The 144,179-nt window shown below is 40.4% G+C and overlaps 2 protein-coding genes across 2 annotated transcripts; both read left to right on the top strand.

Moving 5' to 3' along the window:
- The first annotated feature begins 4,977 nt into the window (after positions 1 to 4,977).
- Positions 4,978 to 84,762, top strand: med13a (mediator complex subunit 13a). The gene is made up of 30 exons (XM_044041480.1): positions 4,978 to 5,608; positions 15,521 to 15,755; positions 27,078 to 27,246; positions 43,044 to 43,189; positions 47,517 to 47,717; positions 47,848 to 48,042; positions 48,151 to 48,313; positions 50,052 to 50,162; positions 53,371 to 54,117; positions 55,757 to 55,973; positions 59,837 to 59,867; positions 60,325 to 60,446; positions 60,758 to 60,848; positions 62,001 to 62,212; positions 62,431 to 62,606; positions 64,623 to 65,548; positions 65,693 to 65,860; positions 66,383 to 66,606; positions 67,432 to 67,621; positions 67,944 to 68,376; positions 69,055 to 69,286; positions 69,486 to 69,677; positions 70,432 to 70,655; positions 79,512 to 79,654; positions 79,782 to 79,940; positions 80,852 to 81,040; positions 81,572 to 81,705; positions 81,809 to 81,973; positions 83,222 to 83,322; positions 83,594 to 84,762. Exons 1-30 carry the CDS (start codon positions 5,543 to 5,545, stop codon positions 83,724 to 83,726), a joined length of 6,495 nt encoding a protein of 2,164 aa, XP_043897415.1. The 5' UTR covers positions 4,978 to 5,542; the 3' UTR covers positions 83,727 to 84,762.
- Positions 84,763 to 86,665: 1,903 nt separating this feature from the next.
- ints2 (integrator complex subunit 2) lies at positions 86,666 to 105,870 on the top strand. The gene is made up of 25 exons (XM_044042832.1): positions 86,666 to 87,004; positions 88,878 to 89,189; positions 89,288 to 89,426; positions 90,008 to 90,110; positions 90,629 to 90,742; positions 92,238 to 92,368; positions 92,501 to 92,671; positions 93,255 to 93,475; positions 93,564 to 93,689; positions 94,144 to 94,215; positions 95,206 to 95,320; positions 95,782 to 95,850; positions 96,292 to 96,426; positions 96,582 to 96,758; positions 97,653 to 97,767; positions 98,543 to 98,647; positions 99,110 to 99,274; positions 100,789 to 100,990; positions 102,284 to 102,409; positions 102,600 to 102,801; positions 103,079 to 103,360; positions 103,884 to 103,991; positions 104,286 to 104,391; positions 104,900 to 105,076; positions 105,291 to 105,870. Exons 2-25 carry the CDS (start codon positions 88,897 to 88,899, stop codon positions 105,470 to 105,472), a joined length of 3,636 nt encoding a protein of 1,211 aa, XP_043898767.1. The 5' UTR covers positions 86,666 to 87,004; positions 88,878 to 88,896; the 3' UTR covers positions 105,473 to 105,870.
- Positions 105,871 to 144,179: the final 38,309 nt, after the last annotated feature.

Below are 144,179 nucleotides of genomic sequence, written 5' to 3' on the forward strand. Positions count from 1 at the left end.
TCACCCCAGATGGAGAAGCAAAGCACTGTTGCAACAACGGGGCTGACAAGCACTTCACACTATTTAACAACAGGAGTGATTCAACAAAGAGCAGCTCTCTGCCTAACTGCTTCTGAATAACACTGTTTGACGTCGCTCTGAAGAGACTCGTGTTGTAACACACTGGCCCTGCACAAAACAGGTTGTAGAGTTCGATTTCAGCAGGTGTCAGGTGAAAAAAAGAAAAACTGAAGCTTTATTCATTCCCCATGAAGATGTGGTGACAGCAGACAGCTGTATTTTTTTATTTACTCCATTTTTTATGACATGATACTTTGTTGACTTGCAGGACAAAATATGTTTTTTTGGTTGTAGCTCAGTATGTGGAAGATTCCCAATTCAAGTTAAGGTCATGTCAGCTGTTTCTGCCAGGAGAATTGCGTTTGATTTTAATGATGAGTAAACATTTTCTGCATGGAAACGCTAAACTGACCATAGATGTGAATGTGAGAGTGAATAGTTGTTTATCTCTATGTGGCCCAGTGATGGATTGGCGGTCTGTCCAGGGTGTACCCCAGTTGTTGCCCTAAGTCAGCTGAGATTGGCACAGCAAACCCTCATGTGGAGGATAAAGCGGTAGAAAATGGAAGGGTGGATGGATGGATCTTCCTTTTTTCACCCCATATAAATTTTAAAAGACTATAAGTTTTCTCTGAGCACCTGACAATCAACAGACAGAAATCAGACAATCACAGCAAAACACTCCCAACTAACCCTCCAGTCATTCACCTATGATGGGATCCCCTGTTAAATGACTATTCAAGCAAACCAACGCCTACTCTGCATTGATCATTACAAAGATATGACTGCAGTGTGTGAAATGTCTTAGTGAAGTCAAATACAAAGGTTTCCTGTTGTGATCCTGTTATGACTACAGTATATGTTTCTAATTTAAAATGCTAAATTGAGTCATTGCGAACACAGCACAATTCCAAAATGCAATGATGACTTAGTTATACAGTGATCATTTCACTTTTTCATTGGTCTCCTCGAAAACTGATGTAATAAAAGTTTGAAAATGCCTGAACCCAAGCCAAGCGAGACATTTTCATGCTGTGCATCCCGTTTTATGTCCAGCTTTCTGGCAAACTGCATCAACATGTTTTATGTTGCAACACAAGTTTGAGTCATTCTTGCCCTTTCCCAGATGCAGCTTCTTCAGCAGACTTTAGTGCTGATAAGCTTTTATTTTTATGTGTTCTTAGGTTCCTTCTTTTAGAGGGCCTTACACTTTGAACTAATGTGGTTATGCCACAGGACAAAAAGCACTGAGCAGGATATTTACTGTCAGCTTTCACTCATTGTTTACAACATGGGTAATTACCAACCAGAGAATATCAAACAAATACTGTAATTGTCTTTTTTACATTTCAGATTGGCCATGGTAATTAACATAATACTGTGATTCATGCATAAACTAATTTACAGTCTGTGCCAAGTGCTGCCATGTGAATGAATTAAAACTAAAGTATCCAGTAGAATTAAAAATCTCTGCTCTGTCTTTGCAGATGCGTTTGTGGGTCCTCGATAAGCATTTGTTTATTTATGTGTACATAAGGGTAAGAGGAAAAGCATATACAATAGACAATAAAGCAAATGTCTGTGTGCTTTAACACGGGCGCTGGGAGGATGGCTACTTTCTTTGAACATGGCACGCTCGTTGACCTCTCCATAGCTATTCCTACTCTGCAGAGGCCAAGAGGGGGATATTACCACTTAGCCTCTGTAAACACAAGTTACACTGTTGAACTGTGGACCTCGGCGTTGCTCTCTTAACTGCTGAATGCCGCAGATCTGTCTACCTGTGAAGGCAAAACCTTTTCTGCATGTGTGGTCAATTTTATTGATCCACAGAAAGCTTTTCAAATATGTCACGTGATTCCTGTGCTCTCTCAGTAGCAGGAGCCGTTCCTCCCGCTTCATGTCTTATGTCTAAGGCTACTGTATATGCCCACACACTTTCATGTCCCCTAATATTTCAGAGTGCTGCTGTGATAGAATATATATGACAGGGTGTCTCTGTGGGATTAGATAAGAAGGAGCATGAGATAAGTGAGAGAAAGCCATCAGCAGAAATGATAACAATCCGGTTACGCTGCTTTGACAACTCTGCTCATTGGCTGAACTATTAAATGTTTTTTTGTGTGTGTGAAACATTCCTATATAGATGGTATCATGACACCGTTGTTTTTTTGTATCAAGAAGAGTGATGATAAAGCGTGGGAAGCACTGAATGTGAGATTATCATTCATTCATATGGTGAGATTTAAGGTTGAGGAAGGTGCTCGTCGTTTGAGATAAGAGAGACACACAGGTAAATGATTAGGCCCCTGAAGAATCAACACAACAAGCACAAAATATTGTTATACACTGATTCTGCATCTATAATAGTGTACGTGGCTCGTGTTGTTCCATGTGAGGGCCAGGTGCTTCTTTGGTTTGGGAGCCGTTTAAACTATAATCACCACTTCTTGTTCAAATCCAGCACAAATGGGTGCAATAATGAGACATTTGAGAGGGCAAGTGGTGTTTTTTGATGCCTGATGTAAGTGTTCTTATCCCTGGAACAATCACATTTTCTCACGTGTTGCTGTTCGGTACTGTGTTGTTACTCTTCAGGCTACCACACCTTTATGAATCCATCAGTGTTGCAGGAACGGCAAGCTGTTTTTTGGCCTCAGGCCCAGCTGTCATCACCGACTTTATGACCTGGTTTTCCTAAGCTCTTTAAACATTACAATTGGGAAGCGTTACCTCTGCTCATCCTGTGCAAGAGAGAAAAAAAAAAGAACTGTCCGACTGTTGCGTAATTCTGATTTATGTACACACAACTAGATAGTTGCACTGTATTTAAAAGGAAACGTCACGGCAGCAGTGACTTCATATATGTAGCAGGGACATACAGTCTGCAGGATTACATGGCAAAAATATTCAGAGTCACTTATGACGGCTGAATATAATACATACATTAAAAATAGATCAATAGTTTCACTTTTAGGAATGTAATACTCATTAATGAATTTTCTAAAAAGAAACTGCCACATATACAGATTATATTACTTATACAATTACTAGGTGTTGCACAATAATGGTGAAAGGACTAAAATCTCTGAGGTACCTGAAGGGATGATGTACAAACCAGAATATTACATTTACAGGGTAATGCAGATGGAGAAAGTTTTTTATTTGTTTGTTTGCCACATTTCTCTTACATGTTAACATGTCAAAATTAAGCCTTTTGGTTTGGCCCATCCTCAGCTTGGATGCCAGCTGCGTAAGTTCAGAGGTGCAGCGCTCAGTTGTGCAGGATTTTACAATATTCCAGATGATTCTATACAATATAGGACTCTTTATAGGGGCAAAAAGCATACAGTCAAGGATTACTTAGAGGGAAATGCAAGCTGCTGCCAAAACCTGGAATAAAATCTAAAACAGGCAGTAATGTTGAAGACTTCCACAGAACAGAACTTGTATCCTCCAAAGTGATGACACAGGAGGTCATGCTCTGCTCTGGTGCTGCTTCCCTTAAATCATGAGCCAACCTTTACAACATGCTTCAATATTTATGCACTGCTTCATTTTTATGTTACCTCTGTTTTCACCACCCTGAACTCCCTCAGAGCAACAAGTTCATGTCCATTATAAGATTCACATATGGATTGAGCCCTTTGTAAATGCAGCTCATAAATGTTGGAGAATCATTTGGTGAAGATTAAACTCGGCGTGGCCTTACTGATGTTAAACTGCTGCTCGGTGCCTGTTTTGCAATACATTTGCTTTGGTCCTATTTAGCCTCAGCTCCAAAAACATGATTTGTACTTATTGTCAGGCTTTGCTGCACACTGGTCCCTCCTCTGTTATCCCAGCATTGACAGCAGATAGACATGCTCTTGATATAACATGCTCTGTATATCCCCCCTCAATGCTATGCATGCTTTATTCTTGCAGCCTTGCACCTTATAAATGTTTGATTTTTGCTGCTTTCCTTGTCTCACTTAGCACACTGCACACTCAGGTGAAGTGAGGCGAAGTGAATGTATTGGGTTTGAAAGAACACAAAAGAAAGGGCGAATCAGTGCATCATGGCTGTACATTTCAATTGCAAGTGCAACATCACATGCGCTAGGTGGTGCACTGTGTAAGTGAGCAAGTTTATAGGGGGTTGATCATTAGTAACAAAATCTGTTGCTCAGTAGCGCCACTTGCGCTTGGCCTAGCGGCAATACCTATCAGTCTTGTGTTATTACAGCCCTCATGACCACGACAGTGTCAAGTTGGCTGCAGTACAAGCCGGAAGTTTAAAGCCATCACTCTCAAAATAAAACATACAAATGTTGCAGTACCTATCAGTAAAGCGTGATTCCATAATAAAAGTAATGAATGTGTGACATTTGTTTTTAAAAGTAATAGTAAAATATAAATTAATACACAATACAAATAATACAGTAAATATAATAACCATTTAAAGTTATTCAGTGTAATTGACAGTTTAATAATAAATAACATAAATATTAAAATGATAAATCTCTTTCTGGCTCATTCTTTCATAATAATAAAAAAGGATCTGCTTAATTTAATTTACCCTAATGTTTACTGATGGTACCGATTAAAGCTTATCAACATTGTTATGCTGCACATTACTTGTATTTAAAAACTTCATGACAATAAAACTGATTCTGATCCTGATAATACTTGTATAAAACTATATATTATTATAAAATTATAGATTAAAAAAACAGTAATCAAACCGTTCAGTTATTACATGTAAAATATAAAGTATTTTATTTGTATTATTTTATTTTATTTGCAAAGTATATGTGTAGAAAGTCTTCATATTTAGAAACAAGTGTTGTATTTTAACTTTTCCGGAAACGCTGTCTGCTGTTTGATGTGTGTGTGTGTCTCTCATTGTAACTTGACAAAGCTTTGACCACGAATGAGCCAATAGGCTGTGGAAGGCAGAGTTGTCCCTGTGGCCGCCATTAAAGAAAGGAATCCATGAATTCAAATGGAAACCAACAGGAACCGAGGCTGAAAAAAAATGATCGTAATAATCGTTGAAATATAGGCCGATGTCGGATTTCGATGGGTTTTTACAGGATGTATTTGGTTTTTAGACCGGATTGTGCGATGGAGGAGTGAGACAGGACGTTTTTATTTTTTTAAGCAGAGACCGTTTTAGGGCTAAGGGGGAGGGGGAGAGTTGCTTCTTTGCTCTCCTTTTCTTTTTGTTTTATGAACATTTGTCGCTTCCCACTATTTGTTTCCACTGTGTGTTTTTGACATGTGGACTTAAAGACCTCACAGTTTCTTTTATCCGCTTTCGGCGGGGGAACTGCATTAGGAAGGTTGTTGAATTAACTATCCTCCAGCCAAATGTTACAAAAAATATTTCTCGTTTGATTTAAGCCTGCACATCCCAAGAAAACACAAAAATCCGCGAATTGTTCTTTATTTCCCGGGACGTGAAATGATGGAGAGTTGGATCTCGCAGTGAAGAAGGATGAGTTCTTGTTTTGTACCAAACGGGGCCAGCTTGGAGGATTGCCATTCCAATCTATTCTGTCTGGTAAGAGATTTAAAACTAAAGGAAAGCAGCCATTTTTAACTAGCTGAACAGGGGCTAAGCTAACGTTAGCCACTGAGGCATCAGTTGATAGTAGCTTAGCTATAGGCTTACGGCCCTGTCGAGCTGACATCTTCTCAGGACAAGCTATCCCAGCTCGTCAGTGTTACAACACTTTGTCACAGAGTTGTTACAACATGTTTACAAACGTTATTTCCGTGACCGCATTTACTTTTCCTTTCTACTCCACTCGCTCGTTGTAAGATGCCACTCATTTGACATGACCACGGAAAGAAATATTCATTGAATGCTTGACTGCATTGGTGTTTCCCACTGAGTTTGTAGTTGTAGTTCCCCTCTTCGCTTGTTTATAAACTTACTATCTGCTTCTCGTGACGTTTCCTCTTACGTTTTTATCAAACGTGAGTGAGTGTCCCGAACAAAACCCCACTTCACTTTTCAGCCCTAAGTTTTAGGGAGTCTGAGTGCGTGGTGCGTTTACTGCCCACTATTCTTTTGTATATATGTATAAGTGACAAGTGATTCTAGGATGGACGGATGTCAGTGTCTAACTTGCATACAGTCTTTCGCCTCCTCGTGTGTTTTGCCCAGACAGCTCTTTTCACTAACAAGCATGTAACGAGACTGTTTGTAACCGTATTTGTTTGCAGACGCTAATGTGTCATCATCTTGTTTGTCAGTGATTGACTCTGATCTCCAAGGACTTCATTTTATCATCTTCACACACCAACAAGGACACAGGCCCTAGACTGAATTATATAATCTGTGGCATGCATGCATTCCTGGACATTACAAATATAAGAGGTGGCTGCAAATCTCAGCTGCATGTGTCTGCTTCTGTAGGCTACAGTGTAGATTGAAAGGAAGCGTGTAATGTGTTTCCTTGTTTGTCTGCGTGTGAGAATCTTTTTCATTATCACGCTGTCAGTTGTGGGCAGTTCAGATTATCCAGACTCCACTAGTCTGCTTGCGGTTGTGCATCAAACCACTTGAAGTTCACAAGTATTGTTTTGATTTAAGTACAGCACAGTGAGCCCCCACTGTGTTGTCCACACCAGTCTTTGACACTAGAGTGAATGTCCAGGTGGAGCTCAGGTGAACAGTCCCTCCTCTGGCCAGATAATCAACAACATGGTCTGAATGTGTTTGTTGTTGCAGTTAATTGGCTTGTCAGCAGGCTTAACTACAGTTTCACTTGAAAGCGCAGCCGCCAAGTATTACACTTGCCGCTGTAATGTGCTCATTTTAACGTCTTGCCTCCACAGTTGGGAAGTTGTTAATATGATTTGTCAAGTGCTGAAAGGTAACACTTCAGAAAAAGTGGATTATTTTATAGATTAAATGACACAGAATCAGTTGGTGTTGCAGTGGAAGCAAAACATCAGAGTGTATAGCGTGTGGATTGATTTCTTAATACGTCTTTGTGAATTTTAGTAGCAATTGACATAAAATCCAGTATAATAATAATAATACAGTAAAATACTACTTTGCTTTCATCACAAACTGATGCAGCGTCATAGCTGTCCGCCCCCTAAAGGCAACATCTCATTGCAGAAAATCCCCACTCTCAGTACCATGCTTTTGGATCAATTGTATGTGCTGAACTCATAATTACAATGTTTATGACAGCATTTGGAGGCAGCTCTGGCTACAGTGGACAGGCGAGGGTTAGGCTGGTAGTTGTGGTGCTGTGCCTGTCTGGCTGACATTTTCCTGCACAGTGAGACTAAGCATAACACCACTGCTGTTATGACTCACTCACTGAACAGACTCCACTTTGTGGTTTTATGGTGAAAGAATGTGAACACATTGTGGCAGTTCCCCCCCTCACCGTTTTCCAGCCAATAGTCCTATCTGGAGTATGATACTACTTGTTGCATACTTTTTTTAGTATGTTAAGGCAGGGGTTTGTTGGAATCAACTTTGAGTGAAAGTTTACTTTATGTGCTCCTGTGTTATTATGCACATATGCAGCTGGGTTTAAATTTGTAGTTTTTGGCTGCCGTTCATGTCGATGTCAGAGTGGGTTCCAACCTTTATAAATGCACTTCTGTTTGGTGTTAGCATTGTACAATAAATCACTGAGAAGAATGTTTAAATTACCTCAAATTAATCATTGAATTTACATTACTTTTCAACCAAAAAATGGAAACAGGCACTTGTTACTTTCATGTTTGCTCCATGACAGGGAGTGGTGTCAGACAGGAAAGTGACAGAGACTTGGTAGCGACTCATCTGCGACATGATTTGAGCAGCTTCACCTGTTACTGGTCTCATATTTTAAAAAGGCAGGAAGGCAGCTGCTTGAAAACAGTGTTCCCTATTGAGACCCAGAACCAGAAGTGGCCGGAGGGAAGGTGAGCAGCTGGCATAATCGGGGGTCATAACCACGCCCAAGTACGCATCATTGCATCAAGAGTTCTTGCCCATATCTAGATTCCCTCCCACAGCAGCAGTGTGAGTTTTGGCTTCAGCATATGAAAGATAAAACTTCCCGTGGCCCACATTGCTGGTCCTGCATTTACTAAGTCACAGAAAGAGAGAACTCTTAGCAGATTAACAGTAGTGCACACAGTGTTTACGGCACTTTTGTGTGCACAGCCTGCATGTGCAACACAAGTTAGAGGGAAATACACAGATATCCTGGGCTCCCTCTTACTTGTGTTACACATGCAGACTGTGTAACACAAGTTGGAGGGAAATACAGCTATCATTGGCCCTGTCTGTTTTTGCACATTGACTGCTTGTAATTTATTTTGAAAAGACATACAGAACAGCAGCAGGGGGCACATTTATCCTTGATGAGGAGTGGAATGCTGATGTCTCTAATCTTTGACATAGGGACTATTCATTTATGCCTTGTCAAGCTCAGTATGTAGAGATATAAGTAAATATTCATATGAATAGCTATGACAAGAATCAGTGCACAGTTTGCTTTAATTTGCTCACATTCATTTTGTGTAATAAGTGATTGAAGACAATCATGAAAACAGAAACAGACTGTTTTCTACAGTGTAACTTTGTAATGCCATTGCAAATTGAATTCAAGACACATGTTAATTCCTTAATAATATAGGCTGCTGCTCATCTATGCAGAAGTAGACATTACCTGTTTCAGAAGTAGACACTTAAAAAGCCTTTAACATTATGTTTAAAGGCTATGCAGTGTTTGTGCTGTCTGTTTCAACTGTAGTGCTGTTTCAAGTTCTCAGTTAAAACCTGGTAGTGGTCTGTGTTGGGTAAGAACAATTCCCCGACTAAAAGTCAAGTCTTGATTCTTTTAAATGTAGAAAGTTGCAATGTGACACATAGTCACAACATCTTCACTGTACTGAGCTCAGCATCACAACAGCAGTGTTTTTGTTTAAGTGCTCTCTGACAGCTAAGCTATGCAGAAGACAAAAAATTAACATAAATGTTAGTAGACACTTGTTAACGACACACCGCAGGTGGTCAGTATTATAAAATTGTCATTACATTCATTATGTCATTATGTCCATTACTGCCTTTCGCCTGGCATTGTGTCCATTACTCTTTATACAGTATACAAATAATACTTGATTTTATTGGAAGGCATGCACCTCTAATTCTGTTGTTAATAGTACCTGTGTCAGTTATCCATACAACAACAGTCCTTTTTAAGTGTAATCTGTGTTCAATACACTATAATGCTTATTATCTCATTAACAGACCAATGTTTTATTCAATAATCTAATCATATAATTTTCATGTCACTGCTGTTATTTTATTGCAATAATAGCAACGCACAACAATATTTAGTTTAGTAAGAGTGTACAATAACAATATCAACAATATTTTTTTTATTGAATCTGTTTGAAAGAATGAATGGTAAATGTCTGTATTAATGTAGTGCCTTTCTTCACTCAAAGCTGCTCTACACAACAGTTTTCTACACAACCATTCACCTATTCACTCACACATTGATACAACACATCTATTTACTACTTTTTCTATCACACGTCTTTCATACCCATTCACTACCCACAGCCGTCAGGAGCAACTTGAGGTTAAGTGTCTTAAGTGTCCAGGGACACATAGGCATGTAGTCTAGTGGAGTCTGGAGTCAAACCTTCGACCTTCATGTTTAAAGACGAATCCCTCTACCACTCAGCCACTGTCGCTGGAAAGATGTTGTTTTACTGCAGTGATAACTGTCTTGACTGTATTTAGTGGTACTGGGATTTATATTTTTAAGTGTTCCTAATATTCAAGCCATCTTATTTATATAAATTGAGTTAGGAAAACATTGCAGGTCTCAATACCATCCAGTGTAGTTCAACAGTCCTAAATATTTATCCTCCAAAAATGACCATTTTAATAAATCACCATATTCTTAAACAGATTCAATAAAAATTTACTTTTCTATAATTCCGTATTGTAGGTGTACCGACTAAACTGTCAACTGAGTGTAGACGCTTTTAATCACCATGTGTCATACAACCCCTTCTGTGAAGTAGAGAATGTGTAGTTTAATTGTAGTACTACTTAAGACTTAAAACTGTAATGACATGGATTTATTTAATCACTAGAGTAATATGCAATTAAGAAAATCACTAGCCAAAGTTTTTTTTGTAAGAGCGAGGAAAATGTTTGAAATGGTGAAAGAAATGGAGCCGTTTTTAATTTTCTCATAGATGTTGAAGGAAACAGAAAATATGCCATAGCTGACTACCATTCCATTGTTGTGTGATTCATTTTTTAAATTGAATGCACTTACTGTTAGGAATCCTAATATATATTGTCTCAGTGGCAGGCAAGATGTAAACAGACCTATACTGTTTGCTTGCCACTACATCTTAAATGAAGTGCTCCGGGATGCTTTCACTCCAAGTGACCGTGCATAGTTGTTGTACTGCTGTGATAAGACTCATACTCTTGCTTTTTATGCTGTGTTAAGTTTTGGAACTGCTTTCCTGCATAATCAATGACGTTTGTTTTGTTAATGCCTTGTACCAAGCCCTAACACAGCCATCATTTGCTCAAGAACTGCTTATCCTAAACCTGATTATCAACACTGCTCTTCCTTGAGTCCCCACCAATACAAAGTTTAGGTTTAAAGTTAAACAGATGAGCAGTTGTCAAAGTAACAAAAGGAAGGACAAACAAACAGACAGAGATTAGTTAGATTATCTGTTTCACTGCCAAAAATGTAGATGAAATGAGGCAACATGTGACCAGACAATAATACCCAAGCAATGCTTTATCACATCATTACAAAGTCATAACGTACACAAGAATGTGTCTGCCTCTACCACTGATGCACCTGTCTGATATATTTATAGAATTCCTTGGTTACAGTCTCTGTTAAATAATCTTGGTGATAAATGTGGGTTTTCATACCTCACACAGTTTGACGTATGTGTTGTAAATAATCTTAATATATCTTCCCACTGAGCTGCTGTTTGGTGTTTGTGTGTCACGTAACATTCCTCAACTTTTTAAATGAGTCAGTGCAGTCAGTGTTAGTGGGAGTTTATGGTCAATATTTGGCCACATGTGATTTTAGAAGAGCTGCAGACAGTTTAGTGATTTTTTTTATTATTGAGAATTCTGTTATTTATTTTTTTCAATAATAGTTTAGTTCTTTGGTTCATAAAATGTTTAATGGTACCTCCCAAATGTCAAAATGGCAACACCCTTAAATGTCTCGCTTTGTTGAAACAGGAATAATTCAGCTCACTGTCATAGAGCATTGATTAAACAAACAAATTCACAGTTAAAAAGCAGATACATTACAATTAATTAGAGTTGCTGTCAGTTTGTATAATAGTTAATATGTGATTGATTGTTGATAAATTGTTGCAGCCTTAGATTTAAGAATATTTTTCAATATTGTGAGACTGTGCATTCAACTAACCTTTCCCGTTTTTGAACAGGTTTGATGTTGAGATTGAAGTAGAATCAAGTATAAAATACAATGTATCATTTATTATTGTCGGTAATTGCTTTTTCAGCATTTAGTAATTCTTTCCCCGTACACGCTAGTTGCTGTTGAGAATTTGTTTGCTCACGTCTTGATAGTAACAGAAACAGTTGGTGAGAATGTGATGGATAGAACTGTGATGTAAGATGAAGACTTCAGCCTTCTGCTCTTGTACATCTTGCAGACTGCTCTATTTCATTCATGCGGCACCATTCATCACATTTTTAGCTGTTTAGTGACACTGCAGTCGCTAAACTGGAGATGCAAACCAGGTCAAAGTTTCAGTGGTCACAGGATGTAGTCAGTTATTTCACTTTCCCTCTTGTGAACAGTTGCACTGCTGCTGGTATAGATAATAACAAGAAGCATGTCAGTGTTTTCTCTGCGTGCCATTTTAGAAGTCAGCTGATTCCAGGCACACTATTAATTAAACTGGTAAACCATGTCAAGACAACACATGACTCTGCGTTGTTGTTTTTTCATGATCTGGGTGATAAATACATCATTTTGAACTCACACAAAGCAGGTGAGAAAGTTTTTCACCATCAAATGCGAATGAAAAAAAAACAAAAAACAGTTACCATAAGCAACAGGTAGTGAAACACTAATTTGAATAAGAGTTACTTCAAACCAAAGTGTTAGTCCCCTGTGAACAGCTTGATGCCTGGATAACTCTGAGCAGCACATAATCATGTCTGAAAGTCTATAACCAATATCTATGTAGAGGAGTAGGGGACTTAAATGAAATCTGTCAGGCACTTATGAGCAGAACCTTTCATACAGTGAAACACACAATACCTCTGGGAACTCACCATGGTCAGTAAGAAGATGGGGGTGTTCCTTTGCTAATTGCCTCTCTGCACTGCTTATGATCTGGTTTCACAGTTAACCGTTGTCCTAACCTTTCCCTTTGCATTGTGTGCACAGATGTTTCCGAGCAAGATGCAGGTGTGATGTATGTGTTTCTCACACTGACTCCAGCAGGAAGGAGAAGCCTCACTGCTGCTATTGCTGCAGCTCTGTTGTTACAAACAGGCATAGCTACTAACTATAGTTCTGCTAGTTGCACCTTGGAATTTGTTCTCAGCATGTGGAACAGCTTTTGTGTTCCTTACAAGCCACACTGTTCATTAGTTGTCATGATGTTTTGATCATACATCCTGATGTGCTGACACTATCTTGCAATATTGGGCTTTTATAAGCTTGCCAGGCATGGCTTTCCTTGAGTTAGTGGTGGAGAACAAATTAAATGCATGCTTTATGTTTACTAATGAAGCACACGGTGTATACTAATTTGCAAAATAACACCCTCTTGCATACTGCTGATGTATTACTTGGATTTATACAAGAGCCATACATGTACTGTAAACTCTTTTTAACCTCAGATTTTTACTGATTTGTCAACCTGTGTGAGGCCAATATGTCTAACTTGTTGTTGTGATCCAGTTCTGCTCCTGCTGACACCACACAATGCTCTGTTTTGACAAACCCCAGCCTACTCCCTACCCTCAACACCATCACAAATAACTCCACAAATCTCTCAGCTTATCCCTAGTGAGGCGAAAGACCACCGCTTTGCTACCACCATGCGTAATCACTTGTTCAGGCCCAGTGCATCTGAACTCGGGTTAAGATATCTCCTGAACCGTAATGGATTAGTTGATTGAATATACAGAGGTACAGCTTGCCACCTCAGCCTGACTAAATGAATAGATGACATAAAAATGATTAGATTACACAGATTACTGATCTGTTACATATATTACTTACATTTCTACCAGTTATTTTATTTTACTCTAATCTGTTATTTTTTGTTATAAATAATAATTTGGTTTAATTATTGAAGTCCCTTTTGAATTTCTTGGGGGCATTCACCTGAGCTGGCATGAGTTCCACAAGTTTGGACAACATCCAACATCCCATAGTACATCAGCATGATTTGATATCCTACACAGAATTTACCACAGCTGCAGGTTTAGATACCTTTAATAGCTCGGGGTATTTGAGATTTTTGCATCATGTCAGTTGACCTCTGCTGCCTCCCACTGGCTTTATTCCACACCACACCACACCACATAGGTGATGTTTACATCCCAAGACTACCGTCACAGCATTTGCTGCTGAATCAATTCAGTAAAATATAATTGATCGTTACATGCATCGGCATGGAGTACCTCACAATATACTGTTGAATTGATTTTTTAGCACAGGACTAGATGGCCTAGATTTTTAGGTGTGCCAGTTTCCCTTTAAATTATAATCAATAAAGTTAGGTGACTTGAGTGACATCCGATTCAAGACTAATTTGATGTTCTTTGGTCTTGGTTTAGTTCTTGTGAAGCTTTGTGTTTTCCTTTAGCAAAATCTGTATCTGAGATAAGATAAGCGTTTATTAATCCCCCTATGGGGAACTGTACAACCTTTTCATATAGATATATGAATTTATAGCCCTCTGTTATGAAGGTGGTTTTCTGTCTCTTTGTGGACTAACCTATGCATATTAATCTCCTGATAGATTTGATCTGTTTCTGTTTAGTGTTCTTTAGAAACCTAAATTGTATCTGTCATTTCAGCTGTCTGACACTTTTCACATTTCTCCCAGTCATTATGCCACTCAGTGACTAATGATGTGCTAAAAGAGGCACAGGCAGGCAGCCTCAGGTATAACAGGTGAACACCAGCGTCAGGTTGATTTACTTAATGCGGTCTCTTTTGAGAAAATCAAATCCTCCTGACTTTTGTCTTGTTATTGCCCTTTTTGTACATAAGAGTTAAATTGTCACAAATGTTATTGTCGACCTAGAAATAGTGTAGAAATCTTTTTTCTCCAAGTGTTTCTGCTGCTTTTTAAAATGTTTGTAAGACCTTGAAGTTTCATTTTTCATTCATTTCATTTTTAGTGTGGACTTGTTCTTTTGGATAACAAAGTAGACAGACTACTAGACGTTGTGACATTTTTTCCATTCCATCTTTACTTCCTGATACTGATACCTGAGCTTTGTATTAGCTGATAGTGTGTACCATTCCAATATAACAATGCAAAAAAATTCATGGTCATTGTTGTATAGAGTTTAAAGTTTAAGCAGTACAGTTTAAAACAATTGCAAATGAAAAAAGACATAAAATAGGAATACATTCCAATGCATTTAAAAAAACATTTTAGAAAAATAAAATACTTAAGTCACAGAACATCTTGCATACAATTCTGATTGCCAGTGATACAACTGCTGTTTTGGAGCTGTTAAGAAGGATTGATTGGGAAGAGGAGATTGGGGGGAATCCTGTTTTATTTCAGTTTTTATATAAGATGTAAGACATGATATTGGATTATTTCATAGATTTCTGTCCTTGCTGGAGCCTGATTTGGCATCTTCGGCTGGATCCAGAGGCATTTCCGACAGTTGTATCAGAACACGAACATCACTGCAGCATCCGTTTGCGTCTGTGTGTCACTGAGTGTTCTGGGTTGAAGTTGTAGGTTGCTATGTAGTCTGTTAGTGTTCAGCTGATAGGCACCAGTGCTAGCTACTAACCGTGAAGTGTAATGCTTTAACACTTAACAGCCCTATTAGTGATTTACTGCCTACAAGGCTTTTTCCTATGTGTTTTGCTCTCTCTATAAAAGGCACATAGTGTTTATTGAAAGGCGAAGTACTCACATCCCCAGTGTACTCTCCAATAATGAGGATTAAGGTGGCGAGACCTCATTTACTGTTACTACTTTTCATATTATGTATTGAACATGTTGTTCATGTTGATATTGGAAGTACCTGAAGCATAAGCGTACAGTTATTGGCAGAAAGAGTTTCAGGGGCAGAGTGTAAAGGGAGGTTTAGTATAAACTCTTGACACGCTGCTCAACATTTTTATGCTGAGATGCTGCCGAGTGGATCCTGAAGCAGCAACTGCGCACACGTAACGCTCTCTTTCTCTCCTCCTTTGTGTTGCAGGCTGACTTGACAGGGATCAAATGGAAGAGGTTTGTGTGGCAGGGGCCCACCTCTGCACCCATCCTTTTCCCTGTGACAGAGGAGGATCCCATCCTATGCAGCTTCAGCCGCTGCCTGAAAGCCGACGTTCTAAGTGTATGGCGGCGGAGTCAACGGCCGGGCCGAAGGGAGCTTTGGCTTTTCTGGTGGGGGGACGACCCTAACTTCGCAGATCTCATCCACCATGAACTTGCAGGTAGGGCACCTATGACATACGCATATATCCCATGTAAGGTTCAAGAGTATGATTTATTAATCTGTGCCAGTATACCATTGTTATGATACTTCAATACCGTCAGATGTGAGAGTTAGTTTAAAAAAACAGGGCAAATTGTTGGATCTAAAGTAGATCTGGAAGTGTTTGAGCAGATGTTTTTTCTAATTGTTGGAATTCAAATAATCACAGGAAGACAAATAGAAAGTTAAATTCTCTACTTCATTGCCATTAATCAGAAAGTATCACTTCCCCTACAAATGCACATTTTGTTGATTCACTCAAGGTTTGATACTGTAGCTTAAAGGAGTACTGTAAAGGATAATGGGAAGTGTAGAGGACCCGAAGATCACAATACAACATCACAAAAGATGTTTGTCAGGCAAATGATCACCAAGTGACAAAATCAGTGTAATCTGATACAGGCTGATTAGTGAGCCAGGAAGGCTGGTAGTGCCAACACCTGTAAGGAAACTCCCTCTCCCTGAAGGCAGTGGGAATTGTCTTATTATTGTGTGTGAGTCTGAGTGTTATCATATTGTAATAATTGCAGCAGACCTTGCATTTTATTTTTGGTGAGGAAAAACTAAACCCACATGGTGATCATTTGAAGTGGATGAACTACAGAGCGATTAAGGTGAAAGAAACTGAGTTCAGTCTTAAAATAACTTGAGCAAGAAGCACAGTGTGCAGGGACAACCAAGCAGAAATTAGGCAAATTCATCCACCCCCCCATTTTCTCCTTTTCCCTCTTCAGTCATAGTGATATTTGTGGTGGAAGATGAAAAAAAGACCATCCTTTTTAATGCTCTTTGCCATGTAGATTGAACTTTGGTGTCTGAGCCAAGCAGTCTTTTTGTGACCCTCCTTCATTATGGGACATTGTGGTTGAAGTGGGCTCAAAAAGCAAGCTGAAGGCTATGATGGACAGCTCACTCAGGCCTAACGGGTCTTGATAATAACCTGAAGCATCTGGCACAGGCCCTCTAATGGAGTGTGCCACATTTCAAGTAGAAGTATGGATGGTATGGAGAATCTATGTTTGGAATTTTTTATAGCCACTGCTGTGTTCCTACGCAGGGCTTGTGTTGGTAGCTGAGGGTGGGAAGGCCTTGTGAAATAAATTATAAAAAAAACAAAAACTTTGTAGCTGTAGGCTTTTCACAGATAAATAACTGGATACAGCTCTCTCTGTTTCCGGTCAGTCTTGCCTCTGTATTTTCCTGCTCTCGTTTTCTATATCTCCTTCTGCAGTAGCTAAATATATCACTGCTTCTGATGCCATGGCAGCATAGGCCTGGACATATTAGATGCAAATATAGCTTATCGTCTGGTCAGCCTGTTCAGGTTTCCCACATTAGTTTCTAGATATTTCGCTTCTCTTCGTTTCTAGACTTTCTGAGCTTTTCTTGGTTATTACAATTGCTATTGTTGTTGTTTTGTAGGTGGTGGTATTACAAATGGTCCCACATTTTCTAATCAGCTACACAATTAAAACTGATAACTGGCTTTCCTCATGTGGCAGATCAGTTTACTTTTACTTAATCGAGTCATAAAGATATGGAGAATAACTGAACCTACAAAATACAATTGTATAAAAACAAAATACAATTTAAAAAACAAGCCATGGTTATTCAAAGATAAGCCACAACTTTAAAGCCCCATACTTGTCATAATATACAGAGTTATCAGTAAAAACATTTTATTTGATTTAAATGTATGGTGACAATTGTGGCCCTGCGATGGACTGGCGAACTGTCCAGGGTGTACCCCGCCTATCGCCCGATGTAGCTGAGATTGGCACAGCACCCCCCGCGACCCTCTGGTGGAGGATAAAGCGGTTAGATGATGAGATGATGTATGGTGACAATAGACAGGTTTTCATAGAGGACACATGTTGATGCTGAGGTCTCCCTGCTTGGTGAGAACTGTATGCCTGTTACGGGCATGCACAGATTGATGGATGTTTTGATGGTCCATGTCGTACTGTTTTGGCAGACTGGACTGGATGTCTGTAGTGTGGAACAAGATGTTTTGCTCGTCAGCGATCAAACCTAATGACCAATCAGAAGTCATGTTCAGTAAATCAAAAGAGAAGGGATGGCAGTTACTGTCTCATCCTTCAGATGTCAACACACCGAGCAAGTGAATTTTGAGCAGCTCCAAGCTTGTGCTCAACCCCATTTGTATGGAACATAACTGCTCTCTACTGAGGTGTTTCCCGCTTGTGGATTCTTTGTGCTTGTGTCATGTGCACACAAACAAACAGTGTGTATGTTTTATACTGGAAATACTGGATGAATCACATTGACACTTGTCAGGTATTATTTTAGGTTGTGTTCCCCTAATTTGTTCTGATGCATGATGCAGGTTATCTCTATTCCCTGTCTCTGTCGGTGGCAGGTGGACAGTGCCATAAACTGTATTTCCTATTTTGGAGGGTGCGGTTCCCTTCTTTTAACTATAAGACATATTTCCCCCTACTGTAGCTGCTACGATGCTCTGCTGGTGAGATGAGGCTGAGCAACCTCACTAGATGGATCTGAAATCAGCTGGAGGGCTCCTTCCACCAACCTCTGATCTACAGCTGCTCATCAGTCTCAATTTGGATGGCCTGTCCTGACATCTAAGACCTGAAACAGGGATAGAACAATGTCAGGATACCTACCTACCTCTTGTTATGGCTGTCACTTTAGATGACTGTGATTTTAAAAAAATAGCCAGGGTTATCTTATGCTGTGTCTCCACTACATGGTCCAGCTCACCTCACCTCAGCACGGCTCGATCCTACATGGTTTTGGTTGTGTTTCCATTACAATAGCGGTCAGGCACCAGGATTGGAGATCACTGTTCTGGCAGGCTTTGTGTAGCCACTGAAGTAGAATGATCGACAGACTGCTGTGTTTTTGGACTCTTGGAGGGGCTCTCCATGTGGAGAAAGGTGAATCAACAGATACCATGTAGCAGTGGCAGGGAAGACCATGACAGGACCAGCCTCACTCAGCTAGAATGTCAGAACTGCTGTTGCCTTTTAACCTCTACTCTTTTTGCCACTAGATTGATTTATTAGTTTGCCTTTTGGTCCCAGTCTGTCTTGGGAATTGTGAAAAGCTTGCTTTACTTTTATTTTTTCAGCTTCTTTGTAGTCTTTAGTTCAGTGTTGGTGGTAAACATGAAAATCTACTCTTTTCCTTTAATTTTGTCAACTGAAATGGTGCTTGCTCATTTACCCCCACGCCCTCTTCCATCCTCATTAGATTAGCAGCCTGTGAAAGTCTTTTAATTTTGAGCAAGTGCCATTTCTGTATACCAGCGTTCCAGTAATCCCTTCACTCTAAGGAGATGAGGGGAAAAGGAGTGAGCTCGAGAGATGAGAGTTGTGAAGGGCAGAAAACTTGAGGGTCTGGCACTTAATCACCATTGAAGAGATGTAAGGGTAACTAACCACCAAGTCCCTTTTCTACACTCTTGGAAACCGCCCTTGCTCATAACACAATGAGAAAACCAATTCTAAACTTCTCCTGGACATGTACAGATATTCTTCTCAACAAAAGAATGTATTTACTAAATGAACTGCTTGCTTTCCTCTTCGATTGGTTGACTATAGGCATATATTTTAATGCAAATGCCCCACTCGCCTCATTGCCCTTTCCCTTCATAAGTGGGAGTGGGGTCTCCTAACAAGTTGCATCCTAAACGAAATATACTGTATGGTGTCATTAATAAGGGTAACTGCTCTATGGTACATTTCTCCATAAGCCCAAAGCTACAGCCACACTCATGTGTTTTAGTTTTACACTTCACTTATGCCAGGGGTACTTTAAACTTTTTGGTACTTTCAGGGACCTCTCACAAGGCAGTAAATTGTCCAATGCTGATTAAGCATATGCTGCCATTTGTGCTAATATTGTAGTAGTCCCACAACATCACAAAATGAACTTCAGTCTCAGTCATGTGACGATCAGAGAGAAGCTCTTGTTCTAGGCCTTTTGATGTGAGCGCCTGCCATTGCAGCATGTACTGTGCATCACTCGTCTGTGATGAAAACATCTAAACATATCAATATTTCCGCACCTGTCATAGTACCCTATACCTATGGATTATCAAAAGATGTTTGGAATTTTTTAAGCCCACAAGACTTGAAATGATGTTTGGCTCTAAGTTGTGCTCTTTTCTATCACATTGGCACAGTGGATTTCTGCACTTCATAAGGCTCAGAAGGGGGCTATTACTTAAACTTGTAAGAGTTCCTGTGGGCATGTGCCTGCCACTGTATGTCAATGGTCACGTGTTGTGCATTCTAGAATGGATTAAGAATAGTTCTGATATAGCTGTAACACAAGGCCCCCCATCCCCTCTAAGAAGTGGTGGAGAAAGAGGTAATTGAAAAATTTCCATCACCACTTGATGATGACAAGAATAGCTCAGTTTAGTAGCTTTCTTGTGTTGACAGTGATCTTCTGACAGTCCTCTTTGTTTCTGCTGGAATGCAGTAATTCTTGGAATTTTTCTAGCTTTGCCAACTTCAGAGGATTTTTGTTTTTGTCTGACCCCTGTCCTTCATGCCTACTTGAATTAAAGGTGAAATAAAAACAACCATTCTTTGCACCTCAGGGCAGATTATTCAGCAAGAGCATATTTTAGTAGGATGTCAACGTTGTATTGACTGAAACTTAAATGTTCTTCTCTGTCAGTGTCTTTTTTCCTGTCCTTTGAGAAAAACATCCCAACCTCAAAATTGTTGAAGTGCCCTCACATCAATGAAAGACGCTGTTTGTAGCAGTACCTGCAGTTCAAAAAAAGTCCGGTGACAACAAATATCCACAAAAGGGGAAGGATGTTGTTAAAAAAATACCATCAAAGGATGGCTGGCTTATGGGCATTTTGGGATGCTTAGACATTTTGTGGTACAAGCTTGCATTGATCATGAGTGAGCCTGTGGTGAGAATGGACATATCCGTTTCCTGCTTTCCAAATACTCATTAGACTCTTCCTGTCCCTTTATATCAATACAGAAAACTGCTGCAGATTAATTTAATCATACTCTTTTAGAAATGCAAAAGGATCTTTTCCATGTGACTAGTTTAAAGCATGGCGCAGTCGGTGAAAAGTGGCCTTTTAAAGGGACTCGGTTGATGTATTGGTTGTGTGACATCTTTAGTAATCTCAGTTAGATGACTGTGATTTTAAAACTTCAATAATTCATCTTTTTTTAATTGGTGTCTACTGACATCTACATTTTACTGGTTTCCTGGTACTTGTTTAAGCCTGAAGACCCTTAAGAACAGACATATTCCTAAAGTAAAATATCTAAACGTATGCCCTGATTATTTGATTTAGCACTTGCAATCATATTCAAAAGATAGTAATGGAATATTTATATTGTGACACGGGTGATATCACAACAAAATGACTGTGATACATGTTTAGTCTCACAATGATGTAAGGCCCATTGCAAGCACTGTAGCCCAGTAAAATGCCCCAGGCAAGGATTCAGAAAGGAGAAATGCCACTCACTCTTTAGAATTTTCTAAATGTTACTGACTTGGACAGGCTCCGAAAGTCAAAGAGAATCTTTGACTGAGAAAAACTGAAAACTCCACACTGATGCGATACACATGGACAAAGTGAGTCCAAGGTTTGAAACTGTGACCAAAAAGTTCAATTCATTAAGTGTTTGCGGTGGAGAAAATTGCATTCAATACATAATTGGGGCAGGAAACTATATTTCATCTGCTTGGATCCCAGCCAATGGCTTATTCTCATCTTAATATATTAGATAACCTTTGAATTTACCACTTAAGGTATAGGTTTTTTGGTAATCAGCAGTGTGTTCACATGATTGTGGGTTTGCATCAAAGATAATTATTTAGTGATAGACTTGGTTAAGCTTTTTTTCTTTGAAAAATAGTTCTTCACTCCAGTGTGTGATACAGAGGATGATGGAGAGATAAATCCAGACAAGCTCTGAGGAGGAAACGAGGAGAGGAGGCCAATGGCTTTGTACTTTGGGATCAATTTTCGAGGGCTTATCTCCTGCCTGTGAACCACCCTCTGCTTTCCCCTTTTCCCCCTGCTCCATCTCTCTCCAGCACTCTCTATGATGGATCTCCACTGGCTGGCACAGTGCAGGAACTCAGCCATGCATGCAGCTCTGGCCCACGTGTAACGTCTCCCTCTCTTCTCTATCTGTCTCTTTTCCCTCTCTGCTCAAGAAATAGTCATTAATTAGTAATGGAGACTTTACAGAGTACTGCTGGTTCTCACTCTCCGCCCTTGCAGATAAGGAGGGAAGAGCAAGAGAGGAGAGAACCCTCTGGCCAGGCTTGGTAGAATCCCCTTGAGCACAGTTGATCACAAAGCATTAATCCTGCTGTTCAATGACTGACTGCTGCTCTAATTGCTTACACACAGAAGGGTGGGGTTGGGTAGGTGGGGCTTTTTCCACATTTTTCATGGACCTCGGAAACACCCACATGCAATTTTGCGCATTCTTGTGTGGGCTTTTTGTTTGTTTGTTTTTTTTAGATTGGTGACTCTATAGCTGAGCTGTACATTTATGTTCAAGGAAAAATGTTTGTGCGCTTTTGTGTGCATTCACGTCAGAATTGTCTACTTATGCGTGTTGGTGACAGAACTGCTGTGCTTCCATGAAAGATCTCTTACAAATGTCAGCTCATCTGGGCCTGCTGCACATGAGGCAGGGACATGAAGGTGTCTTAACCAAGAGCTCAGCCCATAAATCTTTGTCTAAATGAGGCCACTCATTTTTTGCCCCATGTACCGACTGCCACACACCATGACCCACCCTCCTAAACATACTCTATTATGCACTTGCACACATTTTTGGTTGACATCTTTTATTAGACAATACCTCTTTTAAGCATCCTGTGGTACATGCATTCTATGTTAATATTTACCACACTTAAAAACTGCATGTGTGCACAAAAAAGACACACTAGGTCAAGACGCACTGAAACAGGAGATAAATGCAATATGCACACATGCAGCTGAATCAACACAGTTGAATGACATAAAATTAATCAGCAACTGTTTTTGGTAGTTCATCTGTTTTTCAGGTTTTCTGCTCTGGTACAAATTTACACTCTTAGAGAGTTTTTAGCTTGTTAAGTTCAACACAGGAAAATTCAAGCTTGTCCCACTTGTTCAGATGTCTCTGAAACGGAAACAAGAAAGTAAATACAGGAAGGAGTTCCAGTGTTCTGTTGCATGTTCTTTTAAGAAACATTGCCGTGTAATAATTTTATGTGGAGCTGCTCCCACTACCAGGAAATGGCTGCCTGGAGTTTGCATGCCCTGCTACATCCCAGAATACAAAGCACACCTAGCTACAGGAACCAGTCTAGAGTTTGTGTGGAGAAGTGAAATCACATTCTCTGAAGGGTCTTGATTGTTCATTTCTGTGCCAGTTTGTTAACCATGTCGACACTTGCCAGTGTCTGATTTAACTGCACTTGTGAGAGTTAGTGTTGGGAGAATTTTATGCTTTATGCTTTTGTCAACAACAGAGTAAACTGTCTATCTTTGACCAGTTGTGCAATCCTACAAACAGATTTAAAATGCCTCTTGGGGCTCTGAGAAATGACGACTAAATTATGTTCCCATTATTTACATATTAAACAATCAGTCATTTAATCAAGGAAATTACTGGCAGTTAAATGACTCATGAAAATAACAAGACTGTACAAAGATCAAGTGTCACGCTTTTTTTAGTTTACCACCCACTGGATATGCAAAATATCTTTGAGATGTCTGTTTAGAGCAACCTTCTGAGATGCTTCTCTTTTAGATTCTCTTGAAGATATTTCACTCATTCAAGTCATGCTTTTTTATTTTGCACATGATGAAAATTGACTGCAGTCTGATGGTCCAGCTGCTTTTGTTGTGAAAACTGGTTTTAAAATGTTGCATTGCCATTTTTGCACGCAGCATCGCATAGCTTACATTGTATGGAACGCTAAATTATGACTAAACATTATGTCTGTGTAAAATGGGGAGTGTTGTGGCACGTATTACACGATGAAGATGGAGTCTTCAGGAACACTTGATGGAAAACAGATGCCTGTTATCGAGTTGCTTGGGGCTAGAGGGAGAGAGAGGATGAATGAGCGACAGTGATGAGGAGGTATGGGGCAGATGTGCTTTTGGCAGTGGGGAGTAGATGAGATTGCCATAATGGTTGATATAAAATAAGGTGGAGAGAAGTTTTCTGCCCGTCTTAGCATCGCATTCAACAGGGCTGAATCAGAGCTCCAGGTTTCATTTTCAAAATGTGTTGTTTTTTTCTTTTTTCCTGTCTTTCATATGTTGTTTGGCGTTGGGAGTTTGGCCTAAATCCCATTTAGTTTTTTCCCAGTGCAAAGTCTTTTTCTTTTTTTAAAAAAAACATACATGAAACCATGCATACTCTCTCTCACTCAACACCTTTTCTTGAATGTTGATTTGTTTTTTTATTCTGTGCTTGCACTTAATTTTTAATAGGAAATTGCTGTTATTCCTCCTCTTTCCTGCCATTGCCCTGTTTTCTGTGCTCCTGATCTTATCTCTCAAGATGTATGTGCACCTGATGAATTAGTGTGTTGCTCTCAAAATCACCAAGCATGTAACCCCCTTTACTTGGCGGCTAGCCTGAAGCTGTTTTTCTTTGGTTGATGTAATGTTTTAAAGGCCAGCTGAACAGGGAGTGTCTTAGAGCTGTGGCATTTAAAATTGGATTTGATGTGGCTGGGATACCTTTTTTCCTTTTTGGAATTAAAGTTGACACTCACTTTTTATTTTCCAGCAGATGTTCATAATTGCACCCTTGCAACATGGCTGATTGCTTAAATTTGGGAAAAGTATTAAAGCGCTCAGCACCACCTTAAACAACCTTCTAAAACCCAGCAGGCTGGCACACGGCCATGGGTGGCTCTATTGTTGAAGGAAGGAAATCAATGTAATTTCCTATTTTGATAGCCTTAGGATCATCTATATATAAAATATCTTTATCCTTCCTCACATTCCAAGGGTTCACTTAATAATTCAATAAAATTTGATTAACTTGCCTCTGGGCTTGATTGTGCTTAGCTGGCACATGCCAAGTTGACACAAAGAGTGGGTCACAGACGGCTTTATTTTGTCTGTTCTCAGGCAGAGGCTGTACACTTCGAAAGATGTTTGCTGTACACTTGACAGAAAGGAGCTTAAGTCCTGTAAGATGTGCAGTGGCCGTTAATGAGATTAAACCAGCATCCAGGCCAGCGCAGAATGTGATTCAGAAAGCAACTCTGATATGGGTTTAACAATAGCTTCATCCTGAACAGCTTGATACCATTTTCAGTATGTCAGTTGTTTTTGTTTGGTACATCACTTGAACTCCGTAATTATAGAGCTGTTAGACTACAGGTGTACTGCTTACATGTGTTGAATGAAAACACAGAAAAAACACTTTGTAAGTAAGTGTAAGTGTTTGTCACTGTTATCTCAACAATGCAATCTCAACAAACCTCTTCAGACTATAACAAGGCAAAAGCATCACCTTAACAATTATTGATTGCTGTGTCTCAAGTTTGGGAAATGGACAGAAACTGCGCATCTCCTTTGATCAGCCAAGTTAGGAAGCATAGTGTTTGATTTTGGAAGTTGTTTTATCTTTATATATCATTTGCCCACGTATATCTGTGACTGAAGGAGATTTACAAGTACTTTACTCCACAGAGTTGAAGCAACTGCTCACACAAACAAAACTGAGATTGCAGTAGTGATGTCATGTCACACAGAAGATTACTGCAGTAGATGTGCTGTGTTACCAGATAAGAATAAGTCAAATACATAGATGACATGATATTTATACAGGGCTAAAAATGTGGTAAAAAATGTTATCACAATAAATAAGAAATTCAGTAGCTATCAGGCAATTTGTGTCACGATACAAAAGTTTGAAATTGTATAATTGTAATTTATAATTAATTCTCAAGATTGTTGGACAATAAAATATGGATTTTTGTTCCAGAGCTAAATTTGAAGTAATCAGTTAATTGTGGTTTTAAATGCCACTATGTGCAGAACAAACTGTCAGGTCAAACTGTTAAAATTATTAAATATGTCCTATCTCTATAATCATTTGTTCACTTCATATCATTGGAAAAGAACGTGATTTAACAATACATAATGTGTTCTAATTGAACTATTGCCCAGCCCTAATTATGTGTTGTATGTTCGAAGTGTGTGAGCTATGATACCACATTTCTACTTGTGCATAGTCTTGTTTTTGCAATGCCAAATAGTGACAGATGGCAAATGTTTGCGTGCATTACCTTTTACAACACAACAACAAGAAATTAAATCCTGGTTTTCCCCACTGTGCCGAAAATAATGCAAAACCGAAAATAAAACCGGGGCTGGGAATTTGTGTACCATCACACTCCTAAACACTGGCATTAAAACTCAATATGTGCACCAGGCACATGAAACTTGTACAGCCTTAGAGCAGGCAGCAGCAGGTTTCTGTTTAACCTCTCTCTGTCACAGTGAGCACAGCCCTGTTTGCATTTACATGTCCTGTTTGTCATATTTATGTGATGTGATTTTCAGATGTCACTTCAGTTATGACTGTCTGTTTTGCATTCCAGGAAACGTGAAATTCTCTGTTTCAGGGTGTTGTGTGTTACCATTCTTGAAAATGGCTCCTTATGCTCACAGAGTAGCCTTATCACAGTGTTAGGATTGTAGGGGATCATGTGCACTGTGAATGCACCGGATTCCTCTCCTGAGTTACCTTCATGTTTGATAAGTTGATATAGTTGGTGACAGCTATATACACATTTCTTGGAAGTTTTCATATATTGTTATTGCAAAGTGATTCATTTTCATCCACCAAAGTAGGAGTGTGTGTAGTCAGGAAATGTTTACGTGTAGTATGTTGGAATGTGGCTATTTTCTCAAATGAAATTTCCTTCCTTTGACCTTTTATCAGTCCCATTCTCACCTCAAATAGGATAAAGCATGGTGACAAAAACTTTTCCAATTCAAAGGTTGACATTGCTGATAAAATATAATGTGACATTATATTGGGTTTGACATCTTGTGCTCCTGCACTTAATCTTGCAAACACTGATGAATATCCCTATTAGTGACTGTGCCATCTGATCAAGTTCAAGGCTGCTTTGCCTCTGCCAGCCACAGCTGTGATACACTCTGTTTTCACTGTATCTTCAAATTTATTTGTTTGTAAAGTCACAAAGGGTGCTTACTGGTTTTTCAGAAATCACACCACTCACATTTTTCTCTCTGTCTTTTTTTCAGCCGAGGATGATGGTCTGTGGGAGAACGGCCTTTCCTACGAGTGTCGTACATTGCTGTTCAAAGCCATCCACAACTTGCTGGAGCGCTGCCTCATGAATCGCAGCTTTGTTCGCATCGGGAAGTGGTTTGTCAAACCGTACGAGAAGGATGAGAAGCCCATCAATAAAAGGTATGCTGGTCCCACCTGTTAAGTCCAATTCGTGTCCAGAGGTGTTCACTCCTCTATGGCAGATCCCTGCACATGTACCTGCACTGTGCAAAGGCTATTTTTCCTCTGTTGTCTTGTTTTTTTGTTGTTGCTGGCTGAGCTATGGTCTGGCGCAGCTCAGCGGTTGAGGACTGCTCCCACTGATACACGGTTACAGTTTTCATGTGTTATTCAGTGTGTACTCTATTGAACCAACACAGTTAGGGCTTCTAATTCCCACTGGCCACATGCTTGACACAAGTACACACTCATTTGGTTGTTTGACAGGGGAAGATATTGCATAGCATTTATTGTACCAGCGATCTCCTCTTTTTTTGCCACGCATCCCAGTTGAATTGATTTATAATGTGTCCAATACACATCTAGCTTGTTCTTTCCTAAAGTTAAGCTGCACAGTGTGGGCTTATTTGAAAGCATTAATGGATGAGTACTGGCTCTTGGGCCAAATCAGGTGCTCCATGTAAAAAAGCAAAAGCCTTAAGCCGATGTTATGAATGTCATTGGTTAATGTCATGTGTTGACAACATATGTCACCTTTCAAACACGTGTGGATTGAAGCCATACATAGTGCACTGATGGGAAAAACTTTTACATTTGTATTAATGTTTATAACTGGACACAAAGAACACATTTGTTTAGTTGTTTTTTTTTTTTTTACATTTATTTAATTTTCTCAAGGGACAAAATGACTCGCGGATTGAAAGGTAGTTAAACATTCAAAAAGTTTACATCCCTATCAAACTTATCAAGTGAATTTCAAAACAAAAATCAAGTAAAAAAGGCATTGAACTCTTGTGGGATTCTTTATCACTTGCTTCAACACAATGCTGATGTTCAAATGCAGTTCTCAGCCAACAGTAGCAGTCAGTGTAGGTGTTTACCTGTAACCGATAGATAAACTGCTGCTGCTGTTGTTTATTTATTTGGAATGCCCCGCAGTTATTTCGCAGGTCACTGCTTGCAGTTTGTTTTTAAACAGAGAACCACACTTTTGACACCTGCTGAACTGTGACAAGGAAACCAAACAAAGGCTTGTAAAAGGATCCAGCTTTATATATCACAGCTGATGTATCAGATGTCTGTAAGTGGCCCCTATCCTGATCCTGCGGATCAACTTGAGACATCCCAATATAATACACTACATAACTGCTGTGATATAAGAGTTTTAAAGAGGACTGGAAGGGGTGCCATTGCCAAGTGCCAGCACTGTTTGTCTCTTACCCCTCTCTCCCTCTCTCCCTCTCTCTCCCTCCAAGTGTATTTATGTGTGAGTGAAACATCCACCACCTCCTCTTCGCTATCTGCTGAGCTGGATTTCTTACCGTCTGTGTCTGGGTTTATTGATAAGAGATGGAGACGTGGTGAAAGTGAGACAGGCTGCTGGTGTTTGACAGCACACATAGAGGCCTCTCTAAATTTTGGTTCTCTTGAATTGAACTTGTAGTGTGTGGTGCGACAGATTTAATGCTGGTTTATGTGCAACAACTGCGGAGCATTTACCAAAACGATAGCGGCCTCTAAATTGTGAAGAAGCTTTATTAGTCAGTTAACAGCTATGGAACCTTCTACTCTACGACATGTGTATGTGTATGTGTATGTGTTGTATTGTTTTTGTAGTTGAGTTGTTTTCGTGTTGCCACCAGCTTTTCCAGTCAGGTGACCACGGGAAAATGCAGTGACATAATCTTGTGTGCACACAGACACGTGAAAGTCAGTGTTTGTTTGTTTGATGGCCAGATGTGTTAGAAATGGTCAGAACTCTGTCTGCTTTTCAGCTTGACCATATTCATTTCAGCGGTGTCAGATCACAATTGCCAGCTTTAATACAGACTCTTTGTATTTGTTGATAGTATCTCACATCTGATGGAATAATGTGGGAGAACCTAAGCTATAGGGATGCCTTCTTTTTAACTCAATTGCGTCCTTACCTAGTATGCTAAACACAGAGAGCCTCAGTGTAGAGGAAATAACAATGGTCCTTTCCTCTTGTCTGAAATCCACATGCCCCCCTCTGTCTGTGTCTGCCTCGTTCTCCTCTCTCTCATTTTTGCTCTCTCTTCCTCCCCTCCCCTCCGTCCCCCTCTGCTGTCACAGAGCAGACTGGGCAGGTTATAAATAGTGGTGCAACCACCCTGAATCTTAGTTGTCGTCAAGGATGTTTTTCTTCTCCCTTTTGGTGTGTTTGCTGTGCCCCGGCTATGCTGGGATTTTGACAAAGAAAGCACTTCAAACTGTTTACTGGAACAGTTTTGTGTGTTTGTGTTATGTTGCTACTGCTTCAGGACCAGCTGATCTGACAGTGAAGCTTTTTTGTTCATTGTCACTGTCTCAGATGAAACACTCTTGTGACGCTTTCATTCCTCTGCATGATAAAAACATTCTGTGTACAGAGTAATTGGTCCTTATGCTTGCATGTGATCCAGCACTCCTAGCATCTTTATATCCTTTAATTGAGAGACGCTCAGCTCTGTCCTGTCAGTACTTTGACAGCAAACTGAATGTTCACCCCCACAGGGACACTGAATTCTCATGGGCGGTGTAGTGATTTTTATATCCACACTGACAACTTACCTTCTTTTTAGAGATAAGCTGATTCCACAAGGATGAAAAAGTTCCAGGGAATTCCCACTCGTATTGTCCTGAGAATACTGTAGCTAACTGTACATTGTTTCATTGTTGCCATTGTTAGATATGTTTCCTTCCTTTCCCGAATACAGAAACACAACACTAAACTTATTAGTTAACAAGGTTTGCTAACACATCTTCTCATCTGCCTCTGCTAAGCACCTTATTCACTTTTCATCAGGTTTAGTAGGTCAGGCACTATTTAGGATTGTTTACCCTTCTCAATCACAAGTGGATTAAGAAAAAGCATAACTGTGTGCAAAGCCATATCATCTCTCTAGCATGACCATTCAATTCTCATGAAGTATATTTGTAATATAAAATACTGTAGTTCTCTTAAGAAAATGTAAAAAAAAAAAGGTGTTGTCGTACAAACATCATCTACGGGAAATACCACACCGTTCACTGAGAGTTTATTTATTCTATCATCAAGATAATAAAAGAGTTAAAGAACTAGGATTTGGATTGAACTAGGATTTATCACATCAAACAAAAATAGTTTTCATAGATGCTGCCAGAAAACAAAAAATATTGATCAGTCTGCGTTCTTGTCTGTTTTCTTTCCTGTACAAATCAAATCATAATTCAGTTTGTAGGTCAACCAGAAAATGACTCAATTTAGTGAAAATTGCTCTGTAAGCCTTTCCAAATTGAACTTTGAAATGAATAAAGTAGTCTGGGTTGAACATATTAAATCTTGCAAAAAATACAAATATGTTACTTTGACCCAGTAGATAAAGTTTAAATATGCTACAAATCACTACCAAGAGTTGAACTGTTATTAGCATTTTTATGAATTTGTCATGGTATTTGATCATTTAGGTTTTATAGATCCACTTTTTCTTAGAGGACTTTGTGGGATCCTGCCATTGACTATCACCTCCTGGTTTTACTCACAGATCTGTTCAGCTTCAGTTTTTAACATTTGTTTTTTATGGCAATCAGTCTATTATGTGATTTGGCAACTCTGCAAAAGATTCTACTATTTTGCCAGTTAAGATTTTTTGGGGTTCAACTGAACAATTTACTAGAAACATGACTTCATATTACCTGAACATGCAAATAATTATTGCAGCTTTAAATTAATTATTGTTGATGAAAAATTATATATTCTATAGTTTGATTAGTCAATTAGGTAATTGTTGTAGCTGTACATGATTGCATACCACACTAACAAATACACTTTTTGAATAATGAATAATAAATAAATAAAAATAGTAATGATAAATTCTGCAAGATCTTTTTTTTGGTTTCTCTGCACAAATCGGCACAGAAGGGGAAACACTGAATTCTCCCTCTGATCATTGGATCAATCCTGTGCAGCATCTACAGTCTCCAGTTGGTGGAGGCTGTTGCTAGCTCACAGTGTTCATAACCCCAGACCTCAGCCTGTGTTGAAATGCTTACATCATCTCTCTCCCCCTCCCTCCTGTCTCATTTTAGCCTGATGTGTGTGGTAAGCAGCAGGCTGCAAACAGAATTTTCAGAATCTTTAATAATGATTACCTGTCTCGTGTGTCCAGTTGCTAGTATCACCTTCTTTCCACAACACTATACACTCTGAATGATGAACTGTCTATGAACTCTTTTCATCTCAGGGGATGTAATTTTTTGTGTGAATCTACAAGTAAAATAAATACTCTTATTTAAATAAAACTGTGAAAACAAAATGAGCACACATTGATTGTGTAGTCTCTCTTATTTTTAACACGCCATGCAAATGCAGCAGTAAGTGCTGATACAGCCGACAGGAGTTCTCTTTGTCTGGAGGACAGACGGCTGCATGTTTTGCAGCCTGGGTGTTTCTGAGAACCTTTTGCTGCGAGGTAGACTGGCTGCTTCAGGAAACAGAGAGAGAGGGAGAGAGAGCAAAAAAACACAAGGGAGGGTAGGAGGATGGAAGGGAGCGAGGGGTCGAGCAAGGGAGAGCTCCTTTTGGTTGTCATGGCAGCAGGGAAATGCACCCTGGGATTGAGTGTTTCCAAGGTGAAGTGGGATGCTTGTGCTCGATTGGTCAGCTAACTGGTTGACTTGCTTCTAATTGGCTGCGTCACCGAAATTCAGTGCAACATTAAATCTTTGATGTTTCAGTGTGATCAGGACAAAGGGGATATCGTTTTTTTTTATCTGCTTGGTGTGCACTCTGTATTTGAAGCAGCATGTGCAGGGTGTACAGTATAAACCAGCTGTGCTATAAAAGAATATTAGATCACTACTCGACTGTGAATATATTGTCTGTTGTGTGTTGAGACTGAAAGCATTGTTAACAAATCAGGCTGTTATGAAATTAAGCCAGTGTGCAGCAAGTCGTAATCGAAGAATGACTGAATGCAAATTTGTACAATGACTTAAATGCCTGCATAATCTAATGCGAGTGCACTTTTCTGCATGACTGTGTGATATGTGGCTGAGCACATTCTTTGTCCATTGTTTTGGCCTGACAGTAGGAGGTGAACGTGTGAGCTGTGGTGCGCTGTAGCAGGCGGAAGCAGAGAGCAGCTCTCTGTTAAGTAGGACAGTGCAGGATAAAGGGCCACTGCCTCCAGTCTGGGGCTAAAGCGCTAAATTTATCCCCTCGCTGCTCCCAGCACAACTCAAACACACAGGGACATGGGTGTACAAACACACTTGTCAACAGTCGGCATGTGAGCTAGTCCACACTGGGGGCAGTCAGCAAGTGAGCACACTGTTTTTTTATTAATGGAGTTAAACAAAAGGAACGCAGCCAGAGAGAGCTGCTGTAAATGTAACGTAGAGCACCGATTTAGATACAAATCTACCGCACATTGCATAACCTTAAAACTTGACCCTTTACTGTTCCCTGTACTTCATCAGTCTCTCTAGCAACAAGAAGTCTAGGGAGACTGGGCTATGGGACCATGTGACCCAGAGCTCTGGATGTATCATGTTACTAGAGAGTACTGCCCAGAAGACAAATATGGATCTTAAAGAAAAATGCCAGGGTTTTTCATTTGTATGGATCACCTCCTTAATTGCTGCACATTCACACATTATTAATAGTCCATTTGCCATTACATTATTTTGTGGTACCATTTAAAGCAAAGTCCTTTGTTCCATTGACCTTTCAGAGACCCTACAATTTGTAGCTGTCCACACATACACAGTTTTAATTACCAGCTATATTTGATCTGACATGCTCTAGGCAAGTCATTTATGTTGATAGAACTGGTTAAGCGGTATTTAGATATGAATTTATTGCCTGAAGGAAATACAGTAAAGCAATTCAGCAAACAAATTTGCACCACTCATTTTACAAGAATTTATTATGATCTTCTATCTTTGTCGTGAACAAAATACAGCATGAGCAAGGGAATGAGGTAATAGAAGCAAATATGAATATGATTTAGCTTTCATGACACTGTGAGTTAAACAAGCTAAGCGCCTAGAGTGTTTCAACGAGTGTGAAGAAACGAGACACCATCAGAAACTTGTCGCACCTCGCTGCAAGTTTATTCCGCCAAATTTCCACTCCCTGAATGCGTCCCTCATTTCCCCCAGTGCCAGCTAGAGGCCCCTTAAGAACAAAGAACTCTGTCATTACCAAAGTAAGAGACATCTTTGTCTTTTCATTTACTGTAGCAGTGAAAGGCCATACTTGTATCAACAGTGGCATTCAAGGGTAGCATCACAAACAATTTTTATGGAGGGAATCCCCTGTCGGCACCGTCTCATTTCCCCTGTTCTCTGTGAACTACCACCTCGTCTGCCAGTGCAGTCTGCATTCCTCCCATTCCTCCCATTTTCCCATGAGTCCAGAGGCTATGGAAGAGTATGGGGCCAAGTGTATGTAGTAGTCCTCCTATAGTTAATCTGTTATCTGTCACTTCTACCCTGCCCCCACCTCCACTTTCTGTCTTTTTCCAACTGACTGCTGGCCTGTCTATAATCCAGAGATTTAGACAGATGGCCATAATTTAAAGATAATCCCTAATATGGTATTAGACATTTCCCCTCATCACTGTTTGAGTAGAAGCGGGTTATATTGTTAACTGACCCAGTCTAAAAAGATTTCCAAGAAAATAATCATGCACTGAAACATAGTTATTAGTATTAGTAATTCATTCTAAATTCACTGTTTAGGCTAATGATGCAGTTTAAGAATTATTTAGTTGCATTTGGGGGTTACAGCACATCCAATTCACACAAAGAGCCCAGGATTAAGGAGTTGTAACTGATCCTGCCCTTTCCTTTTCTTTTATAGATGTCACTCTGAGGCATTAGATAAAACATTTCAATTCATCCTTGATTTTCAAAGCTGGCTTAGTTTCAAATTTAGTTTAGTTTTTGAACATACATTAAAAGTTAATGTGTGTGTGCGTGTTTGTGTTTTGCAGGAAATTGCTGCTGGGGCATATGAGAAATGTCCAAATCCCTCTAGGAACTTCCTTTCCCCAGTACATAGACTAGGATCAATAACATCAGATCTTATCAGTGCATCATTTTACCAATTTAGTTCTGGCACCTGTTTGTTATCAGTTGTCAGCACATCCCTACTCCTGATTAGTCATTCTGGCTGTGTTACACTAGGTCAAATACTCATAGTTGAGGTGGCAACCTGATAATGAAGTCAAATTCCTCTGCAGTTATTCACCATTCATCTGATATTTATTCACACATCACATCATGCGAGTTAATACACTTGTTCAGTCAAACAAAGAGCCCATGTCCTTCTGTTAACCTGTCCTCATTCATCTGGATTACATTCAATAAAGCCCACAAATGTGGCCACAGAGCGTATTAATAATTCTGTACAGAATATGTTGCAGCTAGCAGCCGGCAGACTTTCAAACCACAGTAACTAAAACATGATTTTGAACAAGCATTCCAGCTAATTTGAAAGAAAAAAGGGCTTTTGTGGTGTAACTGGAGACACACAGCTTTAATACAGGATGAGGCTGACTAATTGGCCATGGCTCTGGGTAATTAAGCTTTATTATAACAACTGCACAACTTATATTACTAATGGCATGGCCTACTGTCTTCAAACAGGCTTAAAATACAGTCCTCATTACATACTAGCATAACATATTGAGTTTTCAACCCACAGGTGTGTAGATGTGTTAAAAAGTAAGTGGTTTTTGTGAAAACGTTGAATACAAAACTTTAACAATTAAATGTATATTACTCTGCAGGGATACACAAGTGCCTTTTTCTGAGGAAGAAACAGATGTCACATTACAATTAGGATGCAGCTGCGGAGTGATTATGTGAACATGGTAATGAGTATAATTAATAAAAATATTTTTCCTGAAGAGTAAAGGGATCTGGTGCAGATTTAGAATGATGGTTTTTTTTTCGCTGACAGGAGGTATATTAGAGGAACCCTGGTGTGCACATGTGAGTGTACATGTCTGCTTTTGTGTGTAATCTGTAGACTAAATGTGGAGGGAGCTGGAACCCAATTTGATGTCAGGGTTATGTCAGCATTATCTTTAGTTGGCTCTGGCTGTATGTCTGTGACACACTTGGAGAGAATCAGATTTCTCCTTTTTTTATGGACACGTCGTTCCACCTCTTTCCATTTCTCTCTCTCCCTTCCAAGTTTGATCTGTCAAGTACAAAGAGTCTCAACTTCTTCTCCATTTGCGGCAGAAGAAATCAATTTGAAGTAATAGAGCTTTTTGTGCGTGTTTGTGTGCACTGGCCTTAAGTTTTAGTTCCTACTTCTCCAGTGTGAAATGTGTGCTAAAGCCAAAGCTGGTGCTTCTTTCAAAGCCTTGTGTGTTTGTGTTCCATTTGCAGTAGTCAGTCCTGTTGTTTCCCAGTGGTCAGGTGGCCAGACAATAGTGGAGATCATATGTGCTCTCTAACTTGTTTATTTTTTATTTAATGTCCTTTTGTTGATAATTATTTACATCTTGCCATGGTCCTGTGTCTGATCCTAACATGGCTAATACAAATTTAGCATTGTCCTTTTATGTACCAGTCATTGTGTAAACAATACTACCACACACTGCTCCTCCAAACAAAGAAATTAATGACTAACCAAGTTTTGATGGAAAGTGTGAGTTGGTAAATCTCTTGCATCAACTGTAGTCAAAACAGTTAATTCTAATCTTTTTTCTCATGGTGTTTGATTGTTATTGTGAGCCCATATTCCTGAAACATTATTTATTAATGCTGCGTCAGAAACTGTCAATGCCAGTATGTCCTGTCACACGACTAGTCAAAACATGTTTACATGTTACAAATTATTATAACAAGCTGCTAAAAATGGCAGACATCCATGATACACCAGAGGTGACAGCTGCATGCCCAGAGATGGAAGAGAGTATCCCATTGGAAAGCACACTTGCTGCTGCTGCTGCTGCTGTTGTTGTTGTTGTTCTGGGGAACTGTACATCAGCCAAACGGAAGCTCACTTTAGAGTGCACAACCGTTTAAGCCCAACAAACATCTATGGAATGTCACAGCCCTGCATCCTTCCCTTTTGTCCCCTCTTGATCCTCTGAACTGTTCTCACCACCTCAGACTCCATGGCCGCCGATGATGATTCACCTCCAACCAGGTTTCATATTATCTGTGCAACCTTATGTGAGTGAGTATGTGAGCCTGCACATGTCGGACCATTGTTGTTAGAACAGCTTCTGGTTCGACTCACGTATTGTGAGGACATTCTGAGTGGTCCTATCAACTTTTTGAGTGTGGCATTTTGTGAGAGAGAGAGAGAGAGACTCAGCTAATGGTCAGTGACAGATTCCTCTCCTCTTTTATGGTTTTCTAACCATTTGTTTTATATTGTCTGCAAAAACAGTGAATAAATGACAATAATCCAATAACAATAAAACAATGGTGTAATAAATATTATGCTTTTTCTTTTCATACGTTCACAATGGGTCTGACCTGTTTAATTACTTATAAAGCAAACAAAAGGTTACCATCCCGGGAAAAAAAAAATTCTGATAATAATCATGTCACTCTGGGGGTACGGCTTTGTTGGTTAACAATTACTTAACAACAAAACCACATAGTGTCACAAAAATTGATGGGCCTTGGAAAATGAAATGCAATGACAGAGTCACTAATGCATGACAATTTGGCAGGAACACCATAATCCCATGGTAGATACAAAAATTTCAAAGCACATTAATTCACAAAGCTCGAACTGTCAGGGAATGAATTTGGATGCTCGCTCCCCTTTTAGGACTACATTGGTGAACATTTGCTGTAACAACAAGCCACCCATTTATCTGCTGGCAAGCCTTAATGCAGACAACATATAAGATAATGAGATGTTTTACTCTGAAAAACAGTAAGGTTTTTTGTTGTTGTTGTTTTAGTGCAGTTTAGTGCAAACAGATTAAACATGATGCCTTCAAAAATGTAAGCTGTCACACTGTTTTTTGAGTAATTATTTAATCAAGACATTAATCTACTGTTTTTTTCCAAATTGAGTTGGGGTGGACTGCCCGTTTTATGTAAAAATAATAGCTTCTCAGTTTACTTAAACACATAGAGGTCATATAGAAGTTAAATGGTGGTGATCAGCTGTTTGTGTGCCTCACAGCAGACCACCCCTGTGGCTGTGAGCAAGACGGTCAGTCGTGTGTGGCTCATTCCTTCCCACTGGTCTCCCCTTGCTGTCGCCGCTGGCCTTTGGCACCTTATTTTCCATGGCATGCTAGCTGAAGGCAAATGTGCCCACCTGCCCTCCTTTGTATGTGGCCCTGCTCCAAATCCATGTCTTATTGTCCTCGTACCAAGGCAAAGGCCACCGGCCATTTGCATGTGAGAGGTGGAGCAGGGAGTGCCTTTGTGGATATTTAGAGGGGCAATGTGAGCAAGCGCACGGCAAGAAGAGGGAAAGGAGAGAGCATATCAGTGAGAAGCACTATCTATTTGCCAGTCAGTAAATTAACAGCAGAGCAGAAGAGAGTGGGTGAAAACATGGCGGCAGAGAGAGAGGTAGAACAGATGATTAGAAGATTGTGTGGCTTTTTGTCAGGCTACAACAGCAGCCCTCCCTCCTTCATGCGCTCTCAACATGACTGAGAGATCGAGCGAGCCCACAAATCTAGTTAATGAATTAATATCTGGCAAGTATCTGCTCTTTCTGGAGGATGGTGGACTAAGTCTTTGGATACAGCCTGCTGGATACAATAATGATAGAGCAAACAAAAACGGGATGAGAAACATTAAGTTGTTTAAAAGGCATTTCTGTCTGTGTTGGTTCATGTACATTTGCTGCTGACAGGTGGAGTTCAAATCATACAGGTGCCCAATTTTCTCTGGTTCTCAACACTGGCCTCAGGTTTTGGTTCCCCTTTTTTTCAATTGCTCACAGTATCTCGCTGCAGGGGAGATGACATTCTGAAATCCCTGACAACTGAGTCTTGAGACAAGATCGACAGACTTTATCAACTCAATGTGTCATAGCATAAAGCCCCTGAGGGCTCCTTCAGGGGGTTCCTGAGGCAAAGTAAGAAATAGTTTTCAAATGAAATCATAATTTCATTAGGATTTAATTTAGAGGTCAAGCACACAAGGGACTGTTTCAGGGATTTTTCTCTTCAGTTAAAGAAAGTCTTCAGGAAGTCACTGCACCTGGTTAAGAAATGGTGTTAGACTTGCTGCCACCTAAAATCGAAACTTACATTTTTCTAACAGGAAAAAATATATTAAACATGCTGTGAAAGGTCAAAGGAGGTGCTGACAGGCATATTCTGTTAATCTACGATGGGGCCAGGCTAGCCTTTCTCCAGCCCACCCGTCTGTAGATTTACTTCACTTTCCTCCATGTACCACCAGAGGAAGCTTGCATACCACTGAGAACCATGGTGTAAGAGGATACAGGAAATGGCATATTTTAAAAGATGGATTTAAAAATGTTATCAATCAATATAGCATCTTCAAAATAAATATCGTTATGCATCATAAAATCTATTTTTTAAACAAAGCCCTAGCATGCATGCATGGAACATTGTACTGACATAGACCCACAGTCCTTTATGTGCATTTCTATTTTGTGTAATCATGTAAAGGAAAAAAAATACATTGATGTGGCTTGTCTGTGCCTACATTTGACCTGCTGTCCTCTTTTTAGCTGCCACATTCACTCACCCTGCCATGGTTAACGGCTGATGTTTGCAGGTGTGTGTCAAGCCCACACACTGAAGTTGTTGTGTTTGTTGCACTAACAGGCTGTGGATGTTTGCAGAAGAATTGAACTTGGATTGATGCCACACACAAAGGTTCCCCGTTTTGTGCTGCATTTTGTCATAGCCTAAGCCTCACTAAATCCCATTGCATTTGTGTGTCAGGGAGAGACTTGGTGATGAGGGAATGTGTCATGTGGCCATGTTTGTGTTGAAGTTTCAGTTCTTGCTCAGCCAAGTGCTAAAAAAGCACCTGTTGAGTTCAGAGTAAAGCCCGGGATTACCTGTCGTCCTTGAAAAGTTATGTATGTGGAAAGTAGAAACAGATTTTACTTTTCACTGGACTAGATGTATAAAATCTTGTTTCATTATTATGTTCATATGTTCATACAGAATGACCTAAAACAACTAATTGGGATTCAATGTAATCAGCTCAAATGAGACAGCTGACATGTCAGATAATAAAAGTAATGGATGGGTTGACACTGGTGTAGCAATCTGTGACGTCACATACGTACATGAAGAATGAAGTTGAATCTGGTGCGATACCAAGAGAATGAAAGAAAGTAAGCAAGTTTTGTTGTACTTCTGCCTCTTGAGCCACAGGTGGCAGCCCTCTACCTCAAGCTTACACCCTAGAAGCACAGATGTGTGGAAATGTGTAGTGTAAGGTTTTCTTTGCACGTGTGAGGTGAATGATACACTGCAGTTCTGTGGATGTCTGGAGAACACAGCAACACATGTAGTTCCTCTCCACTGCTGTTTATCTCATGGTTGCTTTCTCTTTCCTCCCCTTTGTTGCTTTTTGGCCAGTTCCCCTCTTTTCCTGTTGGCACAGAAAGAAAAAAAACAGATCCTCAAATGACCCCACCACCACTTCCTATTATCTTCCATTATTTTGCTACATACTTTGATGATAAGAAGGACCCCTGTCTGCCTTACATTCAACTACAACCTTATTTATTTGCTGTTCTTTCCCCACTCACTGTCCAGAAGGTTTGGTGTAGTGCTGAACTGTCTTGAAGACCTCTCATTATGCTGCCTTTACGGTAGCATGCCAACATTCTGGAATTACTCCCACCATATTGACCCTCCTCTTTACTCAGAAGTCAATCTATCTCTGTGACTAACTCTGTGACTATTTCTGCATTTGGAACAAGTTGGAACAATGATGTCTCCACTTTCCCTGTTCTTTTTATTAACATGATACATGCACTGAAGAGGCTGTGTAAATTGAACTTTTCTTACAACAGTGTCTTTGCTCTCTGTTCCAGCATGTGGCCAAATTCCCTCGTCCTCCATTCACAACCTCACCTGGCTGCTCACCAGTGTTTTTTTTTCCTTCTGTTTGCATTTATCCACTGCTTCTCCTGCAGGTGACTGCTGCAAGCATCTGTTCTCAGTCAGGCTTTTGTGATTAATCACGCGGATACAAACTCTGTAGTGAAAGGACTCCAACCACAGTTTTCTCATCTTCCCATGTCTATCTGACAATTTAATAGCATTTGGCTGGGTCAGTAGTTTTCGTTCAGTAGAGTGTTCTTACTGGGCTTGTCTCCGCATCAGCCCTCTCTGTGTACCTGTCATTCGGGGTATGTAAGAGTGTGTTGTGTCATTTCACCTGTCAGTTTTTCTTTTATTAAACGGTTGAAGGAAGCTGACTAGCTGTACTTGTTAGTATGTAAAAAAAAACAAAAAAAAAACAACAACCATACAATAATGTTACTACATACTTGAATGTACTGACAGTTATGTCAGTACAGCAGTTATACCATCTTATAATGTGCTCCATGAAGTAAAATGCACTGTTGCACCACTGCAAAAAACATATCTTTTAATATCTTTTAGTGATTATAGATAATAATCCTTTTTTCCACAGAGATTGTTTGCTGGTGGCACTATAAATACATACTGCAGTCAGCTTTCTTCTGTGTATTTTCTCTAAGTGGACATAGGTCTTAAGGAACATGATAGTTCTGTGAGTTTGTCTTCCCTCGTGCCACAGCTACGTATGCAGCCAGAACAACTGATCATGGACAGACACAAAGACAAATGTATTGTCTTGTCTGACTAATAGATTGTATTGTCATCTGTCAGCATGTCAGGGAAACTCAGTGCTTCTTATTTTAACAGCATGGCCATTATCACAGCTGTGTCAATGGCTTTGCAAATTTGTAATGTGGGAAAAAAATCAATACAGTGAGAGCCCTATTCTGCTATTCTGGCAAAATCCTGAGTTTTTCAGGGCCCTTCCGTCTAAGTTCCCACGAAGTATCAGTGTGGTGGCATTATTGGAATTGATAAGGAAAATGCATTTAATCCCAACAGTGCTGATGTCTTCTGAGTGCAGCCTCAGACAAATCAAGAAGTCAGTCAAAGTTGGTCTTTATTGTACAAAATCCTTTCTGTTTCCCCTTTTGCTGAGCAAAAATGAACTGTGTAAACAGATGGAATTTGATTCTAAAAAGATTTGGAAGATGGCTAACTTGATTTGTGTGGCTCCAGCTCCTGAAGTCTTTATTGTAGCTTCAGTCAAACTGGGGTCTTTGCTGTCTCAGTGGCGAGTGAGTCAGGCTGCTAAAGCTTTACATCAGCTTGGCTGAATTTTTCAAAGGAGGAGGATGGCCGGCTTTGGCCCACCACTGACATTGTAGTGAAGTTATGAAATGATGCCTCCTCCTAATACCAATGATCACTGCTACTTGGACTTGAAAGATTTTATGTCTGTATGTCTGTGTCCCCTCTTTACAATTGCACACAGCTGCCTCAGCTTGAATCTAGCCTGCAAAGCTTTAATATCATAACATTGACCAATAATTAACTTGTTGTATTGGAGCATGAGCAGCATGGCAGCTGCAGTCCAACCACCAGTTCTCCCAATTGGCATTTGGTAGAACTGCTGAACTCTAAATCTCTGTTGCTTTGACTTAGTTATACACTAACAAGCACCACATTATCTAATCCAAAATTAAGTTTAAAATACATGTCAACCACAGATTGGCGTACTGATTGGTGGTAATATTGAAGTGTGCATTCTGTCTCTTGCCATCTTTGCTCCTTTTCTTTAATCCTCTGTAGACTAGGTGTGCCAGACAAAGATGGGACAAGAAAGCTGATATTTGCTGAAGCAGACCCTCTGAGAATGTAGCTGTCTTTGATCCGCTTCCAAAGTCACCCCTTTGCTGGGTCAATGGTCATTTGTGCTTTCTCTTGCTCTCTCTGTATTTGTGTGTCACGTTTTTGCGGGCATATTGGATGCAGACTCCAGACTCAAAGTGAGAGGAGACTCGACAGACAAGGGTCTGCATTTTGCTCTGCCTTGTCGTCTTCCATCTGCCTTGTCCTTGTTTTTCGTTTCTTGTACAACTTTTGTTGTGTACTGCTGAGGTCAGACTGGCACAGACAGGAATCATTATAAGCTACGTGGCTGAGCGGTGAAGTTACAGTTGTAGCCGAGGGTGTTTGTCCTTGTGTTTTATTTACAGCACTATCCACACTAGACAGACAGATGCACAAAAACAATCACATACACAAAGCACCTGTGATCTCTGCGTTGCTGACTTTCTTCCTGAAGGTCAATCCTGGAGTGCTGTTTATGGCTATTAATGGTTGTAGTTTAGGGATGCATGAGATCCTCAATTATCAGTAAAGAATTTATTTAGTAAATAACTGGCCAGCTGACAGATAAATTTGATGCAAGCACATAAGGGATTTTATATGACCAGGGGGTGCAAGGATTAGTTCTGCCTTTTAACCATCTCTAGCTTCCTTCTTCTATTAAGTCATGTCACGTTGAAGCAGAAGAGTTCAGTTTGCATTGCAGCCTTTTACAAAAAGGGAGTGTCTTTAATCATCATACTTTCTGTCTGTATCTTCCCTATTTCTACGTGAACCAGTACATCTGATTTGCTCCATTTTTCTACAGCAGTCACTCTCACTCTATTGGACCTTTCAAAGGTGCATGTTCAAGCAGTGCAATTCCACACGACTCATCTCCTTCTCTCTTCTTCCACACAGTGAGCACCTGTCCTGCGCCTTTACCTTCTTCTTGCATGGTGAGAGCAATGTGTGCACCAGTGTGGAGATCAACCAGCACCAGCCCGTCTACCACCTGACGGAGGAGCACCTCACTCTGGCTCAGCAAGCATCCAGTCCCTTCCAAGGTGGGTCAAAAACACCTTTTAGCTTATAGCAATGAATCCTGTGCTGCCCACAAAGGTACTGTTCTCGCTAACACAGCTAAAACCTGTGTGTCACATGACAACACCGAAACATCAGTGCACGTTTCATCACTGCATCCGTTGTGTATCTTGATGTGGGCCAGTTGCAAACACATAGCATATGTGCCTCATCCTGTTCAGTTCAGTGTGAGTCAATATTATCATGTTTCCTGAAAATGTGATCAATAGCTGTAAGTCACATTCATGTTACATTCTTTTATTTATTTTCTTGTTTTACGTGTCTTTCTTTATCCGTAGCCTACTGTAAGATATGTAACCCCCCCCAGAGATTTAAAGTTGCCAGGTAGAAAAAGGTTCAAGCCTACATGAACTGAAAGACCTGTGAGGAGCTACACCTATGCCCATTTTGACAAATTAAAATTTAAACTGAATATAGTCTAGCTGTGCCATTGTTACCAGCAAAGATGGCTTAATCGGATCAATAACAAAATTACCAAATATTTCTAAGTAACAGTGTCTGTATTAGGATTTAAAGGATGTATATTGGTTGCATCCTTACTGAACATAATTAGAGTCACTGAAGGCCTCGTCCATACATGTACATCATTTAAGCATTTAAAGGTGTCATTAAGCTCAGTGTTGGATAAATCACACAATCCATTGGGCCAAGGAGACAAGGTATATACAAGAGTATATAATGGAAATATGCTTTCATAAGTGTGCTTCATATTCTTCCCCTAATATGAAATGTTAAAAATCAGTGTAGTGTAATTTTTTATGAATGAAATGTATTAATAAGCTTGGTGTATGTTGTGTTGGGTGCTGTTGCCAAGATAATGCATTTACAACCCTTCTGTCAGGCTGTCTTTCATTACACTGGCTTCCCGCCAGTTATGAAGAAAAGCTTCTGTAGTCACTTTAAATTACAGTGTAGCGCCGATATAAAAGTCTGTGGCTCTAATGATATTCCATCATTGGCTCTAAATTTATTGTTCCGACCCAAACCAAGCCAAACACTGTGTAAAACCCAAAACATCCCCCCTCACGCAATGACTGGAATAGACATTTATCATCTTATCTTAATTTTCTCCTGGAAAACACAACTACATCAAAGTGATATCACACACATATCCAGTTGGTATTAAGCCATGTATAATTGCACCAAGCATTACCCTGTGGTACACTGTACTGTTTTTTTAATGTCCCATGAGCATTCCTGCCTGTAGTTAGATAAATAAACCTATTCTGTAACTAAATGAAAAAATACCACCTGAGCCCAATTAAAGATGTTTTGCTTGCTAAATAAAAAAAGTGCTGCTATGAAATTTGGCAAAGCAGGACTTTTGAATAGAGACTGAAAAATTAATCTTTGCCTGAAAAAAATGCTTTGAGTGTCACAGGAGGAAAAGTTCTACTCCTTTAACCTTCTCATGTACAGGTAGTTTGATGTGATACACTCCTCTCTCCACATCTCCTCCTGGCGATACAGCTCTCCTCAGCAGTGTTCATAATGTCCTGTCTATTGCTTTTGATAGAAATAAAACAATTATTGGATCCTATAAATTCCTTTTGGGATGATGATGATGGCTATTGCTTGTTGTTCAAGGTGATGAAACTGCTCCGTAGTCACCAACCACCAACCCCCTCCTTGCATGTTATGAGATTGCATTTTATTTTCAGTTAAATTGCTTGTGTGCTAAATTCCAGTGAGTTGTATTGTCACTGAATTATTAAAATTAAATGTATTCCTATTTTGATGTGGGGATCTTGGAGGCACCTGCAACCCATGATGAGAACATTGATCACTTGTGAAGAAATGTGAATATGTTTGGTGAAATTCACATCAGTATGTTGTGTGTTTGTCAGCTGGTGTGTGTTTTCACCATGACAGCACATCTCTAGCTTCCTAACAACCTTCCTCCTCTCTGCGCCTCCCCTTACCTCTGCCAAGCTTGGTTTACTGTGCGGCAGAGCGCTCCGGCAGGCAGACCTCTCTAGGATGTGACCTCATAAAAGGGCGCAGAGTGAATGTAATGAACTCTCAGCCCATTACACTGATCTGAACACATTTGACATGTCTTCAGGGAGCCTGAGATAGACTCACAGGCAGAGAGAGGCTGAGGGGAGGGAGTGGTGACAGGAGAAAAATGGTAAACCATTTTCATAATTGTGCTGAATTTGATCTCCTCTGTAACTGACCTCAGGTTTAAGAAATGCAAAAATGAAAGGAAAAAGGATTGGGGTTAAATTTAATTAAGGTTAATATGATTGGCCATTGCTGGATGTTGCGGTGAACTGCAGAGAGAACCCTTTGTTCTCTCTCTGATGAGATGTTTTGCTGAGATAGTGGTGTAAAGTGCACGTAGGACCTGTTTTTTGTTTTAGATTTAAAAATGCCTCATTAGTTAAAATATTATCTCTAACGCTGCCTGCTAATGCTCAGTTGTGCTGATATTGTGTTACTTAGCCTTAACTGCTACCTGTCAACCACAACCTTAACACAACCACAAGTCACATTTTTCCTTCAGAGGAGTAGTCTCCAAACTTGATGGTTCGAAGGCTTGACACTCTTGGTTACCATGGTAACGGCAAGCACAGAAAAACACTCCTTGAGGAGCTATTTTGGCAGAAGTACAATAGCAGTGCACAGTGAAGTTGGTTACCTTGCAGAAAAGGTGGAGGTATGGAGCCTGTCACCTTCACTGTGTCTACTCCTGTCTTTTCTCCTTACTATGATGCATTTGCGAGCGTGCACGGAGGGTTGAGCTTGTGTTCGTCACAGCCCCACTCTATCGGGGCAGCATTTTTGCATGTGTAGCAGTCATGTGAGGACAGATTTCCTCTTGCGTATAATGTTCTCTGCGATCAGATCACGCACATGTTCTTGACTTTGAAGAATTCTGCGGAAAAAGCTGCTTGTTTACCAAACAAATAGATTGTGTGCCCGCCTCACAGTCAAAGCCCTCTGACAGTCAAAGAAGTAAAATATGAAACAGTAGCAGTGAAATGTTTGGTTTATATTAACAGTGACTTAATACTGTGTATTACACAGTGTAAATAGGGTAAACAGTGAGGCTGGTAGTGAGGTGAAATTGAACTGGATTGTTTTTCCTTGTGAATCAGTAGGCACTCTTAATACGGTGTATGGATTCCAATAAACTTATTTTATTAAAATCTTATCTGATGAATCTGTTAGAAGATTTAGGTGGTGAAGCTCTCCATTTGCTGGATCTTTGGTCAGAAAGTTCCCGAGTTCTCAACCCCTCTTTAGTGAAACACTGCTAATGCATCTTGTCTTCCCTTTCCTACCATTTTCTTCTCATTGTCTTCCTCCATTTTACCATCCTGGAATCCGTTCTGTGGTCCAGCCCTAGGATCAATACCTGGAGACAGAGGCCATCCAGTCTAGTAATGACATACTAGAAAAGCAGAGCAGAGGAGGACATTAACAAATGCTTCCTCACACACCCAACCAACCACCCAGCCAGCATGTTCACTGAACCATTTATTGCCTGTCCGCACATTCAAATGGAAGACAGACGGGGAGGAAGAAAATGGAAGCATTACGAGCTGACAGGCTCTATGCTCATATATACATGTCAGCTTGATATGCATATGGTTTCTGTGCTCATATGCTCATATATATGAATTATGCATGTACTTTTATGCTACAATTTCCATTCTCTGATGGATGTACTGTTGCTCTGTTCTGTAAGCAGACTGATGGGCTCACTTTGTGACTCCTACATGTCTGTGCAGGCAAATGTGTTTGCCGAGGAGTGGCCCTTTTTTTTTTTTTTATAAGCCTCTGTTTATGGGTTCTGTGAGGCCACCGCTTGCCAATAATTGGCGTCTGGATTGCTCTGTAAGTATTTGGTGAGTCAGCCGGGACCAGCTGAGTCCAGCAGTGCTCTGGAAAGGTCACTGCTGAATCCGTCGGAGATGACAGAATCGCAGGGTAAGGAAAGCATAAGGGAGAAGTAAAAAAGGAAGGATGATCATGATAAGAAGAATTAGATTTTGAGAGGGGTGGGAATAGAAAGACATCACATAGAACAGAGTGAAGAAATAGAGGAAACTGGAAAAAAAGTAGATGGTGTGGTGTTGAAATGATGGAGGCTTAATGCGGGGACATGTGCTTGGTTTTGGTTCACTGATTTTATTTTTATTATTAAAGAATAATTGAAGTCAGTGCCATACAAATACATTCTGTAGCAGTAAGTGTGTTTACATTAAATGACATACCCTTGCCAACTAACACTGTTTTGGTTCTTCCTCTCCTCTCCTGTCCACCCTTTCCCTCCTTTAGTGATCCTGAGTCCTTTCGGCCTGAATGGGACTCTGACCGGGCAGTCATTCAAGATGTCAGACCCACCCACTAAGAAGCTGATAGAGGAGTGGAAGCAGTTCTATCCCATTGGTCCCAGTGCTAAGGAGGGTGTGTCGGAGGACAAGACAGAGGACATGGATTGGGAAGATGAATCTCTGGCCTCTGTGGAGGTCCTCGTTGGTCAGTCTTTGTTTGAAATATACAGTATATCATATATCAAGTTATTGTTGATGAGTTTACCTCATTAGTATGTAGATTTATATGTTTGGTTTAACAGTTAAGTTCGGTACCTACCTGTGTGGGTGTATAGGTGGTGTGCGGATGGTGTACCCGGCCTGCCTGGTACTGGTGCCCCAATCAGACATCCCCGTTGTGGCCCCTGTGGGGTCCTCCCACTGCACTGCCGTCTACTCGGGTGGCCACCAAGTGCCTGCTTCCCAGCGTGAACCCGCCATTTCTCTGGTGACACTCACCCCTCCTACATCGCCCGAGGAAGCACAAACAGGTAGTGACACATGCACCACATTTATATTACAAGAAAATAACAACAAAATAAAGTCTTAAGGTCATTTTTGGTGAAATGGTTTGTTAACCATGTCCTTTCCCTCTCCAGTGGACTCTCACTCAGTCAAGAAGTGGGTAAATGTGCCCTCATCATCTGATGTGTTCAGCGTAGACAGAACGAGTCACCATGGAGGCAAGATTCCACGCCGGTTAGCTTCTCAGGTGGTGGAACGCGTATGGCAAGAGTGCAATATCAACCGAGCCCGGAACAAGTAAGTCTGTTGCTGTTGTCTGGAAAGTAGCACAAATTAATGTGGAGTTATAGCTTTCAAAGTCAACTGCACTGTAGAGAGGTCATACTTGAGAGATAATAATAATAATGATACTGGTAAATAATAATGGTAAAATTATAACTGTCTCTTCTGATGGTTGTAATTTGGAGATTTAACATTTGAGGGTTATTTTTCTCCCCCAAAGTCTTTTTTTTCCCTTGAAGATGTCTATGATTATTGCTCTTTAAAATATGTTCCAGTATTATTCAAATTTTATGCCAATTTAATGTTTATGTCAAGAATAAAATCTAATGCAAACAAGCAAATACATTATCTAACCACACGAAGGTTCTTTTATCATAATCTGGAGAGTTTAAGTTTCTAAATCTCCCAGACTAACGTTTTTGTCTTTTATTTTATGGGCACATGACATCTAGGCTTAATAAATAGCATTAAGAGGTTGTGTGGCAGTGCTGAAGTACTTGATACTTTATTGAGAGTATCACTTTGATTTATACTGTATAAGCCAAGTACTTCAGTTAGTCCAAGGCTGTGCACTGGTTCTGTATTTTATCTTTTTTTTTTTTTTTTTTTTTATAATGTGTGACAAGGGGTGTCTGTGTGATGCATTTAAAGTGAAGCTGTTTAAAACTGAAAGTTCCCTCTCCTCTTACTGGTGTACTCATCAACACTTTTGCCTTTTTTCTAACACCATCCAACTGCAAATCTGCATGGTGTGCACTATATTCATGTACAAGGCATCGTTTACAACACATGATTTTCAGTCTAATGAGTTTTTCTAATCAGCCCTTGATCCAGAACTTGAGAAATATTCAAAGATCAAGCACAAAGATACCTGCCGATGCCCTTCCGATGGTCACTGACCCCAGTCTTACTTCCAACATGCTGGTAATTTGACAGTTCCTGCCACCACAGTCAATCAGAGACAGGGTGACGGCAGTTGAACCTGACCAGGAATACAACTGAAAGACAAAGGAGAAGGGAAGACAAATACAACATCACAACATGGCAGAGGACACAGCCATCACTGCTTCAGGACAAGTTCACTGATAGATCTGTTACATATAACCAAATTAAATTAAGCCTGGTTTCTTCCATCGTTCCCTGTGTCACTTTTTCTGTTTAGCCAGAGAAGCCGGCCACTCATGTCGCGTGAACTCACAATGACTGCAAAGACTCCTTATCACAAGACAGTATATTGTGTAGTGTAAGATGTTCAGCGATCCTCCAACCCTGAAAGTGTGAACTTGGCTTAGGAGTCAAAAACCATCCTCTATTATTTATTTATAAACCAGAAAAAGAACTGTATGCAATGACAATCTGGAGTAATTAAAGTAAGAGGAAGCTTGCAGTATTGTCCCTTGGTCTTTTGTTTTATTCAACATCAGTGAATCTGACACATTGGGAGCAGCCTGGGATCTCTTGCCCCTTGACCAAGCACAGAATGTCGGCTGTAGTTAGCTGTGGGCTTGTCAGCCTAAACATTATTGCCTCGAGCAAGGCAAGGCAAATAAAGCCACAGCATTAAGCTCATACCAATCGCCACCATGTACAGAAGAAACACGAGCCAGGAGGGCACATTTTTGAGCGTTTGCGTTAAAAGAAAATATATGCAAAAAGAGTATTTTTGCTTTTAACATGAGTAACATGTCATGAAAAATAGCTGAGGAAATGGCGAGACTTGTGTTTTAAAGTCGTGTGTTGTTTTCTTCTCTAGGCGAAAGTTCTCAGCTGCAACCAACGGTACCTGTGAGGAGGAGCTGATGGAGAAAGTAGGATCCTGGGATTTTGTAGAGTCTTCACAGAGGCCATACTGCAGCTGTTCCAGGTCAGTCCCAGTCCATGGAGATGTGTAGTATCTGCAGGTATTGCTTATAACATATGGGACATTTTAAAGAGGTTAGACAGAGTCTATGGAGCTTGGAATATAGGCACTTGGGGGCCATAGTCAGCAAAATGCCTGTAAGTTATACCCAAGTTTAGACTTTGACAAGCATATTAGTGACAGCTGTGTGCTCTGTGCATTTCTGTTAGTCAGACTTTTTTATTCCTGCGCTGTTTGAAATATTTTGGGGGAAATAAATAGATTAGCCTCAAATAGACTGCTTGAGGGATCCTGCAGTGGTAAAAAGTATGTGTTGCTTGGTACTGCTGTGAAAGCAATGAACTCAGAACAAACTGAATGAGTTAATTTACTGTAAGTGTGCTTAAATGTTTTTTTAAATAAACTAGTCCTGCAAGGGAAATTCCTTCTCTGCATTTAACTCATCCTCTACTAGAAACCGTCCTAGAATTAGGAGCAGCGGACAGCCACTTAGCAGCACCAGGGGGAGGTATGGGGGTTGGGTATGCCAACATTCAGGGGTACCCCAGCCCTTTATTGGCATGGTTGGGACTCACCAAGTACCCTATCCACTTGGCCATGGGCTGCCCCAAGAACACAAAAACAATAAATATAGTAGAAACCTAAGGTTCTACTGAGTAATTGGGTTCTTTTGTACCTCTACCTTTCTACCTCTATTGAGTGTGCTGCCTTAGTAACCTCTTGAATGACAGACACAGCTATGCCCAACTTGCCATAGCTACGTTGTTTGTGTGCACGTATGCTACAGGTAATAAAATCAATTTTAACTTATAGTCAATTAGATACGTTCCTTTCTCTCTCTCCCTTCTTTCTCTCCTCACCTTGGCTAGGTGTCACCATCAGTCTTCATTTCCCATATATCGTATTTGAATTAAAAGCTCAGCAGAAGTCTTCATTATATTGAATTATGGGTGTAACGTAAAGTCACCAATATGCAATGAAAATTGACAGAAGACTTCAGACTACATGACACTATAGACCCTTAGATCTATCTGAACGATTGTGAGTATGTCTATGGCCCATGAATCAGTTGGCTGCTAAAGGTGTTCTTCTTCTGTGTCTGCACACAATGTTGTAAAAGATCAGTTGTCAGCATTAGACGTGTCACCGTAACATTAAATTTGTATGCCATTACTATTCCATTCAAAACATTGTCAAATGAGTTCACACAGTTTGCTGATTAAGTCTATCAGCTCCAAGTGACTCTCTCTTTTTTCTCTGCATAGCAGCGTTTAGCTCTTGTGTTGCCCTGCATCAGTCCCACACTGCACACAGGAAGTGATTTGTTGCAGTTCCAGTTGAGCTCTAGTAAAGTGACACTCATGCAAACAAGTTACATTATGACACAAAGAACCACCCACCAAAAGTTCCAGAAGTGAATTCTGCTGCTAAAACAAACAAACAACAAAACTATAAACTTTGTAAAAACTATAAACAATAAACTCTTCTTACCCTAGCTCTCCCATGCACTGCCATTATGTACAAAAACACCCCCTCAGCCAGGTCTGATTGTATTGCTTGACAGGGCCTGTTTTCAGTTGAAGGATATGGCATACAAATTTATGTTCCATCATTTATGTTCACAACTACCGAGCAGATGCAGGACAAGGACATCACCAGCAACAAAAAAATATCACCTTAAGTTACGCTCTGCAGCTTTTATGTAGAGTTACTGAGTTAAAAAAACAACAGCAACAAATCAAGTTAAAAAAGATATTTAGATTTTATAAGAAGGACATAGACAGTAGCACAACAAATCGCAACCACCACCTGGTGAGATGGCATGGTTGTAATTGTGAAAACCAAGTTCTAAGCAAATGGGCTTCTGTGTTTCCCCCCTGTATTTCTACTGCAGTTAACTGCCAAAATAAGTTACCTTTTATGGGTTAGGATAGGTTATTCTAATTTACAATGTCAACATTAAGCAAAGAACTGTATCAAGTTGTTTATTAATGTTTAAAAATATTTTCCCTGAATTATATCATCGCCCCTGCACAGCATTACATACTATACAGTATAATATACTGTGCATGGGCCTTGGTTCAGCCCATGCATATGTTCTGGATAGTTTTATAAAGGGAAAAGTGCACCTACCTACATTGCAGATGTGCACATGTGCACATTTTGCAGTAGTGGGCCAGTGCTGTAAAACGGATAACTGGCCAAGGGAAAGGAGAGCCAACTTGGACCACATGCAAGAGCAAAGTGGATTGGGCCAGTCAGCTGGAGCATGTTAATTTGTTGGAAGCCACCCAGTACTTTGGCGACACAGAGATGGAACCTCTGTTCGTTGCCAGTTTTAATGGCCATTAGCTTTCTTCAGTAGATGGAAGTGTTCCATGTGTCTCCTTATCTTGACATCTAATTGTCAGAACATGTGCGTAACCCAGCCATTATAAAGGCACAGACTCGTCAACAGCACCCTAATTTGCAAGTACAACAGTAGGCTGAGTGGTGTCCCATCATTGAAGGCTCAAGAAAAGGTTGATTTTTTTTTGTGATTGTTATGTCTGTAGGGGAAAAGGGAAAGATAGTTTCCACTTTAGCGATAAAAAAGTGTGAATACATATAGTACCCTAAGTTGTTTTTTGAAGTATGTGTTTTGTGCTTATTGATTTGAGGGGAATCAGTTGTGCTGCCGTTTTGTAGATAAGAGTAATTGAGGTAAGTGATGTTTTTAAGAAGCAGAGTCTAGAGGGAGATAATACATAAGCTGCACAAGATCATTGCACATCATGAACATGAAAAAGAAAAGCCTCAGTGTTCTTTAATGGGCTAAATTAAAGAACATAGGCTAAATGTAATGAAAACCTAAAAACACGTAATTATCTCGGTGTTATGATGTGACTGTGGTATGAGTAATGATGTTACTATTGATTTTTATTACAAGAAACAAGGAATAATATTTATCATGATATGATTTTTATATTCTTAGGTCTAACTTGTTCGCTTATGTTTGATGAATATTTGTGTACTTTGGCAAATTAAAGTTGCACCTTCTTCAAATTTGGATATTGCATTCGGCTTTGTTGTAACTTCAGATTATTACCATTAATTTTTCAGCCTGAGTGTGCAGCTCATGAGTTGACAGATTAAAACAGTCTCTGCTACCATTTTCTTTATTGTCAACAAAAACATAATGTTCCCTGTTTGTGTCTTGTCTCACTTGCAGACACAAATCAGTAAAGCAGCGAACAGGCAGCACCCCAGGCCAACCTCAGTCAGCAGGCCAGCCCTCTCAGCCTCCTACCAAGCACAAAGCTGGAGGAGAGAAGCCAGAGAAAGGTGACAAGCAGCAGAAAAGACCTCAAACACCCTTCCATCATCGCAGCCTGACCAGCGAAGAGGCCTCAATAGAGACAGAGACATCTGCAGGACAAAGGTTGGCCATGAGGAGCCAGGACGGAGGAAGATTCCCCAGTATTCGGTCTGCAGATGTGTCTGCCATCCAAAAAGCCCCCCAGCTCCACAGTGGGGCTGTCAGTGCTGGGCCATCAGACCAGGCCAACTCCCCACAACCCCCACCACTTAGCCCCCACCCTTGTGAGCGTGGCGAGGAGTCGGGTGAGGGCATGAAGAACCCGTCAACCCCCAACAGTCAACACTTTTACCAGCCACCACCAGAGCCCTGTTTGGTTGGGGTGAAGGGTGGCGGTGAGGAGCACGGAGGACCAGAGGGCCTAAATCAGCACTTCCACTCCCATCACCCCCATCCTGTCTCTGTCTACTCCGAGCCGCCTGAGCCCACTGTATACGTGGGATCAGCGGTCAACCTGGAGGAGGACATCTCCCATGCTCCATGGCGGTTATTCAACCTACCCCGCAGGAAAGAAGCAGAGCTGTCCACGCCACTGCTGCCAGGGGACAAGCTGAGAGAGGAGGCCTCGGCGTCACTGGACAATGTGGCGTCTGTCACAGAGTGAGTTACACCTGCCGACTCGTATCACATTTTGATGTTGATCTCTCTCTCTCTCACACACAGACACACACATACTCTCTCACTCTCTCTTTCTCTTACAAATCCCCCACCTTATCCCTCAGCTTCAGAATGTTCAGTATTGTGCTTAATTGCACACAGTATGTTAATCTCTTGCTATGTGCCCTTTTGGCATCGTACATATCCACTCTGCAGAACCAGTACAACTCATTGAATCCTAGCGCGAAACCACACATATGCACATTTTTGTACAGGTATCTTAGTGATGGCACTTCTGGACATAAAGCATTCTGTATCCGCTTACTCGAAACTGAACAATCACAACTTAGCGCCGAACCGTGACAAGAACTTAAATCTCCCCCTAATCTCAGAACCAGGTGTTATCCCATAAAATTGTATTTCTTAATCCACTGCCCTGCATGTTCTAGACGTATCAGGTGTGTTAGGACAGGGAAATATCTAAAACATGTAGGGCAAATGGTCCCCAGGACCAGAATTAAGATACCCCGCCATAAACAGTCCGTTTAAGGTGTGATAGGAAGTAAGGAGCAGCCTTAATGTCCTCACTTTCACAAAATATTCTTGCTTCTTATGGTTTAGAAATAAAAATTGTCCTCACAATGATATACAACAAGCACACACACACACACACACAGTGGAGGTAAGAGGTAGAAAGAGTAATGGCAGAAGATAAACCTTTGCTATTGTAGTAAAGTTGAAACTAATAGAAATGCCAGCGACAGGAGAGAGACTTGCACCAAAAGGAAGCTGGAAGTAGGGAAGAAGATCACAAGTGGACAGAATAAAGGAGAGTTACATGTGGACAGGCAGCTGACTGTCGGGTGGCCATAGTGGGAATTATCATAAAGGTTGTGCAATCCCAAGAGTCTAACTGCTTGTATGGGGTATGAACTATTCTAGTGAGTTGTAATCCTTCCAGCCACAGCTCTGAATGGCCACTAATCTCAGGCCCAGGCCACTGCACACCATCACCTCACATCAGAGCTGGACAGGCATGACGAGAGGACACAAGCACAGAAATTGTAGGAAGCAGTGAAGGGTGGAGATAACACGTGCGCAGGGTCATTCAGTCCCCTCCTTTCTTGCTGTGCAGCCAGTGTTTTTTTTCTCCATTAATTCCCCTCTCTCCCTTCCCCTGTTCCTTTACATATGAGGAACAAGGGGGATACCGTTGTAGCAACATGAGTGATTCTGATGAGCCATGTCACAGCAACAGGTGGTAAATGTGCCTGTGTGAGTTTGAGCAGTCAGTGCAGCAGTCACTGTGATTCCGTCAGGCTGCTACAGATGTGATTATTTGACAACAAACATGATGCATCAGTTGTGTTGCATGAAAGCTGTCAGACTTGTTTGCAATGGCTGCCATTTCTGTTACTGCAGATAACAATGCTATGCTGACAGATGATATCAGGCAGCATCAGGTCAAAACAGCGCAGCTGAGGAAATGTTCCAGCTCCCAGAATTTAACATGGACATCTTTTTAAAATGTCATATGCCAACTTATTGTGCTCATACTGTGCGATGTCAGTGGCGGTGGGCAATAGATTTTGATGGTCATCTACTCCAGTGTCCTCACATCTCGGCATTGTTCTCTTCCTAGGGTCATGTCCTCATCTAAATGGCCACTAAAAGTGTCTGAAGAGCGTGTTCAGATGTATCGAGCCAGGAGAAACCAGTACTTATCTGCTGCCATAACCGACGGAGATCACGAGCCAGAGGTGGACCCCTACGCCTTTGAGGATGGTGATGTCAAGTTCATATTCTCCAACAAGAAGGATAAAGCGAGCGGGGAGCGTGAGCCAGGCAAAAAACATAAGGTAAGAGAGCCCAAATCGAGGAGTGAAGAATGATTCTTAGTTAGAATATCACTTGTCCAGTTTTGTCTTGCAGTTTTAAATATATGTGCCGTTTTTAACGTGGTCTAAATTTCCTGAATCTGAGCTCATTTTTGTCTGGGGGCATCAGATAAAATGGCCATGGTCCAATTATTTTGACACAGAGTTTTACAAAGACTAACTTCACCACCGCGAACACTGATACTGTCAGCTTTCTCAGTTGGGGACATCAACACGTGATTTGGTCACACCCTCCTCTGTTAAGTGATTACTCCCAACTAAGTAGGGAGTAGGGGTCAGTGCATGGGTCACTGAAGGTTTTGTGTTTCTTACTTTTGTTGTGCAGCTTCAAAGTTGCAAGCTCAAACGGTGTTGACCTGGTAACAAGTGTAGTGTTGTTTGCAATGTTGGGGCCACGTTTCCTTCATTTCATGCATGCAGTATAGAATTTCCCTCATGCTAAAAACACATGTACTACATTTGCTCTTGTGGTTTAAAATAGTACTTTTTCCTCTTCACTGGCTCAGTAAGGTTTCTCCCTGCCTGCACTTGTAGTCTTGTTGCAGCATGCTTGCTCATCATCACTCATGTCTGAGTCAAGGTTGTTAATAGTAATAGAGCTGGTGTGTGTGAGAAGCAAAGGAAGTATTTTTAACTACAAACCCACTGAAGCAGCCTGATGATCATCATGTGACCGTGTGAAATTTTTACACATGCAAATTAAAGAAAAACATTTCTGTCCCTCTCTTTGTTGGTATATATTTATTTATCTTAACTTGCTTCTTTAAGATTCAACTACATCTCCACATTGCCCAGCCAGTGTTTCATACCAACTCTTCAGCTCACATAATTAACTTCTACTAAACACTTCTAATGTGTGACATTTACTCAAAATTTAAAATGTGAGATCAATGAAATCTTGATCTTTACGACTGCAACTCATGAATTGCCTTAAATTCACATAATTTGCATTATTAAAGATAATAGGATAATATAATATGTTGTTTCACTAAATTTATGTAAGCCACATGTTGCATCTTAGATTAATAAATCATATGCATAGTTCAGATTATGTTGCAATATCTAAACAGCTCTGTTTGCACTAAAGGTTCTGTGGCTCTGTGGGGCCGGGAAAGATCTATTAAGCAATTGTGTCCAGATTTATCCTGGAAAAAATTTGAATCCAGTAGATATTAATTATAAATATAAATGCTGGGATATTTCAGCCTGTCCTGCTTTAATCTTGACCATTGTTTTGTCAAAATGTCTTGCTCTAACCCTCCCACCGCCACCTGTACTGAAGCACAATATTTGCACAGTGGAGTTTATTGTGAATAGTTGATCTGAAAAACTGTTCACAGTGAACTTATAACATCTTTGAAGTACTCTGCTCTTCCTAAAGATCAGCCTCGCCCGGTACCTTTTCCAAGTTGGCTGCTTTCAATCTATCAAAAAATGCTTAGTGATGGTTAAAGCTTTCTAAAAAAGCAGCAAAGAAGGAAAGGAATTCATAATTTAAATTTTGTCAGGTTTAAATCAGGATAAGATTTAGGGGGATTTTTAAGATCAGGGAACAGGGAAGGTTGAAAATAGGACATCAACATCCTCAGCAATACTACACTAAAAATAACGGTGTGACCGCTCTCCGCGTACATCCGCTTTCACTGCCCAAGTCTACATGAACAGGAAGGCATCCCTGAATCTCCATTGTTACGTGAGCCCAGTGGAACACCAAATACTCAGCCTGTTCAATTTCCCTTAGTTGTTTTGGTTTTCCTATTTGATCTGCCTCCTTCCTCTTCTCACTGTACTTCTGCTCTGCCTCTGCAAGGTGTTGGCTCTGGTTCCAGACAGGAGCCACCTGTTAGCTGTGAGTTGCCCCCTGTTAGCTGTGAGTCGCCCCCTGTTAGCTGTGAGTCGCCCCGAGCTTGAAAAGGGAGAGTTGTGATGTGTGGATGGGTGGGTGTATGTGTTCTGGTCTGCATGTTTGCAGAGGGCTTCACGGATCCTGGAGTCGAACCACAGCAACAAACCTGGCTCACTGAAGCATTAAGCTGAAAAGGCACACTCAAATATTTTTCTTCTCTGTCTGGTGAAGGCTCAGCTGCACGCCTCTGGTCTGTTTAGCAATATAAGGATGAAAGCAACTCTCAGTGGAGGGGAGAGTCCCTAAAGAGTCAATGGAGCCATGCCACTGTCTGTCTGCTTTCAGTGCTCTACGTGAACTGACCACTTGTTTGTGTGCCAATGTGCAGACTTGTGGATTCCCTCTGCTCCCTGACTTAGATTTTACACTAATGATTTCATAGTTTTGAAGCACTACTCAAAAATCCTTGTCATTGTTTATATCTTAAGATAAAAGACCTCTTACCTGAATGATGTGCTGTGTGCTTAATAGATTATAGATTTACTCTATTGAGATAGAAGGTTGATATTATAGTTTTGTGAGTGTGGGTTTGGGGGCTTGATAAACTGTTAAAACGCACTTGCTATTTTTTGCTCATCAGACGACTGTGACTTTTATTGGTAGCGATTATGATTATAGACTGAATATGAACTTGAGCACCTTCCAGCATCAGAATTTGACATTATTGAGTCTGCTGCTAAAATTGTGAAAAATTTGCTGTACAAAACTATAAGTAAGATACACTAAATGCACGAAAAATGCCTCAGACACACGAGTCAAGTAAATGAGATGGGAATATATATATGTATATTTCATGCAGGCAGCCTTGGAGTGGAAGTAACTTTTTGCAGGATGTTCAGACTCCACATACACAGTTTCCCACCTAAGGCCAGGTTATTGATAAGGGGTTAAGGCATCATTACCACCTATAGATTGTAGCCTTGGAGTGGATGTTGTGCTCTGCTGTAAGATTGGTCCTTCAGAGAGACAGATTAAATCCTGTGTTACTCAGAGAAAAGCCCCGGAGCATTCTGAAATCAATGGCTGAAACATAACATTCCTGTTCCCCAGAACTGTTCTGCACATAGTGTACACACACAACTTGTCATAAGAGCATTCACACACACACACACACACACACACACACACACACACACACACACACACACAGGAGGTCAGTCCTGATATTGATATTGATGTGTTGGTATAAGCCTTAGAGGCCTTTCCTAGGATCCTGATTTCACTGTGATCCAAACTGGAAATCTCATTTGCCATAGCATAGGCAGTTTATTTTCTAGGTTCATCCTTTTCTGCCCACTTTTTTTTCTTTTATTTTACTTGTTTATTGTGTTACTGTAATTTCTTGAATTATTTTTTGCATTGTTTGGAGAAAGCAACTTCTATTGTTAGTCGATTTTGATTGCAGATTTTATTTAGTGTATATTTTCATTTTTGTTGAGTGATATCTCAACTCACGCCCACTCTAATATATATCTATATCTATATATATATATATATATATATATATATGTATGTATATATCTATATCTATATCTATATGTATATAGATATATATATATGTATGTATATATATATATGTATGTATATATATATATATATATATATATATATATATATATATATATATATATATATATATATATATGTATATATGTATATAGTTCATAAACATAGTTAAAAGTTGAGAAACTTTTCAACTACCTACAATTTAACAAAACAATCAATCAGATTATCCAGACATGGATAGTATATTACCAAGTGGACCTTCTTCATGGTCATGGGATTCTAGTTTTTTTAAACAGTTTATCTGTCTGGACTCAAACATCTGTGCAATGATAAATGAAATATCCACTGTGTTATTGATTGTGTGTCCATTTCTTCCTTCATCTGACCTTCTTATCTATCTCTTTTCCCACAGGGTGAAGATGGGGGAACAGGTCCATCAGATGGTAAGAAGTCTCTTAATTCTTTTTCTGTGGCTTGCTTGCTGTTACACAAACACATAAAATGTAGACTGTGAAGCCAGAGGCTAAACATTGTAACTTGCTGCTGAAAAAAAGAAACATTTAACACTTGATTCAATCTTTCCAATATGTCTCAAGAAACTACAATCATTACTTTTTTAATTCACAATTAATTTTCAGTTATTTCTAATTGTATATTTCATTAAACACATTTGTCATACCACATGCATTTTGATTACTGAATTTAGAGGAAAATCTGTTTCCGTTGCTTGCTGGACTGGAGAGTAAATTGAAGCCAGTCTGGATAATGTGTTAGCTCAAAGCAAGACTTTTCCCTTCATTAATTTCTCAAGCAACCAGAATGTTCTTGTGGAGAAAACAGTTGGAAACCTGATATTCTTGCATTAACATGAGGTATATTTATATCTGTGTGTTTGTCCAGATGCCCAGCGGGCTGCTGCTCACAACCGCATGGCTTCTACCAGTCTAATTCATGAGACGGACCTGGTGGTGTCCATCAATGACCTGGACAACCTCTTTAACTCGGACGAAGATGATTTGGCGGTTAGTAGAGACCTTTGCTCACACCACAGTCCATATTTCATCACATAAAGCGTGGGCTGCTATTGTGAGTGTGTGTGTTAGTGTTTGTTTCCACTGGCACTCGTGCCAGAGCTGTGTTTCCACTCTGCCCGTCATTCATTCATAGACAGCTCTCAATAACCACTGCAGTTACTCTAAGATGTGCATTATCTTGACTTGCAGGCCCCATGGGTGTAAGGGATATAACAGGAATGAATGTGGAGCTGTGTTGTTAATTGACATGTTGAGTTACCAAAACGGCCAGGTGCTAAATTACCTTTCTTTGTCCACAGCCTGGTTCTCGGCGACCGGTGAATGGAACTGACGAAAAATTTGGCAACAAGGAACCAAAGCAATCCACATTGGACCCTGTATCCTGCATCAGTATGTATCTCTACACTCGTGTCCACTAATTTCTCTCCTTTCTCTCTCTCTGATGTCACTGATGTCCAGTGTAGATTTGACTCAAGTGTTAATCCAGACTCTTCCTAAAATAAAACCCTCCCCTCCACACGTGTTAGCTAAGGAAAAAGGGCATTTTCTCTTTGAGTCCATTAAATAAAATGAAGGATTTTACCTCCGCAAGCGTCGTTAATGCTCACACTTGGCTTTGCCACCTAGTGGTGAAGAATATGGCAGTAATAAACTTGACACAGCTTCGAGTCATTCTGTAGCTGCTGTCCTGAGTTCTTGTAACTACACAGCACACCCAGGGTGTTATAGGGTGTTATTTTGAACACAACTGAACCACCCATTTCTGTGAAGTGTATTTTTTAATGAGCTCAGGGACACTAATATAGAAGTAAAGATAATTGAATGACACTACACCATATTTTACTGGGAAGCAAATTGGTCTCCAATCAATCGTTTTTGCCCTCAGTTCTATGAATAGATCACTTTCAGTCACAGAGTCTGCTCTTTTACTATAAAGTATATTTCCTAATAAAATTATAAGACTGGGAGGCTGGATATTCATCTTATTTTCACTGCACATGTTTGCACTGAACCTGTTCATTCTAGTGCCGACTTTTGTCAGTGGTTTACACACTGATGCTTACTTCACACTATTATATATGTATGTGTTTGTAACATACACTAGAGCCTAAAACATTGGTATGGAGCCACTTCAATAGGGCCATGGATAATTAGAGACAGTGTATTGTCTGCTGTTCTTTATTTTATTCACATTCACCTTGGATCATGCCAATCCCCTTACTGTTAATAGTTCATAAAAAATGTGTGAGGGGTGAATTTGTTTCAAAAGTTGGAAATATTTTTAGGAAAACCCCTGACAATTCTGCATTTACTTACTAGTCAACTTTGGGGTAAAGAGCTGCACTTCACCAGACCTCATCTTACATTACATTACTCATCAATATGATTTATTTAAACGTTTATTGTTGGATCATTTTTATTTTGGAATTATAACAGTTGCCCAATAGTTCAAATAGACCTTTCCATTTCTTTTACACTCCTATCTCCATAAACGTACAGTATCTTCCACATGTTCTAATTGCCCCACGTTGCTCCCTCCAGGCTCAGCAGACCTGCACCAGATGTTTCCCACACCTCCCTCGCTGGAGCAGCACATCATGGGCTACTCACCCATGAACATGTGCAGCAAGGACTATGGCAGCATGGACCCCAACCCGGGCATGACCTCGCTAGATGGCACCTCATCTCTGGGAGGCCATTTTAAGATCGAAGTGGAGGAAAGCTTCTGCAGCCCAAAGCCATCTGAGATCAAGGTGGGTCCAGACTTAATCTGTCAGGTGTTATTGCAGTGTCTGTTTTCAAACTGACCAAACCAGGAGGCGAAATGTATTGCCAGTACATGTAGATAATGTAAATCAAGCATTTCCAGACACAGACTGTCCTTCACGACTAGTGAAGTCAAACCCTAAATATTTACCTAGAGATCTTGCATCAGTTAAAGTCAGTTTTATTTTTCCTGTCTGTCATGTAGGACTATTCATTTGTGTATAAGCCAGAGCTGTGCCAGGCGTTTGTCGGCTGCTCCATGTTTGCTCCTTTGAAGATGTTGCCCAGTCAGTGTCTCCCGCCTATCAAAATACCAGAGGATTGTATCTACCGGCCGAGCTGGACCATGGGCAGGGAGATGACCTTCCTCAACAAAGACAGGTATGGCTGAGTTTTTGTTTTTGTGAATTTTAAAAACTTCCAAGCATTAATCATTCATTCACAGGTGATCTGGGAAGAGGGTCACTGAGGCATTGTAATTAAGATGTGCAGAAGACATATCAAGGCTTTGCTGGCTGGTTTGCATTTTGTGTGCAAGGAAACACATACACATCCTCCCTCTGGTTTTTGTTTTTATGACACTCTCACGCTCTCAGCAGGCTGTCAGCCTTACCTGTGCATGACTGCTGCAGGCAGTGCAGGGAAATGAAATATGATTCTTTCTTGGTTAAATATGAGGACTGACGATCCCTTGAGTGTTGACACGGGCCCAAACAGTGACTCCATGCCACCTTGCCTGCTCTTTGCAGCTTGGAGTCGATCTCTAATCTATTGTTCACCGTTTTTCTTAAGTGTGCTCATGAGAATTTCAGTTTTTCAGGTTTCTTCTATTAATTTTGTGGTTTTCTATGATCTGAGCAGTAGACACTTATTACATTTGTATGGAATTTTAATTTTTTATGTGTCATTTAGCAATGAATTTGAAATCTGGCTCTTTTACTAATCAGATCATGTGATTTTGAACAGAAACTTTTAGCATAATTCACTTAGTTTTAAGGTTCTAAGATAATCCATGTCTGGTCAACCTCATTTTATGTCTTTGTTGAATTTTATTATACATTTAAAAATAATAATAACATAAAACAGCTGAACTTCAACTGGCCTGGATTAAATACGAGAACATTTACTTTTCATTGGTCTGTAATAGAAAAGCCCTGGAACATGACTGGGATGTAGAGCAGAACACTGGTCCAATTGTAAATACACAAAATAACTTGCAATAATATTAATAATGGGACTCATTATTTCCTCATTATTTATAAGTGTGTAATTGAAGAGCCAAAGCTAGCTACGGTAGAGTGTAGGGAAGGAGACGTGTCTGGATTCAGCTAATGTTGGCCAGTGTCCAAAGAGTCATTGGTAAAGGTTTTATAATATGCTGCTGGTGCTGCTTGGAATGTGCTTTGGCTGCAGGAGAGAGAGAGTGAGAGAGAACTGTGCTGGGACTTCCTCCCTCCTCTTAATGGGTCTGTGCCAGGAGTCGTTCCCCACGTACAGCTAGGGACATGATGTGCTCACCCTCCCTCTCTACTGCTCTCTCATACACTCTCCGTGCTTCCTCACAGTTGCTTGCCTGCCCCAAAATAAACCATACCTCAGAGGGACGCTTGTTGAAATGTTTATTGAATGTCTTTCTCTCTCTCTCTCTCTCTCTCTCTCTCTCTGCTTCTTTACACTTTATTCATTCGGTCTCTCTTTTGCTCCACCTCATTCTTGTTGTGTGCGATCCTCTTTGAATTCCTTTTGCAATTGAAAAGTCTTGTTACATGCTCTGTCTTTACAAATGCAGTAAGAACTTTGGATATAGATGTGTTGTGATTGGAAGAAATGAACAACACATTGTTGTGATTTAAGGGAAATAAAATGATGTTCTCGTACCGAACATGTGACGCTTTTCTGTCGGCCAATCAGCTGACTGTCGTGGGTCTAGCTCCACCCATTTATAAAATTATTCGTTTTATAATGTAATAATTCTATTATTTTATATTATATATATTATTTATATTATAGTATATTTGTTTTTGTTAATATATCTCAAATTATTATTGCTCTCACTCTCATGTGCTGCGTTGTCTTCCTGCAACAACTGTCAAGTTTTAGAGCGAGAGTTTCATGACACTAGTGCTTTAGTTATGTTGTCAGACACTTGCAATAACAATTTCAGCTAATTATTATCGGCAAAAACAAGTACTGTTCAGTTATCACCACAACTTTGGAATATGTGATTTGTAGTAGGATCACTTGTAATCATCCACATTTTGCCTTGTTTGTTATCCCAACTGGCCCCATTTCAGACGTCTTAAAAGTGACTGTGTTTCCACTGGTAATGATGCTGTAATCACTTCATTATTTGTGATGCCTATTCTCATTCATGTCTTTGGATCTCTTCATCTACAGTAACATCCCCAGTGTGGGCAGCACCATGGACCAGGACTACAACCAGACATACACTCCTCAGACTCACACACCCTTCATGTCAAACAGTGCCCCACCAAGTAACAGTGGCGCTGGCATCCTGCCTTCACCTGCCACCCCACGATTCTCTGCACCTACTCCACGTACACCACGCACTCCGCGCACTCCTCGGGGCCCTGCCAGTGTCCAAGGCTCAGTCAAATACGAAAACTCTGATCTGTACTCGCCAGCGTCCACCCCTTCCACCTGCCGACCACTCAACTCAGTGGAGCCGCCCACAGTCCCTTCCATCCCTGAGGCACACAGTCTTTACGTCACTCTCATCCTGTCTGAGTCAGTCATGAACCTCTTCAAGGACTGCAACTTCGACAGCTGCTGCATCTGTGTGTGTAACATGAACATCAAAGGAGCCGACGTGGGCGTGTACCTGAGCGATCCCATTGGTGAGGCCCAGGAACCCTGCAGCTGTGGTTTCAGTGCCGTGGTCAACCGGCGTTATGGAAATGGTTCAGGCCTCTTCCTTGAGGATGAGCTGGATATAATCGGCCGGGGTTCGGACGTCAGTCGAGAGGCAGAAAAGCGCTTTGAGGAGCTGCGACTCTCCTCGTTAGAGAGAAGTGGAGTCGGGAGGGGCGACGGTGTCCCAGATGAGCTGATTCTTCTTCTGCAAGACCAGTGCACCAACCCTTTTTCACCCATATCGGTTCTGGAGCAGGACATCGTGTCACGAGGGACAGCAAGTGGAGCTGCTGTACCGCCATGTGTGAGGGTGGAGGAGAAGGACTACCACAGTGACTGCTACATGGCCCTGGAACATGGCAGGCAGTTCATGGATAACATGTCAGGCGGCAAGGTGGATGAGGCACTGGTCAAAAGCACATGCCTACACCACTGGGGCAAACAAAATGGTGAGAACAAGAAAATATTCACGATTTTGACATATTCATATCTTTTTTTTGTAGAGATAAAACAAGGCTTAAGTTTTAAAAGAGTTGTTGATTTCTCACATTGTAATTAATCTGTAGTTTCCCCTTCTCCTATCTGTTCTGCAGCTGTGGATGTGAGTACGTTATGCTCTCAGGACGTGCTGCGGGCACTGATGTCCCTCCAGCCTGTGCTCCAGGATGCAATCCAGAAGAAGAGGACGGTGCGGTCGTGGGGGGTTCAGGGTCCTCTTACCTGGCAGCAGTTTCACAAGATGGCTGGACGTGGCTCCTATGGTAAATCTGGGAACAAACTGGGGAAGATATCCCATTTATTACATGGTTCTGACTAATTCTTCACCACTGTTAAGTGTAGCTGTATTAATACCCAGTGAGTGTTTCCCACTGTCCATGAAAAGGAAAGCTTGGAAATACTTAACTATTTTCATCTTCACCACAAAAATATTTGTTTGCTGTAAGGTTTCCTAGTAAAATCCATAGTTGGTCTTGGTCTGTGCATGATATCTTGGTCTGTGTGTGTCTTGAGTTAGAAAAACCCTCGATGTTGTCTGATCAATGAGCAGTGTGGTCCCTCAGCTGTGGTCTAGATGTCACCTCTGTTGGGAGGAGCTGTCACATTATTTGGTGACCTCACATTTTGATGCACAGTGGAGACAGAGAGGGGAAGAAAGCAGGTCTGACACCCTACCTGTTAACACCATTCACTCACTGTTCTTTCTTTCTGTTTTTGTTTTTTCTACTTCCATCCATACTCTGTCCTCCCCTCTCCTTCCTCTTCCTTTCGTTTCTCTACAACAGGCACAGATGAGTCCCCTGAGCCCCTTCCCATCCCCACCTTTCTGGTGGGTTATGAGTATGACTTTGTGGTACTATCCCCTTTTGGTCTACCCTACTGGGAGAAACTGTTGCTGGATCCTTTTGGTTCCCAGCGGGACATTGGGTACCTGGTGGTTTGTCCCGACAACGAGGCACTGTTGAGCGGCGCCAAGAGCTTCTTCCGAGACCTCACAGCTGTCTACGAGGTAGGGGCTCTGAGGAATGGTGCAAAGTGTTTGTGCCGTACAGATGTAATATTGCTTTCGGATTGGAAGATACATATTATAATATTTGCATTACATTTACATTTAAGCATTTAGCAGATGCTTTTATCCAAAGCGACTTACAAGAGAGGAATCAATATTTAACATTTAAAGCACAGAGGCAGATGGGGGCAATACGTGTTTATCCTGTCTAACTCGAAGTGACAGATTTGTACAATGCAAAAAAACGCAAGACATTGAGGTTGAGAAATAAAATCACCTCATTGGAAGAAACGTGGAGTCTAGAAGTGTTGCTTGTTTTCAGCAATTGTATTTGTAAAAAGAAAGAGAAAATAAGGTTAAAGCCTAAGGTGCTTACTCTGTTCCACTGACCTGCTTTTTGGTATTTGAAATTGGTCAATCAGTTTGAAGATTTTAGAATGCTCCCATATAGTCCCAGCTGTGCACATCTGCTCATAATATTAATATAATATAAAAATATTGAAGGTCAATATCAACAATATTAATACGCAAATTAATCACATTAAAAGGCAAGAAATAATGGATCACATCATAAGTTCAATATGTAAATTCAATGAGTTTGGACTTCTGGGCCTTTATTACCTAACTAGATTATGTCTCCGGATGGAAAAATGTTTATTGAAAACATATTAAAATATGTCTTTTTGTTCTTGTAAAAAAAATGAAGGTGAAAAAGTGTAGCTACACTCAGGCCTCCAGACTTGAACTAATTTCCATATTGATTTCCACTGATCTACCTTCCTATAAAATGTTTGTCCTCACCACTTTCTCACTGTTCTTCCACAGTCGTGTCGACTTGGCCAGCACCGGCCCATTTCCAAAGGCTACCCTGATGGCATTGTCCTCGTCGGCGGCAATGGATCCAAGAGCCTTGTGGATCAGCCAGTTAGTGACTGGTTCCTTAAGGCTGCCAGCGGCAACAGCGACGCTTTCACAAAGCTCAAACTCTATGCACAAGTGTGCCGCCACAACCTCGGTACGTGTCATTTACAGCCTGCAAGTTAACTGTCAAACATTTTTAATCCTACATGGCCCCAGGTTTTTCAGTTTCTCAGTGCGGTGTCAACATTTGTTGCTGAAGTTCCACCTCTGACACCTCTTGGCTTTGTTGTTATGAAAAGGCCTGCTAGAGAGACTTGACTGCTTAAAAGAGAGCACACTTTTGAAATGCTAAAAGCTGAATGATCAATGTCAAGTTAAAGTGGAATAAGCTTTCTTTATTTATTTTTAATCTCTTTTTTTTTCTCGCAGAATGCTTTGTGGTATTAATGTAGATGTGCTTCTATTTCTGCCTTTAGCTCCATACCTTGCATCACAGCCACTGGACAGTTCCCTCCTCACACAGCCCAGTCCTGCGCCCTCGTCCAGCCAGTCTTCTTCCACACAACTGTCTAGCTCCGCCTCCGGTTCAGTGGGCCAGCAGGCCTCAGTGAATGCTGCAGGTTCCTCAGTTCCCAACAACAACAACAACAACAGCAGCAGCAGCAACACTGGATCTGGAAATGGCTCTACATCATCCAACAGCTTAGTGACGACCTCAAGCCAGTCTGCCAGCGGATTGTTGTCTGCCAAGCCCAGCTCTTTTCCCCCGTTTGGGAATATGGGCAGTCAGGGCCAGGGAGGTGGCCCCCAGAGTGGACACCTGGGACAGCAGGCTGGTTCCCAGAATACTGGCACCTCAGGGGACAACTCCAGCAGCCAGACCCAGGCACCTACAGAGCCTCCAGAAAGGTACACAAACTCATTCACTACATCAGCTCAGCAACTGAATACTTTGTTTAGTGTTCAGTGACACAATTTTATGACCTGCTGTATTTGAAACTTTATAAATATAAAACTACAAAGTATGCATTTAAATGAAAAAGTTTTTTTTTTTTTTTTTATTAAAGGGTGGTAGGTGTAACAATTATTAACAGTCAACAAAATAAAGAAAATGAAGTGACACAGAACTGAAAAGGAGATTTAGGAAAACAGCTCCAAGAATCATAAAACACATTAGATAATCTCCACCGTGAATGCAACACCCCAGTTTGAGGACAGTTTGAAGATCATTTAATTTAAATGGTGCAATGTACCTGAAATGAGTCCTGCCAACATTAGCACACATGAGGGATATCCAGTGTTGAGGAGTCATTGGATTATGCTCTGTAGACACTAGAAGATGTGAGGTAGTTTGGAAGCTCCCAGTGTGAGATGTTATGATGATGTTCCTTCTTGTGTGTAAGTAAGTCCACCCTTCCTTGTGATAGAGAGAACAAGGATGAGACTGAAGTATGGTTTACTATACTATAATGTAACATGTACTCTAGCCCTATGAAAATAATAACTGAGGAACATCCCACAAAAAGAGCTTGTTGTCATTTAAATAAAAAGTTTGCGTTTTTAAAAAAGATTTTGTTCTATCCCCAGCACTTTGGAACGGGAGAAGGTGGGGTTGCCCACGGACGGGGAGTCCCACGCCATCACGTATCCACCTGCCATCGTTGTTTACATTGTGGACCCCTTCAGCTACGAGGAAGCTGACGGGGGCTCGGGCCCCATTCCAGCCCAGTCCAGTGTGTGGACGCTGGGTTTGCTACGGTGCTACCTTGAAATGCTTCAGTTTCTTCCCGCCCATGTTCGCAATTCTATTTCTGTACAGGCAAGTAAAGTTCTTGAGCCTTATGTTTTACTGCTGACTGTGATATATTTTACCATCACAACATTAATTCTGAGCGAAAATTAATCAGTTACATGTCCAGATTCATTGTGTCAATTACTTCTCAATGATGTAAGGTTTAGACTGAATGGTATTACTTATGTTGGCCACATCTAATCACCTCCTTTTGTTTTCCCTCCAGATTGTCCCCTGCCAGTATCTGCTGCAGCCAGTACGGAGAGAAGACCGCCATATCTACGCACAGCATCTAAAATCCCTAGCCTTCTCTGTTTTCACTCAGTGTAGACGGCCACTGCCCACCTCCACCAATGTCAAGTCGCTGACTGGCTTCGGCCCCGGTTTGGCCATTGACACCGCGCTTAAGAGCCCAGAGGTAAATGCATCACAAAGCAAAGCTGTAGAAGCTCCACTTACATTTGTTTTGGCATATTTTATATGTAAAAGCACAGTTGTTCTATCGGCTGTTCCGCTCTGTAGTTCATCAGCACGCTCTTGCGTTGTCCTGTGATCAATATACAAACAGAGGCTGGCACTATGGCCCTCGCAACAGCATTTTAGTTGCTTTCAGCTCTTCAGCCAGACATGAACCTGACCTGAAATGACCCACCCTTTTGCCCTGGCCATGTTCACTCTGCCAGTAAAAAGAAAGAAGGCAATGAGATATAGAGTTTAGTACCAAACATCCATGTTTTCTTTCCCTCTGGAACAGGACCAAGGGAAGTCATAACCCTCTTCTTGAGAGTTTTCTTTCTATTATCTGCTTGGCTAGCTCCTTGAGACCTCTATAATGGGATCCTGACTGCAGGTTTAGACAAAAGGGCGCTTGAGATCAGGGTCCTAATTCAGTTGACTTCTTTCCTTGCAGCGCTACCTTTTTTCCCCTTGTAAGACACTGGCGAACCTTGTGGCGCCTTGCGTCTGGAACTGGGACATGAATGGGACAGTAGGAATGACACAGGATGCTTTGACTTGAGCAGATTCTTAGAATATGAACTCCGCAGGAATTAGGATTAAAAGAGAATTTCCTGTGATAGCACACGTGGAGTCTGGACATTGTTTTAGCTGTTTGTTTATAAAGGCTGAGTCTGTATCATTGAATCCTGACATCTTCACCTCCCTCTCTGCAGAGGCCGGAATGTCCACGTCTGTACACACCTCCATTCATTTTGGCACCAGTGAAGGACAAGCAGACAGAGCTTGGGGAGACATTTGGGGAGGCATCGCAGAAGTACAACGTGCTGTTCGTAGGATACTGTCTGTCCCATGACCAACGCTGGCTTCTGGCCACATGCACTGACCTGTATGGGGAACTGTTAGAGACCTGCATCATCAACATTGATGTTCCCAACAGGTAGGACAACCATTAACCTACTTCCTTGTTTCTTAATAATGCTTTTTTTTTTTTAGCTAAGTTGAGGTTTGCAATGACGTTACTGAAGCCACTGTGGTTGTTTTGCAAAGGGTTTTGCAAATAAAGTTAGACTGGATTGGATTGGATTGGGAGCCGTCAAACTAAAAGTGTTAAAATGAAGCCATGCAAAGTTATCATCAAGTGTTAGTGACATGTTCTGTCATCCAGTAGTTAAATGCAGTTTCATTACATATAGCTTCATCATTTATATCAGATATGTTTTGCTTGGCTGTTCCTGTAGATGTCTGAGAGTGACTTGGCAACAGTCTTTACACACTCATGACTGGTTAATATTTTTCTGTGAATATCACACATTCAGTCACAGCTGCACAACAAATGTATGGGACCTCAGAGAAGGTCTTTGGCAGCTTTTGCAAATATTCAAAATGTGTCTGCTTGATGTCAAAACTGTGAAATGTAAATAGCACTTGAGAGGGAAGTCACATAAATGTCAATCATACGTAATCTGCACAGGCCCACACGTTTCTGAGAGAAGGTTTGCCTTCAATTCAAACAGCTTGGACTCATGATATATTAATATGAAGATGCTATATTGTATTTTGAACCAGTGTTTCCCCAACTTTTGATAAGGTGACCCAATTATAAAGACTTGCAAGCTATTTTTTGCATAATATAACATTCCTGACAATTTTTTACTCATACAACATTAAACAGTAGTACATGACTTATGAAATATAAACAGATGTTTTTTTAAACCATCGTCAAATGAGTCCAAACAATGCTGATTAAGCCTATCAGCTCCACACAGCTCTCATGTGCTTCACCATACAGCAGTGTTTAGATCTTGTGTCGCCTGGCAACATTCCCGTGCTGCAGGCAGGAAGTGATTCATTTTCTGTCAAGACAGACTGTAGAACTTTCTAGCAGGCAAAGCTATTTGTCTTTCATTCTATTTATTTGTTCATTGTTGTAATTGGTATCAAAGCACCGTTGCCTTTAAAGAGCCTTTAAGGTGCATTGTCAAAGCCATGTTTTGTTATATATTGCCTTCGTATACAGCTTCGTAAATCTATCTATCATCAGAACCTGTACGACTTGTCGGTTTTATAACCTGACTAACTTTCTAACTGTCTAACTAACTTCTACCTAACAAGATGTTGTCTAACTGCAAACTGACGTCTGCTTAACTGTGTATGTGGAATAAACCTTCAGAAAGACAGTCGAGTTGTGCCCGCCGTACTTGTTCTGGTCACCCTTTCCAGAAGGGAGCATTGAGCTGGGAAGACCAGCCAGCAGAAATCTGGACAGTTATAAAACCGTTGTCGGCGCCGTATCTGTGGAGTACGGACTGCCGAGCGGAGGACGGCAATCGCGAAGTACCAGGACCGGAGTGCTGGTGAAGCAGCCATGAATCACTAAACGGAGGAGCCGGAGCAAAGAGCTAACGGAGCCGTTGAAGGATTAAAGGAAGTGCCGCAGCCGTAAAGAAGGCTGTGAAGATTGCACAAAGAATACAAAGCTCTTCTGGGCGAATAGCTGGAACAGAAGAGCCAACGCAGCCGTGAATAAGGTTCTTCTGGGCGAAGAGCTGGAACAGAAGAACCAACGCAGCCGTGAATAAGGTTCTTCTGGGCGAAGAGCCTCACAGAGGAGAAGCTGGAACGGAGGAGCCAACACAGCCGTGTAAAATGGCAGACAAAAAGCCAGATCTGGAAAGCCTACAGCGGAGGCTATTAAATGCGCAGCGGAACTTGACAACACGTTTTAATCGTCTCAAAGTTAACGCTGGCCACCTCGATGAACTGTCGAAAGAGGCGACAGGATTGAAGAGTGATTATGGTGTTTTCGTCGATGCCAGCAATGAATATATTGAAGAATTGGAACAAATAGATCGGACGGACGATAACTGTGAACTGAGCAATGCCCTAGCAACGAGGGACGGTATTGTGCAAAGGTACCGTGAGACTATGGAAATGCTGTGGTTCAAGGATGCCGAGCCGGATATAAGCACCCTCGTGGCACGGTTCAATTCAGCTTTCGACCAGGCCGAGGTACTCGGAAGAAAAAGTGCACTGCAGTGGTGTCAACAAGAGGCCAGAAGGAAGGGACTGGATCAAGAACTCCACGAACTCAGAGACGCTGTGCATGTCTGGAAAGACTATCGGCCATACGGGAAAGAACAGTGGAGACTCCTTTTAACACTGGAAATTAAAAAGGAGGAACTGATGGATAAGTGGGCATGTCGCGGTGAGATAAAAACAATGACCCCGCTAGCATACGGACGCAATGAAGAAGACAGCAGTGGGAGAAGTGAAGAGGAAGACAGAGGAAGTGAGTACACTTACACCACACCACTGGTTCCTATCCATTCCCACTCGGCAATCAGAGAAGGTGCCATGGAAACTGAATGTGGCACCAACCCCCCTCATCAGTCCCCTCAATGGCCACAACAACCTACTGTCAGTTTCGCTCAGCCTCCAACCTTCACTAGTACACCACGACCACTAAAGCTGCGTACTGCTCCCGCTAACACCAGCATGGCAGGAGGGAGCACAGTAAATGTTAGCACTGGTATGAACAGTTCCCTTCCCCAAATAAAATTCACACCCATAACCTTACCCAGATTCTCCGGAGAGAGTAGAGATTATTGGCGCTGGAAGGCTGAATGGGCGAAGCTCCAGGCTCATGCGGACCCCTCAGGATCACAAGAGATTAGGAGGCTTCACCTGCTAGAAAGCATAAGTGAGCTCGTAAAGAAGGACCTCCGATTGTATCGTTGCAAAGATGTAAGCGACGTCTTCAAAGAACTGGAGAGCTGCTACGGTGATATAAGTGCCACAGTAGAAGACATTTTATTGGAATTACATTCCAAACCACTCGTGAAAGATCCTCACCCTAGGGAGACACTAGAGATGGTCTCAGATTTGGAGAATGCAGTATCAGATCTAACAGACCTAGGGTGGGAAGAAGCTATGAACAATCCCTTAGTGATGGGGCAATTGGAGGGTAGACTCCCTAAAAGTATGCAAACTCAGTGGCTCAAAGAAGAGTGCATCGCCCAGCGAAATGCTCTCCCTCGTGTCAAGAGGCTTCTACTGTTCTTGCAGAACGAAAAGACGATACTTAGAAGACTGGCACGCTTGTCCAGTGAACCCGGCAAGCCACGCCCCACTCGTGCTTCTGAAAGACCTAATTACCGTGAGAAGTCAGCTGATTGCAAGAGAGAGAGGACGGCGTTCACTAGAGCAACTGCAGCTAAAGTCATAACCTGTACCGGAGAGGACAAGCAGAAACTTTGCGCCTTATGCAGTGAGGGAGAGCATGAACCCTTCCGCTGTGCAACGTTTAGGAAAGCTTCCCTGTCAGAAAGAAAGGTCCTCGTAGAAAAAGCAAAATCATGCAAAAAATGCCTAGATAACCACAAAGCAGACGATCTCTGCACTGCAAGGTTCCTCTGTAAAAATGTGAGGTGTAAGGACGGCCCGGCGTACCACCACTACCTTCTCTGCCCAAAGGCCACTGCAAAGTCGGAGAGACCTCGCAGTTCTACAGCGGAACGAGAGGCGGAGCTCGCCCAAATAGGATTATCACCTGACCAGTTAGAAAGGGTGCGCAAAGCCTACACAAATAAGGTGACAATGACAGTGTGTTCCGACAGAACCCTACTGGAGAAGCATAAAGTCAAGCCAAAACGCCCTGTCCTCATGATGCTTATGTTCGTCACGACCAAAAGGGGAGACAGTATTGGAGCTATGCTCGACCTCGCCTCAGACACGAATTACATAACACACCAAACTGCTGTGAAACTCGGACTAACTGGCGAACCTGTCCTAATTGCCTTGCATGGAGTAAAGACATTCAAAGAAATAATACAAACAAAAAGGTATCTAGTAACAATAAAGGTCTGGACCCCGCAAAAGACTTTGAGGCTTCGCCAACTGACCTGCTATGGGCTAGACACCATTGCAAGAGTGGGTCACGTAGTAACTTCAAAGCACTTAGAGAAGTTCTTCTCGGGTATTAAACCAGGGGAGCTGACTCGCCCAGAAAGCATCGATCTACTAATCGGCGCTGGAGAATGCTCCCTAGCCCCGAATAAATTGCAAGAGATCGGTAATTTGGTGTTGTGGGACGGTCCTCTGGGCAAAACTGTGTGCGGTAGGCATCCTCGCCTTTTTGAAAAAGTAAAGGCGACCGAACAGTACTTAAGGACGGCTATGTGCAACAAAGAGATCCTCGAATGGCTAAGATGGGATAGCATTGGCGCTGCCTGCAACCCTGCCTGTGGAGGGTGCCGTTGTGGAAAGTGCCCACCAGGAGGGAAGGAGATGACTCTTGCTGACGAAAGGGAACTTGAAGTGATAAAGGCAGGCTTAACCTTTAAAGAGAGTGACACCCACAGTGACCAGCCGCACTGGGACGCAAAGTATCCCTGGAAGGAAAACCCAGCATCCCTCCCAAACAACAGGAAGGCCGTAGAAGCAACGTTCCTGAGGACTGAGAAGCAATTAACAAGAGATCCTCTTTGGAAAGAAGCCTACACAAAGCAGATTCACGAGATGGTGAAAAGAGGAGCCGCGGTCAAGCTTACCAAAGCTGTGATGGACAGCTGGAAAGGCGCTGTGTGGTGGGTGAGTCACCTAATCGCACCAAACCCTCACTCTGTAACTACACCAGTGCGCCTCGTTTGGAATGGTAGCCAAGAGTTCCGAGGAGTGAGCTTAAATAGTATTTTGCTCAAAGGTCCAGACGTACTCAATCCCATCAGAGCAGTCCTCCTCCGGTTTAGGGAAGGTAGACACGCCGCCATTGGCGACATCACCAAGATGTACAATTCGGTGTGGCTGGAGGAACAAGAAGTCCATGTACACCGATTCCTGTGGAGAGACTCTCCTTCTGATGAAATCGAAGATTACGCCGTTGTAAGAGTGAACATGGGAGACAAACCTGCTGGGTGCATCGCACAAGTGGCCATGCGGGAGACTGCGAAGTTACCCCAATTCACCGACATGGTGGAGGAGAGGCGAGTCATCGAAGAGGACGCTTATGTTGATGATCTTCTCGCGTCCCACAATGACTCACAGCACTTAAGTAAAATCCTAGATGGAGTAGAGAAGATCCTGAGAGCAGGAGGCTTTTACCTCAAGCCTTGGGTCCGGTCTGGTCAAAGTGGGAGGAAGGACCAGGCGAAACCTGACCAAATGACACTGGTGCTGCCCAACCAGTTAAAGGAGGAAGACAACAAAGCGCTGGGGGTGGGTTACCTTGTGAAAGAGGACAAACTCTTTGTGATGGCCTCCATTAATTTCTCTAAAAGAAAGAAGAAAATGAGAACTGGGATTGACCTTACCGAAGGAGAAGTAGAGGAAAAAACACCAAATCCATTAACTCGTCGCGTCCTACTGAGTCAAATTGCTGGATTGTATGACCCCATCGGTCTGATGACACCTGTGAAACAGAAAGGTGTCATTCTTGTAAGAAAGGCTTTCCAGGAAGCTGGAAAGCTCTCCAAAGACACTTGGGATGAGTCCCTCTCTGACGAACTCCGAGGGAAAGCGATCGAGCTGTTCAAAGAGTACACCCGCTTGGGGAGTATCAAGTTCCACAGGAGCCTCACACCCTCTAGCTGGAAGGGTAAGCCCTGGGGAATCACATTCTCCGATGGAAGCTGTGACTCTTACGGGGCTGTACTGTATCTGCGATGGGAAACGCCTGATGGTGTAATTACCCGGTTGGTGGACTCAAAAGCCAAGTTAACCCCCTTAAACCAGAAAGGAGACGCAGTCAAAGCCGAAATCTGTGGGGCTGTCTTTGCTGCACGCCTAAAGGAATACATGCTGAAGCATGGGAGACTGGCTGTGGAAAAGTGGTACCACTTCATAGACAGCCAGACTGTGCTGGGAGCCATCCAGCGAGACAGTTACGGATTCCAAACATTCTTTGCAAATAGAGTCGGGGAGATCCAGAAGGCTGGGCCCGTAACTGATTGGTGGTGGATCCCAGGTGACGTCAACGTCGCCGATCTCGTCACGAGAGGGTGTTCGCCCGAGCGCCTAGACGAGAACTCTGTGTGGCAGAAGGGACCCGAGTTCCTGTCTAGTCCAGTTAAAGATTGGCCTATGAAATCTGCAGCAAAGGTGGCGACTGAAGCTAGGGAAACAGTGAACGAACTCCAAAGAAAAGCCTTTACAGCAGTTCTCACCAGGACTCAAGCTAAGGGGTCATTGAAACTCGCTAACGAAGACCCACTACCCATGGACATTCTGGAGCCCGCAGAACATAAGGCCAAATCTGTTGACACGAAGGCGAAAGAGACGCTGTGGGGAGCCGCACTCACAGATCAAGTGGGTCCGGAAAAGTACAGCTCTCTAGCCAAGCTCTGTAGGGTAGTCGGCTATACCAGAAGGGCGGTGAAGATGTGGTTAGCTTGTATAGGGAAAGCCCCTATCCCAGCAAAGTGGGGGGTGGTACTGTCAGTGAAGGAACTCGAGGCTGCGTTCCACGACCTGTGCCTGGCCACCCAAACGGAGGTCGCATTCCCCACAACGACACTAGACAGACTCGTTGTCAGCAAGGACGAAGCTTCGAGGCTCCTGCGGTGCTACGGCAGAGTCCAAGCCATCACCTGGGGAGACCCCGGAGTACCCCTGATCCCGTATAAGGCCTGGATCAGCACCCTCCTCACACGGGAAGCCCATGAAGCCAACCACGAAGGCGTCGCTGGCACACTCCTCCGGGTGAGGTCCAAAGCGTGGGTGGTACAGGGGCCAAGAATTGCAAGAAACATCATCGACTCCTGCGTGCACTGTCGAAAGACAAAGGCAAGGTTGTGCAAGCAACAGATGAGTGAGCTCCCTCGTGAACGATCTGAACCAGCTGCACCGTTTGAGCTAACAGCACTGGATCTTTTTGGCCCCTACGTTGTTAGAGACACTGTAAAGCGAAGAACAAAGATGAAAGTCTGGGGAGTAGTATTCAGTTGTATGGCTTCCAGGGCGCTGCATGCTGACATCGTGGAAGACCTGTCAACGGATGGCTTCCTAAAGGCGTACCAGCGCTTCACAGCTCTCAGGGGCCACCCGAGAAAACTTTGGTCGGATCAAGGGACCAACTTTGTGGGCGCCAAGCCAGCTTTAAAGGAGCTCTACAAATTCCTGAATAACATCGACAAGGATCAAGTCCAAAAGAAAGCAACCGCCGCTGGAACCGATTGGTCGTGGGTGTTTCACCCAGCAGACTCTCCCCATCGAAACGGAGCAGCTGAAGCAGCAGTTCGTACACTCAAGAGAGCGTTGAGCAACATCGGGGTGGAAAGTCACCTGACAGCACTGGAGTTCCAGACTCTCCTCTACCTGGCAGCTAATCTGTCAAACGAAAGACCAATCGGCGCAAGAGTCCAGGTACAAGACGAGACTGTAGGAGTCATCACTCCCAACTCACTTCTGCTTGGCCGTGCTGGGCCTAGTGGGGACTCTCGAGGGTTTGAATACCTGACTTACCCCGTTGCACGCCTAAGAGCGGTCCAGATCGAGGTCGACAAGTTCTGGAAGCGGTGGTGCCAGCTGGCGGGCCCGGGCCTCTTCGTTCGACAGAAATGGCACGCACCCGCGAGGAATGTCACAGTGGGAGACTTAGTGTGGTTGGCTGACCAGAATGCACTGAGAGGCCAGTTTAGGCTCGGTCGAGTTGTGGAGGCCCATCCTGATGTGAAAGGCGTAGTTCGAGATGTTAAAGTGAGAACGTGCCAAAGTTGTCCGGTTTCCAGTGGACAAAGAGGGAAAGGCAAAGAGAAAGAGAACTGTCCCTCCACCACCATCCTTCACAGAGATGTCAGGAGGCTGGTGGTTCTGTTACCAGTGGAGGAACAGAAATAGATTCCCCACCACATGATGGTGTGTTTCGGAACAAGGATCAAGACCCCCCCTCCACCACCCTCTACGAGAGGCTGGTGGTGTGTTTCGGTAAAGGGCGCCACTGTGTCATCAAGGACAACATGTTCATGGACAGTGAAACCTTTATTTGTCATTTGTATCTGTCATTCATTTGTATTGTGCGTTCGTACTCAGCAATGTAGCTTTATGTACCCACTTTGAAAGGCAAAATTTGTAGTTGTTGTGGTCTACTTGGATTTAGGAATCAGTAGGCCAAGTGGGAGGTGTAGAACTTTCTAGCAGGCAAAGCTATTTGTCTTTCATTCTATTTATTTGTTCATTGTTGTAATTGGTATCAAAGCACCGTTGCCTTTAAAGAGCCTTTAAGGTGCATTGTCAAAGCCATGTTTTGTTATATATTGCCTTCGTATACAGCTTCGTAAATCTATCTATCATCAGAACCTGTACGACTTGTCGGTTTTATAACCTGACTAACTTTCTAACTGTCTAACTAACTTCTACCTAACAAGATGTTGTCTAACTGCAAACTGACGTCTGCTTAACTGTGTATGTGGAATAAACCTTCAGAAAGACAGTCGAGTTGTGCCCGCCGTACTTGTTCTGGTCACCCTTTCCAGAAGGGAGCATTGAGCTGGGAAGACCAGCCAGCAGAAATCTGGACACAGACAGAGGCAACTGCAACATTTTGCTTGTAAAGCGAGACGACTGCAAGCAGGTCAGAGTACGGCTGAAGATACAAAGAAGCTCCCATGAAACCTCACATTTAGAAGTTAATTCTGCTGCTCAAAATGTCCCCACCCGCCCTGTTGGTAAATACAGACAAATGCTCCCTCAGTCATGTCTGATAGTATTGCTTGACAGAGGCAGTTTGCAGTTGAAGAATGCAGCATACAAATGATTTTTGTCAAAGTCAAGTAAAGGTTGGTTTGTCTATGTTCCACAGGGCACGGAGGAAAAAGGGCTCAGTGCGGCGTCTTGGTCTACAGAAGCTGTGGGATTGGTGCTTAGGATTGGTGCAGATGACTTCAGTCCCCTGGAGGGTGGTGATTGGCCGACTGGGCAGGATAGGGCATGGAGAATTGAAAGGTAAGGAGCACTGTCATCCCCAAAAAAGCCTTTTCATGAGAAAAATTAGAGCAAAATTAAGTGTTTTCTACAGCTGTGTATCACTTGTTGGTTCACCCCGGTAACGCTCCCCCTTGTCATGTTCCAGACTGGAGTATTCTGTTGAGCAGGAGAAACCTCCAGTCACTGAGTCGTCGTCTGAAGGAAATGTGTCGAATGTGTGGTATCTCTGCCTCAGATACTCCCAGCATCCTCAGTGTGTGCTTGGTCGCCATGGAACCCCAGGGATCCTTTATTATCATGCCAGGTACAGTGTGTGCACATGAATAAAACTTCAAATAGTCTTATTTTTTATGTACACATTTCTCATTATAGTTCCCATTACTCTAGTAAGGCAGCAGTGTGTGTGTGTGTGTGTGTGTGTGTGTGTGTGTGTGTGTGTGTGTGTGTGTGTGTGTGTGTGTGTGTGTGTGTGTGTGTGTGTGTGTGTGTGTGTGTGTGTGTGTAGTGATGGATAGCAGCAGCATATCTCAAAGCATGTCCCTTCCTTGTCCAGCGCAGATTGATGGCAGCCAAGATCATGTACCTTTCGCTCATAAAGCACAATCTCTCATATGCCCATTGATCTCAATGCAGTGTGATGGAGAGCCAGATCAATGGGTTTATTTTGGGAAACGAGTGGGGGGATCGTCAGTGCATCATACCAGGATTGTGTTGAGTGATGGCTGGCTGAGGACCTCTCCTTCCTCAAAAGCTTTTCAAGCTGAAATGGATTAGAAAGGCAGCGTTAACCACAGATGTACAAACATGCCAAACCACGGCTTGGGATGTTATTCGACACAGAGCACAGAGTCTTAAAGTCAGGGATATGTTGGAAGAATATATAACAGCTTTCTGTTTGTTGTGTCCATGGTTGCTGGAAATGTTTTTGACAGATCTCATTATTTCAGTCAGGGTTTCGGGGTTGCTGTTTTGATCACACTTCTCCATGTAGTGTGCATGTAGTCTTACTGGTGGTCATCACAACTGATTGATGCAATGTTACTTAGCACTGATTTCTGAAGAATTCAATTTCATTCATGACAGAAGTCGGATTCTTAGATGACTTATCTCAAACCTGAGTTTAATGATGTGAATTAAATGCCTGTATTGGTTCATTCTGCTCAGTGTCCGTGTTATTGACCCGTCGCTCTCTCCTTCCTCTGTGTGTCCCATCAGACTCGGTGTCAACGGGCTCAGTGTTTGGCCGCAGCACCACTCTGAACATGCAGACGTCCCAGCTGAGCACCCCACAGGACACCTCCTGCACCCACATCCTGGTTTTCCCCACCTCAGCCTTCGTCCAAGTGGCCAGCTCCAATTACACCAACATCGACACCAACATCGACATCCTCAACGCCACCACGGGTCAGCAGCCCTCCTTCATCAATCTCTCAGTCATTCCCTGGAATCCGACTTCTGTTTATAATTCCACGTGTGACTCGTACTATTTGCTAGCTCTAATGCAAACCTACTTATGTCAAAGCAAACAGCAGCAACTAATGTTTTTCCTTTTGACGTACCTCTTGACTTTTCTAGTCTATTAAGAGTCTGCTGTGGCACAACTGTTTATATACTTAGTGCACCTACAGCACCCTCAAGTGTCTTCAGCTTATTTCCCTGGTGCAAATGTATTTGGTGCCAGTGGAGTATGAATCATGCTCACTCACATTTCATACACACTAAATAGCTAAATAAATTATGGCCATAATTGCAACGAAGGTTAAAGCCACTGCCCATGCTACAGTCTCTGAACTGTATGTGCAATTTATCACCACAAAAAGATACGGTATATATACTAACTATACTAAGAGCTTTTTACATGTTTTCAGAGACACAGTGAGTTAAAAAATTTAAAATAAAATCCATGCCACTGAATTATGTTCCTCTTCTCCACAGATGGGGCTGATATCTTTGACCTGCTGGACCAGGAGAATGAGTTGGTGGACCCAGACATCATTAACATCTCACCCAACACCTCACCAGTTCACTCCCCCGGCTCTCATTACCATCACGGGGGTGATGGCAGTAAGGTGAGACGTGTGCATGTGCACATACAGTAAATGTCTTTAAAAGTGCAGTGTGTTACATGACATGATTAACTGAGCTAACCTTGAGTTTCCTGTCCTGTGACAGGGCCAGAGTACGGACCGCATGGAGTCTCATGAAGAGGTCCCTAATCTCCTGCAACAGCCTTTGGCTCTTGGCTACTTTGTCTCCACGGCTAAAGCCGGTCCACTACCTGACTGGTTCTGGTCAGCCTGTCCTCAGGCCCAGAATCAGTGTCCACTCTTTCTCAAGGTACTAGGCTCGGCCCACCTTCATCATAATGTGATTTTGTTTTTAGACAAAGCCATACTGAAATAATTGTTGTGTTTTATGTGGTTGGAGAGCGAGACCAATTAGTGAAACAATTAAGTGCTTAATGAGGAGAATTTCATACAAAATTAACTATAAAAAGGCAACCACAGTATACAAATTGTCCTGATTCTGAAACAGTATAGTGCATTTCCTCAAAAATACATTCACGGCCACATGCATGACACACACTTTAAATAGGCTTTAATTCTGCTCCGTATACGTACTGATGTGTTTTCAAGCTCCTATAAAAAGGAGACATTTAAAAACGCTGCCTCCTCGGTTTTAGTTTGAAAACTCAGCAACTGTATTTTAGTGTTGACAGGCAGAGACCTTTGCAAACAATGACACAGTTGCCCATATTAACTTCCTGATTGGTTCTTATCAGCCACGGTTTGACTCTCAGTTGTGAATAAAAGCTACAGTGTCACCTTATTGTCAGTTAAATTCCCTTCTTGTACTTTTACACCAGTGTTGTTTATACTACTATGAATTGAACAAACATGGTAAATCAAAGTGAAATTCCCTCTACCCCCAAATGTATTCCAGTTCTTTATTGGGGATCTGGTTTGTGAGTTATACTCTATTTAAGTTAATTTTATTAATAAGAAAAAAAAGGAAAAAGGAAATAAAATCTACATAAATATACATCTCTGTTGTGTTAGTCATACTCCTTACACGTCTCCTGGCACTTCCATCACATGCATCACACGAAGTTATACGAAGTTTCAACTGAAAAAAAGACGTGTGTTTCTCTAATTTATACTTAATTATATTAATTTTTAATCATATTAAAATGGACCACAGATTCCAGTTTTTTTTTTAATCTGAAAATGGTTTTAAATTAAAACATTAGTATAGATGTAGCCTAAGATATAAACCATGAGCTTGTCCCCACTGGACGTTGTAAATATTGTTAGACATCACCATTAATCAACGGCAAATCTGTTCTGTAGCATTTATATTGCTTATGTGACCCAACATCAGCAGGTGCAGAGGCGTAATTGAACCCTTGGGTGTAAACAATATCCACACGCAAGAAAACTGCTACACTCAGTGTGAATCGCAGGGCTATCCATCGCTTCAGGAATTCAGCTATAGACTCTGGTGTCACACTGCTGTGGACAGAGCAATAATAACTTCATCATAATACCACTGACACCGATTGTCTCCCTGTGCTCCCCCTCTCAGGCCTCTTTGCACCTCCATGTGTCTTCAGTGCAATCAGATGAACTGCTGCACAGCAAACACTCCCACCCCCTCGACTCCAATCAGACCTCAGATGTACTCAGGTAAACAGCACAAGAACACACTTCACCACTGATCAAATGTTCCAGGGCGAATTTTGCATTTGTAGTTTTTATTCATATGTAAATATTATACAAATGATGACGAAACATTAGCCTGAAGTTCTCTGTGGACACTCAGTTTCTTTAGTGTATTGGTAAAAACTGCCATGACAAGTCAAAGATGAGTGAAATACGTACTTATACCCCAGTGAGTCAACTGCTAAATATGTCAAAATAATAATAAACAAGCTTCTTGTTTCGTATGCCTGGACAGATTTGTGCTGGAGCAGTACAACGCCCTCTCCTGGCTGACGTGTGACCCGGCCACACAGGACCGACGATCATGCCTGCCTATTCATTTTGTGGTGCTCAACCAGATGTACAACTTCATCATGAACATGTTGTGACCAACTGCCTGTTACAGGAGGGATGTAGGCTAAACATTTCAGAGAAGAGGAAAGCAACAACTCCCAAAGGGAGTTTCTATCAAGACTGAAGAATACTGCAAGAAGAAGCAGAAGCCGAGCAAGGAGCTGGATCCTGCACCGAGATGGGATTAGACGTTCCTGTCCCCCGCGGCTGTTCACACAGTCCTGCCTCTGTGATTTAAAGACATGCACATAAAGACAAGGGAAAATAGAGGAGGCGGGGGAAACCAGAAGTTGCAATTAATGAACGTGAGAGAATGACAGATTGGTTATTATGGTATGTAGCATGGCAGCACAGTCACTGGCCAGTCTGTATTGGAGAGACGAGTCTGTCTGTAAAGTTATTGGAAGAAAAGGGACATAGTTGATCAAGAAAAAAAACTCAAGAATGGATCTTTGGTTTTAAGACCTGAAATTTGTTTTTATTGCTTTGGATGAAATAGTATCCAAATGAAATGCCTGCATCTATCTTATTTATTGTAAGTTTTTAAATGTATAATTTGTCTTATTTCTTAACCTCTTTTATATATAAAATGGAGAAGGTTCATATCACCTTCCTGCTTTAAAGCAATTGGTCTAAGATATATGTAATCGTCTTAATTAAGAAAAACAACCAGGAAAAAAAAATCAGATAAAAATTAAATAAAGTCCCAGTAGGTTGCTTTTAGAGTATTATTTTTTTTGTAATGGAGACAGAATATTTGTATTGTCACTATGTACAGAAGAATTAGAGTGGGAAATTATGTTCCATGCCTTTGAGCATGAAGGACTTACAGCAAAGCTGTAGCTACAGAGGACTTGTACAGCAATGAACTTCACTGTGTTCAAATAAAGAGGTACATTGTTGTATATAGTATTTTATACCACACATTTAGACACAAAAACCAAACGGCAATATATATATATACATATATATATATATATATACATATATGTATATAAATAATTATATATGAATACCATGCCAGCAGTTGATGGTGTGGCTTCTGTTTTAGGAATAAAGTGCGTCAACTTATTTCCCTGTGCTTGTGTTTATTGCTTTGGGGAGGGGGCTGTCAAGTGCAATTGGACAAGGTCACCAGTAGTGGAGAGGAAGAACTATTGGAATCTCTTGGAAGTAGCTGACCTCAGGTTTGATTTTCTTTCTTTTTTATGAGAAGAATATATGAGCGCAAAACTGATGTTTTAATTGCAGACATGGAAATGCTGTGTCCTTTTCAGTATGTCATCCATTTAGTTTACTGTAGCCGTATTTTCAGGCATCACCTCTGATTGGTTATGGATACATTTAGACCAATTCCATTTTACTTATTTGAAAGTAAATGTGTGGTGTAAATGAACCTAAACCCAAATATAGATGGTATCTCAGTGGATATGTAGTGTCCGTATACAGTCTGGATTTCTCCTGTTCAGAGGAAAACTACTTTTGACTATTGAAATTTGTTGCCTATTTGCCATAAAAATGTTGGCTTGGAAAATGTAATAAAATCTTTATGGGTGTAGATAAATACATACACTATTTAATAAACCCCTGGAAATATATTTAAGTCCAGTGCCATGTTTTCTTTTTGGGTTCTGGTTCTACTGTACTATACTATAGGTTTGCATGCTTGTTACAACAATCGGTGGGAAAGCGTTGCAATAACCTCACAAAATTGCCCTCGAGTCATGTAGTAACAGCTGGCAATTAATTCATTTGAGGATTCTCTGCTTTCATCTGTCAGCAGTCTTTGTATTCACAGAGGTCCTGCTCTGTTCTTCCTGAGCAACAATGGTCAGTGTAACCTTGAAAATGTAGTGGAATTTACTGTTTAAATGTGTTGATGATGGGGTTTGTATAAATCTAAAGCACTAAAGCATATAAGATCTAAATAGATACAATCAACAAACACATTGTTTGCCTTAGGTCTGTAACTGCACACTCAAGCCATGACAACTTAAATGTAGATATGTTATTTTGACCGGTTCTATTTTGTACATTTTGTGATTGATTAATCTTATTTATTCACTATGACCACCTGCAACAAGGACTTGATATCTTTGTAAGTTTATCATCCATGGTGCAGAAAAGAGTTCACAAATTATTCATAATCAAAAGTTCACATTTTGGTTGTCTAAAAGGTATAAATGGAAGAAGATGTGTATGGAGAAGTAAAGGGAGAGTTTGTGATGAAAACGCTCTGCTGAATGCAAAGCAGGATGAGTATACAGTACTTCCAAGTATATGGAAGTACTGTATACTATCTGCTCAGATTCAAAAACTCATATGATGGTCCTTTACTTTAAAATACTGTTGAAATAGGATGGACAGATCAATCAGTCAATCAATAAATCATTCGGGCTATTTTATATTGCACTTTTCATGCAATGTAATGGAACTAAAAGTGCTTCAAAGTACCAATTTCTATCAATCCATAATAAAGCAAATAAAACAGAAGCAGAGGAACCACCATCATCAATCTCAACAATTAGTGATGAGAGGTTTAAACGACTAATAATTGAATAGGAACTCGGTGAAAAAATAAAAATAAATGATGGTAATGCAGAAAAAAATTATTGTCTTTGTATTGTTAACACTAAAACATTTCTTGACTCTCTCAAAAAGAACTCCTCCCAAAAACGCACAAATAAATAGATCTAAATTAATAAAGAAAAACATCATTACATCAAAGTGCTATTTAAAAACATGGTTAAAAAAAAGAAGTTAATGCACATATGTATAAATGAAACTGTCCATCATTGTTGTGGTGGTGAAAAGAAGCCAACATACAGTTGGCTTCTTTTCATATGCACAGACACAGAATTACGGCTTAAATGATTTCACAGCATTAACACCTTTTGAGCAGACTGTGTATGATAGGTCAGTACGAGCTGAGTCCATGTGGTTTGTGAACAGAGTGCTGCAGCTGTAGCTGCACTGGTCTTGGGGGCAGGACTGGAGCTTTGTAGTGTCAGTGCTGTCAGCGCGGCTGCTGCTGCTACATGCTACTTACTGGACCAGTTGTCCCTGTGTATAAGTCAGATAAAGTGTAGATAAACCTCAGTGGACATGCGGAAACTATAATAGACAGGACATTACAGATATTTAAGCTGAGAAATGTATCCATAAGCTTAAAGGCAAATGTCAGGACTGCCTTTTTCCCCTCTCTCTTCGGCTTAGGACTCCTCTGTAAAGCCCGGTGCTACACAACCGAGTCCGAGGTCTCAAGGCCTCAATGGTGATTTTGTTTTGTAGAGACATCGTCCTAATTCGTGAGGTAAGATAATTGTTGTTGGATTAATCTGTGCACATTTACTGCCAGGTGCTTTTACGAATGAGACGGACCGGACAGCATATTCCAGTGGTATCAGTCTGATTGTTAACCTAGCTTAGCTTAACTTAGCCTAGCCTAGCCTAGCATTAGCGGTTAACGGTGGGCAAAGTGTCGCTCTAAAAGCAGTCGAGATTGTAAGCATTGTGAGCGAGCCGGCTAGTAGTTTGAATTAACCTGTTTTACGATAATACGCGTGTTTTACAAAATATACACACGTATACAGACTGTGAAGTGGGAAGTAAAAAGTGCCTAACCCTTCATCCATATGAGGTGCATTATGTCTATTACCAAATCACTAAATTATGAAGTTTTTCAGCAAATAAAAGATACAAGATGATAGTTCACTAAATGTATGTATTTAAATTGTGTATGTGCTAAAATAAATACAAATTGGACTTGTTTCACATTTAGCTAATGTGTATATTTACATTAGTCTTAATATTTAAAAAAACAGTTTATTTTATTTGGTGTCCTGTTATTATGCTGTCCATGACACAAATGTGGCAAGAAGTCAGTGAATATAACAAAACATTTGTGAAAGGTTATTGGACAGATAATGTAAACAGAATACCGGCATCTTGTAAGAAGTGCTGGTACGCAAAATAAAAGTGCTTCAAATAGTAAAAGTGCCGGTACTGCGTTCTGGACAGTACCTACCCACTTCAAGCACTGTATACAAATGTATACATATGTGAGAGTGTGCATGTTTGTGGGTGCTGATGGAGAAGTACAGAGGAGGTCAGAAGGAGTTATACTGTGTCTATTTGGATCTAGAGGAAGCATATGGTTGGATGCCAAGTGAGGAACTGTGGTGTTATATGAGGAAGTCGGGAAAAGCAGAGAAGTATGTAAAGGCGTTATGATGAGGACAATGGTTAAGTGTGCAACGGGATTGACAGACGGGTTGAAGGTGTAGGTGGGATTGTATCAGGGATCAGCTCTGTGCCCCTTGTCTCCATGGGCAATGTTGTTTGCAGATAATATTGTAATCTAGAGTGAGAGTAGGAGACCAGAGGAAGACAGTCTGGAGAGGTGGAGGTATGCATGGTGATGGGTGTCAGGGGTGAGACGTGATGTATGGCTTACAGACAGTGGCACTGTCGTAAAGACAAGAGGCAGCGTTTGAGGTGGCAGAGCTGAAGATGTTGAGATTTTCATTGGGAGTGACCAGGATGGACAGGACCTGGGACAGGTTGAAAGTTTGTATATAATCTAAGCGAGTCAAGTTTGAGATGGTTGTTCGTGTGCAGAGGAGGGATAGTAAATGTATCGGACATAAGATGTTTAAGATGCAGCTGTCGGCCAGGAGGAAAAGAGGAGACCACAGAGAAGGATCTTGCTTGTTGTGAAGGAGGACACCAGGACAGTTGGTGTAACAGAAAAGGACACAAAGGATAGAGCAATATAGAGGCAGATGATCCAATGTGGTGACCACTAAAAGCAGTTGAAAGAAGATTAAACTTTAGTTTTTTCACCTGTTGAAACTGTAGTGTGATTTTATTTTTTTTAACATATTGTTTGATGTTTTTTTTCTTTCTTTTGTTTTGTAATAAACTATATATATATATACATAACGTGTGCATTTAGTTTTGTGACAGATAACTACAATAGCATGCAAATTAGTAAACAGAGGCAAAAAAGTACTTACCTTGGGATTTAACTCATTTGTGACTCGTTATTATTATTTTTTTGATTAACTGTTCTTACCAGGTGTTGTGGAGTTTATCTGATGTTTGCTGAACCCTTAGTTAGTACTTTTTCTCATGCTCATTCTACCTTTGAAACTGTCAGACCTTTGAAACTTGTCTGTTCTCAGAAGGTACAGGTGCAGAGAGATGGCATTCAATGCAGGACTGCAGTTTGTCAGCGCCTATGCTTTTGAAGCCATGCAGAAGGTGGATGTGGTACGTCTGGCTGCCTTAAGTGACCCAGAGCTGAGGCTGCTGCTTCCCTGCCTAGTGAGGATGGCATTATGTGCTCCAGCTGATCAGAGCCAGTCCTGGGCACAGGATAAGAAGCTCATCCTTCGCCTGCTCTCTGGAGTTGAGGCTGTAAACTCCATTGTAGCCCTTTTGTCTGTTGATTTTCATGCCTTGGAGCAGGACGCACGGAAGGAGCAGCAGCTCAGGTATAGCTCGTCTCACACATGATTACATTACTAATTCCACAGTCTGGGGTGGGATATTTGGAATTAATTTTAACCATACTATGTGCTCCTTCTGCCAGGCACAAAGCTGGTGGCTCTAATGGAGAAAGCATCCTGGTGTCACAACTACAGCATGGACTGACCCTGGAGTTTGAACACAGTGATCCACTCAGGAGACTCCGCCTGACTCTCAGTGAACTGTTGGCTATCATGAATAAGGTACAGTCAGGCATTATTGAGGAAATCATAGGACATTTGTACTTATTTTCTTTAGAAATACATGACAAAACAAAATATTAAGACAAGAATATGCAATAATGATGAAAACATTGCAGTGTAAAAATACAAACAGAATGTAAACACTTATTATGAATTCATAAAGGTAGGACTGACTAAGTCGCTACATAACTTTAATTTATGTGTTAGTGACTGTAGCAGCTGGAGAAGTGAAAAGAGATATTGATGCTTGAATAGAGAGTTGTATATATATATATATGTATATATATATATATATAAACATTCACTAGACATATACATATAATTAAGCATTAATGATGCAGTACAATTGCTGAATAATTAATAATATCTTGTAAATTGAAATTGCTCTCACAAAAGAAAAAAGCTTTCCTTGATCCAAGCTTAGCAGTAACAATTTACATTTATGGCAGGTGCTCTCACGTTGACCAATTTAATGTTCCTCTGTATTGGAATTTTCGTTCAGTACTTTTAACTTCACTGAACATGATGACTTGTCTTATTAAACCACACTGCCTGTTTCTTTTCCCCGTGTCATTTCTTAGGTGACGGACTCAAATGGAGAGTTTTTCTTAAAGTCTTCTGAACTCTTTGAAAGCCCTGTTTACTTGGATGAGGTTGCAGATGTCCTCTGCATTTTACAAGCAGGTATCTGAGCGCTTTCATCTTTTAAACAATCTTAGAACTAAGAGCTTTGCAAGTGAGATTGTGTTGGAGAAAAGGGATTGGAATCAAGTGACATGATGCTGAATTAAATAAATTGGGGCTATTATATGTACTGCACGTTTGTAGATATTATGGTTTTTACTTCTCAGAAAATTTACATCATCAAACAGCTGTACTGTTTTTAAGAATGCTTATTTAAGATCTTGTGTTCAAATTTGGCTCTTAAGGCCATGGTAATTACATTTTATTTTGTCTGATTCATTGCCAAATTGTATCTGACACATTCGTATAAATGCGTGTCATGTGATAAGATTTTTAGATAAAGATAAGAAAGATTTTTTGCAATTGTGGAAATAAGAAAGCAGTCTGAGAATGTAGATCATACATTTTGCTGATTAGTGCGGTACAAATATGCAAGTAAATATTAGTGTTATATGAGGAATCAAACACCTAATTTATAATGTGCTTATAAAATGTGCAATCTTTTGTCTGTTTGTTAGAGTTGCCCTCCCTGCTGCCCATTGTGGATGTGGCTGAAGCTCTGCTTCATGTACGTAATGGTGATTGGTTTCTGTGTCTGCTTGTCGCCAATGTCCCCGACAGCTTCAGTGAAGGTAAATCACCAGTGTCACAACACTGCACAGAATATTAGCTAATAATGTGTGATAGAGTTGCTGCTTAATTGCTCATACTAGATTTGTATGGTGACAGAGTTTACCTGCTGTGGCTGAAATAGACCTTTACTAAACACAATACTTAAAGCTTTCTGTGATAGTTTTATTGGAATTATAGGCTGATTGTTCTTTAGTTCGCGTTGCATGTTTTCACCTTCCACTCATAATTCTAGCCTTGCCACAGGTTTGAGTAGGCGTGTATTTGTCTTTAATAGATGATGAACATTATTGTCCTGCTCTGGTTCATAGAGTGCAGTGTGTGCTTTGAGGGAGTCATACAATACTCACTGCCTCCTGTGCCTGCTTATCATGCAAAGGGTCAAAGCTAAGTCAATGGTTTATTCAAGTGTGCTCCATGGCCATCAATGTTGAAGAATCCTTTTTTTAGTTAGTGGAAAAGATCTTGTTCAGTTGAGTTGAATGTGAAATGATTTGATCTAAGGGTGATGTGAGGGAAATGGCTTTGCATCCACATCTGTTACATGTAACACAAATTGGTAGTCAGCCCTAATTCAACTGGCTCTTTTTTGACAAGATTTTTTTTATCTTTTTTAGATAAGATTATTGAGAATATTATTTCAGTGCGAGTCACAGTGTCAGCTAATCGACAATGGTTGTTGATGGTTGTTACATTTTATTTACAGACAAATAAATTAATGATGACTCTGTGTTTGTGTTAATGGAGAAACATGAGTTGGCCATGACATTTGAGTAATTATACATTATTACTGTCAGTCAGTGTGATATACTGAAAACCAGGAAAACCTCAATGTGTTCCAGGAAATTCAGTGTTTTTCTTACCATGAAAAAATAATAACAACCAACTTTTGTTTGTTTACCTAATTGATGTGCATTTCATTTAAGCTTAGTGTTAAAAGCTTGAAGGTAGTTGAAGGGTTTCTCTTCTATCCCCTCTGGGTTAGGGTTAGGCTCTGACTGTGTGATTGTAGGCTCTCCCCACATACATATGGAAGTGATCAGAGGAGAGGCAGGTTGACTTCTCCTTGCGTTAAATGCAATGAAAGCTTTCCAACAAGTGTTATAAGTCCTCCCAAAAAACAGACCCCAGACATCTTGAAAGCAAGGCGATAATAGCAATAGTTTTAGAAGATGCACAGCCTGGCATCAGTGATCCTGGTCAGAGCATGAGCAGCTTCTCCTGTTACAGCTGCTCTCACTGACAAGTGTAGGATGATGGCTTTACAACTGCTGGTTCTGCATTGCAAATGTTGATGAGGTTAATAGTTGCCAAGAAACTAAAAATGTACATTAACTTGATGATGGCTCTGTGTGATCAAAATGCCAATAATAAATGTTCCTGGAAAAGACAACCAAATGAAGAGAAAAAAGAAACCAGTGCCCACAATTGTACATGTTATATATCTTAATCTATCTATCTTATATCTTAAATGTGCATGTGTGTCTTTATATATAGTTTGCAGAGGTTTGATCAAGAATGGAGAACGTCAGGATGAGGAGAGTCTTGGCGGTCGACGCAGAACTGAAGCCCTAAGGCAGCTTTGTCACATGAACCCCTCACAGGCCCTCAACATCAGAGCTATGGTGGTCAGTTACACTATTATTCTCTATCTATCGCAAGATGATAGATAGCACAAACGGGGAGAAGATGCAAACTCCATGCAGAAATGCCTTTGTTAAATACAGTGTGCTGTGTGTGTGTTACTCCTGTTTCCACAGGTGGAGGAGTGCCACCTGCCTGGCCTTGGTGTGGCTCTGACTCTGGACTATAAACCAGATACAGCAGATGAAGCGGTCAGTCCTCTGGTCTCTTATGTGAGCGGCCTACTGCTGGGTACCAACAGCAAAGTCCGCACATGGTTCAGCTTGTTCATTCGTAATGGACAACAGGTGAGAGGCTAAGGCATGAACAGATATCGGCATCATGTTGAGCAGAGGACAGATGTGAGGTGACATTGCAGGTGTTGAGGTGCAACCGTATGACATCTAACCAGTGTGTCATCATGTTAAAACAAATGATAGAAAGAGTTATCTTTAATCAGGTCATGTGTTTAAATTCTGCTATTTTTTTTTTTGTGTCACCTCGATTCTGTCCTGTTATTATTACTTTGTCCAAAATTTAAAAATAAATAAAGTGAATCTGATATTTTACCATGTGCTGCCATTTCTGATGTACACAATATCACTGAAAATGTCATTAATGTTTTATGTTTCCCCTAAATAAAAATATTTATTAGTCACTAAAGCCCCGTTTCAGCTGAATGCAAAGCTTCTTTGTAGAATTGGGGTAATGTTTAATCCTAAATTATACTTTCTATTTACATAATAATTTGCATCTGAGCTGGTTCTGTAATGATCAGTGAATCCATTGATGCAGAGAAAATGAAACAACTTAACTTTTTTAATTAACAGATTGTTCAATTCATTTACTTATTTAAAATGTAATTTCCTCTCTTTCTCTGCCTTCTCCCAGCGAAAGAGAGAAGGCAGCTCCGTGCTGTGGCAGATGCGTAGACAGCTGCTGTTGGAGCTGGTGGCCATCTTGCCACGCTCACGCAGCACCCACATGCCCAGTAATGTAGACATGGAGGGGGAGGGCAGCTCAGGCTACTCTGGCCTGAGAGAGGAGCATGTAGTGAAGGCCAGTGCTCTGCTCCGATTGTACTGTGCCCTAATGGGCATCGCAGGTCTCAGGTAACTAAAATGTTGTACAGTCAGTAGTATTGTGAGCTCTGAAAATGCATGTCTTATATATGAAATACTTACTGTGACCCTTCTCTAGACCAACAGATGAAGAGGCAGAACAGCTGCTACAGCTGATGACCAGCAGGCCTCCAGCTACTCCTGCAGGTGTTCGCTTTGTCTCTCTGTCCTTCTGCAAGCTGCTTGCCTTCCCTACTCTAGTCAGGTACACAGCTAATCTTATTGATGTCCACCAGGGGAAGTCTTGTTTTTGTTGTTTTTACATTTTCACTTTCTGCGAATACATACTCTGCCAAAAGTCTTGTCTGGATTAGGGCTGTCACAATAAAGGAACTCCAGTAAATTAATACAGTGGTGTTCGATATTAATGCAAGCCCCCCTCCAACTCTCTGTAATACAGGGCTGTGATGACAACAAAACAAAATAAGTGTATTTATAGCTGATTGAAAGCCACAGTACTTAAAAAATTGTACTTGTGGTACAGAGCAGTAGTACAATTGTGGTTGTGCTGTGTTTTGCCTTCCTCTGCGAAAGTCTGGTTTGCACAGTATTTCATTTTTGCAAATATCGGGACAGCCCTAATCTGTGTCTTTTAGCATTTTAAACTGTGCTTTTGTTACATGGAATTTGGACATTGTTCTTTGTGTGTCTGTATCCAGCACTCCAGAGCAGGAGCAGCTGATGGTCATGTGGCTCAGCTGGATGATCAAAGAAGAGGAATACTTTGAAAGGTAAGAAAACCTGACTCTGAAACTGAGAAGGCGAAATGGAACCCAGCCCATTAATTTGTTGATTAACAATGTAACCTGTCAAAAAAAGTTCAAATAGTTTTCATTGTGTTTGTTTGTCCTCGTATGTATCTGAGTATTACAGGAGTCATTTATATGAAACACTAGCTATGTTGCAAAATTTCTTCCTTCAAAAAAGTTTTTTTTCAATTGAAATTTACACTTCCATCGTTTACATAAAAATTAAGTGATCCTGTTGTCAGTGGTGTGCGTACACATGCATCAAGTGTTCAGTCAGAAGAGACTATTTTGACATGCACTGGATTGTTGAATTCTCCAGAAGTAAAAGTAGAAAAAGAATCTTCACTTTCATAGTAAACAAAATAAATTTGTTTCTCAATGGGCTGGTGTATAAGATGGACGTTTTCCGATTGGCATGTTTACATTTAATTATTTTTATTCTGATCAGGCTTTAATTGTTATTACTTGTGTCCATGTAAATATAGCTAATGTTGAAACCTATACCAGTGTAGGACAATGGACAGAAATTGTATCATTGAATGACTATGAATATGGGATTCATTATCCATGTTACAAAACTGGGATGTCTTTGATGATGTTTGTTTTTATTTGGTATGGATATTGAAGTGACAACTTAAACATGGCAATATTGATATTTGTACTCGCAAACAAATATACTGTGCATTGGCTGTGTTTCTGTCCACTCTGTGTAGGCATGCAACTCCCCATATGCAAATGTTGTTTGTTGTTCATAGGAGCAGGTTGTGGTAAACAACAGTGATCATGGCACTAGCATTACTAGAGACTTAGTAGAAGGTGTGGTCAGTGCTTGTGTGGGGGTTGTGTGTGGGTTGATGCAACTTGCATAATCGGTTGATTGAAATTCTGTTCTGTAAGTTGCCGGATTAGTGACAAGTCTGTCTTTTCTCACTTGGCTCACTTGTGTGTGTATGTGTGTGTTCCTCCTTACAGTGCTGCAGGCGTATCTGCTTCTTTTGGAGAGATGCTGTTACTGGTTGCCATGTATTTCCATAGCAACCAGCTGTGCTCCATTATTGAGTTGGTGTGCTCTACTTTGGGGATGAAGGTAAGGTGGTAGGTGTTAGGAAGGCAGTGATCAATACAGCAGTCTGACTGACCAGCTGCTGGCCCCAATCCTCCACTGCAGCAGTACATATGAAGACTATATCACTATCTAATACTTGCAGCATGCATACATCTACCAAGACTCTCTATACCCTGTGGCCAATTTTCTGTTTTATTACTCACTAAGTGCACAATTGTTTCCTGCCTGTGTGCTAAGTAGTTTTCCCGTCTCAGTGTATTTTCCACTAAGATGTGAAATGTAATTGGATTTAGAGCCTGTTTGTTTCCACCCTCGGGGCAATCATCTCTATTCAGTGTTGTGATGTTGTGCCTGCCATGTAGAATTTTTCTTATGAAATATGAAAGGAGCAAATTACCAAATACTAGCACAGTTGCCTGCAGGTTGTTGCCTGCACATTTTTTTCTTCTACTGTTTTTGCATCAATGTTCAACTTTTCACAGATTGCCATCAAGCCGAGCTCTCTAAGTAAAATGAAGACCATCTTCACACAAGAAATCTTCACAGAACAGGTTGGTCTCTCACCTGGTACATTTTCCTAATGTAGTGATGACCTTTGCTGTGTTTCCACATTAGTACGGTACAGTTTAGAAATGTAAAGCTCTGGGTAATGCTCGTGTTTTGACTGAGAATAATACTTACTACAACTGCACCATTTTGCTTTGGTAACCCATGCGAAGGGTGCTAAAGAATGAAATGGCCGAGGATGGTTATTTGAGTGCTATTCCTAATGGAAATGCAAAAGAAATACCTACTGTATTGTACCAAACCGAACTGTTCCACTCGATGGAAACACAGCTGTTGTTATCCTATTAAAAATATTATTGTTCTAAAGGTATTATAATTTTCATTTTCATTACCCAGTGATATAAATCTATGCAAAATCTTAAGGTTTTCTATTCCGTCGTTGCTGTCCTGATGACCTGTTAATATTTCTATTATATTATGTGTAGGTGGTTACAGCTCATGCAGTTCGAGTCGCAGTGACCAATAACTTAAGTGCCAACATCACAGGATTCCTCCCAATTCACTGTATCTACCAGCTGCTTCGGAGCAGAGCCTTCACCAAGCACAAAGTGTCCATCAAGGTATGATATGATGAAAATAACTCGCCACTCTCTAGGGCTTGCCACCGAGGATAATCTGCATATTTGATTTGGCAGAGATTTTTATGCCAGATGCAAAATAGCTTGCTACTCATTGTAAAAAATAAATAAATCTGTTCTCCCAACACTTCTTCCAGGATTGGATCTATCGCCAGCTCTGTGAGACAAACACCCCCATCCACACCCAGCTGATTCCTCTGATTGATGCCTATATCAACTCCATCCTCACCCCAGCATCCAAAGCCAACCCAGAGGCCACCAATCAGCCTATCACTGAGCAGGAGATCCTCACTGTCTTCCAGAGTGCTGCCGGGGTGAGTTCACCCTCAGTAACCACAACGATAGCCAAAGCTTAAAACTGTACCCTAAAAAGTTAATAGTCGTGTACATTTCATATGTGGTTTAATCTTTTCCATTCCATTATTAGGGTTCGAGCAACAAGGTTGCAAGAACCCTATTGAAACTGGAAGGATTATTATTTTTGTATTATTATTCATCAAGTTTGAATATTTTAAAGACTATGGTTTCCTCTTGAGAGATAATTGTTGGTCTGTTGTATTATGTAATTTGTGTGTGGTGATTTGATAATCATTTTAAAATACAACATGCTTAATCAAAATATAGTTTTTTTTTCCAATGTTCAGTCTACTTCTTTGTTTGTTTGTTATAGAGGATATATTGGTAATTTATGAACATTACAAGTGATTAGAGCAAGCAGTAGCATTCTTTAAATGCTTAATTTTAACATTTCTGATAGGGAAATTGTGTCTGTTTTTGATGAGTTTGTTTTAGTCACAGCTTTCCAGAGTGTTATGAATGCTTTGCTGCAATGAGGCTTTTAAATAATTTTTGCACCACCGAGTATTTGCCAAACTCAGTCAAATCAAATTTGTTCAGACAAAGTATGCTTATAGTGCCTCCCTCAATTTTGTTTCATGTGTCAGGGCTGGATGAATTGATAATTGTACCTTTCTGTTAATGTAGCTCTCTCAAAATATATATAAAAAAAAACTGTGCTTTTGATGCCAAGTCCAATTACATAGAACCGATAATGCAGAATGTTAATGTGCTGCCTGTCTCATTGGCCTGTGATGCTCTTAGAAAATAAAAAATGAGTTAAAATGCAAATGTTAATTTTTGAATTTGTAAAAGCTGTATTTCAATGAGCCTGTTGAGGTTCATTTTTGTTTCTCATCTGTGTTTGTTAGCAAGGGGAGGGTGGTCGAGGGGGACGACAGCGCTACTCCATCACCACCCAACTTCTTATCCTTTACTACATCTTGTCATATGAGGAGAACCTGTTGGCCAGCACCAAACAACTAGGTTTGTATAACACTGAATGTGTCTCATTTGGCACTGGAGTGTTCCTGGCTTGGCTCTGAACTGTTGGCTCCATTCCTTTCTATTTCTTTTCTTCTTTTATTGCATCTGTAAAGTGTGCCAATTGTCATCTCCTCAACAGAAGAAGCCATTGTATTTGAGATGGAGGGAATTTGTCAGGCAGTGAGAGAAGAAAAGCAGCCTTTATCTCTGTTAAGTTGTTGGAGACATTCACTCTGGATGTCTAGTCATTCATCCTTCTCTCTCTCTCTATCCCTCTCACACACACACTCTCGACACTGACGATTGGCCTCTTCATACAGGATAAATGGAGGGATGAAATAGAGCCAAGTACAATGGCTGTGTGAGCTAAGCTAAGTAGGACAGCTGTAGGTTAGATTGAGCATTAGCAGTTAGCCTAGTCAGTGTTTATTCCCTCCCAGGACAAGCTCTCCTCTTGCCCTTCATTAGTCCAGATTTATGTGAGAGTTTATGCCCATCTCTTTAATTGCTGTGTTTACCCAAGTGCTCCCGCAGCTTTCGAAGAAGGAGTAATGATGCCTATCAGCAGTGGTAATGAACCCACGTCAATGAAAAATCACCTCCGCTCCTGTAACACATCGGCACAGCGGCTCTGGTGTCCTTACACAGCCAAATCGAACACTTATGCTTTTTCTTGTCCTTTTTTTGCTTTATATTCTTATACTATCTACTGACTGTCCTGTAGGTTTTTTGTTGGTTTGTTTCTGCTTCACTCATCCTTTTTCTTCTTTCAAAGCCCTGATGCAAAGGAAGCCAAAGTCCTACTCGGCAGCCTTGATGGACCAAATCCCCATTAAGTACTTGGTTACCCAGGCCCAGGGACTGCAGCAGGAGCTAGGAGGTAAGAAATTATCCTAATGTTTGGTTACATAGAGCAAACAGAGTACCTACAAATTGTCAATGTACTTTTATTTTTGAAGATATATTTTACATGATAAGTAAAATTACTTCTGTTACATTTCAGTGTTTTCATTTTTTCATTCTCAAATGGTTGTTGACATGAATAAAGATTTCGACATTAAATATACCAATATATTTTCTTGTTTATTTGCTCCGTATGACACAGAAATCAGTCAAATTGAATGATATTGGTTTGTTTACTAAACAAGACATTTGACATTTGGGAAACACTGATAAAGATTTTTCAAAAATGTTTTTGACATTTTATAGACCAAACAACTTTTTCTGGAAAATAATTGACAGTTTCATCGATTATGAAAACAATTGTTATTTGCATCCCTAAAATGTACTTGTGAGTAATAGATGTTCAGACAGCCTTGATTTATCTTTTTCCTGTTCCCAGGCCTACACTCTGCCCTGCTGAGGCTGCTGGCCACCAACTACCCCCACCTGTGTCTAGTGGAGGACTGGGTATGTGAGGAGGAGGTGACTGGAACCCTGCCCCTGCTGCGAAGAATGATGCTCCCCAGCAACACCTGCAGATACACTCAGAGCCAGCTCCACCAGGGTAAGCAGGGCTGCAATGACGGATGAAAGAAATAAGATTAGGGTGTAAAATTAGGCCTTTTGTCAAGAAACACTTGTGTGGTGAAAAGGAGAATTGATCTTAACATGGTAAAATACATTAAAAGATAACAGCCTTTATCCAATTTTTATCTGTTCTCTCAGTGGAGAGAATTGTCTTGTAATTGGCTTCTCCATTGATAGAAATTCCTCTTAAAAGATTTAGGTCTAACAATAATCAGTTTCACAATCATTATTATTATTTGAAAGCAGTTCTGATGTGTTAGGCATTTTAAACTAAATGTGATGTTGGACTGACCAAAGCAGGCTTTAGACTTTTAAAACATTTTGTATTAATGCAACTTTGCACTGTATTTTTATAATGCATCCACAGTGGTTTTGGGCTCTTTTTGCATCTCTGTGCAAATTCTCATTCATCCAGGTTGTCGTTATCCATAACAAATTGAGTCGGTAACAACTGGACTTGACGTCACACCTCATCCCTGAGGCTTTTTAAGGGCAACCTTTCTCTTAAATTTCCTGGGTTTCACCACAAATGTTCAGAACTGAAGAAGCCTCTTGGATGATTCAAGATGTTTATTCGCTATTTGTGCATGAGCAGACAGTCCAGGCACATAGGAATTCCTGTGCAAAACCTCCAGAATCAGTAATTTGAAAGGCAGAGAAAACAAGAACAAAAATAAAGTAAAGATACAGAAGTAGGCAAAGCAACAGTGATCTGGCTGGAGATCTTGACACTATACAACCTCAAGATTCAAACCTACTGCCTTAATAACTATGAAATGTCAAAGGAAATGTACAAGACATGTACAAGTTAAAAAGGGGGAAATATTCAAGCTGTACATTTTCTAATAATGCACTGTTTTCAGTTTTATTGCACTTTGGGAAATTTGAGGTAGTGAGAGACAACGTTGTTGTACAATGAGAGGTGAAACATCTTCAAGAAAAACTTTCAAGTCCAGTTGCTACCGTCTTGATTGCATCACTCATGTGATCTGGATAATGAGAAAAGTAATAACCACCAACAGTAATAACAAAAAACGTTCTCACCAACATTCACTCAAAAACGGTGCTGGAGAATAATTTCCTCACCATAGGCCATTTCAGTTTTCATACAAAATTATTGAACACGTATATCATCCTGAGCTCTTTATGTGACAGCTGGAAGTGTTTCTCTTTGGTGAGGTGTCTGATGAGAGATGGTAGTTATGATGATGATGATGATGATGATGATGATGCTGCTGCTGCTACTACTCACAGCTGGTTTTACCCAAAGCAATCAAATTCTTGTTTTTGGTGACCAAACAACAGTAATTCCTCTAATATTTCATACTTGATTGTTATCCCACAGGCAGAAATGACTAATTTGAGAAAGTGAGAGAAACTGGAAAGTTCTTCCCTGCTTAATTTAAACATGTTTGTCAGATCTTACCACTTTCTTGAACTGCAGAATCAAACTTGACTTTTAAAGCTAATTCAACAGTTTTCCATCAACAGCCTTTCAGAAGTTGCCGTCCAGCAGTCCCAGGTTGATGCGGATCCTGGAGCATCTAACACTGCTTTCACCTGGAGACCTGATTCCTTATGCAGAAGCCCTCACTGCCAGCATGGCTCTGCTGCTGGAGCCCGCCGTACCTCGCCGCGTATCGCAGACCCTCAATAAGCTCTGGATGTGTCTCAACACTGTGATGCCTCGCAGGTAAACACCTGGGACCCAATTATACAGTAAAGATAGAAAATGTTACTGTGACAGCCTCACTTGAGATTATCACTGAATATTGCTAAAGAATAATACATAATGGTTGTGGAAAATTCTGATTTCCTATAAGATAATTTATATTCTTGGATATGGGTATGTCTTAGCGATTGAAAGGCCTCAGATTATTTATAAACAAGTATGTTACCTTACTGAATAGAATTGTATCGTTTAACATAAGGAAATGTACAAATATGAACCCACATATGAAGTGATACTCCCCTTTGGCTCTGTGAAGTTGCTGTGACACTCTGTAAATGGATTATAGGTGGAACAGGAGTTGTGACCCTTAACTTCAGGCTACTTGTTCAGTGATTACTGTGAGAATAGATCAGAGGTATTGAACGAGGCAACTCTGTCAGCCGGTGAGAACGATCTGGACAGAGGAGGGTGACCCTCACTCTGCCCTGGACCCACAGGAGCACAGTTACCACAGCTCAGAACAGACATCTTATTGATCCAAAAGGGGTCTCTAACAAGAGGAGCTTAGGCCAGGAAAACAGAGAGAGACACTCCATGAGAGATGTTGGGGATTTCGACCCCCTCTCTCATTTCTTCCTCATGCCCTGCTTTAGTATTGAATGTTGCAGCGGGCTAAATCAGAGGCCTTGGTGGATCTAGAAGGAGGGCAGCAGTGTCAGATTTCACACCGTTCAACTGATTAATGTATGTGTGCACACTGCAGGGACGCTTGAGGCTCCAAGAAAACCCTGTGGTTTATGGTTTATTACATTGGACTAATAAGAGAGACTGAGGCTTCATCCACACTAAGATGCTATAGATTTAAAACAGCACATCCAAACAAGCTTGTTAGAGCTTAATCAGAAATAATCTCTGTCCATAATGGCACACCTGAAAAATTATGTGACCATTCACACACATTGGACATGGGTCATATAAAAAAAAAAAATCAATGAAATAACAATATTAGTATAAATACAACAAATATGAAATGAAAAAATGAAATTGTTGCAGTGTTTTGTGCCTTGTGTGCAGTATGGATGTATTCTGAGAGTGAAATCTGTGACACAGTAACAATCACAGAAGGAAATTACCCAAATGGTAGTGTGTCACCTGTTACATTGTATTTTTAGTTGCTTTTTCAGTCTATAATGCAAAGACTAAAGAAATCCACTGAAGTTTAAGTCTTAATGGACAAGGCTTGCGCTATTATTTGACTGTACTTTGCAGTATGAATTCACATTCGAACTTTGTCAATGTATTTTTGTCTTGCAGGTTGTGGGTGATGACAGTAAATGCCCTCCAACCCTCAGCTAAGCTGCTCAGGCAGCAGAGATACACTCAGAATGACCTGATGGTGGATCCTCTCATTGTGCTGCGCTGTGATCAGAGAGTGTACAGGTAACTAAAGCCTGTCTAATCAAATAAACATAAGGGGTCAATGATTCCTCTGTGTTTATTCTTGGTTGTTTTGTAGATGTGGCTATCTTTCCAAATTCCACACCAGCATAACCACAAACCGGTGTTTGATTCTTACCCAAGTAAACTATTTAAGTAAAAGCTTCTTTTTATTTAATCTTTTTTGTCTCAGGTGTCCTCCTTTGATGGACATTGTCCTTCACATGCTGAATGGCTACTTGCTAGCCTCAAAAGCCTACCTGCACTGTCACCTGAAGGAGACGGGTGACTTTGATCGGCAGAGCCAAACAGTCTCAAGCCTGGGAGTGCCAGGACAGCCAGACACATCTGAGGTCACCAGGGAGGAATTGAAGAATGCACTTCTTGCGGCACAGGTATTTTAACTCCAAACATATTCTAAAAGAGATCTTACTTTTAGATTTTTGTCCTGACATAGGATATTGTTGAAAATGGAACACAGAAGTAATATGAAGTTACAGACAGTACACAGAGAAATTGGAAAAACTGCAGTCAGTTTCCTTGTATGTGTACTCATACTTGGCCAAAAAGCTGATTCAGTTTCTGATATGACATTCAGTTGCAAAAACATATGTGTGAGAGATGACCGTTCAAACCCTGCCATAGTAACCACCTGTTTCTGTTAAACTCCAGGACAGTGCAGCAGTCCAGATTCTCCTTGAGGTGTGTTTGCCAACTTCGGAAGAGCAGCAGATGGGGGCTGACACAGAGAGCCTGCTGAAGAGCATTAGGGGCCCCGTGCCAGGGAAATTGAAACAGGAAAGCCTGGGGCCTAGGGCCAGCAGGGTTGTGGGGGATTCTGAGCCAGAGGGAGGCCTGCTCAGTGATTTGAGGGAGGTGCAGTGCCTCATCTGTTGCCTGCTACATCAGATGTTCATCGCTGACCCCAACATTGCCAAGTTGGTTCACTTTCAGGTAACACATTAGGGAGAAAAAAAAGAATGAGATTACCTTTTAAAACATTTTGATTGTAATTTAAAAATAATCTTTTTTGTGAAAATGTTTTTGCTGCCGTCTGTGTTAAACAAGCGTTTTCTTTTACACCTGGAGAAAACTGTTTTTCTGGTCTTACCAATTACACCATGTTTACCTTTTGTAAGAAAACTGTAGCTCCTCCTTGAATATTGCACTTCGCTTGGGATTTTGAAAATATGTATTTACATTAATTGTTCAGCCTGAGTTACCTTGCAAACCTCTTAAATTATATTTAATTCATTTAAACAGAGCAGTTGACCATATGGTGGAAATCACTCTTTTCTCAGTCATGCTCATCCATCCCTTTTGTAGTCATTGCCAATTGATGCTGTGTGCATTAGAATGCACATGTTTGTGTGCTTAAATGACTGCTCATTAAATTGAATGTGTAGTTCTGATTCCTCTCTTTTATTATAAGTAATAAAATTCCTGTGCTCTCCCTCTGTGGCTGTCTTCCTGTCAGGGTTACCCTCAAGCTCTGCTGCCTTTAACTGTGGCAGGCATCCCCTCCATCCATATCTGTTTGGACTTCATCCCAGAGCTGCTGGCCCAGCCCCAGCTGGAAAAGCAGGTGAGCCCTCCCATACTCTCCCTCTGTCTCCTCTCTTTCTTGGCATTAAATTCTGGAGTTACCCTGGCCTTGTGCCAGAGCTTCTTTTAAACAGTTGTGTGTGTCTTTGTGTATTGGGTACATCTGCTTAATGTTACGTGGGATTATTGTCATTGTCATTGATTATTATCATAATCAATTATTGCAATGGCCTTGTGACCTGTCCAGCATGTACCCTGCCTTTCACTGTTACCTGGTATTGGCTCCATCCTCATGTGCAGGAACAGATATTAATTATTAAGTGTGTCCTTGCAGATCTTTGCAATCCAATTGCTGTCGTACCTGTGTACCCAGTATGCACTCCCTAAATCTCTCAGTGTGGCCAGGTTGACCATCAGTGTCATGGGCACCCTCCTTACAGGTCAGTATACAGCTTTTCTTGTCTCATTTCATTTCATGCTCTCAAGCATTTGGTTGTAGCCTTGTTTACTCAACCTGCTTTTAAAAAAAATCTGCTTCTCTATCTCCATCACTGTATTTGCTCCTACAACTCCCTGCTCAGTACATTACAGTGTGTCTTGTATAAATCTGCTGCTGTCAAAGAGACAGGCTTAATATTTTTGTCCCAATATTTTGCTGCCACCATCTGGCCATTGGCTGTTAGTGCAGCGCCCTCTCTTGAATGCAAGAAATGAATTAGAAAGTGCTCCTGAAGTGCCAACCCATGAAATACCCATCTAATAAGGTTAAAGTATATGTAAAGATACTGCACACGTACTGCACACTGTCTGTTGGTTTGTTGTTTTTGTGACTGGTTCATTTGCAAATCAATCTAGGGGTTCCGCTTGTCATTGTAATCTTTTGAATTAAAACTGCTTTTCAATTCAAGTTGCTGAATTGAATTGTATGTGTGTTTATTTCCTGTTCAGTGCTGACACATGCAAAGCGTTTCTCCTTCTTCATGCCCACCCTGCCGTGTCTGGTCGCCTTCTGCCAGGCATTCCCTCCACTCTATGATGAAGTGGCAGCTCTGCTGGTACAAGTGGGCCAGGTTTGTGCCTCTGATGCAGCCACCAAAGCCAGGGATATTGACCCTCTTATTGCACGTAAGTATTATATTCCTTTGTCTATATCAGACACGTTTCTGTTATTTTCATTGTATCATAAACTAACATTGTTTATCCCTTTCCAAAATCAGAGCTATTTATGTACAATGATGTGTGTAAACAAGTTGTGTAATGAAAGCAAATGATAAATAGTATGATAAAAGAGATCAGGCTGTGTTCAAAACGTATACAAAATGTGTGTTTTTCTGCCTAGGTTTGCAGTATCTGAAGGAGAAGCCTCAGGAAGCTCTGAATCAGGGAGCAGTTTCATCAAAGCTGACCCTACCACAAAGGACAGCAGAGGAACTGGGTGGAGCCGACACCGATGTTCAACTCTGCTACTGTGTGGAGGCCACATTCATGGACATCATTAGTTCCACCCTTCACAGACTATAAGCCACGCACACGCATATCCTAGAGTGATAGGAAGGACATCTCTATTCATCTTCCAGCAGTGCTCTCGGACTGATGCTGTCAAGGCCTTTCAGATCTTGTTATTTTGATTTGGTGCACTTGAACTGAGCTGAATATCCACTTTACTGTTTGGTCATTTAAGTCATGGAAAATACATTCTTTACCATCAGGGTCCCTCTTTATTCCATTGTCCTACTTTTATTTCGAAATGTGTTTGTGTACTGAAAAACTTATTTGGGTCCATTTTCTCGGCCTCTTTGGGCATATTTTTCTAATGAGTGTGTGACCTTTTTCTTAGTAACTGAAAATAAGTAATTGTTGCCTTGAAATGTGAATAGCTTTTGTAATTTTATTTGTTTGTAATAAAACAAAGAAAATAATTTAATTGAAGACGTCTTTGGAGCATCGACAGGAGATCTGTCCAGGGTCTGCTGAGATTGGCGCATCAACCCCCACGACCCTCGTGGAGGATAAAGCGGTAGAAAATGGATGGATGTCTTTGGAGCAAATGGGAAACTTGGAGCAGGAGTTGTAGTCATGGGTTTCCCTGTGGAATTAACTAATAATAATTAATAATTAGTTAATTAAATGAGTTATCGCCAGACATTTTGACAGAGAGTTCATATATCTTCAGAATTTTGCTCACAGGCAAAACCAACCGAGGAGGAGGTAAATGTCCATCTCACTGCAGACAAACTCTCATCCCCACATCTCGCGATACCTGGAAGTTGCAGAACTTCGCTAAAAACAGCGCGTGTTCACGTAATGACGTGATACAAACGAGTATTATTCCCGAGTAAAACGGCACCGGTCGGCAGCATGTAGTGTGGCCACCCGGCTGTCGGAACACTGTGGCCTTCCATGTGACAGAATTGTATTTAAATTAATGAACGTACCCCTGGAAAAGCACCGAGACTTGGCGAGGCCAACGCAGCCAGTCATTACTGACTTGCTTCCTGTCATGGTGGAGAGGTGGAGAACGTGCAGGTGAGGAGATAAAGACCGACACATGACAAACTGATAGAATTTAGATTTGTATGGTAATGCATAAACGAACCTTATCTTAACTGAATGTCAACAAAACATAATTTTGACACGACATTGTGCTATAAGAGACATTGACACTACGTCCGTAATATTGGTATTACCCCGTTAATGAGAGTAATTAGCAACACCTGTGTTTACCTTCCGTTTCGCGTGCTGTTACCATTTCACAGCAGTGGTTGCTGTTAAGAGTGCATTTTACACAGTTTAACCCTATTGTAGTTCAAAAATATTTCATATTTTAAAATAGATTTAAGATCTCAGGGCGTTTTTAACACTTGCATATTGTAGATATGAAGCAGCTTCGATATGTTTTCCCCAATTAACACTTTTAATTCTGTTCATTTCACTGGTTAGTGAAGCCAGTGTGGCAGGACCTGAAAACTGTATTCTCTTGATTGGCCAATAGGGATATTGTAAAAACAACAACAACAATAACAACTGAGAAATGTGATGATAGGCCGTAGCAATCGGACAACGTGCTGAGTCCTAGTAAACATGCGGATGTCGCTGTATCTCTCTATAAGCTAGTGCTATTGAATCAGTTTCCTTTTTGCATCACAGACAAACCATGAACTGTGAGATGGAATATTTAGTTCCTTCAGTTGCACAAGCATCAACGTTGTCTCTTCATCAGTCCAAAAGTGGGTTTTCTCCACAGCTTTGTTCAAAGTCTGACTCCAATCCATTGAAGCGTATACATGCAAGAGTAATCTGACTTTGAATCAAATGATCTAGGTATGTTAGTCCAGCTAAGAATAGTTTGATTTTAATTGGAATGACACTCCGAGGAAAACCGGCTAAAATCTGTCAACATGCTGACCGTTGCCTTACAGCAAGTCGGCTCTCGGATCACACTATCTTTTTGAAGTTTATTCAGCTTGACCACAGAGCATGGCCGTTATAATGACAGCTGGTCTGAATTCAAAGAAAATGTGCTTCCAAGCATATTTTCTTATGCCCCTTTGCATTGGAAACAATAGTTCAAAGGCAGCCACAGCAATCGCATGTCACCAGATTATAACTGCAGCTGGATTCACATTTGTCTTTGTAACGTCCTTTCTTTCATGTCTTTCCATGACATTTTTAAAAGAGTATAAAGGAAAAGTGTTTAGGAGAGGATAGAACCTAAGATTTCTAACTTTTTGAACATTCTTTCAATTGGACTACTTTCTTGCTTCTGCCCCAGTCAAAGCTGAATGAAGAGTAGAGTTTACATTCTCCTGTGTGTTGAAATGTGTTTTTGTCTACAGACGATCGTATAACACATGTGACCTTTTGGTTCTATTCAAAGCAGTTTTGTCTGGTTTGGACAAAATTTTATAGTCACCACATACCATTAAAGAATGTACAGAGCACACTGACAGAACTGAAATACAGAGCTTTAACCTCTCCTTCTGTCTCTTACATGTCTGGAAAACCATGTTGCACATGGTATATTCTCATGTTATTTGTGACTATAAGTCATGATTATGGCATTGTTAAAGATCTTGCAAATTGCTGTGGATGACAATATTGGTTTGGTAATAACAAACCACAGTTGATTCCTGAATCATTTTCATTACCACTGTCATTTTGAGTTAATCGGTTAGAACCCACTGTCAATACAGAGCACTGCTATTACTGAAATTGACCTATTGCACATAAATCATAATATGGCAGCTGTGCACTTGTATCCTATTAGACATATCCTGATTGTTCACCAGAGGGCAGTCTTGCCACACTAAAAAGAAGGAAGAAAAAATAAAGAAAGATTTCAGTAGAAAAAGTCAGCATAGAATAACCACGGTGCAACTTTTCAAGGCTTGCACACATTGTGTTGAAATAACAAAGTATCACTGTTAAAAAAGAAATAACACTTGATTTATAGTGGTAATGGTAATCAAGTTGTTGTGTGTGGGACTTTCACATTTTAGGTTTTTCTATGGCTTTATGTTGCTATTTATATATCAGCATTATAGTTAAGATTGAATTAAAAATTAAAATGTTTATCTAGGTTATTAAGATAAACTATGCATTTTTAAGTGGCCTTTTATTGTGACCTGTGCAATAATCATGTTCTTTAACCAGCATCTTGATATGTCTCACCTGGCAGGTGGATGTTTTTATTGTAGTGTAGATAAGGTGCAGTGCTCCATAAAACAGATTTTAACAAATTTGTGAACTGAATCTGAGAAAAATTTGCATAGAAATATGTGAAAATGCAACTTGAATTTTGTCAAGCTGGAGGCGTAACAGAATTTGACAGAAGCAGCTGCTTTGCAATTCTCTATACAGGAAAAAAAACATCTCCTGTGTTGTTGAAGCATTTATGGAAGACTCTGCAGCGGTTTGTTGTGCTTGCTGCTGTTTCTTAGTGCAGTGCGATATGCCTGAAGCAAGTGAGGGTAAAATCACAGAGCAGTTGTGTTTTTCAGTAGCAATGCCATTGTGCTTTAACACCGAGTACCAAAAATACAACTGCTACAAACTGCGCAAAAAAGTGTACTGAGGAGGAGCCAGAGGGGTAACATCGAGAGATGTTTTTACTTTCTGTCAAAGACTGAAAACTCACTCAAGATTTCTAGCTTTTTTTATCCAGGAAAAGAAAAAAAACATGTTGGTCTTGATATGTGATGAATATGACAATAATTTGCTACACTAGTTTAAAGAAGTGTAATCAAATGTAACAACCATGTAATCCTATCTCTTTGAAGCTTAATACTCAGAAGCTTTGTTTGATTCAAATTGGGCATGTCTTTTGTTCTACCGGCACTCAGTGATATAAATGGCATTGACAAAATAATATTATTAATATTAAATCCATAAATGATATTTGATCCTATCCTATATTATACAACTCAAAGGCACCATCAACTACAGCTTCTGAAATAATTTTTATTTTTTTTAAATACGTTTAGAACAGCAGCACCTCCCTAAAACAGTTTCTACATAACGTGAACATTGTGAGGCAGGATCTAATGTTGTACTCGATGACGTTAGTTATAGCTGCATCTACTTAATGATGTATTTTATGATTTGGGTGGAGTTTGATGCAAAAAAAATCCTTTTATGTTGACCTCTTTGAAGAAAATTCCATGTAGTCCCATTAGGCCCGCTTCACACCTGGCTTTAACAGGGATCTTTGGTGTTTCTCATCACAAACTAATGACTCTATACACAGGAGTAAATGCACTTTGCCTTTACTATGCCTTATCTCCAGCTTCTTGAATTCACATCACAGTTCAATTTACTTGTGTTTACTTGTGAGTAATAAAAGGCGAGCCCTTAAGAGGCAGCAGAGAATCACACTTTAGCTTGTAACAAGTGTCATTTAGGTTAACAGAGCATTTTTCCCTGTTGGCCTTGGTGGCTCTTTTAAGAGAGAGAGAGTGAAAGAGGCACTTCAGGTATAATGCAGTAAAACACCCACACGCTGCTCTGAATGCTGCTGAGCTGTCCTCAAGCAAGACGAGTGTTTGCTCCTCTTCTGCTCTTTGAGTCTTTTGACTTTTCATATCATCTGTTTGTACCCATATGTACAGTATTTAATGAACAGTGTTTATAGTTCATCCAGTGGGGTTCAAAGGTCAGGAGACCACTTTCCATTAGAGTTGAATGGTAGATGAGCTTTGTGATGGCCAGATAGTGTGAAGTTGCACAATAGACACTGACATGGACACATTTAATCTACCATATCATTAGGTATCGTTGCTTTAGGGGATTAAAACATTAGCATATGGTTATTGATTTAGCTGGAATGTTGACTGGACATACAGTGATCATTGACTGGATGTCAGTAATTACTGATCGTTTAATTACCACCTACATCACAAAGTGAATGAATATTTGACTGCACAGATAAAGTGGTTTTCGTGTTGTCAGCTTGTTTTGCCTGATCAAAGAACAAGGAGAGACAAGCGATATGCTGATTTCTCCCCCACCCTGTTTTCTCTGCCTGGTAGAAGCTGAGGGAATTGATTACACGGAGCAGGAGCACTTTGTCAGGCCTGAATGTATTTTTCACTGTGTGTTGCCAGGAACAAAGGGAGACTATTAAAGCTTTCATAACACCATCTAAAACTTTTGATTTCCCCCTCGGTTGAGCAGAAAGTGTCAGGAAGACGGCGACTGAAAATTAATTGGCAGTGTGTCAATGCCGCATTTAGATTTTGTTCTTTTAAAGATGCTGTTAATTACAAGACATGAAGAAATCGGTAGAGAGATGAGATAAGAAGCGTTGGTTGCCGTCCTCCCTGTAGACAGCTGTCTGCACTGGAAGAGAGAAGACAGGCTTGCCAATTAACCATAGACTATAAAAGACACAAAGCTCCAAGGTTTCAGCAGGTAAAAAGGCCTAAATTGCCAACAGAAGGTGTAACAGATAGACAGCACCATGTGGTTTGCATATTCTTGTGCTTCAAGCTACACGAGGAAGACGCAACAAAATGTTGTCTTTTAAGAGTTTTGTAACGGCAGGACACTATTGCAAAGTATTTACAAATGTGCTTCTTTTTTGAACGTATAACAAATGGGACTGAGCTCGTAAAGCATTTCTGTAGTTAACCTCACATGGCGTGTGCTTGGCATTCATCATCAAGGGAGCAGAACATCCATTTCTTGCAATCGTTCCTGACTATCATTAGAACTGGTAAGGAAAGAACTGAGGAAATGGTGCTTTGTCGTCGAGCAATGTCTTCTTATTTTCTTCAGCATCTTTACTGAGATGCTTGAGTCTTTTTCTTTAAGATGTCTCGTGTAAACCATTCACCCAGGCTCTGACCTCCTGGCTTGTAAAGCGAGTACACATTTGAGTAGCAATGCTAGTGAGGTGCCACGTGTCACAATAAAGCAAGGGTTGGACCAAATATTTCCTGTAATGCTAAAACACCAAGTGAAGCTGTCAGAAATGCCCAGAGGCAGAATCTTTTTTTTTGTTGTTGTTGTTTTTTTGGCTCTCTCCCCCCAACAACCTCAAATATGGCAACAGCACCCAGGCATTTTTTGTGGAGCTTCTTTTAAAAAGAACATCTGCTGTTGTGCTGGAGATACATTAGTTATAAGGTGAAGGAATAGAAGGCAATTGAAATTTAGCAATAACATCTCAAATGCCCTACATTTCTACTCTGGCAGTAAGTACAGAAGAGTTTGGAGAAGAAAGAGAAAATTTGATGTATGCACATTAAAAGGAATAATACTGGATACCTTGGGAGCTTGCTCCCTTCATGCTTTTCTGTGAAGACCAAAGAAGGCCTTTTAAAAAGCTTGTATAATTGATTCCACCCAGAGGTAACCCAAGGCAATCACCCACCTCACCATACCAGAACAGAACACTAAAGCCTTGTGTAAAGAGTGCCTGTTTTTGTGCCATGCTATTCCAGTACCTGCCATCTTTTTATTGGAGCTTTCATCTGTGAGTGTGAATAACTGTGAAGTGAGGCAAAGCTGAATAAACATTGTCTGAATAGGTGATTGATGGATCAATTTAGGTCCCTCGTCTCCCAGCACCGGTGGCAGCATTCACATTGATTATGTTACCTGTGGTTGCTGGCCAAAATACAGTCCTTGAAATGACTGCCTGTTGGAAAACGTCCAGCACTGCCTCAGCCAAACAGATGGCTCCCCATGCTGCAGTCATATACATATTAATGGCGTGATTACAATTCATTACAATTGAGAGATCTTGTCATTAACTCTGTGATTTAAAAAGCAATTATGGTGTTTGATTATCCTCTGTTGCCGCTATAAGGTGTGTGTGTGTGTGTGTGTGTGTGTGTGTGTGTGTGTGTGTGTGTGTGTGTGTGTGTGTGTGTGTGTGTGTGTGTGTGTGTGTGTGTGTGTGTGTGTGTGTGTGTGTGTGTGTGTGTTTGTTGTGTGTATGCTCTTATGACAAGTTGTGTGTGTGTGTGTGTATGCTCTTATGACAAGTTGTGTGTGTGTGTACCTGTAGAGATGGCAGATTGATTCCTTAGCTAAAGACTGTGTTTAGCCGTCTGACTGACTGACACCTAATGAGCTGAAATGGCTTTTGCATAACAATGGAAGATTATGCATATGATCAGGATGATATTATTATTGTTCGTGTTGAATGGTTGTGCAAGTTTGTGTACCATGTGCTGAGCAGAATAAAGTATCTCTGGAATTCTGTAAGCCATAACTGCAAGTCAAGAAACATTCGTCAAAAGCACTTTTCTGATACACCTGTACCTTTATTTGTTCTGAGATATAGAGATAGATAGATAGATCGCAACACTCTAACCCACAAACCTGTGTCGCAGTTGGAAAAGGCATATTCGCCCATTCCAACTCCCAGAGTTTGTCCTTCTAATCCAGATACAACCTAATGAGCCAACTCGTCATGGATATCGAAGAGAGGGAGAAATTCTGATTCAAAAGTGGAGAGGCATTGAAGTGGATTGGTGTGTGCATGGGCATGTGAATATTATATTATTATTGTTGTTGTTGTTAATTTATTTATTTTGCCGTAATAGTACATTTAGATCCACACGCCATACCAGATGGTGGAGGTAATGTACCAAATCTTTGTTTGCCATCTGCCATAAAACCTCAAAAAAGAAGAAGAAGCCTTATGAGCTGTCAGTGCTACCAAACTTTTTTAAATTACTATTTAGTTAAATTTTTTTTTTAATTAAAAATGTAAGGTTAAATAAGTTGAACATCTACATGTCATGTGACTACATTTCCAATCATCTGACGAGGGAGCAAAAGTTTGCTCTACCGCTACGTCAGCAACGAGAAGAGTGGTGGAAACATGGCTAATAACGCAGAAATTATGGAGCCTCCTTGTTCCTTTAAGTCAGCGGTATGGGAACATTTCAGCTACTCGGCAGAAAATATAAATGGCAGGCAACACGTCGAACATGTTGATGCAAGTTCGACGACACCATCCAGAGATTAATTTAAATGGGACATGGAAGAAACACCTGCCAACTCTGCCAAATTTATTTCATATGAAGTTACCGGGTAATTCGAACTGGGTTTTTCATGGCACTGCACACAGTATGCGCCCGTTTCAAGTGTGTGCTCGAGCCCCGGCAGACACATCTGTTCCCAGGGACATTGGTGACAGGGGACTGTGTCACAGCACAGAGAGCAAGCTTGTGGACATGATGGTGTTTCTGAAGAAGAATTTTCATCTTCATTGAATCAACTCTGCAATGCAACACTTTTGGTTTTCCTAAGAAGAGAGTTGTTAATTTGTTACTGTTTTTTCAGAGTGTGGAGAAGATTATTTTTTAACAATAATTTACTTTGTTACAGAATGTGGAAGCTCTAGCCATGTATTTATTTTGTTTACATTATTATATTTATTAAGTGTTTTAATAAATAGTCAATTTTTTGTTTTCAAAAACTCTTTTTTTCTTCAAATTATTTGAAGTGACTCAAATGAGCACAAATGTGTTAACAGCTTCACAGTTCATAAATGGTCTAAAATAACTGCACCGGACTAATATCGGTATCGGTACTCGAGTTTGTAATATCGATATTGGTATTGGACACAAAAAAGTGGTATCGTCCCATCCCTAGTTGGTCTGGACTAAAATATCTCAACAACTACGTTTATATCCAATATCCATATGTTTCCCAAAAGTTTGAGTTACTGTGTTGACAGCCTGAGCTTTCTGTGCCATCAGCACAAAAAAGTTCTCTCTCAAAAAAAAAAAGAACCCTCTCAACATGGACAAGAAAGTTTGGCACAAGAATTCATAGTTTCTAAAAATGAATGCGAGAGATTTTGATGATTGTCTGACTTTTCGTTGTATTGTATTGCACCACTTTAACTGAAATATCTCGACTAGATAGATTGCCAAGAAGTTAGTTTTTTTTCAGTTGACTCTTGTGAACCTATCATTTTCTCTTAACTGACAAGTTTTAATACTATTTCGAATGAACCAGTAACAAGTGGTTCATCTTTACATTTGTAAAAAGCAGCATGAATAGTGATGTCAAAGTATGGCTTGGATCTGAGTAAAGAGGTCAAGTTCAAACTACTATTATGCAACAGATATTTGGATAGTAGGAATGAATGAAAATGTTTAACAGCTTTTATTATTACAAACACCCATGGAAATTTAGATAAAAAACAACCTGCCATTTGATTTCCATCATTAGAATAATATGTGTGGTGTAATCTTACAGATGTTTGAATAAGAACCACATGGGGAAGTTAAGTGAATGTAGAAGACTGTGTTGTTCTTTTAAAATACAGTATGTGCCAGTTTAAGACCTCGTAAAGGGCAACATCGCTGTCCCCGATGAAGAGAAACAGATGGGTAGCAGTGTAAAAAATTTGATCCCATCTTCTACCTCTACCCTGTTATTACCTTAGGTGTAAAATCCTTCCCTGCTCATGCTGGAGAACCAAGCGGGTGTGCTCAGCTGTGAAATTGCATCTTTTCTGCTCTCTCTGCCCCTCCCACCAGCTCACCTCCCTGTCCTCCAAAAAGTAAAAGCACTTTTTTCCTTGCCTTTTAAAAAATAAATAAATAACTAAAATAAAAAGCAGTCCTTGGTGCTGTGACAAGGAGGCGTTGTACTGTCCAGTAGGTCCAAAGTAACTTCTTCTGGCTCTCTCAGGATATTAATGGAAGTCTCAGAAATCCTAGAAACAACTTTTATTTTCAATGTACATGCTTCCTCTTGGTCCAAACAGTGGTGCACTCATTTTGCATGTGTGCCGGGGTTTTCTCCGATATGTCCACATTTAACTCCCTCCCTGTAGATACAGACAAAATCTATTTCAAATCACTTCTCAAAACTCACTCATTTAACAAGGCCTTCGTTTCATTATATATTTATTACTTTTGCTATTTCATTTAACCTCTGAGTCTATTATTTTATTTATTTTAATTATTCTGCCTTTCTTCTGCTTCATTGTTTTGTGTTTTACCGTTTTACATTTGTACTGTTTCATTTTTTCCTTATGTAAAATTGTTTTGAAAAGTGCCATACAAATAAAAGTTACTATTTTCATGTAACGGTTGTCAGAGGAAATGAATCACACTCAGAGCTGCTAAGCTGCATGTGAGGACATTTGAAGTGAGGTGTAATAAGAGTTTTTGGTGTTTACGGTATGTTGAGCACACTGAATCGTGCATACTGAGCTGTGTCGAGCTGGTGCAGTGCAGCCAGGCAGCTTGGGCCCTGCTCGCCTAATCTACACAGGTCCTCAGTGGCTTCTGCCATGTCTCGACACTGATGTCCTATTTTCCCTGTGTCTTCCCCTATGAGAACAGATTGCTTTCTCCCCACTTCTCAACACTGCCAGTGGAGCAGGAACACAGCAGTTAGCTTGGGGCTTTATAGCTCATGCAGTCCTGAATAATGTGAAACACAGAGGGCTCCTCCTCACACACCAGAGACCTCATTTGCTTTTAATCCTTGGGAATCCTGTAGTTTAAAGTCACATTTGAACTAAAAGAGCAGGGACTGTAGATGAAATCCGGTTAAAATTATTATACTCTATTTCAGTTCAGAATGATTTGGCAGCACTTGCGTCACGTTTGCTATTTATTACACTAGCATACATCACATTCAGGAGAATATTCACAAGCTGTTGTGACTCGAACGGTATGAATCGGTACAAACAAATATCCAACTCAAAATAAATGTCTTGCAATAAAATAAGATTGATAAGATCAAAATCAACATTTAACATAATATTTAGGAATGAAGGAACCATTCTAAGTTTTCTCCATGTTTTCCAGTTTCCTCCCACAGTCCAAAACATGCAATATAGGGAATAGGTAAATTGGACACTCTAGATTTACCATTGGTGTGAGAGTGGGTGGTTGTTTGATTCTGTATGTGGCCCTGTGATGGACTGGTGACCTGTCCAGGGTGCACCCCGCCTTTCGCCCTATGTCAGCTGAGATTTGCACAGCACCCCCCGCGACCCTCATGTGAGAGATAAAGCAGGAGTAGATGGTTGGATGGAACTATTCTAAACGTTTGTTGGCATGCGTCATGGCACGCTTATTTTTCATCAGTCAGAGAGAAGCTTGTCGCTATGGAAGATTTTTACTTCTGTTTTAGCGCTGTTGGTTACTCCTGGAGAAATAGGTTGTCCCCACAGAGAAGCACCATGGTTGTAACCTCACTGTGCTCCACCATGTCATATCTGTAGCGGTGATATGCCTTGGCACAGGTGCAGCTCTGAGGCTGATTCATTTCATCTCACATTTGTTTCCCTGCATGTCCTGCCAGCTGAACGGGCTCTGCTTGTATAAAACTTAATTACACAGCACATGGGGTCAGAAGAAATTACACGCAAATTAAATTTAACAGTCGTTGTCAGTTCACTCACTCACTCATTGTCACAGCGGTGTTGGAGCCAATTCCAGCTGACATGGAGCAAAATGCCGGGCACACCCTGGACTGGGTGGCCATTCACTTTCAAATTCACACCTACGATCAATTTCTAGTGTCCAGTTGACCTAATCTGCATATTTTTGGACTGTGGTAGGAAACTGCAGTACTTGGGAGAAAACCCTCGCACACACAGTGAGAACATGCAAACAACGGGATTCCTTTTGCTGTGAGGCAACAATGCTTTCCACTGTTCCGCCTTGTGAACCGTCATTGTCGGTTGATTTATTGAGAATGTTTTAATGAACTAAATTCAGCAATTAGGAGGCTAACAATTAACATTAAACTAATGCATTGCTAACTTACACCGCTGAGGTAGTACGGCTAAAAAGACCCATGCTATGAATTCCCATTCAGGATACTCTGGCGCACCTTTGTCAGTGACTGTATCTCTGTAGACCTTTCAACAGACAACATGAGCTCCATGCTCTTTATAACGCAATAGTGTTTCTCTTCCTCTGGGAGAGAGGCTGTCAAAAGGAACACCTGCAGAATAATTTAACAGGACTGTGGGGAGAGATAGAGAAAAGACAAAGCCCTCCAATATGATCTCTTAGGACCCTGCAGCTATCCACTGTTCTCCTCCTGCCACTACCATTACTGACACTATTGATTAAGGCCCTGGAGTGATGATAGTATTCGACTCTACCCCTCCAGCGGAAGCCACAATCACACTGCCATGTTGCTGAAACGATAGACTGTCTCGGAAATGAAAGAAGAGGTGAGGGCTGGCGCACAGGAGAGATAAGGGTGATTGTGAGAGATAGGAGAGAGGCAGTGGGAATAGTGGCTGTTGAGGTGACATTAATATTTTGTTAGTTTTTCAGAGCAACTGAGGAATGGAGCATTCCTGTTGGCTAAATCAAAACAAGCGGGTGCAGTGTCAGAGGAAGCAGGGCCTTGGTGAAAACATGAAACTGGCATAAATAATTATTTTCCCATTTAATTGGTGACAAGGAAGCCTGAGATTTTCAAAACTCGGGATACGCAGGCAGATGAGACTTGTAATAGACAGCACCACGTGTAGTGTGCTTATATGGGCAGTTGAAAATCAGATGGAATATCATCTGGAATGTCCACATAAACAGTAGTGGGGGAGTTCCCATCTCTGTTAGGACACACATATTGCATATCTGCGCCGGGTGGCTCGTTGATTTAATTAGCACAGTGGAGCTCCAATTAGCTGCAATAGTGAATCAGATGGCACGTTTCATTATTGTGCCAAGATTATGGGCCATTATAGACTGTACTCTGCTTCGTCCACATAAAACAGTGGATTAAAATCTGCTTTAAATTGAAGATTATAAAGAGATTAAACTTGATTTGCTAAACTTTCGTGACATAATGTTTAACATTTAGGTTTCTGTCATGTTAACATTGTTATTCAAGTCCTAAAAAATGAGAAAATGAATGCACAGCACAGTGTGACACCAAGCTCAACGCAGATGTCTTCACTAGCTTCAAACCCAAACAGTTGTCACTTTTTCTTTTTTTAAATAATACATGTAAAAGAATAGGTTATTGGTATAGTATTTACATTTTATTTTAGGGGTGCATTATCAAAACAGTCACATTACGCACACAGATTTGACGCTGTGCATGGCCATATTGATTTCCTCTGCAAGTAAGTGTTCTTTCTTACTCTCTGGCAAATCCACCATTATAAAAGCAATCCTCCAATGTGCAAACACACACTAGACCTTTAAAGTAAATGGGAGATGGTGCTTTGATTTCGGGTTGCTGTGTTAGCTGTTTGCTCATGTACATAAAGGTGTTTATTTTTTTATTTTATTTTTTTCATGTGTCTCTTAAAATATTAGTGTCTGCTCTGTCCAGAGTTAGATAGAGGTGGAGAATTGTCATATGATGATTGGACGGATGACCGAACTTTGCACAGGATAATGGATGATAAAAACATTGGCATTGCGGCTTTTGGTGAAGTGGTTGTCCTTTAAAACATCTTTGAAGTTAGCATGTTCTCCTTTTGCCTGCTCCAGAGCTGTTTTTGCCCAAGAAAATCATCAATTCTGAAGAATAATGTAACACGAGTGGAGTGAAAGGACCAAAAAAAAAAATCCTCCTCCCCCAATACATATTATGTGAAGTGTTGGAATCGTGTATTTCCTTGTGTTGCATAAATACGTAATGTAATACTACAGTAAATCAGAATGTTAAAATTTGATTATAAATGTATGTGCTTTTCACCCTCTCATCCACAGGTGCAGAGCCAGTCAAAGGACGAGATGTAAGGCTGACCCAGGATGATTTCCAATTCAAACACTGACATATGCTGCTGTGGCTCTTGGCTGCAGAGCACAGAGGACAGGTAGGATCACTAGTGGTGTGTGTGTGTGTGTGTGTTTACATGGACATCTGTGATGGTAGGCAGGAAGCACAGTTTGGGTTTGATCCTGAGGACTTCAGTATGGCTTAAACTTCTGTTTTATATGTGCATTTTTATTCACACCTGTCACACGGAGCTCGCTGAACTGCTGTGGATTTCCAGATGCCCTGCTTTGCATGTGTGAGAAACACTAATGAGGGACACTTCAGTTTTCCACTGTCAGTTACAGTCTCGGGATGGAGATATCAAGTGGCTGTTATGTTCCTCTGTCAGCCACTAATCAAAATAGGCCGAGTATGTATAAATAAACTATGAGACAGGGTAAAGTTCTAGGAATTACTGAGAATGACGCCAATTAAATTCACCAATAAATCTTCAAATATAAACAAAGGCAAAACAGGGACAATAAATATAATATAAATAGAATTTATATAATTTCCTTTAATAGCAACAGAAAAATGTATATATGAATGTAATGTTAATGTATGGTAAAAACACAATTTGAGATGCAAGTGCAACCTCATTGAATGTTTTACCTTAGATGTGTGGCAATGTTTCTCTGTTTTTGTAAGAACTACACTGGAAGTTTATAAGTGTATTATACAGTCATTAGTTATCTGACATTTACCATGTTAATTATTGATATTGACCAACAATAGCAAAGCTCTGCCAGCAGCATTTGTGGAGCAAGAATGCAGTCAGCCTTGGTGAGAGAGTGACTATGATTGGACACCCAGCTGACTACATGTGGGGATGTATGACTACAGTGTCCTCCATGAACTAACACAAGGTTTTCAGAAGTTTTAATTTCATGCTAAAATGACCTACATTCTGTCTTTTTACCTAGTTGATATTAGCCTGTGTTTTTGTGTCGACGTCAGTGTATGCTTTCTATCTTGCTAAGAGGGCAGTTGGTAGTCGGAGGACATTGTTAGGGTCGATTGGCTATGGTGCTGTCATTTTATACAGCCTGGATGTCTTGAACTTTTGTGTAAGAGGTACACAAATGGAATGGGGGCAGTGTTGTTGTTTGCAGTTATGTGCTGTCAATCATAGCGCCAAATTGACAACCAGCATGGTGGGGATAGGGTGTCAATTAGGGTTGACAGATGTCCACTTGATTGGCATTGTGATGTTCGTACAGTAAAACATTGTGATGGATGATGGAAGACTTTGATACAGATTAAGAGTTGGCTTAGACCTAAGGCTTGATTGAATTTAAGTAGAATGTTGGTTGAAGTTAGTAGTTAGTAGAAGTTAAGTGCCATTCATTTATTCATAAGGTCAGTGAACATCATTCAACTCACACTCAAATGTGATGCTGTTAGCCGACTGGCTTGATTTCACTTGCTGTCCTTTGGGTTAGGGTCTGTACATTTTGGTCTAATAATTTACTGTAGTTTTAATATTTAAAATAAAATAAAGCCCTTTTCTTTGACTGAGAAGTCTGTTTGAAGCTTGTTGTTGAGACTTGGAAATAAAAGCAATAATTAAATAAGAACAGTAAATGTTATATGAGCACGGCAAGTTTGTCCTCATTTTTTAATATTAACAAAGAAACATTGTTCATTGCTAGTTAGCATTTATTTAAAGGGTGTTTTCCATGAATGAATGAATGAATGAATGAATGAATGGCTATTGTTAGTATTTGTTCATGTGCATTGTGCGCTGCATGCAGCCGTCATTGCTGCTTGTCCCTCTCTGGCTGTAAAGTGGCGCGCTGAGAGAACATAGTCAACGGTGCTCAGATCTAATTCCTCCAACAAGCTGTTAATTCAGAAATCTTTTAATTCACTGTTCACGTTAACAGAAAGAAAGTTTCTCTTATACAAGATTTTATTTAAATATTGGATGTCATCTTGAGTTGAGTTTTTTATTATGACGTGGACTTGATTCCCTAATAGCTTCCTTAATTGTTCACAAAAGAAATAGTTTTTCTTTAAAAAGATGATTAGAAACATGATGCGATCTGAACCGTGAATTTTGTGATCTGCTGCACGCCTGCTGCAAATGCAACTGTTGAAGTATCTGTGATGAGGAGAGTCACAAACTCACACAGGCTAAAGTTTAAGAGGTTGGCGGACTTTTCAAGAAACTGCTCCAAAACCTGAATGAAAGTAAAACTTCAATGACTAAATGAAAGTTGGTCAGGTTGTAAAAAAGTGATGTGATTTTATGGATAATACACAGTAACATGAATGATGGCTGGCCAGTGCCATTAAATGTCCGTCTGACAGGAGAGGGTGGGAGGAAATGGAAGATGCGAGGAGATTAGATGGATTGAAAAATGGGCCGTTATGAGAAATACTGTTATCATGTAAAGTAGCAGACTGACAAAGATGAATTTGCCATAGTTCCTTGCTGTCCAATATATCAACAGGGACTGGCTTTGTCCTTCATGTGGCACTGTTAGCAATTTCTACTCATATCTCTTACATTTCTCATTCAAATACTGCCCAAGCCGATACTGCACACAGTGGCGCCCGTAGAAAGTCACTTCACCTGCCAAGTTTGAAGCCTGTAACGTGAATTGTTGAACACTTGTGATTAACAGACACTTGTGATTAACAGACACTTGTGATTAACAGACGTTAGTAAACAGATGATTCCCTTGTGTGGGATCTGATTTTTTGCTTGTGGTCGGAAAACAAACGTGCTTTGTTCTGTGTATAAAACCTCATGTTGGTTGAATGCTGACCTTGATTATTTTACTGAAAGGTGCCTGAGCAGTGTTTGACTAGAGTGAAAGCTTTACTGTTATATTTTTCTTTCTAGTGTAATCTGCCCCTTAACATCTTAACTCATGTAAAAAACACCGACACAGCAGGTACTGACACCAGTCCAATGGAGCTTGACTAACAGAGACTAGAGTCGAATACACTGAGGCAGAAAAAAAAGCATTCAGATGACCAGACAAGGCTGGGATAATCACATCTGTGGCTACCTCCATTCACATCGCTATCTATCTCTGAAAACAGAACTGCAGCTTTGTTTTGACCAGAAGGATTGGAAAAGCTTCTCTGTCAAACACAACTGTTGCAGTCTAAACACAACCAATTAGGATGATGGACGACTTGTGCCTTGGCAAGCATCCCATGAGAGACATGTACATACAACGTGAATAACAACACAAACACAGGAAAACAAAGAGTGACATCAGAGAGCAAAGTGGAATATTTTTCATCCTGGGAATTTCGGTGCTTTGATTCCCTCCCCTTGGTTGATTGTTCTTCATCATGCCTGACACTCTGTTCTATTCTAGGAGATTTGTAGAACAGGTTTTGATGCATAATGGATTGAGGCTGACTCAGAGCAGTGCCTTGTGGGAAGATGGAGGAGAGCTGAGGAGGGCGTGCCACAGTTCCTGATTGCTTCTCAGTGAGCCCTGGCACCCTTGGGATAATCGTTATGAAGTGCTCAGCATGCAGAAGCACTGTACTGTGTCATGGTTGATGCTATGACCTACATGGTTTACATGTAGTATAGCAGCGCCTGCTGTGACCACAAAAGTGCCCCCTGCCTTGATTTACAATTAAGGAACACAATGTAATTGTCTGCAGTAGCCCTACAGTCTGCATGAGAAAGTGAACGTCTCCTTGTAGAAATAAATAGAGTTGTAAACATTGATCCAGGCAAGTAACCCCGATTTTGCTAAAAGTGTTCTATCAATAGGTAACGAAAAGTCATTACTGAGAGGTAGTGAAACTGTTGGTAAACCTGTTTAAAGAATGACGGAACAACACAGAAATCCTCAATTTTCCACAGTTAAAGTTCATCTTTTTATTATAATTAAAGAGGTCAAAGATCTCCTCTCGCTTTCTCATTTATCTTGCTCCTGTTCACCTCCATTTTCCTACATAATAGCATCTATTTGAGAGCTGCTGCAGCCTAAACAAATACATCTGAGACCTGCCTCTTATAAAAAAAATAAATAAAATGGAGCTAACGCTATGTTTGGTGTTGACAAGAATTGATTTCCAATTTCCTCCCCAATGACTTCGTCATTTTGAGAGACTCAGGCTATTTGGCCTGCATTACTGAAGCTGCTGGGAGCTGTAGATCAGGGTGACAGCTGTCTTCACCTGAGGCTCAGCTCTGAGAGGGAGAGGAAGGCACACAAATGCATGCTGTCTTTTTCATTTCTGCTATCTGTATCATAAATTGGTCACGTTCTTAAAAGAATTCAAGGTCTGCTTTTTCATCAGCAGAAATAAATCTGCTTTTTTATTAGGGTGTAAGTATACAGCGTGTGAATGGGTGGGGAAGGATGTGCGTTTGATGCACTGTATGACTATGTGAGTGAATGGATGAATGGCAAAAACTGCCATGTAAAGCAGCTTTGAATGGTACAAATACAGGCCTTTTACCATTTCACAAGTCACATTATCTACAGTGTATCTATTTACTGGATATATGTGTTTAAAAATGAACCACATGTGTTGTGTGCTTCAGGAATCTTCTCTCCACCTGCACCTGTAGCAGTAAACTCATATCTGTGTTAGTGTGCTTTCTTTTTCCAACTTCATCCCCTACAGAAATAAACGTTTCTTCCATAAAATATATAGACAAAATTTGACAAAACGTTTATAGACTTAAAAAATAGATAAAATAAAATCAGGTGTTGGTTTTCATTGCTTCTCTTGCCTTAATATACAGTATCTCTCTCTCTCTCTCTCTCTCTCCATATATATATATATATATATATATATATATATATATATATATATATATATATATATATCTATCTATCTATCTCTATCTCTCTCTATCTACATATATATATATATATATATATATATATATATATATATATATATATATATATATATATATATATATATATATATATATATATATACATCTATCTATCTATCTCTATCTCTCTATCTATATGTGTGTATGTATATATATATGTATATATATATATATATATAAATATAAATATATATATATATAAAAAGAAAATGGAGACTTTGTTTTTCGAGGTTGCAGTTGTCAATGTGTTGTCTGTGTGTATGTATTGTTGGTGAGGAGGACAGGAGTGATGATGATTGAGAGGTTGAGCGATCAACATCAGTACCTCCCTTGCTTCTGGTGGAAAATCTGCAGGTGTCAGTGGACATGTTTTTACACACAAAACACACAGCAAACATTTGTGTTGTTGTGCACTATTGACTCACACTGCCCTTGGTTACAACTACCCACAGGTTAGAGTTTTCTGCCCAAAATGATTTCCTAAAAGCAAGATGGCAAACTGACACAGATCATGGCAAAGCAAGATTCACTGTGGCTGGGCTGACTGTTGGTCCAATAGAGAGCCATCATTCAATTTACAGCGCACAATGTGTGTTAAATTGGGTCTCGACAAGGTGATAGGCCCCTATTAGGGGCTGTGAGGATGGAGCTTTATCATAGTGCTGGTACAGAGGGATAAGTGGGAGGGCATTTGTCAGCTGTAATGCATTGCTCACAGCAGTTTTAATCGAAGAGCACTTTGTCCTTTTGAAAAATGGCCTGGTGGAGGGTTGTTCTGCATTGAAACACAGTGGCTGTGTTTGTGTTTGTGCTACAAAAAGTCTAATTCAGCAATTTAGCTTAAAAAGGGGGGGGGGGAACATTAGTTAAGGAACATTTTACTCTTGCTTGCATGTGGTGTGTCCATAGGATTGTTCTACATTTCTCTTAAATATTTCTGTTCTCCAACAGGAATCATTGCAGCAGATCAGTGCTTTTAGTTTTGGTACATTTAGACTTCACACTGAATTTTGATGAGATGAGGGAGATGTAGTTCACCCCCCAGGTGGATCACAAGGAGAATGCGATATAATTAAACCAATCCCAAGATGGTTGTAGCCTTTTATAGGAAAAACCATTACCTCATATTCATCTGGCAATGGCTTTACATTCTAGCAGAGAACACAGTGGCACTTTACATACTGCAGACAGCTTTGTGTCGGCAAAGGAAGCACTACAACGGTTTTTGCTTGAGCAGCATGGCCCATGAAATATTGAGTTAAATTCTACTGTCAAGTTATGACATGGTTGTAGACTAGAGTGCATGCAAGAAACACTATGGGGAAAAGTTATTTGAATTGCTTCATTAAACTATTTCAATTTCCTGTTGCGGGCCACATGGCAGAATAATTGCTAGCTCTGTTGCCTTACAGCAAATAGCCTTTCACTATGGAGTTTGCAATTTATGTATGTGTGTATGTGGGCTTTCTCCAATACCAGGTTAATTGGTTAAATTGACCATAACTGTGTGAGAGTGAATGGTTGTTTGTCTCTCTACATTGGCCCTACAATGGACTGGCAACCTGTCCAGAGTGTACTTTTGCCTTTTGCCCCTGCATCAGCTCCAGCAACCCCGCGACCTTCATGTGAAGGATAAAGCAGAAGACATTGAATGAATAAATTCATTTCCTCTTGCCCTAAAGACACAGGGTTCCTCACCCATCCATGGAATACAGCAAGTAGTTGAAAATCTCTAATACTGTTAATTAATTACTTTTCTAATCCGGAACGTGAGGTGAATAAATGTAGGAAGTAGATTCTGGATGAATGATGAGTGTCTTCTGGCAGCCCAGTCTGTGATTAAACTAAAAGAGCTGAACTGGAAAAAAATCAATAGTTGAATTAATCTCTCAGATCAGAGGAACATATTAGCCGTGTTAAACCTATTTCACTTAAGGCAGCAAATGACACCGTTTAAACTATCTTTAAGTTCTGTCTCCACTAGCCGTTAAATGCAGCCAGACCCTTATTAAGTTACGTCTCATTTATTGTCAAATGTTGGTGTAGATCATTGCACTGATTAATATCTGCAGATGTCTCAAAAGCACTCAGCTGAGAGGAAAGCTTTAGGGGTCACATTTATTTGAGGTCGGGCCACATTGACTCTGAACTCACACACAGAGACAGCTGCTCACACAGACCATGAACCTAGGATTTTATTTGTACAGAAGGCACTTTAGGAGCTCTATGCTATAAATCAAGTCTAATTTTCTATGTGATCTTGAACCCTAAATTTTTGATCATTGCTATATACTTTAATGCAAGGGACCTACTACTATCCTTAGACCACGTCACATCACATATATCCACAAACCAAATTTGCAGGGTGGTGATGTTTGCCTATGAACCTCTTCTTTTTGTTTAATGGTTTTTGTTATTATTTGTATATAAAAATGACTTGTCTGTTGTCTCAATGATAGGGTAATGTTCTTTGATGTTATACACAAAATCAATGTGGTAGGTGGTAGGTAGCAAGGCAGGGAAGTAAGGTAGTAATGGAAGACGGGATGTTTTCAGGTGTCAACATCCTAATTAAGATTTCCTGTTTACTGGACAGCTTTCCTTCATTTAAGGAAAAACGCTGCTCCCTCTCTCCTGGCCTCTTTAATCTCTGCCTCCTCCATATTTCATCAGGACGGTGTTCCCTACGAAGATGTAACAGCCGAGCATGTCGTACAGTTTTTGCAGGGTAAGGATGTTGACACAGTCGACTATCAAAGGAAGTCATGTTGATTAGGCAGGAAACATACTTCACCTTGAAGCATTACATTACACACAACACTGTAAACTTCACAACGCTGTACCACTTTAGGCTTTGCATCTTAACTGAAAATGTGAGAAATGTATGTACGTGTGTGTGTGTGTGTGTGTATATATATGTATGTGTATATATATATATATATTCATAACTGAACCAGTTCCACGATACTGAGGAGGTTGAGTTTCTTCACCACTTGCTGTCTTGTTAGACTCTCTGATTAAATGTCATTGTTTAGCATCTACGGAAGCCTAAGGGGAAATATTTTCATTTAAAACTAACTGTCCTAAAACAGTTAGTTAAATCCATGAGTCGCGCAGCCCTACAGTGAAAGCCATATCTCCTCTTATATCTGATGTCTGAACAGTGTTGTGTTACAGGGTTCTCCTCAGATGTTGGAATTGTGATTTGTGTAGACAGGGAGGAGAAGTGTGCTGATGTGTTCATACAGTATATCACAATGTTGTACCGCTGACTGATGTGAACGGTAACCAGTGTGAGCTCCTCCTGGCAGCCTGTTTCCTGTTCAGGTCAGTCACAGACAGGAGACTGAAGTGATGGATGTCGGGTTTCTGAGCTGCTGATTGACTGAAACCACACAGATTTTTTTAAAAAGAAAAGGAAAAAACTTGAGATGTATCTGCCCCACTTCTTTTCTGAGGGATGAAGTAGCTGGATGATATGGATGATATTGCTGTTCTGCTGATAAATGGAGACGGGACAGACTTTATATTCTTTATGATGTCTCTCAGTTTAATACAGAGAATAAATCTTCAGCAGTTCGTGTGGATACACACACACACACACACATACAGATATAGCATAGGTAGAGGCAGGCTGACAACTCGCTATTTAAAATGCAGACTTGGAAGAGGCATCAGCACTTCTTATCATTTTGGGTGCAAGCAGTGACAGTGAAACAGTCTGCTGGTGTTTCCACCATGTTTTTACTGTACGTTAGTAATCCATAACCATCTTGGAAATTTGCTGTAGTATACTGCAGTAATTACAGTACAACTAACCATTGAGAATTTTTATGTGTTACACTAGTATTGGTAACTATTTAATATGTAATTACCAGTGTCATAAAAATATACCGGGTTCCTTACCAAATGCCTACATAACCGCTTTATGTGTGCTTTTACGATATAGATTCATTTAGAGATATTTTCATCTCCATGCCAATTTTTCTTAGTGAAAGCCATTTTCACTGAACTGCAAATGCAAATTGTACAACATTTGCATCTCTCTAATCTGATGCAATATATCAAAATATGTTTGTATTTAATATGGCCACACTGTGCTACTCTTTTACGCTATCGTACAGCTATATGTGAAAAAACAAACTTCATGTTCAAAAGAAATATAGAACCTAGAAGCTCAACAGACAGTGTGAAGTAATTGCTAAGTTGTCCAGTAGAGAGCGCTGTAAGTACAGGTTGGCCTGCTTCCATGCTTTCTCTGCTAGTGAGAGATGGAAAGTAACTAAGAAATGTACAGACTCAGCTTGTGTGGTCATGCAAAGACTATCATGGTCAAGACTCGTGACCACAAGAGTCTCATGAGATTTTCACAGAGGACACAAGAAATGAAAGGAAAAAAAAATCGATCTAAGCATTTAATCAATATAGCTTAATTGATAGCTTCATGATTGACATGAATAGGAAAATCAATTTTGTAGAACTCAGCATATTTGCAATCTTATACACTTAAGTAAAATAGTGACACTGGTAAATGTTACTTCTGAGAAATATCAGTGTCTTTTTCTTCTATGTTCGCATTTAACTACCCACTGTGCAATATTACAGCTGTTAGCATGACTTTAGACTTGAGCGTTGCTTTATTGCCATGGGCTGTATACATTTTGTCACATTTAATGTAATTACATCTTTCAGTTACTGGATTCAAGGGCTATCACTGTTTTTGTGCAATTATGTCATGTTATTTGCAGATTTTGACATCTTATTCAGGCTTTTCATCTCCTAACACCACAGATTAGATGTCTATTTTCTCCTTTTCTACATAAAGACGGCGAGTGTGTGTGATAGGGATGTTTATGAGAGAGAATGAATAAAGAGAGCTTGGTTGGAGGCTAATGATTGGACTGTCATTCACTGCTCATCTCAATGCCTGTCATCATCTTCGGCCTCATCATTTCCCTCTGGCACCTGATTGCTTTTTATTACTTGCAACACACACACACACACACTCATGAAGCGTATCAAAGAAAGATGTATGTCGACGTCTGACAGCTGTGTTTGACTCCGGATCACGCCGCCATGTTGAGTTTCTGCCAGAGGACACAGCGAGAAAGCCTTTGATATTTTATGCAGCACTGGGAGAAGGCGGTTGAGTGGGACGGTACTGAAATTCATTAATTCCAGCAATTTGCCAGTCAAAGCTTCATTTTTTTTTCAACTCGACTGAACATAAATAAACACAATCATGTGCAAATGAGTCCAAATAAGATGTGGCAGTTCTATTGGGCTTAATGTATTAGCCCTGATAATGCAGGCCTGCTTTCTCCTGGCAGCCGCAGCAGAGACAACTGAGCCTAAGTAAAAGAAATCAGCTGTATAAAAACTGGATATTATTAATAGTGATGGCTAAAGCTGCTGGCCTGATGAGATTCATTTAAGCGCTCGTATGAACGCTTGAAAGCTCAGATTTTATATTCTAAAATAGCACATTAAAATGTAAATTCACCTTGATGGCAAGTTGAATTCACACAACCAAGCTTGTTTGCCTAAAGTAGACACCGACACCTCTACACAAGCTTCCTTCCAAAAAGAAGACACCACATCGATGGTGTTTGTTCTACCATAGAGCAGCATTGATTAATTCTGTGTTACGCACGTCCAATTCATTCATGCGTCAAGGACTATGTAGTGAAAATTAGTGTGACAGAACATTGTTGCATGCCACTCGGGTACAAGCATAAATTCAGCGACAACTATCAAGTCTGTTTGTGTGTGTGGATGATAAAAACAAGTACCTGGGGAAAAAGCATGTTTTCAATAGCGTGAACTTGATGTATTAAGTGCTACAAACAGCTTGACTCAATGGAAAAAAACAAACAAAAAAACTGGTACAAGACATCGATTTAACTCTGTGATGATACTGTGCTGACAGTTTCCATCATAAGTGGTGTGTAGAACGTGATGGGCTCTTAACTGTCACCTTACAAACCAGATTTGCTAGTGTCCCTCTGATCAATAATTTTGTCAGGTGGGAGGCTGTTAGTCATTTGACCATTGATACTCATTTAATCAACCTGTTGCCTGAAGCTGTCAAGGCTGACGCTCTGCAGGGAAACCAACTGATGTCTCTCAAAGGAGTACTTCTGCTGCATCGGGGCCAAAGATCACGGGGTCCTTTGGGGCTTTGCAAAGAATGGAGGCTGCTCACTCACAACAGGACTTGTCATTGTATTTGTAGCTCAGTGCTCTGATCTAATAATTGATACATGGATAAACCACAGAATAAAACACTAAGGACATCCTTATCTCTCAGTTAGCTAATAATGACCCTTTCAGAGTCATTCATTGTTGTCATGTCAAGAGCCGAAGCCTCAAAACATATTACTGGTTCTGATCGTGTCAATCTCGTGCGCTAATTGAATGCTATCCCTCAGCCACTTTTCATCAGCAAACAGCCCATGCTGGTGATCTGATTTGGATATAATTTGCACAACGGTGCTTCCATCACAAGAGACAAACATTTTCACTCTCATTAAAAGAGCACAGTAAAGATTATCTTCTCTAGTTTCCACAGTGACTCTCTCTAATATGATTTGCTGCAAGTGTGCAGAGAACAATTTCCCTGTGTGATCCAGCGAGACTTGTATTTTCTATGCTCTCTTCTCTCGCCTCCTCTTTTCTGCAGTAAGTGAGTCTAAAGAGACCTCTTTGATCTTGTCTCATTGCTCTCAATACTCCAGACTGATTTTAAATCACAAGACTGACTATTTTTGGAACAAAGCTGCCGTCATGCCGAACAAAAGAAAAGAAGAGCTCACTTTTATTTCTCTCTATCCTGTCAGAATAAAATGTGCTAGACAGTCAGGGAATGTGTGCTTATTAATATGTTATTTGAATCCATCAAATTTTCATTGGAAACATGGAAACACTGATAGTTTACTGGGGTGTTTGATTGTGGTTAATTTCATTTTGCTTGTTTGTTTGAGACAATTTCAAAACAGGGTTTTCAGTGTCGACTTTCAACTAATGCAAGGCTGCAAGTGAATAATTTATGACCAAACCCTGTAAACACTTTGACACTTTAACACCTTTTAAGCATAATTAGGATTTAAACTACTTGTTTCTGTGGTAATGTTGCTATTCTCTATAATGACTTTGCTGACTTTTCTCAGACTATTACAATTTACAGTCTGATGATTACATTTATTTAACAATGGGTGAGGTTGTAGGACATTACATAAACTGCAGCCTTAGTTGTTAACAGAATGATATGCTGTCTAATCTTTAATTGACTGTAAGAATTCAGACTGATCAGTTCTGTCAAATGAGCACTTTAAAAATATATATTTGAATCAGACGCATGAATTGATGCTGGAAGTATTGGACCATCTGAGTGAATGTTGCCGGCCATGTTTCTCACAACTAACAGACTGCACAAGTCTAACCTCACAGCTTGTTGACATGTTGCTATTTCTGAATAGGATTAATAACTCTGATTGCCAACTGAACATTACAAAGTTTCTTCTCTCTCTTTCTTCTCTCTCTCTTTGCTTCAAGATTCAAGACTCTTATGCCTTAATACAGTTTGCTCATAATGGTCCATTATTCTACCATAAGAGAGAAATGGTCTATGGACCAGTCAGCTATAAATGCCTCTGTGCACTGACAGACTCTTGGCACATCCATTGCTTTTATTTTGCTGACTGACATTGGATTTACTGGCAGATGGATCCTCAGTGTAAACAAGAAAGGGAAGTGTCAAAGGTTGGAGGAATAGGGATTTAAGCTTGACAAGGTATCTAGGCTGAAAGCCACATAAAGCCATGCTCATAAAATAGTGTGTGTCATAGACAGAAGATGTATGTTCTGGCTCTTTGCTGGCAGACAGACGTAAGGCGACCAGGAGACGAGAGGAAAAGGGTGGGTTCAATACACTCTTAAAATATCTTGATCTCCTCACATGGGGGCAGTGTTGCACCACCTGTCACATTTCCTTCCTCCACTCCCATCATCCCACTCTTCCTCTTTGTACACTTGTTGATGTATTCTTCATCTACATTTACTGCAGAGGCTGCAGCAGGCATCATTTCTTCATCTCATGTTGCCTTCAGTGAAAGGCACTCACAAGAAAGATCATCAAAATCCCACAGCTGTCAGCACTTTGAGCATTGAGAGTGGCACTCTCTGTACACAGATGATTGTTTTATCCACCTCTCTTCAAATACACCTGGAACTTTTAAAATCTTTAAAGACAGAGAAGAAATGCATGCTATATAATCACAACTAAAATTGGAAATAGTCATTTGAAAGTTATTAGTTATGAAACCTTTACCTGCGGAGCTCAATTTAGTGAAAACTGCTTATGACATTTTTGTCAGGTTATCACAGGCTTAGAAATATAATGATCTTTTGCTCTTCATCAGTGAGTGAAGTGTAGAAACAGTGAGAACATTGACAGTGTCATGTTCTTCTTTCTCTTTCATCTCCTAACATACATAATTAGAGTTTTAAATGTATCAGTGCAACAGAATGTTACATGATATTGTATTCTCACTTGTCAATCAAACAAATGAACACTGATTTGTGGTTGGCTAAGAAAAGAAAACAAATAGTAGATAGTGCTGAGGAAACAGGGGATTTTAAAGGGCTGGAGGTCGGGGAATCAGGTTGCTATGGTTGCAGTTCCAATTCCAAAGAACCTAATTGCTGAAGGACTACAATAACTTCTGAATTGTTTAAAAAAGCTATATATATTTATTGTGAAAAACAAATGAAAAAATCCTACAATTTAAATCACCCTGAAGGCTGCACAGTCGTTACAAAGTCAAGATGTCTTTAGTATTTAGTATTTAGTCAATTTGTAAAATACTGACATTTTGAAAGTTCATTGGTTCAAAGATGACTGTAATTGCACTGGAGGAAAATACATTTGCAGGCACATTCAACATTTCAACATCAACTCTGACAACACTATAAAGAAATACATGGATTAGTTCATGCCAAGTACAGAAGTGCTGCTGGAATGGGAATGGGAATACAACCAACTACTAGTATGCTGATGTGGAGGTGTAAAAATGTTCTGCAAGGGATGAGTTTTGGCCAAGTATTAAAGCAAAGAAACAGTAACTAGATTCTGACCTAATTCTGATTGATTGTAAAACTTTTGAGGACAAAGCGTCCATCTAAATCCCCTCTATTGGACACAGAAACACTCCTGTGTAGTGTCCGTTTACCAAAGCCTGTTCCACAGGTGGGAGAGAGTGAGTGCAGTCTGGTTCAGTGTGTATCTCAGCAGGTTACTTATCTCCCTGGTTCACAATACCCATTGATGTGTGATCTGGTGCTGTGCTGGTCCCAGCAGTCTGAGGCATCTCTCCTCTTTATTTCTGTCTGTTAAGAACCCACAGCCAGGCAGCAGTCACCTGAGGCAGTGTGAGAAGGCGGCATCACAACCAGTAAGTGTGTGCTGTTTTTCTTTTTTTCATTAAACATGACCCGAGTGCACCGTGGAAGAGGCATTTCATATACATGCAGTGTATACATTTATTCTGTCAATGCTGGAGGGAAAGACACGGAAACAAATTGATTTTGAAAAAGCTGTAATGGTTGCACGTCTGGATCCTAATGAGAAACTGGGTGTTTGCTAAATGTGCTCAGCAGGAAATATTTCTTATTAAATATTCCCTGTAAGTCCTAGCAAGCCTGTGATGAATTTCTTTTACATCACATATTCACAAATGACATTCAACTCATAAAATACATCTACAATGAAGCACTTGGTCCAGGATTTTCTCAGGATTTTCTTGTGGAGTGGAGTTGTGGAGTTATGCATCTGTCTTTGCAGGAATAAAAAGCAGTCACCTCTCCTGGAATCTTACCTGATAAGGAAAATAGCATTTACAGTCTTAATGATGAATACTAGTTAAAGCCATCGTGTGTAACTTGCTACATTTAAACCATTGTCGAATGAGTTTACACAGTGTTAATTAAGACCATCAGCTCCACATAACTTAGTGTTGCAGTGCTGTTATGTTGACTATGGCTGACAAGAAGCACCCATGAAATATTTCAGGAGTGGATTCTACTTCTAAAAATAAACTTGGACATTCAGTAAGACGACACAACTGTAAATGCAAGTGCCCCTAAAAAGCTGCCTGACTAAATGAATTCAGGCTGATTTTCACCCAGGAACAGGTCCACAACTTTTTTTTTCTTTCTTTTCTTTGTTTGTGCCTGAGCACAAGACCACGTGCATCACCCACAGTGCTTTTCAGGATTCTGTGATTGACAACTCCTTGCCCCGCCTCCCCAATGACCTGCTAGGAACTTGCGCAATGCCATGACCGATTGGTGGGGATCGTACTTGTTGTGTTGCCAGTCCCCTGTGCTACTGTGATTGATGATTTGACATGGTGACCATCGAGAAAGACAAAAATATTGTGCAGTCTGACGCTGTCATACGCTGCTGCTGTTCTAAAATCTAATGTCTTGCACAGAAGATGCCACTGCTCCTTCACTCTTGCTCCCTGTGTGTGTGTGATTGAGTGAGTGTGAGAGAGAGAGAGAGAGAGAGAGTGGTGAGGCTGCTGCAGGGGGAGAGAAAAATTGGTCACATACAGGCAGCAGTATTTTGGCCAACAGGGGGCGATCCAAGTTCCTTACTGCAGCTTAAATCCTAAATCAGATGTTATATATTCTTTCCTAACAGACTTGAGCATAGCTGTGTATTTTAACCCTGCTGATTGAAAGAGACTTCCCCGTTTCTTTCTCATGCAGTCTCATTAACTGTGCAGGCTGGCTCAGGCCTTTGGCTCCTCAGAGTGGATGGAGGGCTTTAAAGAAAGATGGACTCGAGGAAAGCTCAGATCATGGTTCAAGGGATAAAATGAGGGCTTGGTTTAAATTTATATCTGACAGAAAAAGAAGTGAGAAACTGATAAGCATAGCCCCTTTTCTTTCATCTCTATCTTCCTGCCACCCACTTTCAGTTCTTCTCTGGAACCCCAACATTCTTGTGGGGAAAAAGTCTCTGGTAGATCCCTTTCCTATTATGCCCTGCTCAGACATGGAGACAAACACACATGGAGTTTGTTAACCATTCAAAAGGCCATGTAATCGAAAGACTGGTCTCTGACCATAAAATATTTATTTCAGTTCAGGGAAATTTGAAATGCCTTAGTGATTTCTGTAAACTTGAATTAACATACCGTGTATTTAGAGACAGCTAAAGCTGATCACCAGTTTCCAACAAAACTCATCACATTGTCGGTCAAATATGGGGGTTTCAGGCATCAGATATCAGAGTGGAAATAGATTTCCTGTGTTATGTACATGTTACTGTACATCTAAGTACATGTATCATCAGTTCACTCAGTGATGCAGTCTTTGTTGGTCTTTTTTCAAAGTAAGCAGTTCAGCAGTATGTGGTCTGTGTAAGTGCAGAACTATTCTAGTAAAAATCCACTTAGTGTATCTTGTTGTCTAACCAGTTGGAAGGCAAAAGTTTGAATAGATGGTAATATCGTTCCGTAAATTAAATATATGAAGTAGATGACATCTCTACAATATTTGCCTTGACTCTGTTGTATGGAAAATGTAGTTTTCATGTTGCACACTTTGTGTGGACTGTTGTTTTGACACAAAAAACAAAGGTGAATTTGGTGTGCAGAAATGCACAGTACACAATGACTGACGATTGTTCTTACTGTTTTGAGAACATTTTCTGTGCAAAAGGAAAAGACTCATTCATATGAGGGTTTAGAGTAACAGACATACTCGAAGTAAAGTGTGACTTCTCACTGCATTATCTGGAATGCTAGTGAATATTTAGTGCACAATGAGTGCCTTTGTCTAATGAGCATGACCATTATTAGCTTATTCATTGTTTGATCAGCCACTTGGGTCCCTACTGTCCATTTAATCCGATCTTTTTTATAACGGGGAAGAATGAAAGCTAACAGCCCTCTCACTCCTTCAGGACAAGGGTCCATCTGTTCCTTAAAACTCACCCCATATCAAAACACAGAAAAACCCCTAAGTGTCTCTACAGCGCTGCAGCTTAGAGCCCATTATTATCCCTTGCCTTTAAACCCCTGTATTAAAACACAGCTGTTGTTTTGAAACCTCATATTTGGATTCGAGCTCTTTAAATAGACAAATAATATTGTGCTGTTATACTCGGTTGTACTTTAATTCACACACTCAGTTGGCAGTGCATGTAGAGTACAGGTGTGAAACCTTGACTGCAGGTGTGTCTGCATGTGATGTAGCTGGAGGTTGTGGAAGCAAGTGTGTGGAGTCATGTTGGTGTGTAAACCAGGCAGCTGAATGCACTTTCTATTTCCCACTATTATAATGCGTATAGTGCTCCCCTTTTCTCATAGGACAGGCATCACAAGATGTTTACGCTGCATGAAATGGTCATCTTAAATCGGTGTATTAGTCTTAATTGGTGTTCTTTTCAAATGAGTGAGGCAAAAGCTGTCAGTGTAGTGTGGTTATTGAACTTATTTTCAGGGATAGCTCTTGAATTAAGTGTGTTTTCACATGAATATTATCCAAGAACACCCTTGAAAAACTAATTTTGGCAGCTGAATTATTTGCTCCACTGATAGTCTCCTACTTGTTTCATTAAAAAAAAACAAAAAACAACCCAGTCCTAGAGAAAATACATTTTTTAAGACAGACATTTTCTGCATTTTAAGCCCACTGAGCTGACTGTTTCTCTTCTTCTGCTCTGCCTTCCTCTCAACATATTTCTTCTTACCTTTAATGCCTCCTATCTCTCTCTGCACAATATTTTGTTCAGAAGGCCAATTTTCTCCAGGATATAGTGAGACCAAAGAAACCTTTCCCTAATCCCTCATACCTCCAGGTACCCAAGTTTACACGTTGAAGCACCTCAATCTGGTTAACTCCTTGTGGGCTTCTGTTTCATTTTAATCAAGCACAGAATAAGTCCACTCCACACCATACTCATGTGGGTTGAACATGTGCGTAGTAAATCCCTTATCATTAAACTACCCTCTCGTGATTAAGCTCTTGCAAAAGGTGTTTGAGAATGTTACCTGTGTTTCAAAGCACACTTTGTCTTTCACAGCTGTTCCCCTGGTGTTTTGACTGCACTGCCTCATTGTAGGTATGATGATGTCACCATAGAAACCCTTCATACTCAAACAGGAAAATCACCACACTGGTCATATAACTTAAAATGATTGATATATATTTGAGATATGTTAGACTTAACTCACATTTACTCGTTACAATTAACGGGATGGACATGGCGTCAAGGTTTGGGATTTAGCTTAAGGAAAGATTTTTACTTGAGCCATAAGGCACAGCACACTTTCATTTTACAAAAGTAGTCAGCCAGTGTAACGCGATCAGCCCTCTGGTCGTGGTTAGTTAATTTATCAGAAAGGATTTCCATGGCAACCGTCTTGGGTAACGTTGTGCTTCAGTTTAATGATGTGTCTGGTGTGAGAATGGGAGAGAGAGAGAGAAATGAGGGGAGTCTTGTGAATAATTGTTAGATTAATGTCATACATATCAAATGTATGTCAATCTGTGTGAAATGAAACTTGATGTTTCTTTAGGCAGCCATTAACAGTCAATTCAATTAGCCAGTTCATTAGAATCCAAATCAAAGTAAATGTAAAGCTTAGGTTGGAGAAAAAAAGTGTTCATTACATCACAGGAGCATAGGAACACAACATGGATATGACATTTAATTCAGTGTTGCTTAGAAAGTGTGAGTGTGAGTCTATCTATCATGGTACCGCCTCAACCACCTGAACTCTAGGCGGAGGTGATACTAAGATGTTAAATCGTAAGTCAGTAAAATAATAGTTTAAAAATACAATTATTTGATATAATAATACAATTATGATTAGGTGAAAGATTTGCATTAAATCATTATAACACTGCATTGCATTTTAACTAATGGCACTGAGATAGAAAACATTGTACATAGCAATATAATTGATTTATTTTTCGATAATAATTCCTAAAATAGAGAAACTTAAATAGAGTATTATTTTATAATACCACTACATTTATAAAGACCCGATCCAGCAAATAGCAGTGAATGAGAAATTGGTTGGAAAACAAGAAAAATCTGTTGTGTTACTTACAAAACAAATCTAAAGAAAAGTAAAATCAGTATTAAAGTTCAACAACCCTGTTTTGCAATGCTATGTTTTTGTTAAAATTGAGAACTCAAACTTGGCAAACATGTTGGCAAAGCTTTTGCTTCGGCTCCATGCTTTATACTTGTTTTTATAACTTTCTAAAGATTCTATGTTAAGCAGCTGCTTTAAAAGTAATTTCTTCCTACATTTGTGAAGTTACACACTAGCATCTGCACAGTCGGAACAGTTTCCCAGCTGCAGCTTACACTGCAGTCTTTGTGTAACCAAACAAATGTTCATTTTTCATTTTCTAATTCCTGATTCATCTCTAATATTTCACGATACATTAACTTGATATTTAAGATGAGCATATACATTTTTTACAATTATAATTGTACCAGAAGTCACCAGATTTGGGCTTTTATTGCCATCATTTCCAGTGGGGCAGTAGTCCTGCCCCACAGCTAGAGGAAATACAGTACGTGAACATATCTGCTAATAATAATCTGACCATTCCAGCATCAAGCATGAGTTGAACAATACAGTTTTTATTGGGGACCCACTGAATTTCCTAGGGACCCATACAGATCACCACCTGTGAGTCCAAGGACTCATTAAATTGAAAACCTAACAACATCACTACCTTAGGTTGTGTTTTGATGGCAGGTTTTTATCTGCTCTATAGTTTTCATGTACTGTTGGTACCGTAGGACACTTCCTTTTATGACTTTCACTCCAGAAACTTGCTCCCATCCACTTATATTAAAGAGAACCTTTATGTTTACTTTCTCGCTCTCTTTTCTGAGTGAGGTCACATGTCAAACAACTACGCTGAGAGTCAGCAAGTGCTGCCAATTTATTAGCATTGACCTTTCACTAGTTAAGTGGGGTCACCAAGGAGTAGAAGAAGAAAGGTGTCTATTCATGGTAAATAGACTCATAATGGTCTGTCCTTAGTTGTGTGGGCTAGGTGAATTTATCAAAGAACCAACATTTCATTATTCTGTCACGCTTTACAGTTCAGTTATAGCATTCCGATTTTAAAGATGTTTTATGTGTTTAATTCAAGTAATTTCAAGTATTCTTAGAATATGGCTTTTGCTCATAGAAAATGACACAATTGCATTCAAAATGAGTAAATTAATTCATTTTTGTACTGGAATTAATGCACATTTTTACTTGTGCTTTTGAAAATATCTAATTGTGATTATTTTGACTGAAATTGCGATATAAGAGGGAATATTAATTCTTGCATAATTATTCTCATTTTCATTTGAATAACACATTTAAAATGACTACTGTGTGATATTTGTGCAGATCTGTGAGGTATTATATTCAGTCTGTAGAATACAGTATGATGTGTATGGGCCAGGACCATATTTAATCTAAAATGGTAATTTGACACACATTTTGCTTCAAGAAATATTGTGCCCTCTGCGAATTTGATCAAATTTCAATTTATTGTTCAGCCCTAGTTTTTACCAGATAATATTTAATGAAATAATTCAAGTTTTGACATCTGCTTAACTGAATAGTTCACAGTTAGGCATATGTTTTAACTGTTCTCGTTGTGCTTAATGGATGTGTGGGAGGCCAGTTTGCATATCACTGTCTACTGACAGCATATTATCTACATCTGTTCATTTACGCACATGCACACAGAGAAACTAGAGCTGCTTTTAGAGTGCACATTTTGTACCTACCAATTATCGCTCTTCCAATTCGTACATGTCAGATGGCATACTCAAGTAAACAGCACTCACGATGGCTGGAACAGCTGCAACAAGGTGAGGATTTACTTTTGATACACAGGAGCAAGGGTGGGAGGGCGGTGTTGAGGAGTCTGCCCAGCGTAATGGCCTCCACCACCTGGTCTGATTTTACAGTCATGCAGAGGTGAGAGAGAGAAAGCAAGGGATCAGGAGGGAGAGAGAGAGAGCAAACTATATTTCTCAGCCTTGCCGGACATGAGTGATGGACAATGGAGATAGTGCTGATGGAGGGTAATGATTGTGATCTTTTTTCCTCTCGGTCTCACTGAGCCTGAGCCTGGGTTAATGGAAGTCAGGACAGGATAGTTGTCTGGATATTTAGGCTGACTCTTTGTGGATGGAATGGATACAGACAGTCTGCTCACCTATAAATAAAGGGGGTAGACAGATTTTAGAAATTAGATACGGGTCGAGTTTGGTCACATTGGTCGAAAAATAGGCAGTGAAGGTCTGACATTTGAACTACAACCTGTAGTGAATGGCTTTGACCTGCATTTTTCCTCATCCTTCTCTATCCAGTTGACACTGTGTTTGGCTGGTAACGGAAATGTTTGAATGACACCTTATTCTGTGGCAATGAAATACATGACACCCTCCATATTTTTAAACCAGTGCTTCAGAAGATAATGTCAGAAATCCAGGTAAATAAGTTTTTTTTTTCCCCCTGTTAATTTAAGTTTAGGTGCTGCAAAAAAATGCTTCAGCACTGTAGAAACAACTTGTAGCTAAGAGTGCCATCAGTTTTATTTTATAAAATATGCCCACGTGTAATAGCGGTAGACAAGTCAGGGAAACGTGTGTTGAGTTTTGGCAGTTTGTACATACAAATCACAATGTGTGTCAGATTGGGTTACTACTCAACATCACTCTCCAAGATGCAAGTATCTGGAGGGATAGTGCAAATACTGCAAAAAAACAACAACAAAAAAACCACAGGGGCAAGAGATGTAATTCACAGTCAAGGTTGAATATATAATATGCATAACAAAACGACAGCAACAATGAGCAAATAATGTCACTAGTTAATAGGTAATAGTCATTGTCTTAATGTGTTTAATGTGTGTAAATATTTCCTAATTAGTACCCAATGCTAAGAAGTGGTGGGGTTGATGACACTGTCATTATTGTGAACACCACAGATATAAACTTGAGTTTTCAGGGCCATTCATTTCTTTAAAGGGTGGCTTCACACACAGTCACAGTTTTTCTTGGTTTTGTTCTCATGAAAGAGTCACGCTCCGGTTTGTTGTTTTGTTATTATTCAATTTTACAATTTGAAAAATAGGAATCTTATCTGAAACGGGGTCAGTCTATGGATTGGTGGCATCATTCCCATGTATGAGACAATTAAGTTCATAACAGAATCCAATACTGATAATGGATGGTATTGTTCCATCCATGCAATGGTGGTGCTACAGAAAATGTCAGGGAGGGGTTGGATCGGACATTTTAAAACAATTTATTCATTATTTGTTGATGTTTCATGATGTACCAAAGACACTAAGAATGTGTGTAGATTTAGGGAACTTTTATTTAGGAGCAAAATAAAAATATTATAATATATATATATATATAACTAAATATTCTGATGTGAATTGAAGATCACAGTTGGTAGGATTTTAACCACAGCTTCTGTTCATCGTAAGTCTTATGTGTGTAGGTTATGGGGTGTCAAATAACACAAATGCTAAATTTTCATCCTAACCTTGAGGCACTACTGGCAGGAGTACTGAGTATTGACAAAGTCCCACTTCACTCAATAAAAGATATTAACCAGTGAGCAACAGATCAGGTCATGTGGAAAATGAAGTGTTGAGCCTTGGCACCACAGAACTAATGAGCTTGGTAGAGAGAATGGATGGATTTAAATAGAGGGTGGATAATATTACATGATATGTCAGAAGTTAAGCATCTCCCACAATTGATTATTTACTGTATTTCTCTGCAGTTGCATTATCAAGAAATAAAAAAAATTATCTTCATTGACTCTTAAAATGCAGATATCTGCTGTTACACTGGTGGTACCCAACCAAAAAATCTGCTTTAATTTTCCTAAGCCCAGAGGTTGTGGTACTACATTTTCTCCATGCCAGCATGTTGAGCATTCCTCTGCCCACCAGCAGCAGTTCCCATATGGTGTCAGTGTCACACTAGTAGGCATATTGTTGTCCACGTTCTCCCTATTCTGAAAACAGAAACAGGTAGCTGCAGAGATAATTATAATCTGCAGAGATTGGAGAAAGAAATTCAAAGATATACAGTAGATTGTATATTGGGAGTTCCATAAGGAATCCTGGGAAATGTAATATGCTAAAGCTGTAAGAACTGATGACAAGTGGTCACAGTAGTAGCACCCAGGAAGCATGTCATGTAGAGTCCATTACCTTATTTGTTAGGCTCTATGAAAACAGTTTTTACCTTTAAAGCTCTTAGGGTGGGGATGACACTGTGTGAGTTGTATTATGGTTTTTATCATGATTTTGTGTCACATTGGTGTGTGTGTACGCTGTGTTTTATTATCTATTATTGCAGTGCCACTGTGTTGCATACTGTTTTATGCAAATGTCAGTTTATACCAATTATGTAAACCACATTCAGTTTCTTGTTAATTAAATATGCTCTTTGAACAAAGCTGGCTTTCCTTGCACATAGATGCCCGATGTGAACAGTCGTGAAAAGTGGGTGATATACACCTTATGAGTTATCGCCCGCAGTTATGAGTATAATGAAATTTCAGACTCACCATAAACTACCATCAGTTCTTCTTTATTACATCTAAGTTGTGGAGAAAAAAGTACAGCTTCCACCCAACCCTTCCACTCATTAGCCTCTGTGATGTGTTCACTGTCCTGTTGTAAATGGTAAACTCTTCTAGCTTCTAAACAGAAACACTAGGTGAATACATTTCCACTTATTATTACACTTACACTGTATTTTTATTCTAAGTTTCACTTAGAGAACAGCCAATTACCATGTCAGTTGATGGAACTGAACCCGGCTCGTTTTATGTCCACATCTAGATGGGACCTGTCAGGTGTCTAGGGTCTAGTGCAGAGGTGATAGAATATAGACCAAATATATTTGCTAGCAATATTATTATTATCATCATAGAAATAATTCAGACATTCAGTTGAAATGAGCACATTATTAAATGTATTACATTCAACATTAAATTACATACATATGTAAATTAATGTTTTAATTACAGTTGTTATTTACTTAATTTCAGACATTTGTCTGTGTTTTATATTTTATTAATTATACATCATCCCTTTTATTAAAATTATAAAACCTTTTTTGCACCTCAAGTTCTCATTCTCTCTTCTCTCTGTGTTTGGTATGACTTAACCATCTTTCTCGATTAATGAATATTAATCTAGGGTGTTTTTCTGATTGGCACCTATGGGTGTTACCTGAAGATTGCAAGAGTTGCACTGAATTGTGAATTGACTGTGTTTTACAAAGGGAAACTGGCATGTGATGGGCTTGCGCATGGTTTTATAAATCAGAATATATGTAGGTTCACCAAATTTTCATGCGTACCTATGCTCTGGATTGTATGCTATGCAGAGGAGGCTGTTAACTCATTGAACTCATACTTGCGGTTGGCTGGCCTTGAGCTCACTGCCAGGTTTTAGAGCTCTATTTAACTAGTTAGTTAATGAGTGTTCCTGTTGCCCCTGGTGATGATCTGACCCAAAAGCAAATCTTATGTTAATTGGATGATTTCTCTCTCTCTCTCTCTCTCTCTCGCCTACTTGCATGCAAAAGACAGCTAGATTTTTGAAAGTGCCTTTAAAATCAAATTAACACTTTTATTTTGCTCAAATTTAACTTAATTATTATTTAAAATGCATTTCCCATGTCATAAATCAAATATTTCTTAAGTCTTTCAAGTGAATTATGGTAAGTGTTCGGCTGCATTCCACAAGTTTGTTAGCATAATTAGACCCTAAGCTTTGCAATTCATCTCCACTGAACACAGCCTCCCTAACTTGGTCTTGCCTCATTTTGACAGTAGTCTGTCAACCCTAGTGTCTGCCTGTCATGCATGGTTAGTTCTGACCACCGAGCTGCAATGATCTGTCCATCTGCCAGGTAGTGTAGAGAGAGTCTTAACTCTTTTCCCAAAGGGTTATCAAATGAGAAATGGGTAAAGCCTCCAGAAGGTCTCTCCCCAGAGGAAGGGGATCACTTTCTTTGTGTACTTTGTCACCTTTTCTCTCACCAGTCATTTGAGAGTAATCCTTATCCTCACTGGAAATCCCATGCTATGATGG

Source organism: Solea senegalensis, linkage group LG13 (genome assembly GCF_019176455.1).
Source record: "Solea senegalensis isolate Sse05_10M linkage group LG13, IFAPA_SoseM_1, whole genome shotgun sequence".
Lineage (NCBI taxonomy): Eukaryota > Metazoa > Chordata > Actinopteri > Pleuronectiformes > Soleidae > Solea > Solea senegalensis.

Coding starts and splice junctions, on each gene's coding strand:
- ints2 (XM_044042832.1), top strand. CDS start 88,897: ATGGCATTCAATGCAGGACTGCAGTTTGTCAGCGCCTATGCTTTTGAA. Junction 94,216..95,205: donor GAAGAGGAATACTTTGAAAG/GTAAGAAAACCT, acceptor TCCTCCTTACAG/TGCTGCAGGCGTATCTGCTT. Junction 102,410..102,599: donor TGTGATCAGAGAGTGTACAG/GTAACTAAAGCC, acceptor TTTTTGTCTCAG/GTGTCCTCCTTTGATGGACA.
- med13a (XM_044041480.1), top strand. CDS start 5,543: ATGAGTTCTTGTTTTGTACCAAACGGGGCCAGCTTGGAGGATTGCCAT. Junction 5,609..15,520: donor ATTCCAATCTATTCTGTCTG/GTAAGAGATTTA, acceptor TTTGTGTTGCAG/GCTGACTTGACAGGGATCAA. Junction 65,861..66,382: donor GGCTGGACGTGGCTCCTATG/GTAAATCTGGGA, acceptor TCTCTACAACAG/GCACAGATGAGTCCCCTGAG.